Genomic DNA, 144,179 nt, shown 5'->3' with positions numbered 1-144,179 from the left:
CTCCTGCAGTAGTTAGCAGACATCAAAAATTGCATTTCAATATAAACCAGTCTGGGTTAAAAGGAAACTTCTGCCAGTTAAAAAAGCAATCATACTGATACACATATAAGTGGGAAGAGTTACTTAAATTTTTGTGATTATTAACTTATCACCAGGGAATAGAGTTTTACATAAAACAAATATTGGGTTGGCCAAAAAGTTCATTCAGCTTCTCCCAGAACAGCTTACCAAAACCCGAACGAACTTTTTGGCCAAACCAATACAAAAAGAACCTTGATCCAAGGCTGAATGAGGAACAAATAGAAAAGATGAACAGACCAATCACAAGTACTGACATTGAAACTGTGATTTTAAAAAGTCCAACAAACAAAAGTCCAGGATCAGCTGTCTTTACAGGCAAATTCTATCAAACATTTAGAGAGGAGTTAACACCTATCCTTCTGAAACCATTCCAAAAAATTGCAGACGAAGGAACACTCTCAATTCATTCTGTGAGGTCACCATCACCCTGCTACCAAAACCAGAGAAAGATACCACAAAAAAAATTTACAGGCCAATATCATTGATGAACATAGATGCAAAAATCATCAACAAAATACTAGCAAACCAAATCCAACAATACATTAAAAGGATCATACACCATGATCAAGTGGGATTTATCCCACAGATGCAAGGATTCTTCAGTATCTGCAAATCAATCAGTGTGAACCACTACATTACAAACTGAAAAATAAAAACTATATAATATCTCAATAGATACAGAGAAAACTTTTGATGAATTTCAACACCATTTATGATAAAAATTCTCCAGAAAGGGGGCATAGATGGGCACTACCTCAATATAATAAAGGCCAAATATGACAAACACACAGACAACATCATACTTGAGGGTGAAAAGCTGAAAGCATTTCATCTAAGATCAGGAACAAGACAAGGATGTCCACTCTTGCCACTTTTATTCAACATAGTTTTGGAAGTCCTGGTCACAGTAATCAGAGGAAAAAAAAAGGAATACAAACTGGAAAAGAAGAAGTAAAATTGTCACTGTTTGCACATGACACTATACATAGAAAATCCTAAAGATGCCATCAGAAAACTACTAGAGCTCATTAATGAATTTGATAAAGTTTCAGGATAAAAAATTAATGCACAGAAATCTCTGGCATTCCTATACACTAAAAATGAAATATCAGAAAGAAAAATTGAGGAAACAATCCCATTTGTCATAGCATCAAAAAGAATAAAATACCTAGGAATAAACCTGGCTAGGGGGACAAAAGACCTGTGCTCTAAAGACTGTAAGATGCTGATGAAAGAAATCAAAGATGACACAAACCGATGGAAAGATATACCATGTTCTTGTATTGAAAGAGTCAATATTGTCAAAATGACTATACTTCCCAAGGCAATCTACAAATTGAATGCAAACAAAATCAAATTACCAATGGCATCTTTCACAGAACTAGAACAAAAAACTTTAATATTTGTATGAAACACAAAAGATCCTCAATAACCAAATCAATCCTGAGAAAGAAAAATGGAGCTGGAGGAATCAGACTCCCTGATTTCAGACTATATTACAAAGCTACAGTAATCAAAAGAGTATGGTAGTGGCAAAGAAACAGAAATATAGATCAATGGAACAGGAGAGAAAGCCCAGAAATATACCCACACACCTATGGTTAATTAATCTATGACAAAGGTGGCAAGAATATAAAATGGAGAAAAGACAGTCTTCAATCAGTGGTGCTGGGAAAATTGGACAGCTACATGAAAAAGAATGAAATTATAATATTCTCTAACACCATGCACAAAAATAAATGCAAAATGGATTAAAGACCTAAATGTAAGGCCTGAAATTATGAAATGCCTAGAAGCAAACACAGGCAGAACACTCTTTCACATAAATTGCAGCAGTATCTTTTTGGATTCTTCTCCTAGAGTAATGGAAATAAAAACAAAAATAAACAAATGAGACCTAATTAAACTTAAAAGCTTTTGCACAGCAAAGGAAACCAGAAGCAAAATGAAAAGACAACCAAGAGAATGGGAGAAAATATTTGCAAAGAGACAAACAAGGGATTAGTCTCCAAAATATACAAACAGCTCATGCAGCTCTATATCAAAAAAAAAAACAATAAAAAAATACACAGAAGACCTAAATAGGCATTTCTGCAAAGAATTCATACAGATGGCCAAAAAGCACATGAAAATATGCTCAACATTGTTAATTATTAGAGAAATGCAAATCAAAACTACAATGAGGTAGGTATCACTGTACATGGGTCAGGATGGCTATCATCAAAATGTCTACAAACAATAAATGCTGGAGAGGGTGTGGAGAAAAGGAAACCCTCCTACATTGTTGGTGGGAATGTAAATTGGTAAAACTACTATGGAGAACAGTATCGAGGTTCCTTTAAAAACTAAAAACTGAACTACCATATGATCTAGCAATCCCACTCCTGGGCATATATTCAGAGAAAACCCTAATTCGAAAAGCTACATGCACCCCAGTGTTCACTGCAGTACTATTTAAAGTAGCCAAGACATCGAAGCAACCTAAGTGTTCACTGACAGATGAATGAAGCAACCTAATTGTTCACTGACAGATATGTGGTACATATATGCAATGGAATATTACTCTGCCATAAAAAAAGAGTAAAATAATGCCATTTGCAGCAACATGGATGGACCTAGAGATTATCATACTAAGTTAAGTAAGTCAGGCAAAGAAAAATATGTTATAACTTATATGTAGAACCTAAAACAAATGATACAAATGAACTTATCTGCAAAACAGAAACAGACTCACAGGCTTTGAAAACAAATTTATGGTTACCAAAGGGGAAACATAGTGGGAGGGATAAATTAGGAGTTTGGGATTAACATATACACACTACTATATATAAAATAGGTAATGAACAAGGGCCTACTCTATAGCACAGGAGCTCTACTCAATATTCTCTAATAACCTCTATGGAAAAAGAATCTGAAAAATAATGTACATGTGTGTATGTATAACTGAATCACTTTGCTGTACATCTGAAACTAACACAACTCTACTCCAATATAAAATAAAAAATTAAATTTAAAAAACTTGATTTTTGATCTGGAACAATAATAATAAACAAGCAAACAAAAGTGTGAGGTTTTCTTCCCAAAATAGCAGTGTTTTACAGAATAAAATTATTTTTTCTGAATTTTAAAATGTTCTATTGATTTTAATATATGGCATATGCAGTAGCTACATAACACTCAATTCATTAAAATTAGATGAGACTGCTACCAATCACAGTAACTGGCAGAAAAAGCAATTGGTTTTGGAAGTTAAAATTATTGCCTAAAAGAAGCTATGTGTAAGTTATTTTGAACAACTATTGAGGCAAAAGAATTTAAAATTACTTTTCATGTGCTACAAAAGTACTAGATAGAAGAGTTTGTATTTATTGGTTTTGGCTAATAATAATTTCTTTATCCTTATGGAAAAGGATTTAAAATTTCTCAGCCGATAAAAAAGTGTGGAGTTTATTTTTCAGTTTAAAATATTCGTATAACTATATAACTATATTTCTCCACCAACTTTAAAAATAATATATTGAAATTAGATTAGCAGTTTCTATATTAGATTTTTTTACACTTTTTAAAATATGATAGTAGTTTTCAAATATTTATCTTATTATTCTATAATTATATTAATATATGAGAGTGTCCATAAAGTAGATCAAGTGTGAGTTAAGAGTAGAAGCTATCTTCAGGTTTAACTGTCTCAGAGACTATTACAGTAAGTCCCTACATACGAACCTTAAAGTTGCAAACTTTCAAAGATGCGAACGTGTCCAGAGAAAGGATGAAGAGTGACAAGAGGAAGAAGAAGTAACTGAAGAACTGAAGAGATTCACGACGCAGGAAATAACAAGGGGACTTTCTTTATTTGAGGAGGCACTGTTAGTTTTTGAGGCACAGGACCCAAAGGTAGAATGGTACACAAAGGTTGCAGCAGCCTTTCAGAATGCAATCCAGTGCTACCGTGTCATCTATGATGAGAAAAAAAGAGCTACTACCCAGACATCGCTGGATCTTTTTTTCAAGAGGGTACTATGTTACTATGATAATTTTCAAGGTACTATACTGTAAGATTAAAAATGTTTTCTTTTTTTTTGTTTTTTTTAATTTATAATTTGTGTGAAAAGTATTATAAACCTATTACAGTACAGCACTATATATCCGATTGTGTTAGTTGGGTACCCAGGCTAACTTTGTGGGATTTACAAACAAACTGGATTTATGAACGTGCTCTTAGAATGGAACTCATTCATATATAGGAGACTTACTGTATAAGCAACTTTCTAGTGACAGTGAAAACTACATTAGTGGTTTTAACAATGTACTTTAAATATAAATATTAAAGGATGATGTCTAATATTAGGAATGAAGATTTCACAATTGAAATGGCATCTGTGGAAGAGAAGTAAGAGTCACCGTCTTTCAAGTCCACTTTGAGAGAACTTTACATATACAATGTATCCTTAAAGCCAACAACTGCCTACTTTTCCAGGTACTCTCAGGGTTTAGCATATTTTATGTTACATCAAATTTGCTGGAAAAAAGTATTTAAGAAAAGAATAAATGAGCATTAAGCTAGTCACTTTTCCCCAGCAAAGAATGTATTTCCCAGGGAGTTGCTGTCCCAATAAGAAAAGAGGCAGGATTAGACTCCGGATTGGTGTGCTCTGCCAAGCAGTATCGTATTTCATAATTATAGGCGAGCCAACTGATAATAACGTGAAATGGAAAAGTTCTGGTCACAACATCTCCTACATACGTTTTTTTCCCTAAGCATTGTCAGTAAATTAGGGGGAAATGAATGAGTGTTCAGGGTTTTAAAAAGGTTCATGTCGCTATAGGAATTAAGTATGATTTACATATCAATTATAACTTGGATATTACAATAACTTTTGGTTGACCTTTGCCTTTTGCTAAACACTTATGTTTTCTTTTACCTGTGGACTTTTAAAAATATTATTAGAGAGGTTGTTTCAGCACCTTATGTTCATCAAAGTAAGAATTTATGTACCAAAGATGGCTAGAAGATGAGGCTATGTACTTAACAGTTGTCACAGCAACTCCTTAACATAACACATATGATTTTTCCATATTTTGACTCAAAATAATTTTATGTTTTCTTTTTGGCATCACAACAGCCAATTGTTTGGATTATTTAGAGACATGATCATATTACTTTATAAATTGTATTGAAGGTGAATATTTACATTGTCTGAGCCACTGTTGGAGAAGAGGAAATTTCCCCCTTTACCCTCTTGAGGTCTTGTGGCTGGACTAATAATAAAATTGACACAAGACAGATTAACAGGAGAAAAGGAAACACATTTTAATCATGCCCACAGAGGTCTCATAGAAATGGGACCTAAGAAGTGACCAAAGCAGGTAGCTTTTATCTTTTTAGACAAAGAAACAATAAATTTGTAAGAATTGACAGGACAAAGAAATGCAGGTGTTGGGTGTTTAATTAGTGAAGAATCTAAATGTAGTTTGGGCTTGGAGTAGTAAATTAAAGAAGTCACAGGGTTTGTTTTTATGGGCTCCTTGGCCCTGAATTCCCTGTCTCTGGTGATAAGGATGTCCTCTTACCTCCAGATGCAGGAAGTGCACTTTTCACGTGAGAGTTTTATTTTTTGCTTTCAAGCAGACAGAAATAAGGGTCAGGGTGTCCCTCTTGCCTTGGCCATTTCTTAAGTAGATTTAATTTAAAGTAATCAATATGCCACTGAAGCACATTTTGGGGTGGCCAACCCTGGAACCCAACACCACCTATTTTTTTTTAAACAAGTATGCATTAATCAGCTATACTTTGACTCTCGGAATCTGATTCCTGGAGGTAGGACTTGGAAACTACATTTTAATTTACTACCTGAGATTCAGAACTGCTGCTATTGGAGCATCTCAGGCCCACTTCACACCTACCCATGATTTTGAGAAGGAAGAAAACCTTGATCATGATTCAAGGACACAATTATTACACTGTGGTAAGGAGGCTAATGGGATAAGTGAAGGAATTCTAAATAGATTTAAACTAAGACAAGCAATCTCTTGGCCTCTCCTCTGAGATGTCTTCCGCTTTCAAATTGATTCCTCTTTGCATTGGATCTTTTTTCTTCATCTTCTCATGCAACCCATACAATAAAACAAGTCTCATGATACCTATCACTTTGAAAGGATTTCCTTCCACTGAGTTGTGTAGTTTGTAGCAAAACCAAGTGGGGCCCATAAGAGGAGAAGGCTTAGACTGCAAAATAAATTCTTTTCTAGAATTTATTCTAGAGAAATGTTTTAATTTTGGTTGGGTTTATCTTACTATCATTACTCACCACTCTTTCATTTACACACTCAGTTAGTTAACAAGTATTTATTGAGTTGTTACCATATTCCAGGCAGTGTCTAGGCACTGTTGGACAGGCCCTAAAAGTGGTCAAAGAACCTATTCTCATAGGGATTATCCCATCGAGGTAGTGGACAAATTATAAGTAGATACACAATATTTCAGTACTTAACATACCTATGAGGAAAAAAATAAGCAGGTCTTTAGGGATTGGAATTTAAGAAATTTTAAAATGTAAAAGAGCAAATCATGAAACTATTCAGGAAAAGACCAGTCCAAGCAGAAGCCACAATATTTAAGATGCCTCTGCAGATAGAGTGTTTGGTCAGAAAAGATCAGTTAAGGGGCCAGTGTGGCTGAACTAGAGAGAAAAAGGGAAGGATGACATGAAATGATGCCAAAGATAGCTTGAGGAACAGACCATATGTGGCCTTTGAGGTCAGCATGCAACATAGAGTTTGGCTTTATTCTTAATGATGTGAGAACCCTCTGGAATTACCATGTCAGAATAGAGAGACACCACACCAAAATCAAGTTAAAAATGCTCGGTCAGACTCCAGCATATGTAGAAAGAATCATTGCTTTATCCAGCCCAGCTTACCACACTTAATGTGCATTTTCAAATAGTTTAATTAGTCAGCTGAATGTCAAAGTTATAGCTTGTAATAAATATCATTTCCTTGTCTAAAGGTCTTCTTTGATAAAGAAATATAAATCATCTTGTACTTGACAAAAGGAAAATAATTCCAGTCTTAACGCTTGGCCATTGTATTAGTGAGCTTTTCAGCTGGAAACAGAATCAAACCCAGATGTTACTAGAGTCTTCAATGAAGATAGCATTTACAGAAGTGTAAAAATATTATAATGAAACAAACAAAAAACCAAAATATTGATGAACCCAAAGAACAGCAATGAGAGTAAGCCATTATCTCTCCTGGGGCTGAAGGGGTCAAGGAGCCAGGGGAGTGGTGAGGCCATGAAAGAAGAGGTGCTGCCTGAGCAGTGTGCTGGAACATAGCCACTACCTGAGGATGGCTCAGAGGCACGAGAAAGCATAGAGAAACAGACCTAGCTCCTATCACCCACTACGCCTGTGATTTCTCTCATTGGTGGATTTATGGTGCTTTACCTAAATCACCTCTTAAAAACTTAGGTACCTATCCCCCTGCTCTTATTCTTTTAGAAGAAACATTTTTTTTGGAGCTTTGTTGAAACTTTGTACACTTTCTATTTAATTCTTTTTCTCAAAAATGTTTTCTTCTGTCCACTTTTTAGACCCAGGTTGCTTTTCATTTTGCAACTTTTTCAGGTGATACTTTATTTCTAAGGTATACATTTAACATTACAAATTCCTTAAAAATATTGTTTTACTTTTTCAGACAAGATTTGATATGCATTATTTTGTTATCAATTAGAATCTTTTCTTAATACACTTGTGTATTTCTTAATATCTAAAAATGTGAGGTGAGGGGTATTTTACTTGTAGTTTGCCATTGAGTTGTAATATAATTGCACTGTATTTTTAAAATATCTTAATTTCACTTCTGAAAGGTTTTGTGATTTGCTTTTGGGTTTAATATATTTGTAAATGCAATGCTTACAGTGCTTATAAATGCACTATATATGCTTAAAAAATAATGTAGGGTCTAGAGTTACTTACTGACCTAATTTTGTCCACTTTCTGCTTTTTAAAGTTAATCTATTTTTATATAAAATAATTATTTTATTTTTCTAACGATAAATACAATTTATAGTGCAAGAATATATTTTATAGTATCTACTTTAAAAAGACCTTATTTCTATCCAAAGAAAGTTGAATAAAGTAGATATTTATTAAAATAAGGCAAATTCTCCCACCGTCCCATAAGCACATCTCACCAAGTTATAAACTAGTTTTTAGAGCAGCTTCAAATTAAAGAAGAGTGAACATATTTGAATGTACTGAAGTAGATTCAACCAGCGTTTACTTCCTCCCTACCAAAATATTTATTTACCACACAGCAGTGAGAGAATTTCTTTAAAATACAGGATACCCTGTTCTTCTGAATTTTAGAAAATGAATAAAGTATGTCCCATGTAATATTTGGGACATGTTTTATTTCACATTCATTCATTGTTTATCTGAAGTTCAAATTTAACTGGGCATCATGTGTTTTTTGTTTGCTGAATATAGATGTTTCTCTTCTGCTCAAAATTCTCCAATGGCTTTCCAATCTCATACAGAGTAAAAGCCAAAGTAAAAACCAGTTTTAGACACGGCAACACAAGCTCTGACCTGGACTGATTCTCTGATCTCATTTCCTATAATAATATCCAGCATTGCTCCAAAATACCTGCAGTGGCCTTCTTGCTTTCCCTGGACAACACAGAACTTCTGCCCCAGGGCCTTGCTATTCCCATCCTCAGTGTCTTCAGGTGCTTGTTCAAATGGGTCACCTTTAGAGAGAGTCCCTCCCTGACCAGCTTATGTCAAACAGCAACAATTTCCACATGCCCTGTTCCTTGCACTCATCTTTCTTTGGGATACTTATCACCATCTGATGTTATCTAATTTTGTTTTCTGACTCTCTCCCAAATAAATACATTTAAGCTCTACAAAGCCAAAGACTTTGTTTTACTCACTATTGTATACAAGATGCCTAGAACTGTACCAACATGTGGTAGGGACTCAGTATATTTTTGCAAATGGAATAAATGGGATAAACCATTGCTTATCCAGAAGGTAACAGAGTTGTTTTCATTCATAATATTATTCTCCAGTGTACCCTCATACCAAACATTGTGTATACAAGTCAAAGGAATTTTATGTAGAGTATCAAGGTGATTTAAATGATCATTTCAACCCAAATTGTATTTAGCCTTCAATTAGAAAGATTAATATTTAGATGAGAGAGACATCATCTATTTTCATGCCCTCTTGTGCTTTACTTAAAAATTATTGAAGCAAATAAGTAGGAGACATTAAAATTAATGATGTTATCATATTACTAGATATAGTGTTGAAAGCAATTAAGATTTTTATGATTTGGCTTTAAATTTACCTATGCAGTTATTTTGACTCTTCTCAATATTTTTATAAAATGGTACCTAAACTTTTATGTTTTTATAAAAAATATGATTGCAAACATTGCATGTGTTTCTTTTAAAAATTTGATGTATTAAAGAATAATAAAATACTAAAAAGTCAGATATGCATATAACTCTACCCCTACAAATAATCAAAACTAGCCACGCAAGTCCAGTGATACTCGATGATTATGTTTCTAGAAGCTGCTCTGAGATCCGGATTGGAGCTCATTCAGATCACTCTCTCATGCTAAGGTATAGTTTGTAAAGAATGATATAGTGCCAGAGTGGTTGCACTCAGGGACTTAAAACCTCAGCTGTAACCTCAGTGCCAGCCCCCTACATAAACAGTCAGACCATTGTGTTTATCCATGGATGCCACAAAGGCCTCCACTTCCCTCCAGATGCTTTCCTCTTAAGAACCTGGAGAATTATCTTTCCAAAGGACATGAATTAGAAGCTTTCCATCCCATTATGGAGGTTCCAAAAATATTGAGGGAAAAGAGGTCCTGAGCCTAATTGTTTTCTTCCTAAAAAGCTCCTTGAGCATGTTGGCAAAGGTGCCTATAGTTTAGTGCTCAGCACTCCCGATCCAAGCGTATTTAGAGAGACTAGCGCCTTCACTGGCCTACAAATGTATTGTTAGTTTGTTCTACAGGGAAATGAGTGGTTACTTGCTTTACATTTGCACAGCTATAAAAAAGGCCATTCAGCAGTTAACTCTGTGTAAGGAAAGGGTGGGCCTTGCTCTGGTCTGCTCTTTACGGAGAAACGGTGTCTCTCTCCTGTTGTTCCCTTATATCATTATGACAAAATAACTGAGAAGACCTGGAAACAGAACTTTATTTTAATTTTAATTTTACTTAAATTTTTTTTTGGCTGCACCGTGCATCTTGCGGGATCTTACTTCCCCCACCAGGGATCGAACCCGTGCCCCCTGCAGTGGAAGTGCAGAGTCCTAACCACTGGACCACCAGGGAAGTCCCCAGAGCTTTATTTTTTTAAATAGCTACTACATTTTGATATCTTAATTCAAATATTCTTAACATTAACTCTAACACTTGGTTGAAAATATGTGTATGAGAGTAAAGATTAAGATTTAGATCAGGCTTATTAACAAAGCAGAGACTAAAATATGTTGAAAATATTTCTTTAAATTTCATGCAATTCAATGATCATAATTACTACAAAGCTGCATACACTATGAAAGAGAAAAACCAAAATTGTCTATTAACACTGAGACTCCTCCCAACTATAGCTAATATTTATTCTAAACAAAATTGTTATTGGAAACTTTAAGTTGCTTGGAATTTTATAAGATGCCTCCAACGAGCATCAGACTGGAATGGCTGTATTTTATTTCATCTGTGCCTCTTTGTTTTTGGTGGAAAAGGCCTTTGAATTATTCTGATTTGAAGATGAACCCAGTGGCTTAAATTCTTACAATATTTCTGAAGGTACAAACAAATTATGTTATTTCAAGTTAAAGCAGTAGAGTCATTTCCAAGTTCTCCCTCATAATGAGTTTATTTCAGAGAGAGAGCACAAAGAAATAAGAAAACAGAAGCATTTTTCAGGAATTACAGATGCAGGCTTTACCAACAACTTCAGTTCAGGTATCAAATTGGGGCTCCTGTCCTGGTGACACCCCCATCTTACCAACCCAGCTCTCTCCTCCGTCTGTCTCTCTCCCCTCCTCCTAGGCTCAGTACCGATTCTACTGCCTTGCTTCTGGGCTTTCTCTCTGGGTATTATATTTGAAACTCCCAATCAGAGAGGATGTGGTTAAACTGTTTTGTCACTATCAAATTGAGATCATCCCTATCGGGTAAGTGTGTGTTTGGGCTCGACATTATCACACTAATATATATATATATATATATATATATATATATATATATATATATATATATATATATATATATATATATATATATATATATATATATATAATAGATAACTAATAAGGAGCTACTGTATAGCACAGAACTCAGTTCTCATCATTTCTGTCTCCTCGATGCCTAGTATGTGCTTCACATATAGTTGACACAATAAATGTTTGTCAGAGAAGTTAGTTTCAATATAATTATTATGAGGTTCAAAGTAGACTAGAAACCTGTATAAACAAATACAGACATAACTGAATACAACAATTGTGTTAGACCAGAGAATGGGCAGAAAGAAGACTTTAATAAAACATTTTAAAATCGAGATATAATTGACATATAACATTATAGATTTGTGTCAAGTGTACAACATAATGGTTAGATCTTTGTATATATTGTAAAATGGTCACCACAGTGAGTCTAGTTGACGTCCATCTTCATACATAGTTACAATTTCTTTCCTTATGATGAGAACATTTAGAATCTACTCTCTTAGCAGCTTTCAAATATTCAGTAGCGTATTATTAACTATAGTCACCATGTTGTATGTTGCATCCCCTCGACTTATTCATTTTATAACTGGAAGTTTGTGCCTCTTGACCCCCTTCACCCATTTCACCCCCTGTCAACCTGCCTCTGGCGACCACCAATCTGTTCTCTGCATCTATGAGCTCAGTTTTTTTTTGTGTGTGGGGGGGTATTTTATTTTATTTTTATAGACTTCACATATAAGTGAGATTATGGAGTATTTGTCTTTTTCTGCCTGACTTACTTCACTTGACCTAATGCCCTCAAAGTCCATCCATGCTGTTGCAAATGGCAAGATATCCTTTTCTTATGGCTGAATTATAGTCCATTGTATGTATGTATATATATATATATATATATATATATATATGCCAACACAGTTTTCTAGTGAAGGAAAACATTTTCATTAACAGAAGAAGTTCATTGCAGTCAATAATTATTATAACATCAGTAAGAAAATGTTGATTTGACAAGTAACATCCATTTTTGTATTTGTAAAAATTTTAACAAATTAATTTTTACTTTTATGTAAGTGCAAATTGATAATGCCTATGGTACAGTGGGTCTCTTTCTAAACCAGACCCTTATACAGTAGATGCCATTTTGACAGGCTGGTGTACTGTGACTTAACCGTCCCTGGACTTACGTGCCTTTGAAATCTGAAGGAGTCCTTGAGCATTTTTTATAAGACCAAGATCTTCCCTGGTTCCCTTCTAAGATGGTGGGGTGGCAGTGCAGTTTTCCCAGTTCTTATGGGGCCTTTCCAATATTGCACAGAAACAGATCTCACTAAGAGAATGTTAAGGAAACCCATGCTTTAAAATGTCTCGGCACAATACAATAATTTTTAATCAAATAATATGTCAGAGCTTCCCTGGTGGCGCAGTGGTTGAGAGTCCACCTGCCGATGCAGGGGACACGGGTTCGTGCCGCGGTCCGGGAAGATCCCACGTGCCGCAGAGCGGCTGGGCCCGTGAGCCATGGCCGCTGAGCCTGTGCGTCCGGAGCCTGTGCTCCGCAACGGGAGAGGCCACAACAGTGAGAGGCCCGCGTACCACAAAAAAAAAAAAAAAAAGAAAATAAGAAAATAATAAAATAAAATGCCTTAAAATATGATAAAATAATGTATCCTAATATACTAATCAATATAAATTTCCTTATAGTATATATCCTATTACTAACAATGAATTTAAGTCTTAATGATTATGTATTTCTTCCAGCAATTTGTTCTAAATTGTATTCTGAATAAAAATCCAGCTTCAAAGAACAGTGGTTAGTTAACTAACTTCTGAAATTCTTAAAGATCTCAATTAGCACTTTCCCTTATTCCAAAGTAAATACATAGAGATAGGCATTTAAAACCTAATGTAGAAAAAAATAATTTTTTGACATATATAAAATCAGTGAATGAATCTAAAGCAGTCCATTTCATTCTGCTACAAATTGATGAAAAGCAAACTGGCATAAACGGTAATTACATTTCAGGCAATGTTCTGCAAGGCATGTTCAGCTTCTGAAGAATAGAGCAGCTGCTTGTAAAATGTGACAATCTCTTCCACTTAAGAGAGGAGCAGAAAAGTCTCATAAAAGCAGAAAGTCACATGAATGGAATAAGTGTTTATTCTTTTAAATCTATGGATGGATAATAAACTTTAACTTGAATAAGCAGGAAAAAATGTAATACTGGTTTCTACATGAATATTATAGAATGTTAGTATTTTCATTATTTCTTCTTATAGATTTTCAGATATAGCACAAATCATTCAGATATTTTAGAAACTGTAAACTCTATGTTTTATGCTATCTGTCACAAAATGTAATCTCAGAGTAGACGGTATTCAACATAAAATCTGAAACCATTCCTGATACAGCTCCATAGGTAATGCTCACAAGTCGTTAAACTGATTTTCAGATTAAATCTGCTACAACAGTTTCAAAATTAAGTACCATATCTGAAATCTTAGCACATCTTTTATTTGAACTCAAACTACTTCAAACTGAGTCAATTTTCTCTGATTAAAGCCTTGGCAACCACCAATGAGAGCTTGCTTTTAACATGTCAGTTCACAGACTTCAAGAATTCTACTTTTTCTAAAGTTCACTCAGGAGTTAGCAAATAATTTTCAGATTTCAATTCAGGGGAGAAATGGTACCCAGAGGACCTATTTAAGGATGACAACTTTTCCCCCTATTCACTACTCCCTGTTGAAAAACTTGTAAATATAAAAATTACAAACAAGTATGATTCAGAGGAGTTTATCAAACTGGATTTGACTAACCCATCTAGTCTTCTGATGCCAAGATAAGGTAAGGATGCCACCACCAAAATAAAGTAGCCTAGCATAAGTTTCTCATAATTTCTGGTATTTCCCCTTTTTGCAGAAAAAAACAGTAATTTCCTACACCATTTTAAAGTGCAACTAACAGAGTGAGGAAACTTGCTTAAAATTCAGCATCGGAATCTAAACACTTGACTCTAAGGAGGATTCCCCATGATGGTTATTCAGAATTTATTTACTTTTTTACTTATAAAACATGAATAACAGCTTTCTTGTAAGGCAGAAAACACAAAAAACAAATTTAAATAGGATGTTTTGTAAAAATCAGAGATAACTACAAGGATGGAAATGGGCAAGTACAGTTTTTCAGTATAACACCATCAGGTCAAAATGATAGCCTCAATTATCAAAAGGGTGCCACTTCTACATTTTATTTAAGAAAGCAAGGAGGCACACACTAAATGATTTAGAAATATTTCAAAAATTGCTAATTTTTAGACTGTTATCAGTGGGAAATGGGCAGAAGTATTTACAACAGCAACAAACAAGAATGTTACTTCATCCTTACGGTTGCTTTTTAAATGAGCAGTGATTCCCTGTGGGAGATACCTTATTGGAAAAGTTTGTGTTCTTAAGTAACCTATGGGATATTTAGGTCGTAAAGAGCATTGCTTTAGTGCATTTGAACCAGACTAATAATAAGAACTAATATCAATAACATATTACTCCCTTAGATCATTAATTTAGTCACTAGTCAACTGTAAATTGGGTTGATTTCTCCCACTTTGTAGAAGTACTTGAACCAAGAGATGAATAATTTCCTGGAATGGATTAAGTTAATTAAAATATCTCTTTTTGGTAATTTGGCACTTAAACTATAAAGCAGTGAAATTCAAACAAGTAGAGCTCAAATTGTGAGTAAGATACCCAATATATTTTCCAGTTTAAATCGATTTAGTCATAGTAGAAAGAGAAAAAAATGTCCTTTTTCCTACTTCCTTTCTCTACCTGCCATTACAACTGCTGGTCTCCAGTTTGGCTCCAAAAGAAGCTGCCAGTTCACAGTGGCAAGTTAATCAAGGCAATTTGATGAATATATAAACACAGAGCACAAGTGTACCTTTGTACCACTAGCCAGGGCTTTAACTTTTAAGCACATTGTGGGTAAATTTAAGAATGCCTGATTTTCAAAACTTAGAACCCAGGAAGGCAGAATCAGTGACTCAACACTTTAGCAACATTCATCACCCCATATAGTTACAAAAATTTTTTTCTTGTGATGAGAACTTATTTATTTATAAAATTATGATCTCCTGATATCTCAAAACAGAGGAGTCATAATATCAAGATTAATAACTGTCTCAGGGTATATTCTCTGTTCATCAAAAGAAGAATATTTGTAGCTACATGTTCTTCTTTTGGAAGCAAATGTTCCAAGTAAGATTCTTTTTTTAAATTAATTTTTACTGGCGTATAGTTGATTTACAATGTTGTGTTAGTTTCTACTGTGCAGCAAAGTGAATCAGTTATACATATACATATATCCACTCTTTTAGTCTATTCCCATATAGGTCATTACAGAGTATTGAATAGAGTGGGATTCATGCTTTGTACATATTGAAGAAAAGAAGATTCTGCATTGCTTTAAAAATTCAGTGAAACCTAAGTAACAATAACTTTAAGAATTACACATTCTAAAGTGAAAATAGTTTTTGACCTTCTACAACGTTGTCAGATTTTCTGTATCAGGAAGAGATCATTCTTCTCAGCAGGGTACCAAATAATTTTTTAGAAAACAATTTTGTCAAATTATGTGCTTAGCCCTCAAATTAGCCCTTTGAGATGGAAAAAACTTTGGCTTATGAGTTAACCCTTCGTTCACTTGGATTCTAAATCAAAAGTGAATGTGGAAAAGAGTGAGAATAATAGAACTTCATAAAATTCTGAGAAGCCAAATGAATTTCTTCAGTGTGGAAAGTATCTTGAAAAGAACAAAGCACGACAAAATAGCTTCACTTTGTGACGATGATCACTAATAATGATTAAAAAAAAGTGTTTTCTTCATGATTTTTACTATTGCAAGACATGGCCAATTTTCAGAACTTTAACAGTTACAAGACTATCTGAAAATATCAAGATGTTTAAAAGGAACAATTCACTTCACTACAGCCAACACGTAATGATCAGGCTCCCAAGAATCGGCATCGTGAGTTAAATCATATTTAACACAAAATAAAGGTAGCAAGAGATACATCAAGTAAGATAAAACAACTTTCAAGTTTTTTTTCATATTGCAGTAACATAAGCAATTAAAAATTTTAGGAACTATATATAAATTTACATATGCAATAACAAAATGATTCATTGCAATGTTGTATTTAAACTCTGATGGTATTAAGAACATAATATCCCAATTTACCTAGACTTCTAGAGGCCTTTAAGAAAACATGTTTGCCTTCATCCATGATGTCACAGAATTCATGCTCTCTTTGACCTAGTAGACATTCTTATATTTTATTAAGTGTATATTATTTGAGCAGTCATCAGTTTTCTTTGGAATGTGTTTAATTTAATGTACATATTTATGTGGCAGGCAGCCTCTAAGTTGATCCCTGATGATCCCAGGCACCTGGTATGGTATGGGTTCGTTGTACTGACCAGAACAGAAAAGAGTAGAATATGGTGCAAGTGATGGGGTGTCACTTCTGAGATTATGTTACAAAAAGACTGTAGCTTCTGCCTTGGGTGTTCTCTCTTACTCTCTTGCTTGCTCTGAAGGAAGTCAGCTGCCGTGCTGTGAGTTGCCCTGCTGAGTAGCGGCCCCGGCTGAGTACAAGGGTTGGAGTGCTGATCAAGGAAAAGACAGTCAAACACTTGACTAGTATGCTCCCAAAGGTACTTCATCAAGGTCATGGAGAGCAAGAAAAGACTTAAAAATCATCATCGAGGAGCCTGAGAAGACATGGTGACTAAATGCCATGTGATATCCTGGATTTGATACTAGAATAGAAAAAGGGCTTTAGCGGAAAAACTGCTGAAATCCAAAGAAAGTGTACAGTGTAGTTTAGAGTAATAGGCCAATGTTCCCACTTGAGTTTTGACAAAGGTACCATGGTTATGGAAAAAAATAGCATTTGGGGAAATTTGATAAAGTGTAAATAGGAACACTGTACATATTGTCTTTGCTACTTCCCTGTAAATCTGAGTATACATTATGTGTTATACCTATAATACATACTGCATATAACATAAAATTAGAAAGAGAGAACACTTGGACAATTAAGGTTTATTAAATGTCAGCTACTTATCAATTTTAAGAGAATGCTATAACTGTCCTTAATAAAATGTACTTTATGTCTCTTAAAGATCAATTCGTGAAATATTCTTCCATGGGGATTTCTCCATTTTAATTTGAACTATGATAACTGATTTTAGTCCTGGGATAAATCTGCTTCAACTCTATGTGCTTTTAAATAGTTTTTATATGTAGAAGCTCATTTTATCTTAAAAGTACCTTGTTATATCAGCAGCAGATGTTTTAGTAAGTCCATTTTAAATATAATAAAACTGAGGCCAAGAGATTTATAGGAAATAAAGACCTTTATGTGCATCCTCCTATTTCAGTATTCTCTCCTCTATGGCAGTGACTTAGGAGTTCTCTTCTTTAAAGCCTAGGGCTATACATGGGGTACAGAGACACTGATAAGCATGTTTTGTGTCTCTGATTACCCCTGATTATAATGTAGATGTATCATGAAACTTTGCTTTTAGATGATTGATGCATTTCAAGATGACTAGGATTAAAAGAGTTTGTTTAGTATTTTACTGAAATTTAAAATAAATACATGCTTAATTAGCTTCTGTCAGCTACAGGATTGGAACTGTAAGTATATTTTGTGTAAGTATTCATAAAGATTTTTGACAGAGAACCATCCCTTTGAGTCCTACCTAACTTTCAGCACAGACTTAAATGATGATATTGTTTATTCATGTTCCATTCATTCTTTATACTTCACTGCCTTTAAATATGCAGGGAATCACGGAGTTGAATTGTCTTGATAGACTTATACTAATTGCCCTATTGCAGATTTGTTGAGTATGGATACATATACAAATAGGATGCTGTTGGGGAGTTTAACTATAATTAACAGTGGGTTATTATACTATATGGCATATAAATAGAGAAAATATGCTAAATATTATATTATAATATATTAAATAATCCTTATATGCGTATATATATATATATATCTGAAATGCAAATATATCCATATAGATTATATATAGTATATATGAAATTGATAATTGATACTGATAAATATCAATTGTATAGCTTGCTATAGATTTGTATAGTAAAATACAAATTTCCATAAAATGTGTGCTCTTATACTCATTACTTTGGAATAAATTTCACATTTTCTTTTATGCTCAGAAGTAAAGGAAAAATATTGATACAAAAATCTAAAGATACTCATTTCATTTTGTTTGAAATCATATTATCTTATTCAAGAAAATGTCATAGATAAAGGATATGCAATTTTTCATGGTCCTTAGTATTCTAACAAAAAGAAAGGTAAGTAAGGCTCCTTGATACTCAATAGTGAATAGGTTCAGAAGAATGAAAATACTGAACAGGTCATGAGGCGTGACTTGGGATCTAACCTATACATAGTACTGACTCCTAACTACAGTATCCATGAAACACTTTGTACATGTCATGATCAAGTTCAGACAGAGACCCCTTTGTCACTCATAATTCAAGGATTATTTAGAATTGTGTTGGGAGATCCCTGGGACAGAAGATTTTTGATATGCATGGTGGTTAAAGTAGTTTTGAAAAAAGTGTGTGGGAAAGGAGGTAACAAAAAGTTAAAGAATATTTTTTATAAAATATTTTAAGCATACCATTTCATTTCAGATTTCAGAAGTAGAGAATATTATTAGAATAAAACTGAAATCCCAAACAACTAAAAGCAGTATAAAAAGGTCAAAAAAAGAATGTTTTGATCAATAAATCAAAAGTTTTTAGTGTATATTAGAGAATAACTTTGAAGCATAATTGGTCAAATTGCAATAGGCAAGTTTTTTGGTCTGTTTTCAAGCTCAGATACAAAGTTCTGAGTAATTCCAAATGAATTAACCAGTTAGTTAGGAACTATGAGGATCAGCATGAATGCTTCACATGTTTCCTGTACAAATACAGTTCAGAAGCTTGGATAAGAGAGATTCAGAGAGAAATAAAATAATTACCTTTCTTTATGATACTACTGACAAGGATATAAAGCTTTATATACTTATAAATAATTTGCCCAAAGCTCAAAACATAATAATTGCTAAAGTCACTTCAAGAAAAATAAGGAACTCTAAATCATTTAACTTTCAAAAAATATAGGTCATCTAAGTAAGCGTAAAAGACAGTGTGATGGAATAAAACAAATGTGAGAGAGTCGGGGGTGGGGGTGGGGAGGTGTGTGAATTTCAGACTGAAATTTGATTTTTAGAGTTTGATTTTTAGTTTCTCTACTTATTTATGTGGCACTAGGAAAAGTATTTACTTTCTTTGGGACACAGGTTTTTCCTCTCTAAAATAGTATTGAGAATACTACTTTGTAATATTGTTGTAGGCATTCATGTTAGATGTAAAGTCCCTTGCTCAGTGCTTTCTCACATAGAAAGACTTGATAAATGCTATCAATTATTTTGAACATAGAAAATTACTGGAAAAAAAACTAAACAGTAAACTTAGGAGATTTTCAATTCTTAAACACTCAATTATGTAATCATTTGCATTTAGGAAAATCTTGCTTATGATTGATTTATCTCCTCAATGACCAGGGAGATAATTTAGAAAGCCATAAATAATATTCTTTTGTCAAATATTTTCTGAATGTTTCATACCCATAGGAAATATAAATACTAAGGCAAGATAAAGTACAAGACGTGTCACATGGCAAAACTGCATATGGTTACTATCTACACTTAGGTACTCATAAGTTCCATAGTAATTTAGAATTTTTAAAGATGGTTTCACTATATGTGTAGAATGATCACATAGTACAGTTCTGATATGCTTCTATTCTTCCTTTTGCTTCCCTCACCCACATATACGCTATTCCAGTCTTATAAATAATATTTCACTCTGAACACCCCAAGTTATTTCACAACTTGTGCCTTTAATTATGCTCTTCCCTTGGCCAGGGATTCCTATCTTTACTATAGACTGTAAGCTACAAATGCGCCAGAATTGTCCTCTCCTTTGTAGGGCTCTACGTTCGCTATATGTCTAATAGTTGTATCATAAAATGAATGTCCCTCCAGAGAATCCCTCCTTATTTCTCAAGACTCGTCTCAAGACAAGGTTAAACGTCTTCACTGCCAAATCCTTCTCTCCTACATTTTTACAGCTCACTGTAGAATTATATACCTTATCCTTTGAGCTTTGAAAACATCCCATGTTTGCAACTAGTATAAAACTTAAGATCAACAGAATCCATTCAGAAGTGAGGATAGAAAGGGAGAAACATCATTAACCTCTTAGAACTCTCTCTAAAATAATTTTTAGTGATACACACAGCAGTTCTCAGATTCATAATTCTATAGCCCTGAAGATGTAGTACTGTGTTGTTGACCTGTCTTTAATAAATCATGATCCTCCTTGAATTAAAGTCCATGTAAGGTAAATTATAAAAATATACCAGAATGTTTCTGCATAGCTTTTGATGAAACCACACTTTTATAATAAATTGTAATAATTTAAATAGACCAGTTACTGTAGAATCCAAACAATAAAAACAGAATTATTACCCATGGAGTTTGAGCACTGCCATCTCCAAGTATCACAGATTTTCATGATTTTTTTAAAAAAGAAAATACCACCTAGTGTCCATCAACAGATGAATGGATAAAGATGTGGCACATATATACAATGGAATATTACTCAGCTGTAAGAAGAAATGAAATTGAGTTATTTGCAATGAGGTGGATGGACCTAGAGTCTGTCATACAGAGTGAAGTAAGTCAGAAAGAAAAACAAATATCGTATGCTAACACATATATATAGAATCTAAAAAACAAACAAACAAAAAAACTGGTCATGAAGAACCTAGGGGCAAGAGGGGAATAAAGACACAGACCTACTAGAGAATGGACTTGAGGACACGGGGAGGGTGAAGGGTAAGCTGGGACAACATGAGAGAGCGGCATGGACATATATACACTACCAAATGTAAAATAGATAGCTAGTAGGAAGCAGCTGCATAGCACAGGGAGATCAGCTTGGTGCTTTGTGACCACCTAGAGGGGTGGGATAGGGAGGCTGGGAGGGAGGGAGACGCCAGAGGGAAGGGATATGGGGATATGAGTATATGTATAACTGATTCACTTTGTTATAAAGCAGAAACTAACTCACCATTGTAAAGCAATTATACTCCAATAAAGATGGTAAAAAGAAAAAAGAAAAAGAAAAAAGAAAATACATAGCCAGTTAATGATTGCAAGTTGAGTTATTAGTAGGAAAAAGAAAATCCAGAGATTATAGAAATTCATCTAGTGAAAGGAAAATAGCAAAATAACGAAATTAACTAACTTACAATGTAATAGCAAACTGCTTAAAGTTTATTTTAAGCAGAATTTAAAACAGAACAACAAATCTCGATGTTTTCTGTTTTTCTAGATGTGTCATTAAAAAAAACATAACTTAATGCTTTTCTAGGTATTGAAAATGGGTCAAAAGTAGTTCTTTTGAAATTTATGGACATCACACATTTTGCAAATAGACCTGCTATTCCCCACTTGAGAGTAGAAAATGGAAGTAAAAATTCCTGGCTCTTGAAATCCTCTCATTCATTCTCTTTGGTTTTGTTCTTGACTGCATTAGCAACACGTCCCAGTTTATTATCGTCAGCTTCTATTTTTAAGATCATGTTGGTCAGAGTTTGTCACCGTTGGTCTCGGGGTTTTCTAAAGTGATTTACATCATATTTTCTTCCCTCCTCTGACTTTTATGGTTGTCTCACTCTCTCACTGTGACTTTTCCAGCCTGTGTAGGAAACAGCCTCAAAATAGTTTGAGAAGTTGTACTTCTAGAGGATTAGTGGGTCATCATAGCCATGTTTTCCTTCTTTGCCTGAAATTATATTTTTGACTGTAAACCTGTGGACATGGTGATAGGGATGACAGGAGAGAAGAGCCAATATTTATCAAAAACTGTCTGTGATACACACGACTTTTCCTTGGAGCCTCTCTTGATTTTCCATGTGAAGACAGCTTTTCTTTTATGGAAGTGAATATTATAGTTTGAAAACTGTAGCAAATCCCAGATCTGTTCAATTCAATAAGGTCCTAAGCTTGGCTGTTCCTGAATAATTTTTTATTTAGTCCACTAGTGCACAAACTTTACACCATTACAGCAATTTCCCTTACTGTTTAAAACACTAAACTTTAACTATCAGCTAGTGTCCTATACCTTATATATTTTCTATAATTGATGCTATATGCTGTAAGTATTAAAATATAGAGTCAGCTAATTGGATAACAGTGTTACATTAGTTTAGTATTTCTTTTTTTACTTCAGTTTTGATTTTTTTTGTTTTTGCTTTTTCTTTCCATCTCAAATTTTCTATTTGTTTTTGTTTTGTTTTGTTTTGTTTGTGATGGGTATTATGGCTTTGATGCTAATAGATAAAACTGGAATGGACTTGATATTGATAACTACAAATGATTTTATGCTTGCCATGAGCTAAATTTAGCCAAGCTGATTGATCATGGATATCAACTAGTTACGAGAAGACAATAATTGGTAAACGCAAATAACTTTTAAATCAAGTCCTAAATTATTATACCACTGTAATCGTTAGCAAAAGACTATGTTCCCCAAGTCAATCATTCATTCATTTATTCATTCATTTTTTCATTGAATAAACATGCTTTGAGCGATTTGACCAGTCACTGTGTCTTTGAGTAATGGCCTGAAAAGAATTTTATTTCACTCATTTATCTCTACCCTAAATTTAGTATTTTAATATGTGCAAAGTTTAGAATAGCAATTTCTTATTTTTATATGAAATGCCTAAATATTTAGGGTTGCATTAAGTAAGGGTTTACTACAATACACGGTAGGCACTCCTAGTTTACATCACTTTTTTTTTTTTTTTTTACAAAAGATGTTGGGCGTAGGAGTTTATTAATTAATTAATTTATTTTCGCTGTGTTGGGTCTCCGTTTCTGTGTGAGGGCTTTCTCTAGTTGTGGCAAACGGGGGCCACTCTTCATCGCGGTGCATGGGCCTCTCACTATCTCAGCCTCTCTTGTTGCGGAGCACAGGTTCCAGATGCGCAGGCTCAGTAGTTGTGGCTCACGGGCCTAGTTGCTCCGCGGCATGTGGGATCCTCCCAGACCAGGGCTCGAACCCGTGTCCCCTGCATTAGCAAGCAGATTCTCAACCACTGCGCCACCAGGGAAGCCCGTTTGCATCACTTTTGTGTTGCCATAGTATTAACCTAATAATCTAGACGTTTTTAAACTCATTAGACTTAAATTAAGTCCCCCAAACTAATCAGCTATTACTTATTTGTACTCATAGCTTATATTCAGGCAGTCTTACTCACGTTATATCCATTAATCTAATTTTTCTTTAATGATACTTTTATTCTTGATTTTTAACTCTGAAATTTTCTTATAAATATAGAAGTTTTGACAGGAAACCAGAAGAAAATTTAAATATCTGCAATCTCATGTACTAGACGTAAAACACATCTGTATAGATGCCCAGCATATGTTAGTATTTTGCTTACTCATAAAAATTTATTCTGCCAGGCAAAACAGTGAACATTTAGATGCATCCCTTTATGAGAATTTCACTACCCATAAATAAGCATATATATATAAAATTAAAAATTGGCATCCTCTTACATGTAGATAATCTGATGTCTACGTCTTAGTATTAACATTATAATAATATAATTAATATATAATGTTATTATAATATATAGTATATATGATATAATAATATAATGATTGTGAGCACTTTCCAATTCACTAAACATTCTTTGAAAAGATTTCATTATCACCATAATACTAGTGTCCTGTACTCTAAGTGCATCTGTCCAAATTTTATTACAATTTTTATATAAAAACCTTTGCACCTATCTTTGTCCACAGTTCTGATTATTTCCTAGTTTTGTCTACGATAATATATTGGGTTAAAAGTGTAACTTTAAAAGCTTTGGTAGGTATTGTAAGAATAATTTCAAGTTATTCCTATTGTTTGTGCCACACTGAACACTGTTTCCTTTCTCACATTTCATGATACAACAGTAAAATGCTTATAAGTTTCCCATATATCTTGCTATGTTTTTTCTTTGGATTTTTCCCTCCTTAAATTTTATTCAATAATCAAAATTTAATTCAAGAGTTACTCCAGAAAACTTTACTTAACATCCTCAGGCTGGGCGAGATGGTCTTTATTGACTCTCATAATAGTCTGTGCATATCCCAAAGTAAGACTTGTGTATCTGTGCGTATTTGTGTCTCACTTAAGAATGATGATCATATCTCTCTTTGTAGCGCCTGTGACCAGCACAATGCCTGGCCCATGGTTGACATCAAATAATTTTTTTAATTAAATAATCATCTGACTGATATACTATTCAATCAATAAATTTGATTCTCACAACAAACTTTTCATGTGGGCAAGTACTATTTTCCACTTCATATTGAGCAAAGAAATATAAAATGGATTACTTTCCTGGAGTCAGACAACTAGAAAATGTATGCAGTGTGTTTCTGGAGCCAGAAACAGACTTTATGAATCCTATTATACTATTATATTAATTTTCTCAAATGTGACACAGGAAATCTATGATGGAAATAGCCAAAAGAACTGGAAAATCAGCTTGACAGTTAGGAAGTGTTAGGTTACAATAAATATCATTATTTTTGCCCATATGATATTAATAGTGGATTTATATTACCTTTTCCATCGTTTTTTATTTCCACATTTTAAATGTCTTTGTAATAAAAAAATAACATGAACTGACTGTCATTAAATAATGTATGACATGACAAATCATTCTTAGTAATTTTTCCTATAGGAATCTATTTAAAGACAGAGGATATGAGACTTACAGTGTGATTTATAAACGTGCATCATTAAAATATTTGAAATATGTTTTTTCAAAAACATCTGGTAAGCATTTTATGTAAAATTGTCCTTTTTCTTTTAACTTGGCCTCAGCTAGAGGAGTATATCTAGGAAGTCCATTTTTTCCCACCACAATAACCTACATTGCTTTAAAACAGCATTCTTTATCGGTAAAGTGGCAGAGTAGAAATAGCATGAGCTTTGGAATCAAACATACCATATGTTTGAGCCCCAGGTCACCCCACTTCAGGATGTATGATGTTAGGAAACTTATTTCACTTTCTGATCCTCATTGTAAAATGGAAATAGAAATAAATGTCCTGATAATAAACATCAGAGCCATATATTGTGAATATTCAGTATATATAAGTTTCACTTTGTTTCCATCTCTCTAGGAGGAAAGATGGTGTTGCTGGACAAAAGGCTGGGGAAATAAATGTTGGGTCTTTTATACCCCATATAATGAGTTTTCCTTCAGATGGTTATCAGATTTACAATAGAAGATTCTAGGGCCTTAATTTTGCTATGAATATGTAAGGTTGGTTTGACCTTTGAATAAGTGTGATTGATTGGTTGTGGTATAAAGCAGTGAATTAGCTTGGCCTGTTTAGAGGCAGCTGATAAAATCCACAGCTTTACCGAGTTTGCCTCACAAAGTTGCTTGTCTTCCAAAGTGACTACTGGCCGAAAAGTTCTCTCTCTTCTGACTAGGGAAAGAGTAGTTCTTGGCAACTGAAGTGAGCTGCAGGCTGCTAAAATGAGTTCCAGTTATTCTATAGTTTGTTGAGATTTCATGGGGCCAAAAAATAATATCATATAGGCTTACCGAAGCCCAAACACACTGAGATAAACACAGTAGTAAACTAAATATCAGTGTTATTACTCAAAAACAGGATTGGAGGATGTGGTGAAGATAAGGAGTCCCAACGGGCTTCCGCATCATTCTCTCAGAATTAGACTTGCTCATGGAGTCACTGGCAGTCCTGGGAAATCACCGACCACTTCTCACAACGGCAAACAGCCGACTTCAAGGTCATGAGCAGACCAGAATGTTCCCAGTCTGCAGGCTGGCAGAGCCACAGGACTGAGAGCAGAGAACGGCTTTAGAAAGGTCAATTCCTTCTACCAGTTTCTGCAACCAGGTAAGTTATTTTTCTTTCCTTAGGAAGGAGTTTCCGAGAGGTGTGAACTGAGGCAAAGAGTATTATAGTAAAGCAATAGTTCTCGAAATGTGGTCCCCAGATAAGCAGCATCAACATCACTGGGAACTTAATGGAAAGGGAATTTCTCAGGTCCTGCCTCAAACCTATGGAATTAGAGACTCAGGATACAGAACCCAGCAATCTGTTTTTTGTTGGTTTGTTTGTTTGGTTTTTTGCGGTACGCAGGTCTCACACTGCTGTGGCCTCTCCTGTTGCGGAGCACAGGCTCCGGACGCGCAGGCTCAGCAGCCATGGCTCACAGGCCCAGCCGCTCAGCGGCATGTGGGATCCTCCCAGACCGGGGCACGAACCCGTGTCCCCTGCATCGGCAGACGTACTCTCAACCACTGCGCCACCAGGGAAGCCCCAGCAATCTGTATTTTAACAAGTTAGACAGGTGATTCTGAGATGTTAAAGTTTGAGAACCATTGAATAGAGGAAGTCTCCTGTGCTAATTTCCTATTTATTTCTCTATAACAAATTACCACCAATTTAACAGCTTATAACAACACCTATTCAATATCTGATGCTCCACAGGTCAGAAGTCTAGGTGGACTTAACTGTTTTCTTTTCTATGGGATTCAAAAGGCCACAATGAAGGTGTGAACCAGGCCAGCATCTTATGTGGAGGATCTGTGGGTTGGGGGCAGGTATCTGATTCCAAATTCAGTTGGGTTTTTAACAAAATCCAATTCCTTGCTGTTCGTTTCCTACAGCCTGAGGTCCTCATTCTGCTGCAGGCTGTTGGCTGAGGGTTCCTCTCTGCTCATAGGACCAGCGCTCAGGTCCTTCCCATCTTACCTCTTGCATCTGAAAAGCTGACAATGGAATATCCTCTCATGACAAAACTTTCTCACACTTCCAATCTCTTTGATTTCTCCTTCTGTTACCAGCCAAAGGAAACTCCTTGCTTTTAAAGAGCCCATGTGATTAGATTACATCAACCTGAATATCTGGTACCTTTTATTTCTGCATTTTAAAATAATTTTCTGCATTTCTCAAACTTTCTATAATCAACATATTTATCTTCTAATTAAAAAAAACACAAATTCTTGTTTTGGAACAGAGTTTGGTCTTACTTTGTATAATTTTTAATTGGGCATTTAAATGAACAAAACCTTATTATTCCTGTGTAGCAAGAGAAAACTGATAATTTTGTAGACGCCCATCACAGGAACTACTACTTAGATGCATGAAAATGTCCCACTATCCAGGGCTTGTTGAGAGACAAACATTTCAGATACTTAATTTCTTAGCACCCACCTGGAGGTAGACAGTTGCACCGAACTTAGGCTCACGTTATCAGATGCCCTGCCCTAGATATTATATCCAAATATCTAACATTTTTAAAGCTAATTATGGAGAGAGAGAATAGATATTTCACTCTGGCAACACAGTATTAACAGCAACATCTAGTCTCCAAATAATCAGATGTAACAGCAACTCCCCAATTTTCTCCCCAAAGTGTGACAGTTTTAGAAAAGTAATATCAAAGAATTTCTGTAGAACCAGTTCAATGAACAGGGATTTTACTACCATTATGACTATGTGAAAATCATTTCTCCAAATATAACACCTAAAAACTCTTCACAAGATTTTTATAAATTGCCTGAAAATACTTTTCAGTAACCATAGCCATTCTGGTGAAGAGTGGAAATTCTGGAAAACAGAAAGGACAAGATGGTGAAACGCAAAATATATCAAACTCTGATGATACTAACATCCATATTAGCAAATCAGTCCCTATAGAGTAATTTCAGATGCTTATCAAAGAATGGAGTTATTTAATATCACAAATTTTATTTAAAATAGGATATTAAATATTAGAATTGTTCAAATGAGCCTGTAATTATTGAATTAAAGTCTAACTTCGAAAGTCACAAGCAATCAGAGTATTTCTATAGCTAGTTCTCACATTTTTTTCTTTTTTCCCTGTTAATGGTAACTTTTACATTTTATTTTTCACTGAACTCTCTGTCTCCCCTGTTGGAAGCCACTGACTCTGTCCTATCTCTTCTCCTGCAAGTACAATTTGGTCTAAAAATGCCTCGAGTATTTGTTGATGTAAAGTCAACCTTACTGAAATTTCTTCTTAATATGAAGTAAATGAAATTTGGAAAAAAATACCCTGGATTTAGGTTTTCTTTGTCTTCACACTGAGCTGTGTAATATTAATTGGGATGCCTTACCTGTCAAATTTTACTCCGTCATAAAATGGGAATTAAAACAGCCATTCCACAAGCTCACTGTAATATTAAATATATATGTCAAATGTTTTTGTACGATAAAACAATTTTTGCCTACAACAGACTCCTATTTGCCATTGTGTTATTTGATTTTAAATGACTTTGACTAACCGAGTGGACAGTAATTGCTTATTTAAACCTGAGTAATAATCCTAAGCCTTAAATATTGTGCTTTCCTATTTAGGAGTGTATGATGAAGAACCACACTAGTTTATCAGGATTCAATTCACAGGGTTCATTTACCTTACAGTTTTAAAATTGCAGTCTTTTCGCCATACTGAACACCAAATAGGAAATGTTCTTAAATAAATTATTTAGATGTCTAAAGAAGTTTCATGTCAATTCTTAGAATATTTGTAAAAGAAAAGAACCGACTATCTGAACTGAATTGTTCACCTCCTGATATGTCTTTATGAATAGGTTAAATCTTCATTTTTAACCTTCTTAGAGATATCTTTACCTCCGTTTAATATTAAATAGATGTAAGATGTATTATTCCTACAATTTTAGCATGGTTACAGTTTTTAAAACAAAACTATAATTCTCTGGTCTGGAAACATGAATAAATTGTGAAAACACTTCTTTACCCTAACCATAGTTACATTCAAGAAGTTAGCTTTATATATATATTTTTTAAATTTTTGCTTCATTCATCATAATTGTTTTAATAAGTAATATTATTGACAAATATATATTTCCTATAAGGTGACTACAGGTTGCAGTATTAGCTGACCTAATAGCATTTTGAACTCAGAGAGTTATCCCATATTATTCTAGATCAAGTGAAATCATATTTCTAAGTATCCACACACCACTCCTAGATGAAAAGCACATTATCACAGTTCTATCTACGAGTGAACAGGATTCTGTTCCTACTGTTTGGAATAGGCCTCCTGCAGTTAATGATTCTACACAGGCATTAATCACATCCTCTATCAAGTAGCCTAATGATGCTGAGGAGGTGGAATCATTCTGATGCTAAATTATATTTTGCCTGACAGGGAATGAAAATTCTCTTTTAGTAATTATTAAAGAGATTGGTAATAAGAACAAGAAAATGACATGTCAGAAGTATTATTTTAATTTTTCTTTAGAGAAAAAGAAAGTATTTACAAAAAGCGAGCTGTCCTTTTCATCACTTTTCCCTTATTTCTTGTCAAGTTATTACATTGTCTATGTTACCAAAGTTACCTGTCCTGTTTGGAATATGTTGGAGTATTATACTTTTCTTACACTAAGCATCACTTGTAAAACTTAACTGGGTCATATCCTCGTAACAAAGGAATATTTTACTGTTTTATATATGTGAAAGGCTTTCAGAGCTACAAAGCCCTGTATAACTCGTCTGGAACTCACTGCCAATTTTAAATTTTACCTCACAAGTAACTGAAGCCTGGTTATAAAAAAAATAACAACCAAGAGAAATAAATTAACTAAAATAGTCTTCAGAAGAATGTTATTCAGAAGAGGATGAATACTGCAGATTAAGAGTTCTGGGAGATAATTATAAGTGGGAATTAGCAATAGGTTGTCTTTGCTTTAAAATGAAAGAATGGTAAAGCTTCTATTTTAAAATCCAATTAATTATGGGAGGATGGTAGAGTTTTATGTCTTCCTTTTTTCCCCTACATCCAATATACAATCATTTACCAACCCTTGTTAATCTTACTGCTTTTCATCCTTCAAACCATCCACATAGTCCTCTCCACCAAAACAAGAACAACCCAGTTTATCTCTATCATCTCTGATCTTTATTCATTCATCCTCCTCCTAGTGACATGTCCACCTTCATCCGTGCTCTCTTTCCGATGTCCTTCCATTCTCCAAAGATATCTTCTGAAACACAGGACTCATCTTGCCACTCTCCTGATTAGAAATTCAACATGACAGTTAATTGTATATGTCAGCCTTCTAGGATATAGTGCTCAACTGTTTAGTCAAACAATAATCTAGATCTTGCTGTGAGTGTCTACTTAAAGATGTGTTTAACATCTAAATCAGGAGACTTTGAGTAAAGCAGTTTATCCTCCATAGCCTGGGTGGGATTCATCCCATCAGTTGAAGGCAAAGACAGATTTCCTGAAGAAAAGCAATTCTCAAGACTTTAATATAGAAAACTTGCCTGCAATCATAGGATTAAAAAGAACAACTTCTCTTTGAAAAAGAACTTTTCCAATTTCTTAAATCTATGTTTTAAATGGCAAAAGAACCACATGTTCATTGTAATAAGTCTGAAAATATAGACTATATATATATATATATATATATATATGTAAAATACAAATAGCATCCCCATCTCCTACAACAAAGTTATACACGTTAGTAATGTGTTCTGCAGGGTTCCATACCTTTCCTCTAGTATATTTTCAATGTTGCACTCTGTAATTAGATTTGTGATTGTCCAGATTGTGACTGGTAGATCATTTCCAGATCATTTGCTACATTTTTACAGCAATCAATACTCGCAGAATTAGTACTTGTACAGTAGTATTCATGATAGTCGAAATATTTCTAAGGTGATAATTTTCTAAGAGGATGGTGTTGATAAGTAGTAGCAATAATCACAGGTCCATAGGTCCTAGTGAGCAGAAATTTCCTGATGCCAACAGCAATCATCCAAGACTGTGGCTAAGTATGTCATGTGGTGCCTTTTTGCAACTAGAAACTGAACCGGCAGGTGATCCAGAAGAATACTTGGAATCTTTTCTATATAATAAATGATAATTTCTTGAAAAGCCCTGTCATTCTCTTCTGAAGTGGAGTAATACAATTTTTGAAAATTATTAACTCAAGAAAATACTTTGGACACTCAATAAATTATCCATTTAGCCAAGTGATTTTTTTTTTTTTTTTTTTTGCGGTACGCGGGCCTCTCACTGTTGTGGCCTCTCCCGTTGCGGGGCACAGGCTCCGGATGCGCAGGCTCAGCGGCCATGGCTCACGGGCCCAGCCGCTCCGCGGCATATGGGATCCTCCCAGACCGGGGCACGAACCCGTATCCCCTGCATCGGCAGGCGGACTCTCAACCACTGCGCCACCAGGGAGGCCCTAGCCAAGTGATTTTTGAAACTCTATCACAAATGAGAAGGTTTGGACTACTAGAGAAATCAAAGATGAGATTTAGAATAAAATATATATTAGATGCTCAATAAATGAATTTTGATGTCATGAATAAATGTATATGGACCAGAATAATGAGTAAAGATTTTAGCTATCATGTCATCAAAATCATAACTTTTATTTTGAAGGTATAAGCAAGAAACAAATACTTGCTAGCTTAAAAAAAATCAGAGATGGAGGCAAAATGGGAAACGCATTAGTTAGGGTTTAGTTTCGTGATATATATCAAAATAAAAATGACTGTTGGGTTGAATTTTTACCAAGTATATTAATTTCTAAGGTGGCTGTAAAAAAATGCCACAAATGACAGAAATTGTATTCCCTCATGGTCTGGAGCCTAGAAGTCCGAAATCAAGGTGTCAGCAGAGCCATGCTTCTTCCGAAGGCTCTAGGGACAATCTGTTCTACGCCTCTCTCCCAGCTTCTGGTTGTTGCTGACAATTCTTGGCATTTCTATCTGTATCACTCCAGTCACTGCCTCTGACATCACACGGCCTATTTGCCTCTGTTTGTGTCTGTATCTCTGTGTTCAAATTTCCCTCTTCTTATAAAGACACCAGCCATTAGACTTAGGGCCCATGCTAATTCAGTATGACCTCATCTTAACTAATCACATCTGCAAAGACCCTTGCAAACAAGGTCACATTCACAGATCCTGCACAGACATGAAGTTTGGGGGCACACTGTTCAGTGCAGCACCCCAAGTCTACCTTGTAAATAGACAGTGGTTTTCAACTGGACTCTATTACCAAAGTTCCTTTTAGGAGCATTTTGTTGTCAATAGCGTTTCTTTACAACATAAACTAGGTATATTTTAAAACTGTTGAAACTCTTTTTCTGTTTCTTATGTTTAAATGCTTTCCTCTGTTAATTCAAGTGAGGTTTATTCATCACAAGTAAGTCGAAGACATATTATTTGTTAATTTTAAGTTACTAGTTATATAAGGATTATGTGTGTGTGTGTGTGTGTGTGTGTGTGTATTTCTTTTCTTTTTAGTGTCTTTATGGTAACTCTTAGACAATAACTCATGTCCTCCTTTCTTTGTAAGTAGATAATTTTGTTCAAATTGCAGCCTCATTTTCCCCCAAAGCTTTTTAATACTACATCATCTTCAGATGATTTGAGTATTTTTCTTCTTTTATATTGATCCATCTTTAAAATAATGTGCTTTTCAGAGTGCTGGAAACCATGACTTCTACCGCAGCCCTACATTTTCTATGACTGATAATGGATGTGCAGTTGGGAATAACTTTTTAAAAAGATTTGAAGCTACTGTCTCTTATTATTATTGCTTTTTTTCTCATTCTATTTCTAGAGAGAGGAAGCTGGAATGTGTTAACGCAAACTTATTTTTACTGATTTTAGTAAGATGATAGAAGTAATACTTAGAGAGTCTCATAGTCTTGTCTGTGGCATTTTTAACAAAATGTTCAATAGTAATACATTAATTTCTTTTGGAAAATGTAAAGGCTTTTAAATGTATAACTGATCTTAAACTAAAATTCTTACTTCATTATTACTGTATGAAAATAAAAGACCCTTTTTCATTTTAGGTATTTTTCTGTATACCCAGTAGTTATTTTAATTTTTTTAAATGTCTTAAAATGCATGTCTTTTTATGGCTTGATAGCTTATTTCCCTTTAGTGCTGAACAATATTCCATTGTTTAGATATACCACAGTTTATTTATCTAGTCACCTACTGAAGGACATCTTGGCTGCTTTCAAATTTTAGCTATTATGAATAAAGTTACTATAAACATCTGTGTGCAGGTTTTTGTGTGGACATACATTTTCATCTCTTTTGGATAAATACCAAGCAGTGCAATTGCAGGATTTAATGGTAAGAATATGTTTAGTGTTGTCAGAAACAACAATTTTGCAAAATTTTTAATTTTAATGAAGTCCATGGATTGTGCCTTTGGTGCTGTATCTAAAAAGCCATCGCCATAACCAAGGTCATCTTGGTTTTCTCCTATTCGTATTCTAGAAGTTTAATGGTTTTGCATTTCATATTTAGGTCTATGATCTACTTTGGGTTGTTTCGTTAAGGGTGTAAGTTTTGTGTCTATATTCATTTTCTTGCATGAGAATGTCCAGTTGCTGCAATATCATTAGTTGAATAGATACACTACTGTTTTAAGTGGAGAGAAATTATTTTAGTTATAAATATAATTGTAAGCATTCACTGTTTATTTGTGATTTGGTAAAAATATTTCTCTTAACTAGTTGGGAAACACGGAGTCTAACTATGCCACTCATGGTGAAACCTTTCTACTTACCCTATTTTCCAGCTTCCGTGTTTATAATGAATTACATAATCTCCAATCTCCTAAGAATTTTTGTCTCTAAAATTCTTTGAACATGAAGTATCAGATTTGAATTGATTCATACAAGTACTTGGGAAGACTCAATTATTGGAAACTTAAAATATCTTTTAGCATAGTGTAGACACAACCTTAGAATCAGTGGGACATATTTTAGGGAAAAGTGAAGAAGCCCTCAGTGAAAAGGTGGTTCATTTAGTTCTACTTCTGCCTTTTTCTTGCATTTTCCTATTGTATTTCGGTTTATTCCCCTCTGTCAATATTCTAATTTGAAAATTATCTTAGCAATGGTGAAATACAAATCACCACTGTTTTTATTACTTACAAGGACTATTTGAGACATCTATGTAAAATATTCAGGTAATTAACATAGAATTTTGAGGCTCATAAAAAATCACTACACTCAACAGAACTTCCTGACATCACATAATAGATTGATTTTTAATGTAGTGTAATGTTTAGTCTCAGTGAGTGAGATTTCTGACTATAATTAGCTTTGATGGCTCAGAAAAAAATATTATCTATGGTGATTGATGATACTCTAGCTATGTATGTGAGAGTCAATAATTAAATTACATTCAGAACATAGAGGTATTTATGTCATTTTATTTGTGCTTCATGAATTTACTGTCCTTATCTCAGAATTCTTCAGTAATGTTTTGGCCACTCCAATTTTATTTCCATGGATTTATATAAAATTTTTACTTGCTATTAATTATTTGGAAAATTTCAAGTCTGAGGTGCAGTGCTGCTTTACATATACGTTTTTGCTAGAATATTTCCAAATGACTATTCTGATTAAGGGCTATTTTACAAAACGTTTTCTATTGCAAACAATCTTGTTATATTTTTTCCTCTGAGACTGTGATAATGTCAGTGCTAATTTAATAAACTAGTAACTTGATCCTTCTAATTTCCTTGATTCATGCTGTAGAAGCCTCTGCCTAATAGAGAAATCATACAATTTGTTATCTTGGTTGACTCTACATTCCAGATGCTGAAATAATGAGCTCAGGATATTTCAAATTTATCTGAAAACAGTTTATATAATCTCCCTTAGTTAAAGAAGCTACGAGCAGGATAGAATGATTAAATTATGATATTCCAAAATATAGATATGCTCCTGTCTTCTCCTTCCCAGATTTCTTTTCCTATGTCTCCTTTTCAATTCTAAGAAAAGGACACCACACAAATTTTGCATGACACGTAGAGTCCTCACTGAGCTGACCTCACAGGTGTTTCCATCGAATCCTAGAATATGTGTCAAGCTCATCTCACACTAGATCAACAACCTCCAACAGTCTATGTACTTTCACATTCTAATGCCCTTACTTATGCTTTGCTTTGTAGTCATAACAGGGTAATATGTGTTCTAGTTCCCCTTCTTCTCCAAGAAAATGGTAACACTGTACTTTTCTGCTCCATTTGAAGAGTGATGTGGAAATATGATATAGCTTGACCAGTTAAACATGAGCAGAAGTCAATTGCAGGAAGGAGATGTAAGACCTAGTGAATTAATATTTATACCCTCTCCCTGTGCCATAAGGATCTTAGATGCATGTGTGTGAAGATGAGTCTCCACCAGCGTAAATCCTAAGTGTCTACAACGGGCAGAGCTTCTGCATCAGTCAGGCTTCTGGCAGGAAAGAAAATTCAACTCACTTGGTTCAAAGAAGATAATGTAATGAAGGTACGACTTGGAGAAGCGGGGCCAGGGTTAAGGGGAATCACCATAAATGTCAAGGCCCCCAGAGGTAAGGGGGGGGGAAAGAACATTCCAAGTAGAGGAGGTAGCAGGTACAAATGAAAGGGAGAGGGGGCACTGAGCATGGGTTTTCAGCACTAAAGCAAATTAAAAAACTACAGAGATTGAGTGTGAGATAATCATGAAATGAGAAAGAAAAGTAATACTAATACTATGGTAAATTCATGTCTAATTGAGTGAAAGCCACTGCTCAAAGTACTTGAACTGTGTTAGCTTATTCGAGTTTTTAAATGATTATATGAAGTAGGTACAAGTAATAACTTCTCTGAGAACTGAGGCTCAGAGAGGGAAACATCTTGTATAGTTCAGCCGGTTAAAGTGTGAAGGTGTTTAGGTTTGAACCCAGGCAGTGTAGCTCCACAACTCTTGTCTATAACAACTACACTACACCCGCTCACACAGCTGGGTGAAAGATCGTGCAAGACTTGTGTGGCAAATGAAGGATTTCTTTTTCCCTTCCTCCTAAGAGAAATAGGAATCCACTGTAGGGTTTTAAAGGATAACCTGAACATATGTGATTTCTAAAATGGCTATTCTTTTTGTAGTGTGGAGAACTGGGTGGAGAGCAAAAGGTACACGTTAGTGAAACTATTTAGATAGAATCAGTATTAGTCTAAGCAAGAAATGGTGGTTTTTGGCTTAGAGTGAAAGTGGTACTGATGTTGAAAAATATGAATGCCTTTGAGACAGATTTAGAGAGTAAACTTGAAAGATCCCAATGTGAATTATATACAGAAGAGAGGATTAAGGACAAGCATTAAGGACAATGCCTATGTTACTGTCTTATTCAACTGGATTTACTATGGGGTTGTTCATTAAAATGAAAATAGTGAAGAAAAAAAACAGCAAAAGAGAGAGATGAGTTTGGTTTAGGACTGGCTGACTTCGAGTTGGCTTTTATTTATCCATATGTAGATACTGATTAAGCAACTTTTGGTGATGTCTGGTTCTCACTAGAGCTACTAATTTGGAGCCTATTTTTCTAGAGATGACATTTACAGCAGTAAACGTGGATTAGATTACCAGGACAGAGAATGCAGAGTGAAAAAAAAATGGGGTCTCAGACCAGGTCTTAATTGCTCCGACATGTAACAGCTCAGGAGAAGAGGTAGGATTTTAGCGAAGAAGAGGTAGATCCCCAGCAAAGAAGAATATGAGAAAACACTATAAATAGTGCTGAGAAGAGTACAAAGATGAACATAACCAGATACTTAGGATAGAAAGCAGGATGAAGAGCTGTCAGTGAAACCAAGAAGAGATTGTTTGAAAAGAAAGGCCACAGTGTTGAAAGTTGCTAACAGTTCAAGCAGTTAGAAAAATAAACGAATGGCTCTTGGTGTCAGATATGACCTTAAAAACCAGTTATTCCAAATTTATTGTTGTTAGTGAGATCCAAAGAAATTGAGGAATATGAAATATCTATTTTATACCATGTTATACATAGTGGCCATCATTATTTTCTCATTTAATTATCTAAAACAGTTAAAGTGCTTACATAATCACATCAGGAGGCATATATTGTCCTTTATTAGGAAAAATTATCCACAATTTGCAAATAAGACAAAGGGAATGTGGTATGTCCTTTCAATGTCATGCAGGGGCATTGCTTAAAAGAATCACCCAAAGATTATGTAATTCTCCAGGAAAATGTACTTGAGTTAGATTTAGCTCTTTACTATTTGATTAGTGCCCAGACACCACTGTAAAGCCACGTCTTAGTTTACAGGTTTCTCACCAGCAAAAAAGAAAAGAAAAAAAAACAACATAAACCCAAATTTATGATTTTATTGCCCCAGAGAATTTTAATTAGTGTCATGTCTTTCATGGTATTATTTTTATTATTTCTTATTCCACTATTTATAAATGCCTTAAAATGTTCTTTGAACCAGCTCTACTATCTCTCTGCCCCCCCCAACAATGAAATAATTTTTAGTTACATTTATATTTGTATAAGTAAGATAATTTTTAAGTTATACTTTTGCATAATCAATTGGTTTACTAGATTAAATCACTGTTTTACTGTAGCAAATAGCCCAGTGGTAGCCTGAAAATTATTGGTTCACTACAGATTATGTGATGAAATATCAAAAAAAGCTTACCTGAGGGCTTCCCTGGTGGCGCAGTGGTTGGGAGTCCACCTGCCGATGCAGGGGACACGGGTTCGTGCCCCAGTCCGGGAAGATCCCACATGCCGCAGAGCGGCTGGTCCCGTGAGCCATGGCCGCTGAGCCTGCGCGTCTGGAGCCTGTGCTCCGCAACGGGAGAGGCCACAGCAGTGAGAGGCCCGCGTACCGCAAAAAAATAAAAAAATAAAAAATAAAAAAACTTACCTGAAAATATTTTTCTAGAAGTTACATTTTATTATGCATAGTAGGATAACAAAATCGAACTATTTCCTTCTCAGACTGAGACTGTAGCACAATAAATGCCAGTTGTTCCCACATCCCAAGTTGAATTGTGATTCGACTATTTGAAATGGAGTAAAGAGCAAACTTTTTTTTTTTTTAAATCTAAAGCTTCTCAACTACATAGAGACAACAAAAGTGTCAGGATTTAGAGATTAAGAGAAGATTTTAAGGGAGAGTTCTTGAAGTGCTGTGAGTCCCAATCGCAGTCCTCAAGGAAACAAAGTGGAAGGTACTTCCCTCTTCATATAATGTGAAAAAATAACAAGTTTAAGAAGACCACTCAGATAGCTTACCATGGCCCCCCCTTGAGCTTGAGGCGCACAGTGTATTCTTGTCTGACTCATATCCTCCTAAGGAACAAAAGACTGGATAGCTAGGTGGTATTAGGTCAGATCAAGGACAGAGGTGTCTGAGTTGAAATCAGCCTTCTGACAGTTTCTTCACACTGCCACTCTGGAGGCTAGAGGCTTCCAATGATTAGAGCAACATGAGCGCTGTACTTATCCTCTCTCAAAATCGCACAACCAGGTGAGATGTTACAGTGAAAGCAAGGCTTAGACCAAATTCTATCACTCATAGAAAAATGAATTGGCAAATAGACCCCAGACAGTCCTGAGCTGTACTGTTGCAGCCATATTCAGTCCTATATCCCATAAGTTCATCGGTATTCAGTTCTACATTTAGTACCTTTTCCTCTAGTACGATGACAGATTCCTTCATATCATGGTGGCACCGAAGGAATAAACACCTGGGCTAAAACCCCCACTTGGGAAAATGTTACACCTTGAGTTCTCTAGACTTGTCCAAAGGCCAAGTATCTGTACAAATTTGCTAGTCAATAAACATATCTCAACCACTACCCGTTTAGCAAATACGTACATATTTGTAAATTCCCTTAGGCTGTTTAACAAGTCCTCTGTTGCAGATTGAGGCAATGATAGTCCAATCGTTTTTAGTTGAAATCTACCTCTTTATGATTTTTCCAGGGGTTCCTTATTTCTCTCAGTAGAAATCGAAAGTTCCTAATTTTCAAATGCTGACTCACTACCCTTAGGGTGAATATTCCTGATTAAAGTATTTCAAGTGTCAACCAAATACCTAGAGGGTATAATACAAATATGTATTCCATAAATGTCACACATGTGATGATGAGTTATTTTTAAATAAATTACTGACATTATAAGACCTAAATTTCTATAGGGTTTCCTGGCAATGGATTGGGTAGGCTGTTTGCATAGGACAAGATATAGGCAATGGCTAAAACTAACCATCCAGAATAGAGTTGCTCTTGGTAACCCTAAAGGGAACCACGTGTGAGAAATTCCCAGTGATGGGGCAGTGGGCTCGGAAGAACCCACGCACCATAAGAGAAAGTGTCAGCTTTAAGCATCTACCAGGCACACACAACATTATTAATCTAGTAAGAGCTTTCATGCCACGCTCCAACAACTGGTGTGGATTGAAAACTTCTCCCTTGATGGGGGATGGGTGGAATTTCAACTTTAAATGAAATTCATAATGTTGAAATTAATACAGTGGATTGAACAAAATAATTATTGAACTGAGACTGTGTGTGGAACTGGAAGTTACTGGTGGATTCTTGTTATCTGAAAGTGACCATGGCAGGTATGGGATGTGCACTGCTTTTCACCCAAGGAAGCAAAGGCAAAACAAGTCTCACAGCACAGGGGGAATGGACAGTGGAGGATAAAAATAAGGCTCCTTTATATATGCTCTCAGTGAGTCCCATTCTTCAGTATAATGATTCCTGTCATTCAGATGATTCAGAGTGAGGCACCTTTGAAATAAACTTATTTTTTTATCACTCAGTCTTTTATAGCATAACCATAATGAGTTAAAGGGAGATTCTCTTCCTGTAAGAGTGAGAAAAGGAAAGAAAGATAAAGTAAGTGAGGGAAACTGAAGACACCATCCTGCCTCGTATGTTTTAGGACATTTTATCTGCAGTTGTTCAAAATTTCAGATTTAAGATGATGTATCAACTTGTTGGCTGAATAATGTCATTCAATAAGCCTGCCCCTAGCTACCTATTGCATGTAGGTTTTCTCTGGGCTATAATTCCTCTCTCATAATCTCTAAAATGACCATTCTAAGTGCTTTTGGCTTAAAAGACTATATTCCAGAAAAAATATAATTGGAGGAAGGATTGCAGATTGGGTAGGAATTTGAATAATGTTATAATTTCTATATATTTAATTACCTTTTCTTTTTGCATCAGCTCCAATCTTCCACTATTTAACATCATTATGTTCACTTATCATGTACATTTCTGTGCAAATTATCAAATGTGCCAATCAAATTATGGGGAAAAAATTGTCAACTAATTTTAGAGTAAAATAAATGATTTATAAAATATTATACTTAACGTATGATCCTTGATAAATTAAAATTAGTTTTTACTATCCTCAGTGATTCTTTTGTTCACATAACATAGAACTACCTAGAGTGACCTGATTCTGCCATGGAACTAAGAGAATCATTAGATTTTCGAGGAAGAATGATGGCTGTAGGGAGACACAGTTGACTGGCTAAGCTGCTCAGATGTTCACACTACCTCCCAATAGGTGAAAAATTGTGCCCTGGAGTTATCACGTCAGAGCTGCCTAATGCCATCCTGACGTTGTCATAAACCAGTGTCATCAATGATCAAGTTTCCCTCAGTTAAGTATAAAACCCCCAGCTCCCCTCCATAAGCTTACTGAGTCTCACTGTACTCTTTCGCTTTGATATCTGTGATGAATTTAAAACCTTATAATCAGTAGAAAAGTGTGGTTTTGGTTGGGTGAAACAAGTTATAACTAGAGCTGAGTATAAATGCTGTTATACTCAGGATAGCTATCAGTAATACATGAACTATAAATGCACACATGTTTCCTTTGAGATCAACTCAAGGAAGAAAGGAAAAATGTAAATAACCAGATGATGTAATCTCCAAACAGTGCATCCTCAATTAAAATGAATATAGTACATAGCTTACCTTCCGTATAAAAGGATAATCAAGTTCCCTTAAGGAAGACTGCATGTCAACAAAAGCAAAAATTAAAATTGCAAACAGAATGAGCTTTCTCATGAATTTGTAAGATATAAAGGGAATGTGTGTGTGAGTGTGTGGTTGAGAAATATTAAAGGAAAAAGAAGAATCTGTGACCTTCTTGTTTTCCTTTCTAAAAAGAATATATTCAGAACGTTCTGAAGGTTCTGCACTTTAAAAATAGATTGATAGAAAGAACTAGTAATACTCCCAGTTATAGGAAATGTAATTTTTAGGAACTTCCCAGCAGGAACATAATAAGTAGGCGAAAACTTGCAAAAAATACAGAGAGTCAGTCTTGAGGATTAGTAATCATGTGATTTTTCCATGAAGACTTTGAGCTGCTGAAATGAGAAGGTTTGTATTTGTTGTAAATAAAACAAGTAAGTACTTATATTAAAACTTGAGAGAAAAATCACTTTTTCTTACAGCCTAGTAAGTTGCAATCAATAGTCTGCTTGCCTAATTGAAATATTTTTACCAATTTATCTGCAATTACCAAAGAAATATCATGTAGAGGTAATTACGTGCTGTTCTCACTTTTTGAAAAATATGTTTTATCAAATAGTGCTTGTATGTATCAATCGACCCTGCACAAATTCAAAGGGAATCTGGAGAAACTACTGAGGGAAATGCATTGTACTTTGCAGCTCCATTTCAAAGTTATAGAGAGTTAAGGATCCAGCTGCTAGTTATAAAACAGTTATGTGCATCTATTTGTCTGACATTTATTATTTTAGCAATATTTCTGTGTAGAAGCAATATCTCTATATTTAAAAGATACATTATTTTACTTTTATTAACTAAGGTCTTTACTCCTTCTTTTTGGTTAATTATAAGCCTTGTCCTTTAGATCCATATAGTTTCATAGTTTATTGGCAAGCACAGAAGACAATATTATTATGGGTAATATCTATTGAGCATTTGCCAGGTGCTATGTGAAGGACTTTACATGAACTAGCTTATTTAATCTACAAAACAAATCTTGGAAGTAGATATTTTGTTATCATCTTAGTTTTTCCAATGAAAAGAAATAAGGCACAGAGAGGTTAAGGCATGCTGTTGGTTGCAGAGCAGGCTGGGAGCAGAGCTAGACTTTGAAGTTAGTAGTTTTCTCTGAAGCCTGATGCCTGACCACAGTGTCATGTTTCCTCTGTTACAAAATACTCAGCCAAATAAAAGGAGAAGAATGTTTCTTATCAACAGTCAGCCTTTCAGGCAAAATCACCAGCGGCTTACAAAAGATGATATTATTTAACATAAATAAGTAAAAATTACTACAAAGCAAAATGTTTCAAGTACCTTAGGAAAAAAAAAAAGGACAGGAGTATAAATAAAAAATTTCTGTAGATGTACCATATACTGAGATAATGCCGAAAGCTCACCAATGGTGTGCTCATAAAGCATTGTTTTAAAACACAATGCATGGAGAACTTAACACATTAGGAGGTTATTGTTCCTTTGACATGATGGCTGAGGGTAGGGCGGGAGGGTGACTTTATCCACAGGCAAACCATTGTTTTCCAAAGACTACAGAATTATTTGTTTCCATGTTATGGCATATAATTATTTTTAAACAAAAATACTCTATTTTTAATCCTGTGTTTGAAAAATGTTGGCACATTTTAGGACTTGAATGCTTTGCAAATATTGGAGAAGTAAGTGTGAGAGCACCTCTCTGTGGTGGGGAGTTATTACCGTTTTAAAAAGAGAAAAACGTTTTTAAAAAAGACTTTTTCAGGAGCTGACAATTATTTTGTGTCTTTTCCAAGCCGTTTGTCTTTCTCCTGACTGCAAAGTTATCCCTCTTTTTCTCTGTTAAGTATTGCTAGCAAATAAGTAACATTTAGGGTGTTATGCTACTTCTGACTTTCAAAGAAAAAGGCACAGCATAATTCTGGATCTTTAGGAAAGTTAAGGATAAGTTAATGACATCATATTTCTTTCTTCTATATTTCTAAGAAAGAATGTCTTAATATTCGTTTCCAGAATACAAAGGGAATATTTCAGTATAGGTCCCCCAGAAGAAGCAGAACTACTAAGAAATGAGGCCCATCTGTCTGTCTTCTCTCCCTGACTTCATGTCCTGTGGACTCCAAGCTCCAGTATCAGACACAGGCAACAGTCTGACCTAGACAATTGTGTAAGGCTGAATTCTTAGGACTGTGTCTGATCCTGGAGCTTGGGGGTCACAAAGTAGGCCGCGAGGGAGAGAATATGGATGTAAAGTAAAGTAGCAACAATCCGGAACCCATACACCAAAAAAAAAAAAAAAAGCTAGAGGCCACGAAAACAGAATGAAACCTATGTGAGCCCTTATTGGCTCTGACCTTGACTGTGTAGTTTTCCTGCAGAAGTCAAGCCCCTTCCTCATGGAACTAAATACCCACACTGGTCCCAGAGTAGAAGAAGCTGAAGGAAGGCCCAGTGGAAGGTGGGCAATGGCAGGCCTGGCCACTGTCTCTCACCAATGAGATGAGCCAGCAGACCAGTGAGGACATAAAATGACTGCTGCTTCACTTCCCCTCCAGTCCCCTGTAAGAAACTCTGCTATATCCCACCCTACCCAGAGACATACAGAAAAGGAATGCTGGAAAGTGTGGTAAGGCCTAGCCAAGTGGCCACATCAAAAGGCCACCATAGCTCACCCCTTGTCAACCCATGCAAATCTCCTTAAACTGTATTCATCTCCAAATACTGAAAACAGCCAAGTCGTGCTTCCACCTAACATGGTACAAATATCCCAGGTCCAACTGAAAACAGATGAATCCCTTCCTCAGAAGAGATACAAAGTCCCTTGTTTGTCTTTGCATGATAGTCATTTTCTATTAATTCGTTCATACTCTCTCATTGATATCCTGCAGCTTAAATACAGAGATATAGTTATGTGGCAATGGGTCCATTCTCATGGAATTAATTAGTCTAACCATGGTTTTCCTTACAGAGCCACAGATGTAATGGTGGAATGGTCTAAGGGAGACTCAGTTATGGTGCCAGCTAGATGGCAATACCTTTCAGGGCTGAGGTGATATCTCCAGAGTGTTCTGTATGATCACCATTCCTTCACATATAGTGCTATATCTCCCACAGTCAGAGTTCCTGGGTCAGGGAATCAAGGGAGGAAAATGGGAGAGGCTCCTCCACTATCACTGCAAGTGATCCACTAGCAAAATATTTGCTTCTCATCTCCATGATGTTAAGTCCAGTGAGATCTTAGTACCAAGGAAAATAATGCTTCTGCCAGGGAACCTGACAATACTTTCATTGAAATAGAAGTTGAGAGTTTGACCTAGCCAGATGGGACTTCTGAATTAACAGGCAAAGACTGGGGTTTCTGCACTAGTTGGAGAGATCCTTCTATCAAGATGAAATTGGGTTGCTACCAAATAATGTGGGTAAAGGAGGGTCTGTATGGAATGCAAAAGATCCTCCAGGGTGCCTTTTAATACTTTCATTTCCTATGATTAAAGTCAGTGGAAAACTATCATAATTCAGGTTGGGCTGCTATGGTCCAGTTCCTTCAGGAATAAAGGTTTGGGTAAGTTTAGCAGGCAAGAATCTATGACCAACAGGAGTGCTTGCTGAGGGTATAGGGTGTACAGGATGGTAGTGGAAGAAGCTTGTTATACATACCAGCTATGATCATGTGATCAGCTGGAGAAACGCAGGCTGTAATAGTTATGAGTACTTCTTCCTTATTTTGATATGAATATGTTTGTGTGTATGTGTGTGTGATAAATCTCCCCCCTCCCACATACACACATCACATCACACATTTTTTTTTCTTTTTGTTCTCCTCTTTCTCATACTCTAATCATGTAAAATAAGATATGTTAATAATATCTAACTCTGTATAACACAAAGAGCTATAAATGAGAATCCATAAAAAGTAGTATTTTATTGGCGAATATAAATGATGAAGAAAATTGAATGTTGACGATTTAGCCTATAAAAGAGAAAGCTAAAGGAACTATGTTTTAAGAAGATGTAAAATTTCTTCTAAAGTGAATCTAAAAGAAAAAAAAGGAAATAGAAAGGAAGTATGGAAAGGAGGAAGGAAACTCGGTCCAAGCTGGGGAGGGGAGGACAAGGGGCGAGGGGGACGCCACCCAAGTGGTCTGGGGTTCGAACCCAGATAGGCGAAACGCGCCGGGAATCGGCTGGGGAAACTCGGGCAAACCTTTTTGGGGAATCACCGCTCCGACACCCCACCGCCCAGGCGCTGCAACGGAGGGTGAGCGGAGGCTGAGCGGAGGCTGAGCGGAGGCTGGGGGAGCTCAAACTTGCGACAGCTGGAGGAGGCGGCGGCGGGCGGGCGGCTGGCTGTCGCCCGAGCGCTGCGCCTGCGGGGGGAGGGGAGGCAGCTGCTGGGAGGGAGGGAGGCCGGGCGGGCGGGCAAGAGGGCGGAGGGAGGGGGAGGAGGAAGAGGAGGGAACCAGGGAGGGGGGACGCGTTGGGATCGCGGCGTGCGGCGGCAGACGGAGCCTGGGCTCCCAGCGGCGAGGGGAGGCAGAGCTACGCTCCTTGCTGAACGCGGACCGAGCTCGGCGGCAGCGGGGAAGACGCGCCGGAGCCCAGACCGCGACCGAGAGCGGGAGCGAGGCGGCAGCGGCGGCGGAGGGGGAGCCCGCGAGCTGCCGGGCGGTGAGCCCAAGCCGCGCTGTCGCCGCGCAGGGAAGACTTGGCCAACACACTCACACACACATACACACCCAGCCCGAGCGGGCGCTCGCGGCTAATCGTCAGCATGGCGCTGGGGCTCCTGCCCGAGCGCGGGCGGCAGCAGCGGCGACGCGAGAGCTGCTGAGCCCGGCCCAGCCGCCGGAGCCCGGAGGATCGCGCGGGGATGTCGCCACCTGCCCGGAGGCTTTGAGCCCGCCCCCGCCCCCACCCGGCCCAGAGCCCACCCCTCGGCGTGGCCGACCCCGAGGGCAGCCGGCTGGCAGCAGACGGCGAGGGAGGCGAGCGAGCGCGGCGCCGCCAGCGGGTTGCGGGCAGCGGGGGACGGCAAACTTTGCTGTTCGCCGCGCTTCCCCGGCCCGGCCCCTTCTCCCATCGCCAACGTCGCCACCCCACTTTCCTCCAACCCCGCACACCTCTCCCCACCCACCCCACCTCCCGTCGCTCCTCCTCGCCGCCTCGACTCTGCTCCGGGGAAAACTTCAAAGCGCCGGATCGCAGGCTCCCTGCTTACTCCCCGGCTGGGGATTTCAGGTCAGTGCCCGGAACACCTTTCCCCGCGGAGGCCGCGCGGGCTGGCGGGCGTGCGTGCGGCGGGCTGCAGTCGGCCCCCTCCCTCGGGGCCCAGACTAGCGGCGGGTGGCTCCTCTGACTCTCTGGCGTACCCCTCGAAGCTTGTGCCTCGCGCTTCACTTTGGCTGCTTTGCTCGCTTTCGTTTTTATTTCCTAGCTGTAAGTTATTAAAAATGCAGCCAACCTAAGCGGCCCGGCGTGGGCTTCGGGGAGGGAGGGGCGCGGCGGGGGTGGGGGGGCTGCCGCCCCGCTGGGGGCTGAGAGGAGAGCAGGGAGTTCGCGGATTGGAAGTTTGCAGGCAGTGTGTGTCTGTGTGCGCGGGAGCGCGGTCGTCGCTGAGTGCCGCGAGTCGGGCGGGGGGGGTGAGCTGGGCTGGAAGCTGGGAAGCTCGGCTCGGCGTTAGCTCGCTAGCAGGAAGGGGAGGGCGGCGGGTTCCCGTCTGCTTTCTTTTTCGACTCGGGAAAGAACTGTAAAAACCTCCAGCCGCTGCTGCCTCGTCTCACCTCTCTGGGGGCAGCTCGTTCTTGCTCGTGGAACGACGGCGTGTGCGTGCGCGAGGGTGTGTGTGGCGGGCGGCCCGGGCCGAGCCGAGCTCGACCTGCCGCCAGTGCCGCGCGACTCGGGAGGGGAATCCCGGTTTTTTGTTTTTTGTTTTTGGATTGCTCCAAAGCGTGAATCACATGGATTTAAAAAAATACTAGGAAATCGAGCAGAGCGAGGGGTTCCGACTCGGCCCGCCCGCCCGCCAGCCAGTCAGGTCAGAGGCTTTGTTTTGTAAATGTTCTTTAAAAATTTTAATCTGCCACCCTGGTCCACCCGCACCTTCCCCGCGACGTCGTGGGGTTGGTTTTAAGTTTAAGATCTACCCCCAGGGGTTGGGGTAGATCGTGCGGGGGCGGCGGCGGGCGCGGGGGCGGGGGCGGCGGCGGGCGCGGGGGCGAGACCTGGATCCTCCTCTGGGTAGCGTGGAGTCTGGTGGAAAGCCCTGTAGGGCGTGTGCGAGTCTGCGGCCGGAGGAAGTTGGTCCCACTCGGAGGGCGTGCGGCGCAGAGGCTGAGGGCGAAGAGGAACTTGCGCACCCGGGCGCGATCCTCGGCCGAGGCGGAGAGAGCGAGGCGCCGCTGCGCCGCGGGGCCCGCGCTCGGAACAGGTGGGCGGCTGCGCTGCAGAGCCTCCGCCAACTAGGGGGCTCGGGGCGGCGGCGACGTGCTCCTGCTGTTGACCAAGCAAGCCCCGGGGCGCCGTGTGCGGAGTAGGGCGGCTCGAGGCACGCGTGGTCCCGACGGGCTTCCCGCCGCCTGCACTCTCGAGTGGGCACGTCCCCGGGTCCCTGAGACGGCTGAGCCTGGCCGCGTGTAGGCCGAAGCCGGGGCGAGGCTTAATGTGCAGTTAATGAATCTTTTCCAGAAAGTCCGCGATCTCCAGCCAGAGGCTGTGAGTGCCCGCGCGCACGAGGGCGCGCGCCGCCGGCGTCTAAAGGGTTGGGGGGTTGCGGGGATGGAAGAGCGAAGGAGGGGGGAGGGTTATGTGTATTTAAAAACAAACCTTAAAAAAAGAAACCAGCGCGCTTCAAATAGGTATTCGTACAGCCTCTTGTGTCTAGAGTAGACAGCTCAGGGTTTTAGCTGGGTTTTTTGGTTTGTTTGTTTCTTTTTTGAGAGAAGGCCAGAGGAGGGGTAGTGGTATTTGATTCTAGGGGTAGTCTCTGGAGAAAAATCCTTAAAATGACTTGGGAATAAAAACGAGGAGGAAATGGCCCACCCCAGAAGGTGGTGGGTGGTGAACGCAGACAGACTTGGGTATTTGTAGCCATCTGACACTTCCTGTGGCACTGGAAACGGACACCGCGGGCCGAAATCAATCCTTACGAGGTGTTGGATTCGGTTTGGCCAACAGAATTGCTTGTGTGGAGGTCATTTTAATTGTCGGCCTCCGAGACTCCTGTACGTGGACACTTGGAAAATACATTTGCTTCTCGACCCTTCCCACTCCACCCCCGACCTGTTATCTGGTCTGGGCTTTGCAGTGTTGGTTCCCGTGTTTATTTTGGGCATGATTTCACCGCGAGGAGGAAGGGGGGAGATGGCGGTGATTAATATGCCGTCCAGGTTTAACCCGAGGCTGGCCTTTAGTGTGCGGGTTTACGCCGCCACTCACCGGGATTGCCTGGGGTAGTGGAGGGGGTGGCGCGCGCGCGGGGTTCGGGCGCCAGGCGCTCCGCGGGCAGGTCGGGGTTGGGGCTCGGACGGCCCCAGCGCTGTCCTTTGAGGCGCTGTCACCAGTAGGTGACTGAGAGTTAATTAGGAAGTGTTCTCCGGATCAATGGGCCGCACAGCTCATTAGCGATTCTCTCCAGCCCTTTGCAGGGCCGGCCGGGCCTGTGCCTCCCACAGAGGCCGGGGCCCCGCGGCCCGGGCTGCGGAGAGCGCCTCTGGGAAGTGGGGAGGGATGGGCGGCGAGGGGCGACCGGGAGGCGAGTGTAACTTGGCCGGGCGGCGCGTTGCGTGCGGCGCCTCGGGGCCCGCACAGCCCGCTCTTTCTTCCTGCTCTCGGTCGCCTCGACTGTGTCTTTAACTCGCTCCCGCTCGCGTCGCTGCCTGGCTGCTCCTCCCCGCCTCCCTCGCCTATCTCTTGTTCTCTAAGCACGACGCCTGTGCTCCCCGCCCAGTTTGGGATTAGACAAGATAAAAATAGGACTGCCCAGCGCACAGAGCTGTGACTGTGCCCCGGCAGCCGGGCTGGCGGGAGCGCTGTGGGCCGGGGCCGGGGCGGACCCGCTGTGCGCTCGGGGCAGCCCGAGCCCGTAGAGTCCCACCCCGACCCTGCAGGCGCGGTCACGCTCCAGCGTTCTGTCCGCCGGGAACCGTGCGGGCAGGGGGTCCTGGGTAGGGTCTCCGCGCTCTCGCGGGTGTTGTTGGTGTGCCTGTGATAGATGGGTCTAGACAGGCATGCAGGCTCCCTCCCGGCTGAAGGACGGGAAGCGGGGGGCGGGCCGCGGAGGCGGCGGCAGACTCCCGTGAGCGAGCGAGCCTTCGGGCCCAGCGACCAGGGTGGAGGGAAGGCTGCGAGGGTTTCTCTTAACCCTTTAAAGACGATAGGGAGAGTGGGGGTGGGGAGTGTAGTAGAAATTCCTGGAGGCAAAGTAGCCCCCTGGGGAGAGGAGGCGGGAGTCTGGGCTTAGGGTTTTCCTTTCTCTTCTGTGTATGCAGTCTCACATCCTGGTACATTGGGCTCGATTCTTCGACGAACCAAACGCAGCTGCTAGGTGATCTAATTTGACCCGATACTTCTCAATGGGGAAGGTGTGAACACACACAGTGGGCACCCTCACTTAAGGAACTGAGTTGGGGAGATGCAGAGGTTAGACCTTACCGTTCCCAGCGGCCCAGTATGTGAAGGTCTGCGCAGAGCTTTAGTCAGTGGGGCCTCTGACCGAGAGTGTTGCCTACCAAAGACCCAAGCCTGAAATGCCTGGCCAGTGCATACAGGTATGCGTCGGAGAGAGCAAAGGGGTCCTTGAGTTGTCTATGTAAATAAAAACACTTTTAACCATGAACTTGTGGAGAGTTCAAATAAGATATGTGCCGGGAGGCAGCCTCCAAACAGGAGTTGGACAGTGATGTGTACAAGATCGATCATTTGTATACACATCCATGGGGTCAACATTGAATGGGTCTAAAAATTTAATACAACTCCGCAGGCATTGGTCTCGTTCTTTCCCTGAGGTAGAAATTGGTGGGTGGGTTACCCTATAGAGAAATGAATCATTAGTCACACTCCTCTCTCCTTCCCCCTCCTCTTCCTTTTAGGGTTTGGAGTCTTAGGGGATCCTCTAGTTACATTAAACTGCAAACCCATATTGGTCTGGGAACGAGCCCCATTATAGGCAAAGCAAGAATGTAAGTCGTGGGGAGGTGTACGTATTAGACAGGAATGCACAGATTAAGATGTGCGCCTGAATGACATGTGCTGAGACAAATCAAGACACTTGGGCTCTGGTGCCCACATGGAACAAGAGATACAGAAGAGAGAAAGAACTGGCCGCGAGGAATGTAAACATGGGTATGCAAATACTGAGACCTAGAGCGAGATTCTAGGAGAAAATCCCAGAGTTTGTTGAGCTGGAAACTGGAGCAGAATTTCTGTAAGTTCCTTCGAGAGACAAAAGCCCATTTAAAGGTGTGAAGAGGGTCACTTGGAAACACAAAAAGCATTCACATGCATACATCCATGCTTAGATACACAGGCTGAATGACAAAAACTCCTCGATGCCTGATGAAGATTTTCCTGCCCGGTGAGACAGAGCAGGGCACGGAAGTGTGGGCCACACGACCACATTCGCACACTCATTCACTGGGAAATACTGTGTCTTCGGCTAGAGGGAAACTGAGGGCGACGGTGCCTAGCTAAGGGTGGATGGCCCTTGGTTACTAAGATTGCTTCTGGTTATAGTTTCTTCGCATCTAGAGTGGGGAAGAGAGTATGTCTTGAGCAGGTAGGAGGATTTCTGAAAGATTTTTGAGTTCTGGACCCTGAGAGGATGGATGGTGGAGGAAAAAGAGGAGTAGCTTTGCATTCTGGGTCGGAAGCAAGGGATGTTGCGCTCCTCTAAGCCCTGTTTGCTAAGGTGGCGCAGGGCCTAGTGAACTGAGAGAGACTGAACCGAAAGAAGTGCGAAGCTCGGCCTCTGGGCGGAATCAAGGGGGGAGGTATGCTTTCTTTCCCCCCTTGAGGAGACCGTGCGGGGACGGCCAGCGTAGGGAGGATTAGCAGGCGCCTCTGTGACCCCAGACGCGCGCGTAAACTCGGCTTGGGTTTGATTTGCCCGCGGCGTCGATTTGCCGCGGTCCCTCTTTGTCTGAGCCCAGCCGGGAATTCCAGCTTTTATTGGGAAGACCGCACTCGGGTGGAGCCCGCGGGGCTGGGCAGGAGGCTCGCCGGCCTCCGAGCCGCCCGAACCCCAGGACGGTCCTCGGGAGTGCCCAGCAGCCCCGGCAATGCCACCTCGGTGGTTTCCTCGAGGGCGGCGGGCCCGGCAGACCCAGCCCGGCGGGGCGGGGGGCCTCACTTGGGCCGCCGTACCGCCCCTCTCCCCGCTGGCCCCACCGCTCCCCCGCCCGCCCGAGGAGCTCTGAAGGCCCTTTGTTAAGCTCCAGGGTCACACCCGTGCCCCGGGGGCCGCGCGGGGGCGGGAGGACCTTCTCCTGGCTGGAGGAGCCCGGCCCGACCGGGCTGCCTCGCCCGAGTGTAAGGCCGGCAGGATTCCGTCTGTTTGCAAGGCTGGCTGCGCTGCCGGGGCCTAGATGGTGGCGCTGGCTTGAGAAGCAGCCGGGGCAGGAGTGGAAGGTCTTCTCAGGCCACCCCCGTGGCAGCCAAGCCGCCTGTGCCCCGAGCACTTGGCCGTGGACGTCTCCCAACCTCCAGCCCGGCCCGACGGCTTTCGCTGGTTGCCCCCCATGTGTTCCTCCGGAAGGGATAGCTGACTTTCTGTTGGATGGGAATTGACCAACGAACTTTTCCCCCCCGCAACGTTTCTGTAGAAGGCCCCCTTTCCCAGCGCAGGCTCATTTCCGCCGGCCCCTAGTCGAGGGTGTTGGAAATGGGGGGGGGCGCGTCCCCGCACTTCGTTATTTCTTAGAACCATGTCTCCCCGGCCAGCCATCGCCCCTCAGCACCCATGGGCTCTGGCGCCCCGTGATTAGACTAGCGGGGAAGTCCGCTAGGAGAAGATCCTGACAGCATAAAATAGAATTTGATCTAAAAGACAGTTTCCAGTATAATCTCATTATGCATCACAGACTCCCGGTGTTATTTTGTGGAAGGCGGACAATGATCAATTTACATTGACCCGGGGCTGGGCGAGCTTTTAGATGGTAATTGCCATATTGATTTGCATGCAAAAAGGAGACCTGCTAAAATTAAAGACCGGAAGCTAAATGAAACTAAATTTCTTGTCTAGGTGCAAACCAGAGGAACTACTGGGGGGAAGAGGGTGAGTCAGGTCAGGGTGCCAGGGGCAAGAGCAGGTGAGAGGCCCAAGAGCTCCGGGAGGTCACAGATTTGGGAGCGATCTTTGCCCTGGTGATTTCAAAACGTGAGGAGGGGGCTTGTATAGGGTATGGGGACCCAGCAGGGAAAAGTTATAAACAGGCACTATTGCATTGAAGGCACTGGGATCTTTTAATGCTAATAGTAACTGCGAGGGGGGGAGGAGAGGTTTATAGGGTTATAGGGGTCTTCCTGCACCATTTCCGGCACCCCCCATTTCTATTGTTCTACCCGAGCGCTCATAACCGTGCCAAGAGCACCCAAATTCTTGCATCTGAAGAGTTAAATTTTTTTTTAAAGACAGGCCTTAAACTTCCCCCGCCCCCCCTCCCCCCGCGTCTGGTCTTTCGAAGAGAGCGAGAGTAGGGGGCGGTTCTGCATGCCGCTGCGGGCAGGCCTGGACCTTTGGAGGCTGCGGGAGTTCCTCCCCGGACGCAGCAGCAGCCCCAGACTCGGCCGCACGCCGATCGCTTTGGGAAGCGGCTCGCTCCAGGTGGCCCAAGTGGCGGGGGCGGGGGAGGGTCTGCCGGGGCCAGGGACTCACGGTGCCCGGGGGCGGGAGTCACCTCCCTGGAGGTTGGAAGGGCCTGCACGGAGGGTGTGGAGGCGGGAAGGCGGGGGCTGGAAATCCTGTCCCAATCGGCGGTGATGGCCAAGGCCGGAAAGTTTAAAAAAGAGAGAAAGCCACTGGCTGCGAGCCAGGGGCTGCCGGGCCGCCGGGGCGTGTTTGGCTGACTAGAGGGGTGAGGACCCGGCTCCGCCATCGCCTCGGTCCCTCCCGCTGCGGAGGCCCTGGCCTGCCCCAGGCGCTCCTGGAGCCATTTCACACATCCGGAGCCTCGGCCACTGGAGGAGCCACCCGCCCGGGGCCGGGAAGCCGCAGGGGCGGCTGAGTGTCCGGCGCTCCTGCCCGTTCCCCTTCCCACCGAGCTGAGCTGGAGACGGCCCTCGGTCGTGGAGCCTGTGGCGTCTATGGCATCGGGTGTGGATGGTTCCCGGAGCTTCTGAAAGCCCGGGGCAGACCAGGAAATTGAAGATGGGGTGGGGAGGGGATGTTGAGCGCTGACCCTGCGCTGCTGGGATGAGAAGTTGGGGAGAGGAGAGATAACCCCAACCTCCGGCTTGTCTCGGGACTTGGCTTTTTGGGGGGACCCCCAGGAGTCCAGGAGGGTCCAGCATCTTGCAAGCCGCTTCCCCCTCAGTTGCCTCCCCAGCCCACTTTGGTCCCTGAGTTTTTCATTCAAGTCCTAGGAAAGGTAGATGTAGGCAGTCTTTCCAAAGGGCTTTTGCTCTGTCTAGATAATTTGATTTATTGCTTTATGTGGCAAGCCTTCTTCTAGTTCCAGGTGTCAGCACTTTTTATAGAGACCTAAGAGTAGCACCCACCTCCCACTGCCTGTTCTGGGCTCCTGGAGGAGGGGAAAGTGGAGCCTTGTTGGGAACCCCTGGCCTCACACCAGGGTGTTCCAGTGTAGGGAGATGGGTAGGATGTTGGCAGAAATTTCGAAAGACTTCACATGGACCAAGAGATTTCTGGGTGTAGGAGAAACTAGGGTGCGGGCTCCTTGTGGACCGAATTTCATAGGTGTTAAGTGCTATCCTTTTACTCTGTATTGGAGTACAAGGGCCAAGGAAGGCTTCCGAACTTCTTGTGGATTCTGGATGGCACAATTTGACCAATAATTGGCTCCTCTCCTCAACTCCAGGACTGAGTTTGACCGTGGCCCATTTTTACTAGCTGTGTGACCTTGGGGGCAGGTTATTTATGGCCTCTGAGCCTCAGTAAGTTTCTTCATTTGTAAGACTGGGAATAATTTTCCACCTTTAGGATCAAAGAATACTTGGCACATAGTAGGCCCGGAGGATTAGTAATTGCTTTGAATGACTGGTCAGATTCCTATAGGTTGCTTCTCCATCCCCTGCTGCCCCTGAGATGCCCGAGCCCCCCCCCCCCCGCCGCAAGACCTGCGTAGGCCAGTGTCTGGGGGCCAACCTGCAGGTTAAGCTCCCCTCCAAGGGTATTCCTGAGGCTATTCCTCCAGGTCTGCCTCCGTGGGTTCCTCTTTCCCTTTGTTACAGTTCTTTGCATTCTGGGCTTTAAAGGAATCCATATGAAAAGGCTGGGATTTTTTTTTTCTCCCCCTAAGTGGGATCATTTATATGGTTAGGAATTGATTCCAGAACCGGTATCTAGGTGCTCTTTGGCAAGTCCTCCCGTCATTCTTTCGGGGAGAGGGAACAGCAGCGGCTGGAGGGGAGAGACCTGGTGGGAAGAGGTGAAAGGGTCTGGCCCACTGCAGGGGCCAGAGGTGCTGTGGTTTGTCTGATAGGGATTAAGTCTGGATGTTATGAGGTCTCAGTGTGGTTTTCAATAAAAGTCTGTCAGGGATTGCTTCTTTTCTATCGATATGTATTTAAAAAAATTACTAGCATGAGAAGAAAACCAGACCTGTATGGATCCAGGCCGGTAGTGAGCTACTGTGATCAGGTTTCCTACTAGACTCCCAGAGGGGAAGTCAGCGTTTGATTGAAGCTACACTTGGTTCTTGACTCTCTGGGGATGCCTGCTCTGAAACAGGAGCGCTCCCTTTCTCTCCTCCCCCACCCCATCCCCCTTTTCCCTTCTTCCCCTAAAAGCCTTTGTGCTGAAAGAGCTTCAGTAGGCATGAGTCCCTGGTACCTCTCTAAAGAATGCCTTTCAGCCTTTGCTGACATTGTTTTGTGAACAGTGGGTTTTACCAGGCCAGCAGTTTTCCCCCCATCTTAGCTCACTATTTTAGAGGTTCGAGTATGCGCAGGATGCGCCCAACTGCAGTGCTTTCCAGTGTGTGTAGCCAGGGCCTTGCCTGTAATCTGAAGACACCTTAACCTTTGCCCTAGGTGCCCCCCCCGGGGGTGGGGGTGGTGAAGGTGGGGAGAGCAAGGACAGGGGATCGTTGCTGAGTGTCTGTTTGTTTTCTCCAGCCACAGAGGCAGAGGGGTGGAGTGGGGCGAGCCCGAGAGTACGTTCCAGCCTTGGGTCTGATTTAAAACTTGGTTTAATTGGAGAAACTCTTAGGCATTTAACAGTTCTGTACAAATGCAAACTTGAAATAGCTCTAGGCCTACGTCAACTAGGAAAGAATAAATGAAGTACAGAGATGTCCAAACTATGTAAATCCTAGAGTTGTCTGCCCTCCCATAAACACATGACAAGTGCCAAGGCATTTCCAGTCAAAACACCCATGGAACCAGCAGCCTCCATCCTTTGTATTTATTATTTTATTAACAGCATTTTACACAGCATTTAACAAGCACAGCCTGCCTGCTTTCCACCACGGCTCTCAGCAGACTGAGGGGTGGAAAACAGATGGGGGTGGCGAGGAGTGGTCTCTAGAAGAGACTTCTAAGCTGGAGAGATCTCTTCAGATGGGCAAGGAAAAGGAACATTTGGGGTTCCTTTCTCCTGGCCCCAAAGAGAAGACAAAAGTAATGCTTTGGAGGAAGAAATCCCCTCTCCCTTTTCCGGAGGAAAGTTGTGCAGATGTGGTCTGTCTAGTCTCCACTTGGATTCCAGAAGGTGTGAAGCAGGGTCTTCTTTCCCAACACTCTGCCCATCAGTTATTGGTGCTTTTCAAAGAATAAGTATTTGTCTGCTATCATTATTCTATATCCTGGTGGAAAGTTTATAACGAAAACTAATGCCTTTCTTAAGTCATAAAATGAGCCTTGTATGATTATTTAATTAAAATCTATTTAAGGACCGATCAGGCATGTAATTTGCGCTAATAATGACGATTATGGAAATGTTCGACTTAACCAAAAATCATAAAAGGAGACATTTTGGTCAGTGGGGCGACCAGGAAGGATTCAGGGAGTTGGACGGTTTTCCGAAACGCACGAGGCTTTGGGCTGCAGAAAGTGCCGGGCTGCCTAGCCTCTGGGACCACGGTAGAGAGGGCTGCAGGACCCCAGGCCTGGCCGGGGCAGGCCGACCCACACTTTGCTGAGCAGAGAAACCGACCCTGGGAGTCTGAACAACCTTTATTCCCAGCTGAGGAAATGGGGGAGGGGGCCTGGGAGGAGGAAACTCTGGGAGAGCTGATGAACCGCACAGAACTCTGCGCGAAATGGCTGTGTTCTCTTGCTTTAACAATCAGCAGCGACACACGCATTGCTGCCTCGGCTAGCCTTGGCTGGAGCCTGGAGGGGTGGGGGGAGGGGGGTCTCTTGTTCCGGAGAAACCTGCCAGCTGCTGGGCTTGGTGCGAAGGCAGACACAATGCTGCTGTTGTTGGTTTGATCTCTAACTGGATTGTTAGTCTGGCTTTAACTGTGTGGTAAGGGGGGAATGTGAAGGCTGTTTACAGCGAGTGCAAATAATGTGACAGCTGTTGGTGCACGAGCAGCGCTGTGCCTCCTCGGCGCTCACACAAAGCGCGCACTATGCAGGCCCGCGGAGAGCTGCAGAGGTGGCCGCCCCTTGCTGGCCCGGGAGCCCTCGGATGCGCTGCGAGAGAGCCCTGGGCGGCGGCACCCGCCCCCCCGCACCCCGCGACATGCATCTTTCTGGCTCCTGGGATCGTGGTGGACGTGCGCGCTGGTTGGTGTGTTGTGGTTTAGGGAACTTGTTAGGCAGAGGTGGCAGGAGAGGGCCTGCGGGGTCATGAGTGTCAACTGTCTGGAGGGGTTTGGCCGGGATCTGTTGACCTGGGGCCTCAGTGGCTTGTGACCGGGTTGTTAAGATTTGGGAAAATAACTTTCCGCCCTAAAGCAAGCCTGTTGGAAAGAATGTATTATTAACTGAAGGCTTTCTGGAAATTGCAGAGGCTCTGAAGGCCGTTGTTCTTCCTCTGAAATGGCCCTGTTATTCAGACAAGTTCAAGAGACGGGCGGCCGCTGTGTTCTATGCCCTCGGCCCTGTTTCCTGGATTGGAAACACAAGTGTGTAGGTTCAGGACCCGAAGGGGGGTGAATGGGGGTGGGGAGGGGTGCAAGTCGGCTTTTGATCACCCGCCTCCCTTTGCCTTCCCGGTTTTTAAGAGCGCTCTTGCCTTTCAGCTGCAGGACCAACGGTGCTGTCTTGAGGTCTGCCCACAGCGCCACCCACTCTGTGACTTAATCAACTAAATGCCCAGAGCCCGGCCTTCTCTGAGTTCCTGGTCCTCTGCCAGGCACTGCGGGGAGGCGCCAGGGTGGGAGGGAGAACAGTTGGTGGGTGGCAGCAATACCCCGCTGGGCCGGTCCAAGCTGGCGGGGCTCAGGATGGTCCAGAAGATGGGCCTGCCCCTGGGCTGTCCTGGGGCAAGCTGGGTGTAAACACCACTCCCCCCAACCTCAAGGTTGAAGGCTTCCGCAGCCCTGGCCCCCGGGCTTTGGAGGATCATTTAGAGCTGACTTAACTCTATATCCTGCCCTTCTGTGTGACTTCGGCCCCTGAGTGTACAGCTTGCAGGATATCTGCAAATTATGGGTCCACCTCCGCCCCACCCTGCCCCCAGATCTACTCTCTGGGTTATAATGTGGACTTCTACATCTAGTTGGGTTCCCTAGTGGGGAGCTGGGAGATGCTTCTGGAATGATACATGAACTTCGGTGCCAGTTCTGTAAACTGGTCTCTTTTTATGACGTGTGCCATTTTCTGTAGGAATGTTGCTTGCAAAACGAGTTTCGCCTTGGAGGAAAAGGGGAAAGATAAACAAGCCTGCAACGCCAAAGCGCTGGCAGTCTTTCCCTCCTTCCAGCTCTCTTAATGCAGCCGGGCTGCATTTCCAGGATAAGACTCGTGCTTGTGAAGAGGGACTCTGGTTGGCTTTTTTTTCCCCCGAAGCAAACGCAAATCAGAGAAAAATAATTTTCTTTCAACGATATGCAACGTATTAGTCTCTTGTTATCGTGCTCCGAGGCAGGCCTCATTTGCGCGTCTGCCAGCTCGCTCACATCTGCTCGGCGCTGTTTGGGGCATTTTAACCTTGGTGGTGTCGTGTCTGGTCCCACGGATCAAGGAGGAGTAATTAAGCTCTGAACAGCTAGAAAAATTCACGGGCCCCCACGTCTACCGCAGTTTTCCCACAGCTTTGTTTGGGGGTGTTCCGGGTTCCAAGATGAACAGACGTGGGGTTCCTATTGTTCCTCGTAAAGAAAGTGGGCGCCCCCGTCCTCCTCTGACCCTCACCCCCAGCCTTCCCAGGACTCCCAGGCTGCACACAATCAGCAGGGAAGCCGGGTGCAGATCACAGGACCCTGTGTTTTATGCATCTTTCATTCGTAAAAAGTTCCTTTGTGCTTCCTGTGTGTACTAATGATAGCTGTCGTTAATAGCTTTCTGGTATAGCGTTCCTTGTGGGGGGAGGAGTTTGCAGTGAGTTCACTTTATTTCTACAAAGCCCTGATGGAGGCTGCAGTGCAGTGACACCCCCTCTAGAGTCGTGGTCTATGGATCGTTTATTCTGGATTTGTTTCCAGGTTGTGTAGACTCCAAGTGGGATCCCAGCCTGTAGGGACCAGACCCGGGGGGGTGTGGAGGGTGGGTGGGCGGGGAGGAGTGGAGTAAGGTCGATTAATTGCATTCAACCGAGGTTTCCTGTCCTGGGCTGCTGCCTCCTGTTGAGGGACACCAGCTTCCAAATGGGGCCCCCTCTTGCATACACGCGTGGTTGTGTGTGGCACAACCGTGAAAGAAAGTGAAAGGAACAAAAAGCCGAGGCCTGGCGTGGGGGGGGGGCGGGTTGGAAGGGGGAAGGGGAAGTGTCTGAGGTTGGTCCAAGAACTGACGGGGGGCCACGGCTCTGTTTTGGGGGAAGGGGGTGTGTGGCGGGCAGCCCCGGTTTGGCAGCGGCTCTCCCGGTCGATCCTTGCTGGTGCCCCCCTCCCCAAGCCCCCGAGCCCCCTTTTACAGTTGGCTACACCTGGCTTGCATCTTTGAATCGGGGAAGGTGGGGGAGGCGTCCACGGAGAGAACACTCCAGACTGGCCGAAGGGAGCGCAGGACGATGGGCTGGAGCGGTCTCCAGTCAGTGCCCACTCCCCTGGGGCGCGCCGCCGCACATCCTGGGTTCTCCGTGCGCCCACCCAAAGTTGCTTTTTGTCAGAGATTCAGCGGCAGGCGCCTGGGAAGGGGGAGCCCAGAGGAGCGCGCGGGCGGGGTGAGCTGGGGTCGGGCTAGCCGAGAGATCCGGGGGTCCTGGAAGGTCGGGCGGGGGGTGCGTGTGGGGGGTCGGCCCCGCGCGGGGACCTGGCGGAGGAGGGGCGAGGAGCCTGCGGCAGCGCGGGTGTGTGTGGTGGGAGAGAAAATCCCTTTGTTGCCGACCAATCCGTGCTCAGGGCTGAGGCGGGGGAGGGGGCGCCCTTCCCCCACTCGCCGCCGCCGCTGCCGGCCAAGTTCACTCCCGACTGACCCGAGTGGCTCGCGGCGCTATCCTGGCGCCCTGGGAGGAGGCAGGGAAGGTTCTGGTTGCTCAAAAGGTCAGGGCCAGCCACGTGAGTTTCCCGTCCCCCACCCCGTCACACCCGCACTCCTGCTCCGCAGCTCTGTTACTAATGCAAAACTTGGGTCGTGAGTGGGGACGCCTCTGGAGGCGGCGACAGCCATGACTTGGAGTGTGCCAAGAGACAGCGCCTGGACAGGCTGGATCACTCCTCCCACCCCCCACTCCCCCCCAGCACCCATGCCCGGCTGCAGGACCCAGTCGGGCGACCTCCTTCAGCCACACCCCAGGAAGCCTGCGACCCTCCCCCCGACCTGGGGGCATCCTTGGGGTTCCCCTCTCCCCACTGCTACACATACTGGGGAAAACATCCCAGGAGGACTTGCCCCAACGCTGCACACCCTGGACCGCTTTTTCTCATCTCCCACCTCCTCGCGGCCCCCAATGCTAAAATAGGAACTTCTTCATCCCTCCCTTCCTTGACGCCAGTAGAGAAGTGCCTGTCTGTGACTCAGTCTGCGCTTGGAGCAGTCCCAGGAAGGGCTCCCGTGCCATCAGTTTTGGGCTTCCATGAAAGCCACACACTCTGCAGAAGGTCACCCCTCCCTGGCCCCCTCTGTGTCCCTGCCTCAGCCTTCCCTCTGCCGCAAGGAAACTATATAGCCATTCGGGGGTTTGTTTGTTACGTAGAATGTTTAGTGGAGTCAGATGCTGTTTAATGGGTTAGATGTGGCCTGCACCAGCTATTGCCAGGCAGAACTCAAGTCCATAGTGCAGTTTAATCCTCTGGAAAACACGGTGCCAAAGATTTACAGATGAGGGGGCCAAAGTTGAAGAGGTCCGGCCACCTGCCCAGAGACACGCCGTTGATGAGAGTGGGAGCTGGGAGGCTGTGGTGACTGCGCACGCGCGCGCGCGTGTCCTCCACAGAGAACCAGCCATGCCCGTGCAGTGAGAGACACCCCTTCCCCGAAGAGGTCCCCAGCCTACGGAGGGCCGTGGCACATGGCATGCTGGCTGGGAGCCCTGCCGTCTGCCCGGCCTTCTGAGCCAGAAGCTCCCCAAAACCCGTCCAGGTGTTCTTGGTCACTAACTGGATAAGTGCCTGATGCGGCATGGGGTGCCTAGAGAGTGAGGCCCTAGGAAGGGGCACCGTTAGTATTGGAGTGGAGTTGGGATGGTTTGGTGGCGCTGCTTCCCATTCCGTCGCTGTCACTTGACAAGCGTGCTGTGCAGACTTGAACCAATCCATCAGCGCCTCAAGGGCGGAGGCAGTGGAAAGTGGCCCGGTGCCAGGAGGAGCTGGGGTGGAGAGAAAGGAGAGGTGGCAGGAGTGGCCTGGTGCTGCCTTCCTCCCTGCGCTCACGCCAGCCTCTCACGGCCACTGCTCCTTCCTTTGCAATCTGTTTGTTGCCTGCCAAGGGAAGTCTCCTTTAAAGAAAAAAAACAAAACAAACGTTCTCTCCTTCTCCTCATTCCATAATGGTGTCTTCATAGCAGGAATCGGCAGAACGGTGGTGGGTACAGCTGGGGACCCGTGTGCCCCCTCGTGTCTTTTCACAGAGGGCCAAGGTGCCCTCACTCAGGGATGCCAAGGTTGGGGGGACAGCTCCTAATCTTGGTCCCTCTGACCTCTTTCTGCCAATCAGGCTCTTCTCCCCAGCGTCCAGGCCAAGCTCGGATGCTAATCATAACTCTTGGCTCCCGGACCAGATGACTGCCCAAGTCTGTCGAGGGAGACTCAAGCTCTCCTGTGCTTGCCCCTAGGGCCAGACCGAAAGCCGGAGACCACGCGGTGAGTCTGCGTTTTGCAAGCCGGGTCTCTCCCAGAACTGGGTGTTCAGCGGGCAGCCACCACAATTCCTGGTCTGTTCTTCAGAAACCAGACCCTCCTCCGTCTCCCCGGCTGACCCCTTCTCTTGGCCACCTTCCCTCTTCATCCCTATCCCACATCCTTGCCCCCTTCTCTCCACTGCTGGAAAAAAGGGTTAAAACCCAGAGCCAAGGTGTAGCTTAGCAGCTCCCACTGGAAACAGGTTGGTGCTTGTAAAGTGCTTTTCATGGACTTCACACATCTTGGCACTTCCAGAAGCATCACCCACCTGTGGAAGAAAAGGGGGGGGGGTCGTTGAGAAATAAGGGCAGATGAGCCTCTTATATACAGCAGCAAAGCGCCTGCTCTGTCTGTCATCTAAATCACGTCATTTGCCCCCTGCAGCATGACCCACAGCCAAGGGTGAGGGAAGTCACTTTTGAAGAACTTTTCCTTGGAGGTTAAAAAAAGAAGAAGAAGAAAGTAAGAAAGACCCCCAACTATTTCAATAGCCGCTTCTAGAAGAGGAATGGGGTGAGCGTGGCGGTGTCTCTGACCCTATCTGTGTGTCCCTTGTGCCCAAGATCCCCTTAGTTAGTTCTACATCCCAGAGAGATGGGGGGTGGGCCCGTTTCTCAGTGATGGTGGGGTGTACGCAGTACGGCCTTTGCCCAGGATGAGGGTGTTCCTGCCCAGGATTTGGGCTGTCATTCTGGAGAAGGGCCTCACGCCAGGCAGGGCCCCCGGCTCCTTGGCCCTTTCCGCTCAGGTCCATCTTTGGCCTGGAACCTGAAGAGTTAAGAGTCTTTAGCTCGTTGCAATGAAATTATGGCTGGCAGTGGCGCCGCTGTTTGTTCAACAGACCTCCAGTTTTAAACAGTTCACAAAAAGTTCATGGGGCAGCTAAAGATTATAAGTGTGTGTGTGGGTGTGTGTGTAGTCAGCAGGATCCAGTACTGAGCCTTGCCCCTCCTCCTCTTGTTTCTTCACGGCCAGCCCCCCGCCCCGCCCCCACTCCCGTGACACTGGACCACGCTCGGGGCCTCAACCCTCCATCTGACCCTGTGCACGTAAGAACACTTCATCCTGACACTGGGTGTTATTTATCTGTGCGGCGTTAATATTGAAAACCCCACCAGACAAGACCTGGAAGGGCGGGGAGAGGCTTTGAAAGCACCCCGTGGTCCCAGGTGTCTCTAAACTGCATTCCCCTCTCATGCTAAGTCCAGGCCGCCCTTTCTAAAGAAAAGCCCTTTCAAGGGAAGGGGGCTGCTGGCCCTTTTTGAGGGGAGGGGAGAGGGCTCAGTAGGATGATTGTGGCAGCGGCCTTTCTGTTTCCTCAGTCAGGTGCTCAGAGGTCCTTGTCCCAAGGTGACAACTAAAGGAGACATGTAAGAGGCAGCTTGTGTAAGTTTTGAAGACTGGAGCACCAGAAGATTGGGGCTTCGAGGGCACACATGCTTCGTCCCTCATCCTTTTCTTAAGGGTTTGGTGGAGTGACCCTTTGGCTTCTGGTATAATGTCCAAATTTCATCATGACACCCAGCCAGGGGGTGGCATGGTGTGGTCCTCCCACTGCAGCCACGGCCAGGACACTTGCACCGAGGAATGTTGCTCCTCCACCTTTTAGATGAGGCTTCCCTGGACATCTTCCTTTTGGTCTTCCTTTTGTTAGAAGGGGCTGCAGGGGTTAGGGAGGGGAAACTTTGTTGAACGTGCCTTCTGGTCGGCCCTGCACTAGTGGTGGCCTGCCCCCAACTTGATTTGTATGTTCGAAACATGGAAGAACAGCCCGTGAGCCCCGCACAGAACCTTCCTTGATGCCCAAGTCCATCTGAGTCCACCTTTTCGGGGCACTGTGGCCAGCCACTGGAAATGCCCCAGTCTGTCTGAAGAAAGGGACGCTTCCTAAAGAAATAGCTTCTCTAAAATCCCACCAGGCCGGACACAACTGGGAGATCCCTGCCTCTCCTCCAGCTTCATCGTTGAGCTCTAACTACGCGCCGTGTGTCTGTGGCGTGGGGCTCTTGATGAACAGACGGTGTTCTCTTCTGTATAGGGGCCGACGGGGATGCTGGTGGACAAAAGCCTGTGTTAGGACAAAGAAATGCAGAGGGATAGCCTGGCTGGCTTTGGGATTCATAACATATCTTTGGGATCATAACATATCTAACAAGATATAGCAATCTTTTTTGATTTTTTTGAAGTTTAAACAAATAGTGTACTCTGCATGAATTTTGTCTTTCAACTGAATCATTCTAATGTGGAATTTATGATGCTATAGTACTAGTTTACAAAGAAAGTGGAGTAGGCTTCACATATCTCCATATCTTATATTGATGGCACTTAAATTCTAATACCAAACTGTTATTGTTTCATAAACTAGGAGAAAATTGAGCTGATAACGAGCAGGAGAAGCTGGCAGAAACAATAGATTTTCTACTCTTTCTTTCTATTGTGTGTAAGCCTAGTTACCCTAGTTGACCAGTTAATGACAACACATAATGAAATTTTCCTGGCTGCTAATTAATTAGCTCTAATTTCACTAGTTTTGTTACTGGTAAGGCTTCCACTAATTCTATGTGTGAATGTCTTCTTACCCTACTCATCCTATTTTCCTCTTTGAGCTTCCTCAAATGTAGAGAACCCATTTGATTGACTTAAGAGTCAGAAGAGACTTACAATCAGAGAAAAAGCAAAAAAGAATGACTATAATGCCAACTAGTATAACTATTAATTAGAACTTATGTTTTGAGGATTTTCAGACAGAAGAGGGGTAGAAATGATAATAGTTTAGTTTTAGGAAAGCTGTAGTACACAAATAGAACCCCAAATCACACCACAGATAATTTTCCAGGAATTTAATATATCTGATATACACTCAATTTGTGCCCATGAATGGTGAGCAACTGGAAGTAAAGGAGAATCACATAGTTACATTTCTGGACAAATCAGGTTATCAGAATGATGCAATAATGACAGTTTACCTCAGTCACTTCTTAGGCTTTCTTATTTACTATGCTAAATGTTAAATGAGATTCCTGAGTAAAAGCATTACAATGACTTCAGCATTGTGGGACATGAAACACAGTGAGAACTCAGAGCAGGGAAGGAAATAAGTCAGGTAAGCAGGAAAAAGAATTGAAAGAGCTGAAAGATGTATTACTTGGCTGTCAGGTGTTAGGAGAGTTTATTTGTGCTGCTTCTTAATCTTCATAACGCTCTTGTCAGAATGGTAGTAACATACCCATTTTTTTAGATGAGCGACCTTTAACTGTAGGTTGCACTTGATTGTCTGCCAGGTTTTCAAGTCTGTGATGGGGACAGTAATGTCAGAAATTTCAATCCCAGTCAAATCAAGAGCTGGTAGAAACACCATTAAGGAAGTGCATAGTTTTGACCCAAATTTAACCACATTAAAATGTTGTCCTTTCTTCTCCAGGATGATAGTCTGTATTTCAAGAAGAATTCTAATTCTTGCCCCATAACAATTTCTCTGAGTTCTTTGTGCCAACTAAAGCCTTTGATTGATTTTCGTATTAGCAAAGCCCTGGAATTCTATGCAAAATGCTATGAATAGTTATCTACCTATCTAATTATTTTTAGCAAAAGGATGCAGAGCCGTTATCAGATTCTCAAAACTCAATCAGATTATCTAACAGTGTACATTAAATGAGGTAATGAATGCCCTTTCTGGATCCAAACATTATAATATTTTTAATCCTTACCGTGGTGCCTGAAATGTCTATTACCTCTAATTATCAGTAAGGGAACTGAGGCGTCGTAAAGTCTAAGTAAGTGAGAGGTCTGGAATTCAAATCCAGGTCAGTTTCAGTCTTGAACACCCCTAATTCTGTAGCCTACACTGCATTCTATACTCTTACTGTAGATAATCAATAAATGTTCATTTATTTCCTTTACCCCAGTTGGGGACAAAGAACATGGGTGTGTGAAAGAAAGTACAGATCAGTTTTAATGTAAATGATATAATAATAATGCTAGTCAGCAGTTATGGAATATTCATATTGTGCTAGGAGTTGACCATTAAGTACTTTACAGGCATTCTTTTATTTAAAATCTCATATATATAATACCTACCTTAGGAAGTAGGTAATATAAATGTTGCCAAGGTGATTGAAATAACGTGGTCACGTACAGGCAATGAAACTGGGAAAGAGTTTTCTGGGCTGATGGTTGAATTTTGGCCAAGACATTAAGGGGAGAAGGGATGAGCACTGGTGGGGAGACTGAAAACTTATTCATCGTAGGGAGAAAGCACTGGTGGAAGCATTGTACTGCTTGCTTAAGAACTGTTACCCTCATAACCCCAAAACTGAGGTTTTGCTGAAAGCTGAAGGCAGATTTCTTGCAGTGTGAAAAAGAATTTACTGATATCTCTTCATCTCTTCACGTTTGAACACGACTGTTTTGCAGATTGGTTGAAATGACTCAAGTTCTCTTTCAGATCTGGACTAAATGTCTGTATCACAGCATCAGGGCCTATGAAGCAGTATTTGCAAGCCCATACTCACCTCCCCCCATTTTAGTGTTTTGCACTCTGGAAAAGCAAACAACAGCAACAACAATATCTTACTTCCTTTTATCTATAGTTATTAATCTTGTCAAGAAACCCAATTTGATATATTTATGCTAAAATATAAATGAGATTTTTCCAGTTTTATTGAGATTGAATTGATATATAATATTCTATCTGTCCAAGGTGTACAATGTGATGATTGATATATATATATATATATATATATATAGTGTGAAATGACAACCACAGTAAGTTTAGTTAACCTTAATTCACATAATTACAAATTTTATTTTTGTGATGAGAACTTTCAAGATCTACTCTCTTAGAAACATTCAAACGTAAAATACGGTATTGTTAACTGTAGTGACCAAGCTGTACATGACATCACCATTACTCACTTATCTTATAACTAGAAGTTTTTATCTTTTGATCATCTTCACTCATTTTCCTCACCTCCAACCCCCAGCTCTGGCAACCATCATTCCATCCTTTCTATCATGAGTTCAGTACTTTAGATTTCACATATGAGATCCTAAAGTATTTATCTTTCTCTGTCTGACATTTCATTTAGCATAATGCCTCCTAAATCCACCCATGTGGTGACAAATAGCCAGATTTCCTTCTTTATCATGGCTGAATAATAGTAGGTTGTATGCACCCCATTGTCTTCATCCATTCATCCACAAAAAAACACTGAGGATGTTTCCATGTCTTGGCTACTGTATTGGGTTGGCCAGAAAGTTCATACAGTTAATGAATACACTGTTCAATAAAACTAGGTAAAAATGAAAATTGTGTCTTTTATTTTTACTTCAAATAAATCTTTGACAAAGCCAGCTAGGCATCCCTTTGAGTAATGACTTATATCATGTTGAAATATTTTAAACATATGAACAGTAATAGCTTAAATGACAAATGTTACTAATATTGACACAATTGATCAAGGAGAATATGTTAGAATATGTTAAAATGCAGATGGACAGTGAAAGAACAAATATAACTTATAACTAAATATTGTCTTGATATTTAGACCATTGGTTAAGAACATGATAACAGGTTTCATCCATTTCAAGAAAGCAGAATATTTGCAGATCACTTAACATTTACTAGGTATGTTAGTCTGGAAGGATATATTTCATTTACATGTGTCATTTAATTTAACCCCATCCCTCTGTAATAGATAGTGTTATCCCTATTTGCAGATAGGAAACAGGCTCAGAAAGATTAAGAATGTTACCTAATTCTAGTAAGTAGCCAAACCTAAACTGATCTAATTCCGGGGCAAAGCTCCTTCTGACACATCAGTGTGGGTCTTTATCTCTTTGAGAATTGTTGAACATTAAAAACCTTCTTCCAGGTAAATGCATAAAGAAACAACATGAGCAATGATATAACAATACAAGTCTCACTAAATAATTAGTGTGTTTGGCCTTGCTTTTGCTGATAGATCTTTTGCAAAATTGCTTTTCTCTGAGATAGTGGACTTCAAATATTTTCTTTGAAGACTTTCCTAAATTATACCTATCAGAAAGCTACTTTGCTTTAAGGCTAAAGAAAAATGAAAGCTTACTTAACTACACTTAGGTGCCAGAGTCATACTATGAACTCTACACCTGCCAGGATTCACGCTAAGATAGGGTGGCTCCACAAACTGTCCATAGTACTGTGATTTCTTTCTGATATTTTGAAGTAGAAATAATTTAATAACTATTCACAAAAGAGAGAAACACTGTTTCTTGGTCCTCAATATCATACTGCTGTAGGCTAATTCTCTCTTGTTACCCCTTAGTATAGAGAGTGTGTTTTGGGGACCCTCCTTCACGATCTTCTCCATTGCAAGAGCATCTTACATAAATCCAGGACTTCTCAAGCAGCCAGTTTTGCCAGATGGTCTTAGGGTTGGTTGTACCCATATATGGATAATCCTGAACTTCTCAAGTAAGGTCCTTATAGAGCATAATGGCTAAGAGAATTGGTGCTGATACCAGACCTGAGTCCAAATACTGCCTATGCCCCTAACTAGCTGTGTAACCTTGGAGAAGTAACTTAAGCCCCTTAAACGGATTAGATTTCTCACCCGGAAAATGGTATAATAAATGCATCTACCCTATATGGTCAGTGTGTAAATTAATCTAACTTGAGATGGTGCATGTTAAGCATTAGCACAGTGCCTGTCTCTTATTAGGAATACCTGCTTTTATTATTAATTATTCTCTGTATTCCCAGGTTCAGCAAGGTGCCTAACATATAATAGTTGTTCAGCAAATATTTACTGGATTGAACGAGCTCTGAAATTTAAGCATTGGGTCAACAGCAAAGTAGTCACCCCACCATCATTTCTCCCACAGAAAGGGAGAATAGATGGAAGCCAGCCATCATACTTTCTTTTCTTATTCTAAACTTCCCATCCAGGCCCAGCAATAAAATAATCTTCCTGAACCCCAACAATTTCGAGAATTTTCCAAATCACTATTTGAAAATAGTTGGGTTTCCCTAATCTAATATGCCCCAGGACCCCAAGGTCACCAAGCTTATATTAATGAAGTCTAGTTAAGAGAAATGATTACAGTTAGTAAACCAACTACTTATGAGCTCATTGGGCTTTTTAAAATTTACTATCTGCACTTCATAGAGACACAAGTAGTTTGCTTTTGTAGGACACTCAACAGTCAAAGTAGTCTTTTAAAAAGCACAAATCAGATGCTATTATTGCACTGCTTCTAACCTCTAAAGGCTGTCTATTGTAAAGAGATTAAAATTTCAACTACTTAGCCAGGCTCACAGGGACCATGTGGTCTGGTCACTTACTACATCTTTCCCTGACCTTCATGGGGTTCGAGGCACAGTTATCTTTTTCAGTCCCTCAGATGCAACAAGCTCTACTTCTTGCTCTCCCAGCTTTAGATTGGCTAATCCTTCTACCCAGACCAATTTCCCTCTGATCACTAAGGCCTCGGTTCAAACGCCACCACTACTATCTTGACCAAAGAGACCTGCCTCCTCACTGCCTCTCCGTCCCATTGTCCAGTCGTATTTCTGTCGCTGTACAAAATTTATTTACATGTTGACTCTGTCTTCCTCCACCACTGGACATTTGCTTAAGAGCAAGGACTTTGTAATTTTTTGCTCACCACTGAATCTTCCAAGGCTTGCAGCAGACACTGGCACATAGAAGGTGTGTAGGAAATGTGTGTCTAATAAATGAATAAATATGTGAATGGAAGAAAACTGTAAAACACTAACACAAGAATATTCTTCTTTCAAAAGAATAATGAAAAATAATTTCATTCAATAAGAATTATTCTTAGTTACTGATACATGACTTAGTAGTTCCCATTCAATTTAAAATGTTCCATTTTTTCCTGATACTTCACAAGTCATTAATTAAATGTTGCTCACATTTAAGGCCAATCTGTGAGACATTATTTAACTTGTCCAGCATTAACCCAGCATTAACTTAGGTGGGGCTCCACCAAGTACTGATCATGTGACCTTGGCCTTTCATTGCCTCAGTTTTCTCATTTGTAACATGGGTATAATAATAGGCTTATTTCATAGGCCTATGAGGAGGAAAACCTCATATATATATATATATATATATGTGTGTGTATATATATATGTATTTAAACAGTGTCTTAGAATAGTGTCTGGCACATGATAAGCTTTATAGAGTATTGACTGCTGCTACTAGTACTGTTATTATGAGAACTAACTGTTGAGAATAATCCTTCATATAGTGGTTTATTCCACTGAAGATAAAGGAAACTAATAGAATATTAGAAATCTGATTAAATACAGAAAGCCAGTAAAATATACCAAGACAGAAGATGATGAGAGTGTAAAAGCATAGAAGAAAAAAAACGGTTTTTGTTTTTCTTTTTCTTTTGTAAAGAAGGAAAAAGCCTAGAAATAGGACAAAAACTATTCATTGGCTATACTGACATGGAGATCGCTGGTGACCTTCATAAGTAAAATTTCAGGACAGTGGGCAAAGAGCTTACGGTGAGAGAAGTCAGATGGATGTAAATTCTAGAGTAAATGGGACGTGAGGACATGGAAACAGTATATGAAGATAACAATTTTGAAAAGTTCAGACAGGAATTGGCTAAAGAAGATATGCAGGGATTAGGGGAGGAGGGAGGCTTTCATGTTACACGTATAGTTTTTAACATTTTAAGTTGGAGTTACTAGTCTAGAATGAGGTTGAATTTTGGCAAGAATCATTCATAAGGAGTTAGATGGGTTGTAGAAAATGCAGTGCTGTGAAGTACTTGAGAAGATGAGAGAAAATGAAATGCTATCTGTAATGCACATGGCCTTTTAACTTTCACTCGTGTAGTAAAAGGGAATACAAAGATCAACGCAAATGCTAATGAATTAATGGATTTGGCAGTGGACTATTTACTGACTTCTGAGTTCTTAATGAGCTATGAAGCACCTCACCAGCTCAGAATGAAGGAAGTAGAGAGGATGGAGGGACATTTGAGGAGGGCAGGTAAAGCTTCTCAAAAAATAGTCCTTAAGGAGAATTAGAAAGAACGTACTGTAAGTCAGAGCAGTATTTCCAGTCTTGAAAATCCATTTGAAGTTGGTGATTATTAATTTATTGGAATACCAATTTGCCCTGCCACATGATTTTTCTCCAGCTACCTGGATATAAGTTACACAGAGGCAGAAAAGAGTGAGAGATAACAATCGAGGGAAAATACAATTAGTATTTTTTTCCACTTCCCCGCTCCAATTCTGGGGAGCCTTCCCGGACATGGCCGCCCTCCCAGCCTCCAGCAGCACTCTGTTATCAAAGAATTCAAAGAAATGGAACATAGGTTTCCAACTTATTAATTTAGCAAAATCAAAAATTATATATAATGTCTTCTGTTGGCAAAGTTTCTTGCAATATAATTTGGTTCCATCTTTTGACAAGTAATTTGGCAATGTCTAGCAAGATAAAAATGTTAATAGCTTTTTACACATTAATTCTAATTCTGGAAGCTTATGCCAATAAATAATTTATAATCCAGAAAATTATTATATAAAGATGCTCATTGTTATGTCATTTGTAATAACAAAAAATTGGAAACACCTTTAATTGTTAACAGTAGGAAAACAGTTTAGGAAATTATATCCACTTAGTAGAAAATTACACAGTTACTATATTATAATTACAAGATGATGGAGCAAAATAGAATAATGCTTAATAAAGAAAGAATGAAGAAAGCTGACCTAAATTTGTGTCTTCCTTATGACAGTAATTATGTAAACATATTTATTAAAACTTAAAACCAAAGTAAAGTTTTAAAAGCTCTGTACCAGTAATGGGGATTTTATGTTTGTTTCAAAATATTTTTTAACATAACTCTTATAATTATATTTTTTCTACTCCTTTTCTTAAGAATTTCTGATTATTACCTCATTTTTCATTTCATAGTTTCAAATAAAGTCAGCAATTTTATCATCAGAGAAGATTAGACTTATTTGACAGTTCATAATTCCAAGTTTTTTGGTATAAAAAGACCATATACACTTGTAGGTACTTTCAAAAAATAAGATTTTGAGAATTTTTTTTTTTTTTTGCTTAGTCTTTCCTAGTATGGAGATTAAGCAAACTACCTAAAATTGCCAGCCATTCTTTTTTCGTTTTTCTCATTTTATTTACAGAAATGATAACAAATGAGTCTGCAGTTGCCTCTGCCAATTTCTTAAATCCTCTATTATCCACATTATGAAATCATACTAATATGAATGCTTCCAGTATTTTCAGAGCTCTTTAGTTATTATACTTTAGCATTCTGTATGAAGTATCTTATGTAAGTGTAAAATTTAGACTCAACTTCTGGAAGCTTTTGATTTCTTGGTTCAAAAGTGAGAGATCCTTAGTTCAGCCATATGATTAACAATTACTTGTATAGTAGGAATCTCCTAAATTATTGTTTTATGGATACCTGGCAGTTTTCTTGCCATTTCTCAGAAGTTCTCTATTAAACACATTCTCTCTCTCTCTCTCTCTCTCTCTCTCTCTCTCTCTCTCTCTCTCATACACACACACACACACATTGTGATTAAAAGCACAGACTTTGGCATTATGAAGTCTAAGGTTCAATTTCTAGTTCTGTAGTTTCTGGGCCACCTCACTTTAGGCAAGTAACCTAATATCTCTTAACCTTGTTATTTTCATCTGTAAAATGGAGATTACAATTATATCCGACAATGCTCAAAACATCCGTAATGATTTTAGAGTTTCAGAGTCAGGTACAAGCAGGCACTCAGTAAATGGCTAGTGCTTTTATTACTTTATTATTATTTAGGTCTTGATTTTCCTTGAGTCTGTGAGTCCCCATAATGAAATGTAATTTCCAGTAGATTGAGTAACACCTGTGTTCACCAAAAATTGTAACTGAGTTCATTACTTTCTGTGCAACCCAGATTAGTTTTCTGCCTTTTTTTCTGTGCTGTATGTAGGTGTTCAATCGATTTATTTAATAAATGTGTGAATGCATGCGTGCGTAGATGAATTTTTAAATGTTTCTTTTTGAGAAGGTAGAACAGATGTGACACAGTTGAACAGATAAGAAAATAGTCCATGGAAAAAATGGCAAAGTCACGTATGTGCCCAGGGCCAGCCTAAGGAGAATTACTTTTTTTTTTTTAAGGGGAAATGTGTTGAATAGCTTATTTTAATTATTTTTAAAAGTTAAGTACAGGGACTTCCCTGGCGGTCCAGTGGTTAAGACTTCGCCTTCCAATGCAGTGAGTGTGGGTTCAATCTCTAGTCGGGGAGCTATGGTCCCACATGCCTCACAGCCAAAAATCCAAAACATAAAACAGAAGCAGTATTGTAACAAATTCAATAAAGACTTTAAAAAGTGGTCCACATCAAAAAAAAAAGTTAAGTACAAAAATTTGCTGATGATTAACATATTTAGCACCAATAAAATAATGTGAGATTAGCTGTACTAAAACAGAATGTTGAGCTACATTCACATTAAGTGACATTATATAGTCTAAATTTGTGGAAAACTTCTGAAATGGCTGATAAAAAGGAAGATGGTGAGTGATCTTTGAGCAGAAAAAGACAGAAAGAGAAATGGCCTTTTCTACATCCTATTGTGCCTCTAAGTAAAATGCTTGGTAATCTAGCTACAAAGCTATATGTCATTTGGCTTTAGGCACCTACTGTGATTTACCTTGTGAAGATCAGATTTTGCCATGGATAGGATCTGTAAAAGTATCACACATTCCAGTACCATTGGCAACCACAGCTACCAAAAACTCCAATTTAAATTGATGAACCTAATATCAGATGATAGTATCATTTCCTTGTGGGTGTTTTGGGAAAAGGTGGGTAGGAAATGTATAAAAGTGAATACTTTATCAACTGAAAAAACAATTCATCATTTTGAAAACATAAAATACATTAAAGTTGTTATAGCATCAGGCATTAATATTTCACTGTACTTTAGACATTGCCTACAATCAACATTTTCTGCTCTTTGAAACAGAATCATGCTTGTGGTATGCATTAATCATATAAAAGATTAAACACTGAAAAGAAATTCAGCCTTTAAAGACAATTTGCTTTGATTTATTCAGTGGGTTCTTCCAAAAAGTTTATACCAAGAATTATTGCTTGTTGCATTGGAGTTACAAATTCTTTCAGAGTTACTTAGTATTTTCTGTAATATCAGTATCAAGGAAGGTTAATCAAATTTATGTATTTATTAGGAAATACAGGCACATAATCATAAAACAAGAAAACACAGCCATTTTTATAGACTTTATTTTTTAGAAGTGTTTTAATTTTACAGAAAAATTGAGAAGATAGTATAAAGTGTTTCCATATACACTATACCCATTTCCCTCTATGATGATCCACTTACATTAGTATGTTACATTGTTACAATCAATTAACAAATATTGATACATTATCATTTACTATAGCCCATCCATTAGTCCAGTTCCTTAGTTTTTACCTAATGTCCTTTTTCTATTCCAGGATTTCATCCAAAACATCACATTACATTTAGTTGCCGTGTTTCCTTAGGCTCCTCTTGGGTTTGATAGCTTCTCAGATTTTCCTTGGATGACCTTGACAATTTTGAGTCGTTAGGTTTTTGTAGGATGCCCACTACTAGAATTTGTTTGATGCATTTTTCATGATAATATTGGGATTATGTGTTTTGAGGAGGAAGACCACAGAGTAGAAGGGTTATTTTGTCAGATCACATCAAGTGTACAAAGTATCAATATGCATTATGAATGCTGAGGTGGACCTTGATCACCAGGCTGAGGTAGTGTTTTTCAGGTTTCTCCATCGTAAGATTACTGTTTTCCCTTTTTCATACTGTACTTGTTTGGAAGGAAGTCAATATGCTCAGCCCACAACTAAGGAATAGGGAGTTATGCTTAAGATGGAGTACTACATAAACTATTTGGAATTCCTTTGCACTGGAGATTTATCTATTCTCCTGCGTTTATGTATCCAATTATTTATTTATATCAGAAGAACTCATGGATTTTTATTTTATACTTTGGGTTATAATCGAATTCTACTTTAGTTACTTTGTTCCTCAAATTGCTCTAGTCCTGACCCTTGTGAACTCTTTTCAGTTGGCTCTTGTGCCACTCTGAGGTATCCCCATCCTATATTTTTTTTGGAACTTCCTTACTTTCTGACACTATAAGATGGTCTTGCATATAAATCTTGTATATTTACTGCCCCAGTCCTAGAATCAGCTATTTCTTCAAGGATAACTAGGTCTTTTTAGTGGAGAACGGTATTAGACAGCAGGATCTGGGTGTGGGGTGTGCTAATTGCTGCTAGGATGTCATTGCTTCTAGATCTTCTCAGCTGACAGAGCAAAGAGATAATATGTGTGTACATTACCCATGTATATGCACATATCTGTAAGTATCTCTCTACATGACCATGTGTATTAAGGTAATATGAAGCAATATTAAGCTAAACATGAATGTATATTGATGTTTCCAACTTTAATCTGTTACCACATAGATCATCTTAGCCTCATCTCTTGCTTATCTTTAAATTTCAACTCCAGCAAAACACTTGGCTTTTAGAAGTATGAAAATCAAATTGTAGCAACTTTGGGAAGCCACATCATCTAGCAAAATAATTCTTAAAGGGCAAGGTGTATATCATCAAATTTTAATTTACAGTCAGCAGTACTTTTTAACATCAAAAGGCCTCCAGACCTCTGCTTCCAAGAAGATGAAGTAGCCCATTTCTCCCAGGTTCTCCCACTTAAAACTAAAACCCTGAACATAACAACAAACAAACAGGAAGACGCTGAAAGGTGGAAATGAGAAGGCAGACTTAACTAAGGACTTTGGGACTTGAGGAATGACATGGTGATGAGTCCCCTGTGTTTCCTGTTGCTTCCCATACATCCTGGAGAGGGTATTACAGGACCCCCAATCAATAACCACCAACAGAACAACAGACAAAAAAGCTTCAAAAAAACCCCTACAAAACCCTGTTCCCCCTAGCCAAAGTATGAGGAAAGGGGTTGCTAAAGACAGAAGACCATTTGGGCAATAATATACACACCACTCGAGCCAAGTGCCAGTGGAATATACACACTACTCGAGCCAAGTGCCAGTGGAATATTGCACCCATCCCCTACGTCCTGTTGTTTCAGTTGGGCCAAGGTAGGATTTGATCTTCCACACCACCCCACTCCTGCCTTCCAGAAGAGCCAGCGCTCTGATTCCCCACCAGGGTTGTTTCAGTGTGGTCCAGTGGTGAGCTGAGCTTCCAACCCTTTCCATGAGCAAACAGACTTTAAAAGGTGGTGCCTGACAGGCTAGTTAACACTGGGCTGCCCTCACACAGTCGTGGGGTCCACTGGTGGGACTTAGCATTCATCTCTGCTGACATCAATAAGAATAGGGTGTTACAGATTGGAGGGAGTAGGCACCCCACTAACCCCCAACACATGATGTCAGTGAGACCCACTGGGGTGCTGAATCCCCATAACCATCCTGAGGCAGTAAGACAGAATGAGATGGCACAAGCAGGGCTAGTTGGCACTTCTCTTCCTCTTACCCTGGTGTCAGTGGGGCCAGCAGGTAGCTGACCATCTACCCACACCCGGCATCAACAAGAAGGAATGAAGCGGGAGGAAGGACAGCAAACAGTTCACTTCTCCCCTCCCCTGGTGTCAAGAAAACTACTGGGGAGATGAACTTCCACTCCTACTAAAAGGCAACACAATGATATTAATGTTCCCACTTTTGGGGGGAAGGTGTCAGAAGGGCCATAGGCTAGCTGAACTTCTACTTGATCTCTCTGCAGTGAGACAATGTAAGTGCCCACTTTTGCTGGGGTATTGTCAGTAGGGCCCAATGGAAATCTGTACGTCACCCCCCAGTCCTCATACTACGCCTCAAATAGGATGACTTCCATCTAAAAAGTAATAATAAAATTAAATGGGATACAGAGTCATATAATAACTCCCAATGTTTAGAATACAATGGAAAAATACTCATGACACCAAGAACCAGGAAATCACAGAATAAATGAGAAAAGACAATAAACATACACCAACACTGAGATAAAATGTCTATTGATATGATCAGACAAGGATTTTAAATAAGCTGTCACTTAAATGCTTCAATTAGCAATTATGCGTTCCTTGACAGAAATGGGAAAAATAGAAAATGTAAACAAAAGACGAAGTTATAACAATAAAATCAAATGAGAACAGTAGAACTGAAAAATACAACAATGAAAAAACTTTGCTCAAGAGTAGAGTGGAGATTACAAAGCATAGAATCATGAACTTAGAAGAGATCAGTACAGTGTACCATATGTACAGAGAAAAATAGACTGAGGGGTAGAGATGGGAGAAAGAACAGGATCTCAAGAACGTGTAAATAGTAACAAAAGCACTAACGTTAATATCATCAAAGTTCCAGAATGAAAAAAGAGAGCAAGTAGGACTGACAAAGTATTCAAAGAAATCATGACTAAAAAGTTCCCAGTTTTTTAGAAGACGTAAACACAAATTCAAGAATCTGAACAAACTCAAAGAGGAAAAACGCAAAGATATCCTTGCCAAGACGCATCATAATTAAACTTCTGAAAAGTGGAGACAAAAAAAATCTCGCAAGTGGACAGGCAGAAACAATGCATCACTTATTGAGAAACACCAATTCCAACGACAGCATATTTCTTGTCTAAAACTCTGGAGTCAGAAGCATTGACATAACATTTTTCAAGTGCTCACAGAAAAGAACGCTCAGCCACAAATTCACACTTTTATCTCCACTTTCCTGTTTGACTTACATTAATGGACTACTAACTCATCTTTCTATATCCGGGACTGCCGTCACCCTTCTCCAAAAATCTAGTCACAGTATTTCCAGAGTGATCGTTCTGAAAATGAAACAAATGTGTCTTATAAAAATACCTGATTGTGTTATGAAAGTTGTCTCTCTTCTAAGTTACCAGTTAAAATCCTTCAGTGGATTCCCATCTTTCTGGGAGTAAAATCTCACATCCAAACTCTCTTTGTCCTTTTGGGCTGCTGTAAGATTATACTGCAGGTTGGGTGGCTCATAAACAACAGGCATTTTTTTCTCACAGTTCTGGAGGCTGCAAGTGCAAGAATAGGGTGCCAGTACGGTCAGATGAGGGCCCTCTTTTGAGTTCCAGACTTCTCACTGCAACCTCACACGGCAGAAGAGCTTCAGGAGCTCTGTGGGGTCTCCTGTGTAAGCGCACTAATACCGTAATCATTTCCCAAAGGCCCCACCTGCTAATACTATCACCTCCGGAAATTAAGATTGCAACGTATACATTTGGAGGGGAACACAAAGACTAGACCGTAGCACTTAGTGTACATGCATGGACCATTCATGGTCTGGCTTCTACCACCCTCTCCATTGTCTTCTTTTCTTACACTCCAGTGAGCATTTCTTTTTTTTTTTTTTTTTGCGGTACGCGGGCCTCTCACTGTTGTGGCCTCTCCCGTTCTGGAGCACAGGCTCCGAACGCGCAGGCTTAGTGGCCATGGCTCACAGGCCCAGCCGCTCTGTGGCATGTGGGATCTTCCCAGACCGGGGCACGAACCCGTGTCCCCTGCATCGGCAGGCGGACTCTCAACCACTGCGCCACCAGGGAAGCCCCAGTGAGCATTTCTTATACTGATTATGAATGGAACTCCTTTCTGGACTGATCCTTAACCATTCATTTTCTGGCAAACATGAATTTATCTTCTCTTTTCCTCAAAAATTCACCCTTCCTTCATGTTACATATCCATTTCAATTGCCTTCTACAGGAAGCCCTACTGATATCCCCCATATACTACTCTCCACAGAATGCATTAAGGTCTTACCGTGTCTTCCTATAGCATTCTTTAATAATTTTTATGGTAACTATGGATTTTCTTATTTGAGTGTCACAATACATTGACTTCTAGGTGGCACGATAATGATTTTACTAACAATAACACTGGTGCCTACTTTAACCCATGGCATACTTTAGGTGTTCAATAAATGTTTGTTGAATGAGTGAATGAATGAATGAATGGTCAATTTGAAATCTTAATCATGTTACTTTTCAAAAATCTGTTAAAAGATACCCACAGTTTTCCAGAAGATTAGGGACTTAGGATCTTCAACTTGATTTAATAGAAGAATTTTTACTCATACATCATGTTTAAATACCTCAAAGTAAAACCATTATCCCAGGAATTTAAGGTTATCCATTTGGACTTGCAAGCCAATAATTAATATATTCTGCCCCAACTGTATTAGATGGTTTCATTGCTCCACTCATATCTCCCCAGCACTCATCATTCCACTATATGCTGATAGACTCATGCTACCACCTGCAATTATCCACCTTAGGGCAGGCCAGAAGTGTACAAGAGTTAATGTATCTGGGTGTAGCTTTCAACCAAGGACAGAGGGGACTGGAAGATAAGTACTTCAAGGTTCTCACCGATTCTTGGGATAACTCTGAGGCATGTTCTGTAGAGTTTCACAGAACTCCCCTGAAGTACTGGCAGCAGTTCCCTGCAGGAGTAATTTATTCAGCAATGCACCTCTGTTGTCTTCCTTCCATGCCTCCATTCTTAATTCCCGCTCCACTTCTGAGTTTTCTGGAAGCACCTCCCAGATGAACAGTTTGCATTCAAATTATTGCCTCAGGCTCTGCTTCTAGGGGAATTCAATTTATAGCCTCCTACCAATCCGGTGCTCCTTACAGAGCCATCACTGGTACAAGTACCAAGGCATGGCACATTTGTATCACTCCTCCTAAATCCTAATATTTTTAAACAGATAGGAAAGAGCATGACCTTGAAGAGAAAAATCGTTTATGAGAATGGCCAATGGATAAAGGGAAGGAGAGACAGTGCCATTTGTTTTCCATTAATGATAGTGTGAAATTTATGGGCAGATGGTCTAACAGGTTTGACTATAATTTGAGGAGCCTGCTCCCTTGGTTACAGAAGACTGCTATTGTTATTATTATGGAGGCACAACCTCATGACTTTATTGCTTCGCTTGATGTAGCCTTTTCCTTTACCCTTAAATCTTTCTACATCACTGAATTGCAGCCAATAGCTTTATTTTGTCCCTATGGCTCCATCACAAAAAAGACACACATGTGCACACACACACACACACACACACACACAGAGTTTTGTGTATGCCAGTGCTTGAAAAGACAAGCTCATGGTGCATGTATGCAATGGATATTGTACATTACAGGTCTCTGTGAAATAGTCTTCTGCAGGTTCCTATGTTTATTTTATGAATAATTAACTTTAGTAAAGTTAATTTCCTGAAGATCTTGATGAAGACTGAAGAAAGGAAGTAAATTTTAAAGAAAAAGACTTAGAAACTTGCCCTTTTTGCCCTCTCTTTGTATCTTAATGAACAAAGGATAACTGGGCCTTTTTTGAAGTCTTTGCTTGAGTTGAAGACACAAAGTGCAACCTGTACTCTTATCATAATATGTACAGTTTATGAGTACACAAACTTAGAAACCGTGAATTTCCCTAAAGTTATTATACCATTTAGAAGATGTTTGCTTGGACGTTTACTTAAAACCAAACAATTGAGGTCTATATGTCCAAATAATTTCCTTCTCTCTTGCTGTTTCCATTTCAGTTTCCTGAGTTTCTGGGAAGGCCTTGTTTCCCCAAAGGAACGATTTCTGGTAGAAGTCTGAAGGTCTGACCCAAGAAAAATAATCCAGTATAGCCAATGAATTGAGGACAAGAAGGTTTCCAATCAGGTAGGAACATTTAATCTCATACATTACAATCACCTTAAGTAAGGTGTGCTGATAGCTGGATATGATTTAACTGCTTGGAAAAAGATGCATATATAACCTACCTCACAAGGAAGCTGGTCTCAATTCCCTTAGAGGTTGTGGTGTTTATCAGAGAGTGCCTTGGGGGAAGACGAATACAATAACAGTATGATGCTTTTTTTTTTCATTTTTAGCTCATTGTTGCCACATTCACTTGGTGATCTTGGTGCCTGTGGTTTAATCCCAGGAGGTTGGTTAGACATGTGGAACAGCACATTAACCCTTTTTAGTATTTTCTCCCAAGACAAATCATTTTTATAGGTTGTCTCCATGGTCTTCTAGTTCCTTATCAAAATTAAGCATCAAGTCTTCTAAGTGAGCAAAGCCCCAGTCAGTGTGAGGAAATCAGCTTAGTTCTTATTGGGGCACATCTTCTTGGTCTTGGCACAAAGTGAGTTCACATAGGGAGTTAGAAGGAGGAGAATGGGGCATGCGAAAGGGGAGTTCTCTGTTCTCATTTACCTATGCATGTTGAAACTCCACTAACAGTTTTATTTTCATTAGCAATTTGTGATAAAAACTTAGGGTAAAGGGAATAATGAAGCTGTCCCATTATATGGCAGGACAAAAGATAGTAGTGACATCAAAATCAGGGCCTATCCATCTCATTTGCAGCTATATACTCAGTGTTTAGCATGGCATTTGACCCCTCATCAGTATTCAATAAGAAGATGCGTGTTGAATGACTTAAGGATGAATTAATGAATGAAGAAAGTTAATATGGTAGAAAATGTGTTTTATCCTTGTATTTTCGTGTGTTGACTTCTATATTCCAAGACCCAGAACTGTACGTGACACATAGCATATAATCAATAAAATTTTGTTGAAAGAATGAATGAGTCCCCACGATTCTAAGAATAATTTTAAGACCAACACAGACCCCATATCTGCCAAGGTCTATGACAGAAGTATCCAGAGATGAAAGCCTGGATCTCAGCTAGTGGTAGAGCTGACAGAATTTATCTAGTTTTAATAATTTACAGCTCATCCCATTACATCTAGGCATAGTACCTACGTGAGCCATACAATTAAATGTTGACTGAAAAAAAATGCACAACCTGAAAGTTGAGAATTATGTTTTATTTGGAGGACATACTGAGGACTTAAATCAGGAGACAGCCTCTCAGATAGCTCTGAGGGACCCTTCTGAAAAGGTAAGGGAGGGCACAGGATATTTAGGGGTTGTTGCAAAAAAAACCCCAGGTAGTTGGAACATCAAAAGATTACTGTTAATTAAAGAAACTAAGTTAAGTTAATAAATTTAGCACTTTCCTATATATGGTGAGATGCAGGAATCTGGTCTCATGGAAATCTTTCCCTTGATATGCACTTTAATTATCTAGGGCCAGTATCCTGTTTTCTCCATCCTGAATCCCCTCAGGGTGCTGATGGCTTGATGGCTGTAACATCCTTTGTTACTGATACCGCAGGCTACATTCTTTGTCCACGTAAATGACTTGAATATGGATAGTAAATCTGTGGATTTGCAAAACGTAATTCTTGGAGCATTTGTAGAAGGGCAAAGTTAAGGGCAATTTCAGAATCACTAGCAGCTAAAATTGCTGTTTATACTTTTCCACCGGTAGGTAGTAATCTGCTGTTGCTATCTTCAGTATTCCCAAGGGATAACAAAAGCCATTTAATTCAAGAAAGAAATGTAAAATTTAGCACAATGCAACTTCCACAAAACCAAACACACAAACACACACCCAACTCTCGCAGATATGAAGTAATAATCTAAAATAGAATCCTGGAACTAATTGCAAAAAAAGAGCAAATGTACTCATATTGGATAATTTTATTCTTTTATTAATGTTTGATATATATACATATATGTATTTATTAATAAAATTCAGAGTTGCTATATGGAGAAATAGCTCTGTACCAATATTGTCTTTGTATGTGTTTATCAATAATGTATGAGATTGCCTCCTATGCTCCTTTTCCTTTATTCTCTTCCAGGCAGTAGATGTAGTTATCGGTTGTTTTTAAAATTTCTAGGCAGCCAAAGGACTACTATCACTTAAATAAAGAAGGCAAATTGTCCCAAAGTAGGAACAATTTTCCTTCATTATGGAACATAAGGTCCTCATATGAAGGGGGAAGAATTTCATAGCTAAAAGCTTTCAACTACAGAAGATTTATGAGTAACTATGTATGTTGTTTCAAAGTGGACTCGCTATAATTAATGTCTAAGGGTTATCTTTGGTATACAATGGATTTTGATTTTTTAAATATTATTAGATAATATACAAAAGAATATATTTAATTGTATGTAAGTTATGATAAATAATAAAAAACACCTGCAAACACACCACCGAAACTAAGAACTACAATCAAAACTGCTGAGTCTTCTCTCTGTTCTCTATCCTGATCCCACCTTCCTGCTTTCACCCAAGAAATCACTCTGATCTTGGCTTTATGTTCAACATCCACATAATTTTTGTCTGATTTTGCTTATTATTGAGATTAATAAAATTGATATCATACTTTAGTCTTCTGTGCTTGCTTTTTTTACTCAACATTATATTTCTAAGGTTCACCCACTTTACTTTAACTAGTGTTCATTCATTTGTACTACTGTATAATATTTTATTGTATAAATACAAGAAAATGTCTTTATTATTCTATTAATGATATTTGGGTTGTTTTGGGCCTATTACGGACAGTACTTCCATGAACATTTATTTTAATGTTTCCTGGTAGACATGTGCAAGATTTAACATAAGTAAAAGAGTAGACATACTAAGAGTAGAATTGCTGAGTTGTAGGGAATTCAAATATTCAACTTTAAAAAATAACGTCAAAATGTCTTCCAAAGATATGGAATCAATTTTCAGCCCTTTTGCTCTATAGCTTCACCAGTTAGAATGGCCATTCTAGTCTTTTGTTCCTTGTATTAGTCTGCTCAGGTTGTCCTAGCAAAATACCTCAGATTCAGTGGGTTAAAAAACGAGATTTATCTTCTCACAGTTCTGGAGGCTGGAAGTCCAGGATCAAGATGTTGGCAGTTTTGGGTCCTCCTGAGGCCTCTTTCCTTGACTTGCAGGTGACCACTGCTTTCTTGCTATGTCCTCACATGGCCTTTTCTCTGTGTGTATACATCCCTCGTATCTCTTCCTCTTCTTACAAGGACACCAGTCATATCAGTTAGGGCCCCACCATTATGACCTCATTTAACCATAATTATGTTTTTCAAGTCCCTGTCTCCAAACAGCCACATTGGGAGATGGGGCATCAACATACGAATTTTAGGGAACACAATTCAGTCCATAACAATTTGTATTTGTATTTCCCTAATTACCGATAGGTTGAGAATCCTTTCATTTGTTTAATAGTTGCCTATGTTTCCTATTCTATGAAAGTCCAGAGAATATCTTTTGTCCATTTTTCTACTGTTTATCTTTTTCTTTCTTATTTCTATTGTTTTGTAAATACAAGCAAATAATCCTTGGTCAGCTATATATGACACAAATAAGTTACTTCATGCCTTCTCACTTTTTCAATGTTGTCTTGTGATAAATAGCGGCTCTCAATTTTAATGAAATCAAATTTATCTTTTAGCTTAGTGTCTTTTTGTTCTACTTAAAATGTCCTTCCCTAGTTTAATGCTACCCAGATATAGTATATTTTCTTCTGAAAGTTCTAGTGTATCTTTGTTTTATATTCAAGCCATTAATTCACTTACAATCGACTTGTCTGTATTATCCAATTTCTTTGTTTTCTTATGAATAATTAAGTTTTCCAGGACCATTTTGGAATGAATGGATTTTTTTAGGTGTGTCTGAGCTGTTCTTGACCATTCACATAAATTTCAGAATTGGCAATGCTGTAAAACCTCTATTAAGTATTTTTATTGTAATTGTATTGACTATATAAATTAAGTTGGGGAAAATTTACATCATTATGATGAGTCTTTTCTCTCCATAAACAAGATGTACCTCTCCATTTATTTAAGACTTCTTTAATATCTTTCAATAAGGTTTTATTTTCTCCATAAATGTCTTGCACATTTTTATTTAGATTTATTCCTAGGTAGTTTTTTTTTTCCATTTTAAATAATTTTTAAGCTCTCTCTTTGTTCCTGGATTATAGAAATCCAATAGACTTTTGCATCTTGAGCTTATATCTAGCCATCTTGCTAATATTGTTTTTTAGTAAGAGAGAGGATTTTCTTAGCAAAGAGGAATAAATGTAAAATTAAATAAAAATGTTATGGGTCAGCTCTGGTCAATAGAACTTTCCATGATAATGGAAATGTTCTTAGTGCTGTCAAAAACTATAGCCATTAGTCACATATGTTTTTAAATTTTTAAATGTAAGTTCAATAAAATTAAAATTTAAGTTCCTAAGTCAAACTTGCCCACATTTCAAGTATTTAATAGCCACTTGTGACTAATGGACACTATACTGGACATTGTATCTCTAGACTATTAGACTGTGAAGCCATGGCGTCCCGGGATTTTATCTTTGTCAATGGCATAGTGAGATCTTTCATGTGACAGTTATTCTGTTATTAAAAAGAGAAGTTACTTAACCTAGTCATCCCTAACTTTTTGAAATAATCCAACATAGCTTTCACCATCCATGAATTTCTTGAATCATATTTATGTTTCTAAGCTATTTCTTGTGTCAAGTGTTCACTTTGTAGCAAGTTCATTGTCCTAAAATGGCACAAGAGGTTCCCTTATTCCTGATAAGCTGTGATTGGATGAAGAAGACCTTGTTACCCTGCCTATCTGGTTTTTATTATAATCAGATGTTAATCTGTATCAGTCTCCATATTCAAAATTCACCATCAAAATCATATGTTATTCACATGATGGTTGTCTTTATTTCATTTAGCTAGTATCATGACCTTATAAATGCAGTTTGGGTCATTTTCTCCTAAAATATCATATTTATCCATGTGGAAATACATCTCCTACTTCTTTGCCCCCTTTAAACTCTTCCTGTAATTTAATCCTCATGAGCTTTATTTCCCCTAATTTTAATTACTTAATATTTTGTAAACCATTTAAGAGATCACTGGTATGCTCTTTTTTTCAATCATCTATACATTTAAACAGTGTGTTGCAATAAGAAATAGTACTGGTAATCAGAAGACTAGAGTCCTAGTTTTACCCATAAAAATGAACTATATGTGCATTTAAATAAGGCTTGTATAAGTTTTATTCTGATTCTAAAATTGTTATGATTATTTAGAAAATTATGTTTGAAATATGACATTATTCAAAACCAATAGAGGTTTGAAATCTATTAAAAATCTACAAAGAATTCAACTATTTCACCTTTTTCCCTGATTTGCTATTCAACTGTAATCCTTCATCTTTCACTTACAGCATGCTGTAGCTGCTGTTGACACAAAGACAAAATATAATGTCTAAATACTGTGTACTTGTTTTTTAAATGAAGACTTTTGTTTAAAATTGTCTTTTACATAAATTCTTGATTCCCTTTTCACAACTTTTCCATTCCCCATGCTACTGCAATCAATCACTCATGATAGAAAATTATTCTCTTTTCTGTTTGCTAAAGCTCTTTTTAAAATACCAAGTTTCAAATGATCATCAATTCAAGAAACTTTGGAAAATGAACTTCATAATTTCCAGAATGAATATTTTGTTTCACTGGCTACCAGGACACCATCCTCTCCTAGATTTCTCCCCTCCTCACTCACCATTCCTTGGAAGTCTCCCTTGGTGATGCCTCCCATCCCTCAAAGTCTGTTAGAATGCCCTAAGGCTCATTCCTGGCCCCCTTCACTCTCCATCTACCTTAACTACTCATGAGTTTTAATCTAGTCCCATTACTTTAATGGGAAGATGGCTTATGACTCCCCAATTCATACTTCTAGCCCTAACCACTCACCTAACCTCCAGACTCCTAATTCCAATTTCCCACTAAACATCTCCAATCTATGCATAATAGACATTTCAAACTTAGCAAATAAAACTAAATATTTTGCTTTGATCCATCCATTGCACTCCAGTTTTTCCTGGCTCCATAACTCATCCAGTTGCTCAGGCCAAAAATGTTAGATTCATCCTTAAACTCTCACTTTCCCACAATTCCTATGTCCAGTCCATCAGAAATTCTTGCCAGTCTAACTTGAAAATATATCCTGAATCCACCTACCTCTCACCTTACTCTTGCCATCTTTACTTACTCCAAGCCATCATTGCTTGCCTCATCTAATGCAATAGGCAGCCTCTTCCACAACCTCCTTGCTTCTTCCCCTCTTGCCCCAATCCTTATAGTCTATAAGCAATACAATAGCCAGAATAATAAAAAAAACATAAATCATATCACATTATTTTGCAAAACCCGTTCCCATCACTTTAGAATAAAAATTAAACTTCTTACGTGTCCTACATGCTTTATTCAGTATTTCTTCTGCCCTACTCTCCAAGCTCGTTTACTACTACTATTCTCTCACACACACATCCAGATTTTCTTTCTGCAGTGGCTTTCCCAACATCAGCGCCTTTGCACTTGCTATTCCCTACAACCTGGAAGATTTTAAAAATCTGTAAGATTCCTCCAAGCAAGATCGTAGAAGGTATTTACATTTCATTTTGTAGAGATATTTGGTAGAAGACATTTTTGCAGAAGATAGATAAATTTTACTTTGGCGGCTATCACACATCTAGCGATTTCCAAGTTGGTTAAATAACAAATGTGAATTGATGAAGCTAAAATAAAAGAACTGTAGTTGGTGAGACCTATGTGTTTTAAACCGTGAACTTTGAGGAATTGTAGACATGCAAACTACACCATGGTTTCAGTGTTAATGTGTGAGAATTAGCTAAGGTATTTTCCAAATACTCATTACTCTCTAAAGAGCTTCTGAGCAGGAAATCAGAACAGGGCCTGTGGACCTGAATTTTATCTAGTACCACAGTTGATTCTGTTGCAGATGGTTTTCAGTCAGCCCTCTGAGAGACACCAAGCTGGGGTATTTGCCCAGATATGATTAGCAAAGGTCATGCAAGTCACCAATGAGATACAATGGAGAATCAACAAATGACCGAAAAGAGTGACAAAAGAAGAAGAGGATCCAGTAGGACCAGTAGAGACGCTATCCCAAGCACTCTTGGCCAGGAGTTTTACAAATCCATTCATGTAAATGGACTGATAGTTAACAGCCAAATGGCACTGCATATTTTTTTAAGTTGCTGAGTATTAAAGTGTATGGCTAAGCATCATAAGTTTCGTTAAATTATATTTTGGTTGCTATAAAATTAGGTGTACATTGTGTGTCATAGATTTAGGCATATAGATGTGTAAATATATGTCGTTGTTTCAGTTCTTCAGCTGATACTTCATAATGTCTTTGTAACTTCTAAATGAAGGACCTCTTCAAATATTGTTTAGAAAAAAAAGATACCTGTTCATCCCTGTCCACCTCCCTTCATCCCCTTCCTTGTCCCTTCCCTTCTTTTTTTTATATCTTTATTGGAGTATAATTGCTTTATAGTGTTGTGATCCCTTCCCTTCTTGAACAAATTAGTCCATTAAGTGAGGTAAAATAACCTTTGTCAACATGGGGTAGGTGGGCATTCAAGGAACCACATGACTTGGCATTGGGTCTCAGAGTCTGAGAAAGGGGAGAGGATGTCTGCATAAGGGAGCCTGGAGTTGACTGCTGAAGTCTGATTCGTGTGAAAGGGCATCCACGTGAGGAAGTGGCCTTGGCAACCACTCTGTACAGATAGTCATAACCCGTGCCAGGTGGAGAAAATGTGTGGATGGGAAAGTGGCAGCTACAAGAATTTACTTAAATACAGGAAGATTGATCAAATAAGTAAGGATATTAAGGATATGGTAATCAGTGTTATTTTAATATCTGTGGAGGGAGTTAAAATATGAAAAGGGCAAAAACTAGAATGAAAGGGTGTTGAAAGGGAATGGAGGATGTTAATGTGAACACATGATTTTCAATACAGAGACATTATAGAAATAAACATAGACAATATGTTTGCATATGTTTATGAATGTGTTTGTGAATATGTGTAAGTGGTTATGAATATGTGTTTTCATATGTGTGTATGTATATATGTACCTAAATCCCCTAGCTCTGCCTATTGAGAGTACCTGGGACCACTACTTCCCAAGAGCAATGAATACACCTAGTGTCCAGATCTTGGTTTCTAAATACAGCTCTCCAACTGAAGGAACAAAAGCTCTTTGGAGAAATGGCTGATTCTAGAACCACTACAGGGAAAATATAAGATGACCCTAGAACATATTATTGTTTCGAGAAGTAAGGGATCAGCCATAAAAAGAAACGAAATTGAGTTATTTGTAGTGAGGTGGATGGACCTAGAGTCTGTCATACAGAGTGAAGTAAGTCAGAAAGAGAAAGACAAATACCGTATGCTAACACATATATATGGAATCTAAAAACAAAAAATTGTCATGAAGAACCTAAGGGTAAGACAAGAATAAAGACACAGACCTACTAGAGAATGGACTTGAGGATATGGGCAGGGGGAAGGGTAAGCTGTGACAAAGTGAGAAAGTGGCATGGACATATATACAGTACCAAATGTAAAATAGATAGCTAGTGGGAAGAAGCCACATAGCACAGGGAGATCAGTTCGGTGCTTTGTGACCTAGAGGGGTGGGATTGGGAGGGTGGGAAGGAGAGCGATGCAAGAGGGAAGAGGTATGAGGATACATGTATAACTGATTCACTTTGTTATAAAGCAGAAACTAACACACCATTGTAAAGCAATTATACTCCAATAAAGATGTTAAAAAAAAAGAAGGGAGATATCAGAATAATTGGGAAACATCAAAGGATATAGAAGCCAAACTGAAGGGGTTTCCACTGGACAAATCTTGAACAATCTAAGCCTCAAAATAAATAATGGTAGAAACGTATTATAGTCAATTGAATAAAATAGGAGTCTATGAGTTCATACTGATTTAAATAATTAAATTGAATAAATTATGTTTGATGAGGAACAGGATATTTACATAATTACAAAGTGCCTTACCACAAAAATTATTAATAATGAAGGAGAAAAAAATAACTTTACAATGGAGAAGACTGGGTGATACACCTTAATCAAATGAGTAACATAATATTCCAGTAAGGTTACAAGTTAAAAGTTTGCCGAAATTGTTTGATAGGAAGCAGTGAGAAGAGCAGAGCTTCACCACTGTGTTATTCCTGCCAACGACACATATCCTGAATAATCATGAGACAAATGCAAACAGCTAAATCCTACAAAATAACTGATCCGTATTCTTTAAAATTTTCTAGTTCATGAAATTCAAGGGAAGCCTGAGAAAATTTTCCAGATTAAAAAACTAAAGAGACAGGACAGCTAAATGCAACATGTGACACTGGGCTGATCCTTTTATTATGAAGGACATGATGGGGATAATTGACAAAACTTGAAAGGGGTCTGAGGATTAGTAGCTCTGTGGTCATGTGTCAGTGTTAATTTCCTGATTTTCATGATTATATTTGGATATATGTTTGTAGGAAATACTAGAGGATTTGGAGGAGACATTGCATTGCGTTGGCAACTACTCTCAAATGGTTTGGGAAATAAATTATTTTTATTGTCATTTCAATCTTTCTTTAATTTTCGAGATCGTTAAAAGAAGGCAAAGAAAGAGGAGAAGACCCCTGAGTCAGGTAACCCTCCTTTTCCTGGCGACTCCCATAGTTAAAAGCTCAGTTTACAATGGTGGTCAGTTTTTCAGTCTATTTGTGCTAATTTCTGTTACTAACAACATAGCATCTTATTTTCTCTTTGAGGTTTTTGGATTTTTCCTAATTATGCTTTTGCTTTTTATTCTATCAAATGTCTATGAATTTGATAAAGTCCTCGGTATTAACACAAAATCAGAAAGATTCATAAAAATAAAAATAAGTTCTTGGAGAAATTTATAAATTTCTACCTGCATTCAAATTGGAGTAAGTTGGCAAGAAATTTATAAGGGGAAAATACTATAAGGAGCACTCCCATTCAGAAACTCAAAATGGTTGCACATGTTTATCTTGTAAGAGGTCTGTGATGAAACAGCAGGATGAAGGCTATATGTCCAAACTTAAATGCAATCTTTTAAATCACCTTTCATGTCAGGCCATGTAAGAACTGGGCAATTCAAGAAGTAAATTAGAACAATTCTTACTTTCAATAATTTCTTAGGTCAACACTTAGAATAATGAAAAACTTATCTTTAACTCCAAGAAATCTGGACAGTTATTAAAGCAAATGTGTTGTCCTACTGGCCTACACCTGGTTATAAACAGCAGTACGACTTCAGAAAACCTTGGACACTGAGTGAACCTTCTAAATATAGCTTTTTCTTTCTATAAAGGTGTTTTACAAGAATGCTATTTTTTGTGAAAATGTGGCCTTTATAAAGGGTACACTAAGGTCTGTGACTTTTAGACCTGGAAAAGATTTGAAATATTTTCTTAGCCTGGGAATCCACATTTTAGAGGCATAGAAAGAGAAACCCAATGAAATTAAATATTTTGCCCACCATCAAATGGCAAACAAGTAATAACGACAGCACTCAAGCCTCTGTCTTCTAAATCCATCAAATGCAGCATAAATAGATTGCAATAACTGCTTATTTTCATTGTCCTCAACACTACATTTCTTCTGTGCCTTATCCCTCTTCTTTTAAGAGGGATGACAACATTATCTGCAAACTTTATAACTATTTTTTTTTTAATTTTGCTGTTTTGTAACTCATTTTTGAAAAATTCTGTTTCTATGTTGAAAATGTGTAAGGACATTTACCTTCTTTCTTGAAACACCTTTGCCTGCATTTATCACATTTTATTGTTGAACTATTGTGTAGCAATAAGTACAAAAGGGCATCTAGTAGAGGAGATAATGTCAGAGGCAACAAGGTGTATGTATGGGGGGGTCGGGGTTAGAGTTGACATACCTTAAGGGCGATGAGGAGAGAGGGAAGAGAATAGAAATTTTATTTATTTGAAAAAATATGATGGCAAGTTAGACAATGTTTGGCTAAACCTAATACAATATAGCTTTCCTTAACTTAAATTCCGGGTTAACTTCCACTGTTTACATTGCCACAGACTAGGGAATAAACAAAGCCAAAAGATTTTTGGTACCACCATTTTGTGTTAATTTCATAAAGGTTTCTACAAGACTTTTTAAAAATAAATTGAAAAACGAAAGTCTTGTCTTTAGCTTATTTTCCCTGCATGCTTGCACTTTAATAAGTTGATAAATGACATTTAAACTCAATAGTTATGATTAATTCTGTCCCACAATTTTTAAAAGCACTGGGGATTGTGTGCGCGTGCATGCACGCACCTTTACAACCAGTAAAATAAAGTTCTTGATCAAAAAATTATTATCACTTAGACTATTGAATAAAATCAGATATGATAGAGGGGCCAGCTGTTGGTAGGTTTAAAAGTCACCCTGGGTGATTAATTCATGCAGCAGTGTTGCACGTCTCTCTTTAGATGAAGCACTTAGAAGTATAACCAAGCTTGGCTCTAATTTCATATCTGAGACCTGTTTTATTTAGAGTTCTTTGGCAAGTGCTTGCTCTATGTGTTTTTATAGTCTTTGGTTGTGCTATAAAAATGTCAAAATTATGAATTAACAGATATGCAAAAGTGAAATCCTAGAAGATAGGATAAACATGAAGTCCTCTAATTATCACTCAAATAAGTTTGGTTGACACAGAACTGGGAATCAGATAAAGACATTAATAATTCATAATGCTGAAGTTAAAATCTTCTTGTTACAGTACAAAAGAAATCCTAATTTGTACCACAAGGTAATGAATTCAGTACTTTTCATTTGTTAAATATTTGCTTATTACCCTGCACCGTGCATATAACACTATTTCCAAATTTGGAGGGCAAACAGGAAAAACAGACACTCTCTACCCTCAAGTTGTTTATACTGCAGTCAGTGAAATTTCTCTACTTTGAGATCTTTTAATTCCTCAGTTCATTGTAACATCTTCTTCAGATGAATTGTTTTTTGTTAAAACCAATGTTTAGCACTTTAGTTTCTTCAATGTTCCTGATAGTGAAATAGTCATTATGCTAATTTCCAATATTAATTATAGAGTTGATAGGAGAAATGCTCAAGATTGATAGTAAAGTGATTTCGATAATCTACAAAATGTCTTGAGGTTTCCCAGATAACAACTTGTCTCCCAGACAAAAATGCACTTATTATTTATATTCCAAGCTTATAAAAATTTTTGTACTTTAATCATATAGAGATTTTACAACATCTTTTCATTCTCATTTTAAGATATTTTGTTCAATAGATTATCTCATTTTGAAACTATTGATTTATATATACATACTATGTAAATATTATATATTTCTCAATGACTAGATTAGTGCTTTCTTAACTACTTAATTTTGTTTAATTCATATTGTTCTTCAGCATTTCTTTTACTCAGTGGAGCCTATCCTACTGACTTCAAAAAGCCTGAAAAATCTGAAAATCCCATTTGAAGTAACTGTATGGAAAATCGTTAAAATAACATATAATAATGGTAGAGAAGAAGAGTATTTAACATTGTGCTGAGATCATTCCATTCATAAAGAGATTAATCAATAATTCTAACATTCAGACATATAATAAAAATGAAAAATAATCATAATACTGAGCAATGACATTTTCAATAAAGGGAGATATTAAATATTGTATAGGAAATGAGTATGTGCAAAGCAGATAAGTTGGCAATGATTATACATATATTTAAAATATGTTGAAGCAGTCATAGACAGTTTTTCTTTTTGGCTGAAAAGAGGCATATTGCAGTGTTTAAGCACTACTTCAACTGGAATAGATATTTAGACACTATACAGAAAACACATGATTGCAGAAGAGCAGATATTAGCAGGTGTGTGAACGTGTATGTCTTTAATTAACGCATTTTCATTCATTCAAAAAGAAGAATGCCAAATTTACTTTAAAGGTGGCATTGTGATATGTTAAAGTTCCATTCTTAGACTTTTGCTGCTGTTGCTGTTCCTTTAGTATTCACCAAAGAGTACCGTCCTGTCATTTATCCAAGTTAGAAATCTAGGAGCAATCCTAGGATTCTCATTATAGGGTCCACTACCTTCATGCTCCCCACTCAATAAGTAACAAATTCTTGGCTCTCCTATATAGGAAAGCTCTCTCCAATGTACGTCTGCTCTGTAACTCTCTGGGTCCAGCATCTCTGCCTCAGCCTCCCATTCAAGTCACTTCTAGTTCATTCTGTGCAGGGCCATTTTTAAACCTTCCTCAGTCCTAGGCAATTGCCCTTTTAGAAGCTTTACCCTAAATGTTATCAAATGCATTAATATGTGCCCAAGTCACATATCCAATATAATTTATAGATAACTATATGAAAGCTGAGTAACATTGCTGTTGTAGTAATATTAGTTGAAAATATTAATTACACAAGTTTTGATCTCAATTTTGCAGATTTTTTTTCATATTCTGGAGCCATTTTTTTCAGGTGTCAAACAATTTTCTAAGTCCTTCTCAAACTCCTAGTCCCTAGTGAGTGTGCTTTTACTGTCACAGGGTTGAACAGCTTAGACAGCAAGATGTCTGAAGATGAAGACCATCACATGGTTGAGTAAATAAGATACGTGGAAGATGGAATGCAAAGTGTTTGTAGAAAAAATATACAAATCAAGGAAGAAATTGCAGTGTCAATTAATATGATGTATATCAGATGATAGTATTAAAAAGCCAGGTTAAAATAAAATAACTTAATAATGTACATATTTGTCAGATTGTTCACTAGTGATATACTGCTCAGTGTAAGGTGAGAACCACAGATATTATCTTCTGGAAAAAAACCCTTTAAGCCCTAACAGATTCAGTTTATAAATTTCCTCTCTAATAAATGAGGAATAAAATAATTTACAATAAATTAATTATTTCCTCTTCTTAAGGTACTAATAACACAAATTCAGTCAGAAGATGGATCAAGTTTTTCATACATTTCTCTCATTTCACATTTTTTAAATAAATGAGACTATATTTTGTCTAATGACTACCAGAACAACTATCTGGAAACTGTGCCTTCATTATATGTGAGACAGTATTTTAGGAGATTAGATGTATATTTAGATGGAGATATAAATACATAGCACATATACACAATATTTAATAAGACACAGGAAATGTGGGATAGCTCCAGACTGCTACACCCTATGTTCTGAGCTGCTCCGAAATGCAGTTCCTTTTTTTTTTTCCTTAACATCTTTATTGGAGTATAATTGCTTTACAATGGTGTGTTAGTTTCTGCTTTATAACAAAGTGAATCAGTTATACATATACACATGTTCCCATATCACTTCCCTCTTGCGTCTCCCTCCCTCCCACCCTCCCTATCCCACCCCTCTAGGTGGTCACAAAGCACCCAGCTGATCTCACTGTGCTATGTGGCTGCTTCCCACTAGCTATCTGTTCTAATGGGAGTTCTCTGGGCACAAAGAGCAGTATTTTCTGTAATGAGATTAGAAGAAAGGATTTGCTAATAATTGCTTCTATAGCAACTAAAAATCTTGGAATCCCACCTTTCAGCATTTTGAAAATCTTAAAGGGGATGTTGTCAGTAACAGAAAAATTGAAGACTGATAATGTATTTAAATTAATCATTCTTTAAATTCATCTGCCCATTCGCCTTTTAAATTGATTCATGCTTCTCAGAAAATAAAATATGCTAATCCGTATATCATTTTTCCACTGCGTAGAGCAACTATATCTAAAAACAAAAATACTATTTTACTTTCCTTTACTATATTCCTCACAACTTGTGGTGTACTTTCATATCTTCTTTTCATTCTGCTAGTGAGATATATATACATATATGTATATATACACATAATATTTAGATTTTAGATATTTGCATTATGCAGGGCAATCCATAAGATGGATAGATGCTTAATAGTAATACCATTGAATACAATTTTCATAATTTTATACTTTAATTATTTTTGAAAGGGTAAAGCAAGGGTAAAGCAAATTCGAAATGAAAAAAGGTGACCAAGCTGGCATTTTTCATTTCAGACTTTATATTTGGACTACTCAGTGGGACAGATTATAATAACAAAATTTTGCTTTTGCAGGGAGGTCAGTCTTTGCTTCTGCATTGCCTCATCTCTTTTAATCCCATCCAGTTTATTTTTCATCTCAGAAACTATATTTTTCATCTCTAGGAACTCAATTTGGGTTATTTTTATATCCTCTATATGTCTATTTAAGATGTTGATGCTTTCCTTTAACCTTTTTGAACCTATGAAAATTAGTTATAATAACTGTTTGAATGTCTTTGTTTACTGATTGTACCATTTTTCAGTGTCTTTTCATTAATTAATTTTTCTCCTTGTTATGGGTTATATTTTCCTTTGTCTTTGCATCCCTGGTAATTCTAGATTGCATGTCAGATATTGTGAATTTTACTTTACTGGTTGCAGGGCGTTTTTGTATTTTTTAAAATATTTGTAACTTTGCTCAAAGAGGTAGTTAAGAAATAGTTTGATCATTTTGAGCCTTCCTTGTAAGCCTTATTAGGTTGCAACTGAAACAATTTAGTCTAGGGCTAATTTGGTCCCACTACTAAGGCTATACCTATTGAATACTCTGTGTATTGAATACTCTAGTTGATGCTGCATGTATTAAATTATATCAAAACATATTTGTATAATCTTAAAGCAATAAATGCAACACATACAAATATAAAAAAAAATTTAATTAACTTTTATTAAATAAAACAAAAATGTTTTCTTCTAGTAACTGTAGTATTTTAACATATTTAAATACTGTATCCCTATGAAATTCATTTTGTTAATAAATATGAAAAGAGAATCCACCTTTATTTTTTACAGGTGACCAGGGACTTGTTCAAACACCAACATTTAACTGTATTACACAAAACATTATGCCACTGGTTTTTATGGGTTATCATTATCATTAACAGCTTTATACAACCGTTGTCTTGTGCTGTTTGTTGTTCAATGTCTAAAATTATTGTTTAATATATATATTTTTTTACTTTTAGCAGTTTAAGCCAGGAGAGTAAATCCAGTTCCTATTACTCCATCCTGTCCAGAAGCACAGGTCTTAAGTGAAATTGAATACCAAAGAAACAGTTCCAAATTTTACAACGGATCTATCACTGGTTGTTAGCATATCTTCCCACACCAAGATAACTTCTACTCACTGTTAAAGCTTTATGATGAGCAAAACTTCCACCACTGTGCTTCCTTAGCATGTGAGTATATTTTTAATTTACTGGTTATATATATTCTCTAATTATCCATTATTTTGTCCTTCTTTTTGATTAGATATTGATATCCACATGTTCTTTTCTAATAGCTCACAGAAATTTCTCTCATTAACAACACCAATAGAAATCACAATAAAAATCGCCTTGGGGGACCAAATTTATATCACATTACCAAGTTTTTAATTTGCTCCCATAAAACTTCTGCAAAATACAACCACTATCTATCATCAGTATCATTAGAACAAAAACAAGGCATTCTAATCTCAAAAGCAAAATATTTTATTTAACTTAATAAATTTTCACATTATAAAAATTTTCTCATAGCAGCATCCTTAATTCCTCAGTATTCACTAATATTGGGGGATTTTTCTTTCAGTTATTTGAGGCTAAGGATGATTTTATTCATCTCTACAGCCTGGTACATATATGTACAATGTTTGTCAAAAGGTGGATATTCAAAAAAATTCTTGACTAAATTATGGTAATTCATGTGATCAGTTCTGCAGTTCTTAAAACTTTAAATTACTTGTTAATTCTAAGAGAAAGTCAGATAATTTTTAGAAGGATTTCCAAACCATGCTAAAGTGTCAGCCTTCATTTCCTTGTCTGAGGGAAACAGGATAGAAATAGATGGTTTTAAAGTTCTCCAAGCTTCTGTGTCCTTTATACATCCACAATTTTAATCCTTATCATTTTCAAGATTTGCTAAATTATTTGAGGTGATCCATTCTCTTATTCAAGTTACATATTTTATGGCACATACTGAGCATATTAACAAATAACTTACTGATAAATGACAATGCCCATAACACCAGGTTAATCTGATTTCCATGAAATGAGCTGTAACTTCAAGAATATTAATTCATCTAATAAGGGTGATGATTTACATAATGTTGCCTAAAATATTTCTCTTGATTATTTAAGAGAGTTTTCCTAGGGGTAAATAGCTGGGAAGTCAATAGAAAAAAAATACAACCATGATTAATTTAATTCCAGTCTAAAGGACTCCATATATAATGTATTTGAGAAAACCAAGTCACTATTATAGATTCAGATAAATGGCTGTATATATGAGATATTTTTAATGTAACCCAAATTATAAGAAATAGTTTTTTGGTATAGAAGCAACCACTCTTTTACCTAAAGGAAAATATAAAATCTGAGTTCATTGTAAATTTGCCTCATTGCCCTCTGTTAGTTTGTGCCTGCCCCATCCTTAGGGGCCCAGTTAAGGACTATTGTATCAGCCATACATCAGAAGAGAATGTCTGTGTTCTATGTTGATAGTCAGTCTATACAAATATTTATACAGTTGAGATCAGAGATATACAATGTCAGTTCCAAATCCACCCATGATGGCACATATACCAGACAGATGACAAAGGTTATAAAGGCCTGTGAAATACTTGAATCATATTTTGCAACCCTTGAAAGAATTCAAGTCAGAGATTAGCAGAAACCAGGCTCAGTTCTGTCCATAATCCCCTTTATCTGTCTTCTAGCCAACAAAATGAAAACCTGAAGCCAAGCTGACAAATAGAGTGTGAAGGGCCTTCTACTGCATTTAAGAAAAAACTGAGACTTGCTATAGGTAAAAATTATCTTTTCTATTACTATTATTGTTGATGTTGTTGTTATTCATAGAAATAATGAAAAAAAACCTAAATAACATTATTCTGCTGGATTCTTTACTATATGTAACACAATAAATTAACTCGCTTCATATTACACGGGGCATATAACATGAAAACATGTGCAGAGAACAGAAATCAGTATCTGTAAAGACAAATTCCCCTGTGATAGAGAAATCTATTATTTTAAGTCCAGACAATTAGCTCTATTAAGGTGTAAGAGTGTTTCAGTACAGTCCTGCTAAAAGTAAAGCTTAGAAGTAAATCGAAAAAAAACCCGGAAAACTGATGCCAGTTAGATACAAAATATAAGATTATGCTATGTATATGGGACAGGATAGAACTCTGAATGAGGTCACATGTAGGGAAAGCAATATTAGTGACAAATCAACTAATGTCCTTATTGAGCATAGACATTCCAAGAAGGGTGAAGAGTACTGTATATTAGATGTAACACTCATAATATTCAAGTTAGTTGTAAAAGAAACAAGGTAAATGCTTTCAGTCAATACGATAGGCTGAACTGATATTGAGAATCCTTTCTTCCAATCTGAACACACAGTTTGTTATACTTGTGTTTTCTTTTATATGTTGCTTTTACATGTAGGAACACATAAAAAGCAAATGAACAAGCTTACAAAAAAGGGGGAGGATCCCCAGTCTCAGGATTTAAGGGGAAAAAACAAATTCAACATTAGAATAGTGAGGAGGAGTTGAAACCAAGAAATTCAAGGGGGCCCTGGAAATAATAAGCCTTGTTTTTGAGGGCTGGCTTTAAATATTCGTTGTCTTATCAGAAAACAGGTAGATGCCGTTGTCTTATCAGAAAACAGGTAGATGCTGGAAAACAATAGAATAATATCTTCAAAGTACTGAAGACATATAGCTGTCCAAATTAAAATTCTACACCTCTACACCTCATTTTAAAAAACTACTCAAGAACAAGAAGTAAAGAAATTTTCATTCATAGACAAAGAGGAATTACCACCCACAAACTGTAACAACAACAACAAAAAATGATTAAAGCAGTAGCAGCAGCTATTGGAATTGTCTGAAGGCATTAAAAAATATTCTGATGCCTAAAGCCAATACTTTGAGATTTTTTTTTTTAACCAAAGTGATCTAGGCGGTGTTTCAATATGGGAGCTTTAAAAAGTTCTCACATAATTCTCATGTGTTTTAGGCAAGATTGGAGACCATTGTACAAAGAATGTCCTTCAGTAAGAAAGAAAATAAGCATAAAAAGAAGTAGGAAGGTGCACTGAACAGTGACCAGCAAAGAAATTTGTAATGTTGGAATGAATCTGAATAACGGTTGAGTGTAAAAAATAATAGCCAATGGGGGTATATACAAAGTCAAACTAAAACACTAGATAATATACTGAAATACTGGAGATCAGATTTAAAATTTGAGGGGTCCATGAACCGCTTAGGAGGAAGATGAGATAATTAGTTTTAGACTTTTTAAAGTTAGAAATATATGTCAAATTTTTCAGAAAACACTAAAAATGAATACTTCATATATGATTCATAAAAAGGTAGACCATAAAAAGAGAATGAAAAATGTGTTTAAACGAAGTTAGTACCGGGAGGGATAAAACATGGAAAAATAAAGGAGAAATAGATCAATAATCACAATACATTTGATCACAGAGACAATAAAAATAAATTTAAAAATTCCAGTTTTTGCTGCTTACAAAAGACATATATAAACTATTTTTAAGATGCAATGCAATACTTCACTCGAAATAATTAATTATATACATGATAAATGATTTTCAGGATTACATATTTGGCATGATGACATGTATACAAATTTTTAAAACTCAAAGCAATCATGTATTTTTCATGGATTCATTTGCATATAGTAAAAACTTCAAGCATGGATTCAAAGTATTTATATTAAATTCATGATACCAGTTACCTAAGAAAAGGAAAAATGGGACTGAAATGAGAATAGAGAGGAGAGAAAAGAAATGTGTGTGTATCTGTGTGTTTGTGTGTGTGCGTGTGTGTGAACACATGTACAACAGTCAAATATGTGCTTCTTTCACAGCATGATTCACTGTATTCCATCACAATATTAATAAGATTTCATACGATATGGGCATCTCTGCAGAAATTAAAATTGTCACATGCTTATGTGTATTGGGCAATGAGCTCACCTTACTATTTCCATCCATTCTTCAATTAAAATCTAGAAATGTGAATGGGCTGTTAGAATTTAGTTAGTGAGCCAATTATCTTTACGGAACATGCTAGTTATGCATAGCTTTTCCTTGGCTTAATTATGTTTTAAAATAGCAGGCATTCATTTTACATCTTTAATTGATGGCTATCACACACAATTAGTTTGAAATTTCTTATCAATATGCTTGAAATATATTTGGTTGAATCATTGGAGTAATCTTTCTTGAACTTACCCAAAAGTATGTGTTTAGCCTTCCTAAACACAGTGGCACATTTCCAAATACAAAGTAGTTGCATTAGAATTATTCCTAATATGAAGACATTCAATATTTGTGGAAACAAATTTTCTCTTGAAAACTTGGCTTCCAGATGGAAGAAAAATAGGGGTAGAAATGTATTTAAAGGCAAATTTGAAGGTGAGAAATCAACATTCACATTCCATAGTGAAAGAAAAAGGGTTAGTAATTACAGAGAGAAAGGCAAATACAATGCAAAAATTATTGGAACATATTTTGCTCAATTACAAACAAACTTACATGGTAAGTTGTAGCTTCCATTATTGCACCAATTTGTAGCATATTTTAATATTTTCATTTTAAAAAGTCATCTATTGTTTTTTTAGAAAGTATCTAGAGTGGTTGAAGTGAAATAACTTTCAGAAAATGTGTTAAAATGGGGCTACAAAAGACTTAGGAGGACATAAGCTTGGTTCTTATTATTGACAGTTTGCAAATCAGCCATGGGGATACACATTATTTGCAATTTAAAATGAATGACGATTCTATATACATATAGATGCATCTTATCATATTGATTATAAACCAAGTAAAATCTCATGAAATCTAAGTATGTTTGAAAAACTTAAACCTATTTTTATGTTTTTCCAAACACTAGAAAATGAAAGCAATTTCTGTTGTTTGTCATTTTCTTTTGGACTCTCTTGGCTTCCTGAAAATGATTATGTCAAGATATTGGAGAAATATTCATAGGAAGCAACAGAGGCCATGAGAATAGAGACCTACACTGCTTCCTCATTAGAAAAAATAAAATAAAAATTCCTGTCTATCCATTTCAAATTACACTCAGGGATGCTTATAATATAGAATTTGAAAGTTGAATACATGCTAGTTGTCAAGTAGTCAGCCCCGTTGATTACTCATGCATTCCCTCCTAAGTATGTTGTTCTTAGAATTCAGAGGGGTCCTTTAATCACACCCCCCATCTTGACCACTCACATCTCCAGATTTTCCTACTTCACGGCATATTGGTGTTTAACTTATTAAACAAATATTTGTTGAACAATTACTATGCATGCTAAGCAATGGGGATCAAAGATGAATGAATATTCATTTGTCTTTAAGGAGACACAGTCTACTGGAGAGAGGCAGAACTGTGAACAGATGACTGCATAAAGAGGCAAAGTCAAGTCTTATTTATTCAGAGGAAGAAGTCCCCGTGATCAAGCAACAAGTAAAATCATTTCATTGTGCAAGACATGGATTTGTGATTGAAAATGCACAAGCATATTTATCTTATTATCCATCATAGATGATCACCTATTATAATCAGTGAGATTTCTTAATGGCACAGCATCTAGAGGAGGACGTCATGCATGAACCTGTCATATTCAGAAAGTAAGGAAGTGGCACAGTGGGAACAATTGAGGAAAGTAAATAAACATGACAGTAGATTTAAAATCTACTTTAACTGTTCTTACTATTATTAATCTATTTGGGCAAGTAGTAGTTTTCATTGATGTTAGCATTTTTTCATCCACGACTTGAAATCAGACATTAAATATTAATATTATAAAAAATGTTACTAATTGAATTCATTCACAAATTTATAAAAAGAGATCAGCACCAGAGACCTATTTATTGGAAACAAAGTAGGTAGAACAATTAAACTCACTTATAGTTCCTTCTCAACCAAAGTGGACAGAAGTTTTATATGTAGAGGTCAATCCTGGGCCAGAGGCTATTTAGTATTTTCATCAAGTCTAGGATGATAGAAACGCATGTGGATTTAGTAATTTACAGTTCTCTTTAGTTGATAAGACTGATGAATACTTTGTCAAGATCAAAATTCAACATGACCATAATATGACCTTGACAAATTGGAGAAGTGGTTTAAAACAATGCAATTTAATAAGTCTAAGGGTCAGATATGGGCTTTAAAGGGATTGGGAAGGAAATGGAATTTATAATAATGTAGGTGATACCATGCCAGTGAGAATGCATTTGTGTGTGTAATATAATATGTAACAAATAATATTGAGTATGACTTGAGTCAAGAATATAGCAATAGCTTTTTTTTTTCTCTCTCTCACCATGGCATAGTGCTTACTCACTCACAAATATTTCTAACACATTTCATCAAAATTTCATCATTTAATCCTGTATCCCTGCTGATAAAATTAAAAGTAATTCTAAGATATATAAATGAAGAGAAGGGTATAAAGGTACAAATAAGTGGGTGAATATTATGAAATTACTTTGTATTGTGCTTTACAAATACGATTTATGCATTTATCTTGTTACACATTCGTTCATTCATTCATTCATCAATCATTACATATTTATAGAACTTCTACTATGTCCCAGGCACTGCATTAGGTGCTGGTAATACAAGGTGTGGAAAAGCAAGCATTGTCCATATTTCTTAGAGCCTGCAGTCTAAAGAATAGTTACTAATTGTAGTAAATATAGACAGGGTACTATGAGCCATGGAACAGGGAGCCTTTCTCACCTGGAAGGATGAGGAAAGGCATCCCTTGTGAAATGTCTTCTTAACTGATGTATGACGTAGGTAGCCTAAGGGGACAAGGGAGTAAAGGAGTAAGTATTTCTTGCAAAGGGGAAAGCAAGTATTAAGAATTTGAGCTTCAAAAAAGGAATGCTTCACGTTGATATTACAGTCTCAACAAATACAATTAAATTTCTGGTTGTTAATACATTGCATAAAAGTGGAGGAGTGGATTTCTGCCAAAATTAGGGCATATAGTTAGGATTAGAAATGTGCTCTGTGATATCAGTGACTTTAACATTGCAGTGAGACTGGGAGAAAAAAACGTACAAAGAGGCTATCCTCTGGACCCAATGGCACTGATGTACATCAAGGCTTTTGCTGAAGTAGAAAACCTGCTATTGATATTGAGATGCTCTTGAATGAAACAATGACTTCAAATAAGAGCTCCAAACTGAAACTCAGAAAGACCACCAATCTGACATGACTTAAATTTGAACTGCTTCTCAGATAGGCGATTTATACTTTGGGGTAAATGGAAACTGGGCTTGGTTTCACTAATGATATCAATGACATTTTGCTATTAAATTTGGTTTAATATTTTCATTTTACAAATCCCTAACTTCAAAAACTCTCTAAGGGAAAGTAAGGGGAAAAGGATAGGACTAACTTGTTTAGTTACATTACCTTGAATTTTAAATTTAAATTGAGCTGCGCTATCTCCACCAATGCTTGACTAGAAGCCTGCACAGTGAGTAGTTGTAATGGAGGAGATTGGCTCATTTTAATCTGATGGATCTCAAAGAAATTCAGGTAAAACAACTCTCTGCATAGTTCATAGTCAATTATTTATACTTACAGAAAAATGCCAAAGCCTAGAAAACTTTAAATGGTGGATAATCAGCAACATTCACATTTTTCCTTGAGGTTTTCAGGCTTGTACAAACACATTTAGGCTTTGAAAGACACGTTTTGGAACTTTACTGGAGGTATTCTAAGAAATATCTTCATGTTAAAACAATCTCCAAATATTTTAGGAATAACTAGTATCTCTCCGTAAATAATTCATGCCTTAATTAATTATTATCATTGTTAGAAATTAATACTGAAGTATTTCAGAAAAAGATGACATATTAAGAATGTGACACTGCTTCCATGTCGTATAAGAGCATGAGGATATCTCTTATGAAACTTACTGCATTTTGCTACAACATTTTTGTCTATCTTCTCTTCCAGATTACAAGCTTCTTAAAAACTAGACTGTGCACAGATCTAACTTTCTGGCCTACATGTGCAGCACTGGAGACTACTATGGAAATATTAATTCAAAGGATATTTTAGAAAACATTATAGACAGAACTCTACCATAAAAGAGCATATATAAATATAGCATATTTTCTGATGTTATTGAATCATCTTAAGTATTGGTTAATGCAAATTTCAATCTCTAAGGCACTTCTACAACATACCTGAAAAATGATCGTCATCTTGTACTTGAGTGTCCTCACTGAGAAAGAAATTGCAACTCAAAATAAGTTTATTTCATTTTTAGGAAGCTCTAATTGTTAGAAAACTCACTCTTAAAATAAGTTAAAATCTCTATTCCTCAACTTCTATGCATTTTCTTGGTTTTTAAATTAGGGGCAACTTGATCTATTTTTGATTTTACAGCTCTAACATAGCTAAAGCTGGCGTTCAGGTCCTTTGCCCACTTACCTACTCTTCATAATTATTTTTATTAAAAGAAATATATTGTGGTATAATATAAAAATATACTAACTTGAATGTACACTTTAATGAATTTTGACAAATGTAAATATTTTGTAACTCTGTTTCCATCAAGGTAGACAATTTTCCTATTACCCCCCTTTGCAGTTTTCCCTTTCCTCTTTGCAGTCACTCTCTACTCCATCTTTGATACAGGCAACTGCTGATATGTTTTCTGTCACCATAGATTCATTTTTCCTTTTCTAGAAAGTCATATAAACAGAAACATAAAGTACATACTCTTGTGTGTCTAGCTTTTTTCTCAGCATAGCGTTTCTGAGATTCATCCTTGTTGCATTCCTCATAATTCTATCCTTCTACTGCTGTATGATATGACATTGTATGGATATACCACAACTGGTTCACCCATATAAATCTTGTTGGAGATTTTCTGATGATGGCCATTCTGACCGGTGTGAGGTGATACCTCAATGTAGTTTTGATTTGCATTTCTCTAATGATTAGTGATGTTGAGCATCCTTTCATGTGTTTGTTGGCAGTCTGTATATCTTCTTTGGAGAAATGTCTATTTAGGTCTTTTGTCCATTTTTAGATTGGGTTGTTTGTTTCTTTGATATTGAGCTGCATGAGCTGCTTCTAAATTTGGGAGATAAACCCTTTGTCAGTTGCTTCATTTGCAAATATTTTCTCCCATTCTGAGGGTTGTCTTTTCGTCTTGTTTATGGTTTCCTTTGCTGTGCAAAAGCTTTTAAGTTTCATTAGATCCCATTTGTTTATTTTTGTTTTCATTTCCATTTCTCTAGGAGGTGGGTCCAAAAGGATCTTTCTGTGATTTATGTCATAGAGTGTTCTGCCTATGTTTTCCTCTAGGAGTTTGATAGTGTCTGGCTTTACATTTAGGACTTTAATCCATTTAGAGTTTATTTTTGTGTATGGTGTCAGGGAGTGTTCTAATTTCATACTTTTACATGTACCTGTCCAGTTTTCCCAGCACCACTTATTGAAGAGGCTGTCTTTTCTCCACTGTATATTCTTGCCTCCTTTATCAAAGATAAGGTGACCATATGTGTGTGGGGTTATCTCTGGGCTTTCTATCCTGTTCCATTGATCTATATTTCTGTTTTTGTGCCAGTACCATATAAATGCTGGAGAGGGTGTGGAGAAAAGGGAACCCTATTGCACTGTTGGTGGGAATGTAAATTGATACAGCCACCATGGAGAACTGTATGGAGGTTCCTTGAAAAACTAAAAATAGAACTACCATACGACCCCACAATCCCAGTACTGGGCCTATACCCTGAGAAAACCATAATTCAAAAAGAGTCATGTACCAAAATGTTCACTGCAGCTCTATTTACAATAGCCAGGACATGGAAGCAACATAAGTGTCCATCATCGGATGAATGGATAAAGAAGATTTGGCACATATATACAATGGAATATTACTCAGCCATAAAGAGAAACGAAATTGATGTATTTGTAGTGAGGTGGATGGACCTAGAGTCTGTCATACAGAGTGAAGTAAGTCAGAAAGAGAAAAACAAATACCATATGCTAACACATATATATGGAATCTAAGAAGAAAAAAAAAAGGTCATGAAGAACCTAGGGGTAAGACGGGAATAAAGACACAGACCTACTAGAGAATGGACTTGAGGATATGGGGAGGGGGAAGGGTAAGCTGCGACAAACTGAGAGAGTGGCATGGACATATATACACTACCAAACGTAAAATAGATAGCTAGTGGGAAGCAGCCGCATAGCACAGGGAAATCAGCTCGGTGCTTTGTGACCACCTAGAGGGGTGGGATAGGGAGGGTGGGAGGGAGGGAGATGCAAGAGGGAAGAGATATGGGAAGATATGTATATGTATAACTGATTCACTTTGTTATAAAGCAGAAACTAACACACCACTGTAAAGCAATTATACTCCAATAAAGATGTTTAAAAAAAAATCTTGGATATTTTGGTCATATCCAGTTTTACCTATTATGAATAATGGTGTTACACATTTTTGTGAACAAATTTGTGTGACATAAGACTTCATATCTCTTGGATAAGTATGAACTATTAGGTAATTGCTTGGTCATATGTAAATGTATATTTAACTTTAAAGCTTTCATGCTACAAGCCCATTAACAATGTATTCATGTTTCTCTAGGTCCACACCAAAACTTGACATTAACAGTTTTTTTAATTTTAGACATTATAGTGGTATGTAGTGGTATCTCATTATAATTATAATTTATACGTCTTTGATGGAGCAATCTCTAAATATATATAAATTATATATACTTAATATATATGTTGTATACAATATATGTAAATATTTTAATTAATTTTTATTGGAGTATAGTTGATTTACAATGTTGTGTTAGTTTCTGCTGTACAGCAAAGTGAGTCTGTTATACATATACATATATCCACTCTTTTTTAGTTTCTGTTCCCATATAGGTCATTACAGAGTACTGAATAGAGTTCCCTGTGCTATACAGTAGGTTCTTATTAGTTATCTATTTTATATGTAATAGTGTGTATACATATAAAAAATATAATTAGGCACTTAAAAATAAAAGGAAGACATGCAAATAGCCAATAGGCATATATTCATAGATACATATACTTTACATTTATATATATAACATATCCATAAATATATTTTTGCCATTTTCTCCCATTGGATTGTCTTTTTATTTTTGAAGTGTAAAAATTCTTTAATCTGTATATAAGTTCTTTGCCAGATATTGATATTGCAAACATTTTCCAAGTTTGATCTTTCCTGTTGATTTTCTTAATTTTGATTTTTATTCAGCAGAAATTTCCCTTTCCTCTGTGGTTGTCACTGCCTTGTCAGGGTTGGGTTCTGACCCCTAGTCGTTGGAGTAGAGGCCGTCAGATCTGTTTCTTAGCTGTGTTTCTGATCTGCGGTGTGAGGTCGGGAGGACTGGAGCACTCCCACTGGGATAGAAGCCATTGAGTATTCCTCCTCTGGAGGTGTTCACCTGTGGGTGTGCTCTGTTTTGTCTCCTTTCGCCCATTGTGTGGGCTTACAAAGTACACGGCTGTTGGTACTGCTCTCAGTCCCACCTTAACCATGGTTATGCCGGCAACTGGCCCTGGTGACTCAGGCATCATTTTCACCAGGCCACTGGCCCAGATCCACTGAGGTCAGGTCCCAGGACTGCAGTAATTATGTACCTGGACCCACTATGTGAGATATGGAGGCAGCTCAGACTCTGGCCTGGCCAAACCCCAGCATGTATGTGCCCACAAAACCCACAGCTGCTAAAGCCAGACCTGTCTCAGCTGCAGGAGCACTTGTCCATTGGGATGTTCCCAAGTGCTGAATTTAGGAAGCCATCAGAGGAAGTGTAATGCCATGATTTGCACAGCCATGAGGAGAGATTTCAGCTCTTCTTCCTTAGTTGCATGTTCCCTGGAACTCAGCTGTGGTTTCAGCCCCATCTCTGCATGTGGGCCACCCACTGGCGTCTGCTCCCAAGGCTGCTGGAGCACACGAGCTTGTCAGGCAGGAGGATGTAGAAGCAGCAATCAGGGCAGGCAGGCTGCCCAGGTGAGAGTGTGCTGGGTGGCTATGGGATGTACGAGCCTGTCAGGCAGGAGGGAGTCAAGGTGGCAAGCTGGGCAAATGGGCCACCCAAGCAGGAGAGTGCTGAGGTGATGATGGCTGGGGGCATGTGAGCCACTCTGGCAGGAGCCCTTCCTAGTGCCTGTGGAGGCAGGGGCCGGTGTGTGAGGAGAGAGGCTGCAATGGGGGCCCCGCCCTTTGTGCATCACTCAGCAGTGGCACTTTGCTTCTATGCTGGTCTGGGCTTCCTCCAGGAGCATTCCTTGTTGTGGAGCTCCTCACTCCTATCCCCTTGAGCTGTCTCCTCACAGCCAACATCATTCCCCTTCCTGGGTCTGCTCTTCAAACCCCACATTCCAACACTCAGCCCCCGTGTGCACCAGTGGTCACCAGTGGCTGGGGCATGCAGAGCTGTGGCCAGACCATCTGTGTAGGCCTCACTCTCTCCTGCCTGCCACAGACTGGCTGCTGCACTGTTCTCTGAGCCACCAAATTTCTCCTTCTGCCCCAGCTTCTCTCCCCGCTGCTTCCCCAGATGCGGGAACCTCTTCTCACCTTCAGCTCCGCTCCCCCGCCCAGGGTCACAGGTCACGTCCCACTTCATCTGCTCTTCCTTTTCCCTTCTTCTTTCTTTCGTCCTACCTGGTTACGTGGGGATCTTTCTTGTCCTTTCAGGTGCCTGAGGTCCTCTGCTAGTGTTTATCAGGCGCTCTGGGAGAACTGTTCCATTGTAGATGTTTTCTTGATGCATTTGTGGGGAGATATGAACTCCACATCTTCCTACTCCTCCGTCTTCTTGACTGACTAATCAGCAGTTTGAGTTTTAAAAGGCCACTTTTCCCCCTTCTTTAACCTTGGTTTCAGGTTCTACCTAATTTAGCTAATTAGGCTCAGTCTCAGGTCATTGTGGTCTGTATTTACATTTCTGATTTGTACCGATTTGCAAGACAAAGACAGTTGCTTTTAATTCCCCAAAGAACTGGCCTGTCACCTAAATAATATTGAAAGACTGATTTGCCCAACTACGTTTTCTTTAATTTGCTTTTCTGTATCAGTGAGAAGATTTCCAACTAGACTGAAATTTCAGAATTCTATAGTCTAGAACTTTATGGTTTAATTTATCATACCTTCAAAACTTGCATAAGGCATTCAACAAAGACCCTCTTTCTGAGTGCACAGATTAGACCCAGAGTAAAGTCTCCATTCTTTATTTTTATTATCCCTTAAATATCAGCTGTCAGTTTTTACTTTATATTGTATAGGCTCAGGTAATCCCACTGGTTTCCTTTAGTATGTTTAATTAATATTTCCTTCATATGCCGTCTTATAATATCAAGCAGGGGAAGAATTCGCCAGTGAAACATGTCTATCCCACACAATATAATTAGGCAAAAGAGAGGTAATTATCTTATACAATGCCCATTTAAACATACCAATTTTTATAAAGACTCTGGGGTCCCCAGAGAGTGGTTGAGCCAAGGGACTCAGGCACTTTTGTCAATCTTTTAACTTGATTAATTGGTCTAACTTTTGCCCCAAGTAATTGTTGGTCAGGTATCTCAGTGTAATTTTACGTGTATAAAATTTATATGTAATAAAATATACGTATTTTAAACTGGGGTAAATAGGGCAGACTTGTTTGGGTCTGGCCCTTTAATGTTGATGACAAGTAGGAGATCCCTTTGGCCCATCCAATCTTAGGTAGTATTGTATCCAATCTTTGATTTATCTCATTAATGTCTGTTTTATTTATCCCACTTTAAAATAACCATCTAAAGATTTCTTATTCATTTAGAAGTCCCTTTAAAATTTTCACCTTGTTGGGAAAAAGTTTTTAGACTTTTCCTTCAGTTTTTTTCCCTGTTACTTAACCTAATTAACAATAATTATTCTAATGTTTTTATTAGCATCTGTAAGACCCATTTAGGGGAAGCAGAGACCACAAATAAGGTTTCCCAAACCAATTTTTTGGGTTTGTTTGAAACTAAAGGAGTTTTTAGGTTAACCATTATATGTCTAATTTCCCACATTTCCCCCCCATAGGAGCCAATGAAACAGCTGTTTATAATGAGAGCTCTCTAAAAATTTACCAATTTAGAAGTTTCTCCAATTTGAAGGATCCATGATCTGCCCATAAATGAGGTATACCTTAATAGTGACTCAAACCAATAAGACGCAAGAGGCTTCCCCACAAAAGAGTGTAAAGGATGCTGTCTAAATAAGATCCAGAAAGTTTACTCCCAAAAGTAGTTTAAGAAAGTAATGGTCTTTGTTGTACAGGCTGACACAATGAAGGTTAAGATGGCAAAAAGCCCCTGAGAGTCGTACAGTCAGACAAAAGACTGCTCAGAATCCCAGTCTATTTGACTGGCTGCCAAATGTACACCATATAAGTACTTTTGGATGGTAGTGACCAAGTTCTCAAAACACACACACACACACACACACTCTGAAGAATATCAGAACACTTACATTTCAAAGACACAGGAAGAGAAATGCAAGTTTCCCCTAGAAAGCCTTTTGTTTTTTTGAAGTCAGAATTCTGAAAAGATGTTTTTATCAAGCCAGCTTTTTCTAACTTAACTGCATATGCAATAAAAGAGTCCTATCTTAGTCATTTTTAGGGCAAGATTTTCTTTAAGTCCCAAGTAAGTAAGCACTTGTAAATGTAAATTTTGTATGTACATAAACCTGGCCAGGATATCCGTTGGAGGCTGGAAATCTGTTGTTCCTTTTTCTTTTGTATTGAAAGCTAAGTTCCCCATTCTGAGTTCAATTTGTGAAGATCACTTTTATTTTGACAAACTCTATTAAAGTAGCCAATTCAAGGAAGACAGGTTAGTCTTCCACCTAATTACCCAGTCCAACTTTTACTCAGTGTCTTTCACCTGAGCAAAGTCTCCCCAGTCTTTCAACTGAGGATAAACCACACAGTGTCTAAACTGAGCAAGATCTTCCCAGTGTCTTTTAAGTGAGGCTAACCCACTTGAGCAAAAGTCTTCCCAGTGTTTTTCTACTGAGGATAAGCTCTCAGTGTTTAAACTGAGTAAAAATCTTCCCAGTGTCTTTCACTGAGGGTGACCCAGGTACTTCTTCTTGAAACCAAGTTTCAAGGATAACCTACTACTCAAGAGAAGAGTTTAACACCACTGAATAAAACTTAGGATCATCAACCAAAACTGGAGATCCAAGAACCAGGAGATACTCACCCAAATTTGTCTGGACACTCTGAGAAAGCGGACAGGCCCAAGAAGCCTCTGCTGGCGCCAGGACTCTGGATCCTCATAGAGTTCAGGCAAAGAAGAAAAGTCTGCTCTGGGCCCCTTCATTGGTTGCCAAGACTGCTGACTGAAAAATATGCACAACCCAAAAGGAGAATTATGTTTTATTTGGCAGATTTTCTGAGGACTTAAGCCCAGAACACAGCCTGTCAGATCACTCTGAGGAACTGCTCAGAAGACCTAAGGGAGGAGTCAACCAAAACCAGGTAGTCAGAACATCAAAAGATTACTATTAATTAAAGAAAACTAGACATCTCAAGTTAAGGACTGTAGCACTTTTCTATGTATGAGAAGATGAAAGAATCTGGGCTCCGTGAAATCATTCCTTTGAGATGCACCTTAACTCTAGAATCAGTACCCTGTTTTTCTCCATCCCGAATCCCCTCAAGGTGCTCAGTTGAGGGTTCCTGCTTTGACGTCTGACTTGATGACTGCAACATCCTTTGTCTACGGATATGGCAGGGAATATTTTTCATCCACGGGTAAGAAATTGAGGAGAAAATTAACATAATTCAAGATATAAAACCATTACAATATTAAAAATTCCCAAATGTCAAACAAACATAAGTACCCTTGACCTGTAAAATGGAAGATGCCAAAGAAGGGGAAAAAAGAAACACTAAAGAAAATGTAGAAAATAAAGCATAAAATAAGATGGCAGAAATCAATAACAGTAGAACAATAATTAAATAAATCAAGGTAAATGTTATCGTAAGATTTTTAAATTTCAAAAAAAACCCCCATCAAACAAAACATATTGAAAATACAGTCATAGAGAAAATTTAGAGAGCAAATATGAATGCAAAGAAGACCTGTTAGGTAGTTAGTGAGACGTTAGCAGCAAGGAGGTGACAGTGGTGAGAAAGACAAGAAGAAATTGAGTCACACGCAGCCACCTGGGGACCCTCCCTTGACTCCACCCAGAACGGGAGAAACTATGGTCGGGTGGTGGGCAGCTTATCCTGATAAAGAGAGGCACAGTAACACCAGGGGACTTCTCCAGGCTGTGCATGCCCAGACCAGACAGGCGCATAACCTATAGTAAATCCAAACTCATTATACCATAATTACAATAAATTACATGTGGTTTTGCCCCTCACCCCACCCAGTAGGAATCTCTTGGAGATTCAAGGATGAGAGCATGTGCAGCAGAAAGCTTGTTACATAGCTCAGGACTGTCAATCAAATAATGATCCTTGTCACTCACCCCCACCTCTCTGCAAAATGCTCCTTAAAAGCACTCGTAAGCCTTTCTAGGAATGTGCTTTCAATTTGCAGAAACAGTACACCCATCCCCCCCCCCACACCCTGAGAGTGTACCTTTGCTTCGATATACTTTGCTTTGGGCCTGCTTCACTTCGCTGAAATAGCCTGTTCTCAGAAACAGCCTGCTCTTTCTCTCTCCTCTCTCTCCCTCTCTGAGAGTGTACCTATGCTTAAATAAACTTTGCTTTGTGCTTAAGCTTAACATGGTAGTTTGCGATCCTTTGCTTACTATCATGGAACCAAGATAGCTGGTCCAGGCCTTCCACTGACCTCCTCGGTTGAAGCTATTTTGTTACAAAGCATGTCCACATGGTGACAGACCTAAGTCTAAATTTTGATAAAAGGTTGAATTAAGGTGAGAATATCATATGGGAGGAAAAGACTGTAGGAAAAATAGTAGATGTAGGAGATATGTTTGTGAAAGTGCACATTCATGGCAATATAGCCAAATAAACTCACATGCTCACGTTCCCACTAAAACTGTATAAAATTATGACCAAGAAGCAGAGAATACACATTATTGTAAAGCCCTCATGGGGCATTAAGACATATTTACCATGTGAATCCTTCAGTGAATCTTGTGTTACTGCTAAGGGATAGAAAGTGGTGTCATAAGGGAATTTTGTGTAAGACTCAAAGCTCCCTTTCTATATGGTTCAGGCTGGACTTGAAGCTTCAGGGGCCTGGGAGGATGGGGCAGGAAAGGCAAGGCACACTCAGAAAAGAGAATACATACATAACACACTAGGAATATCTGAAGAGGCTGCTCAAGACCTGGCTCAGCCCCAAGGGTTTGACTCCTAGTCCTACTCTTCACCCTACAGCCCGTTAGGGTCAGGACCTTGGCTCCCCTAACCCATTCCTAGCTTCCGGGTATAGAATGAGTGCACGTCTGAATGTTAATGTTCTCTCAAAATTTACATGTTGAAATCCTACCTCTTAAAGATAGGAGGCGGGGCCATGCAAAAGTGCTTATGAGCTTTCATGAATGGGATTAGTGCCTTATAAAAGAGACTCCAGAGATATCTCTAGCCTCCTCCCATCATATGAGGATACAGAGAGAAGGCTCCAGCTGTGAACCAGGAAGAGAGCTCTCACTACGAGGTGGCCATACTGGTGACTTGATCTTGGGCTTCCCAGCCTCCAGAACTGTAATAATAAATGTCTGTTGTTTTTAATCTACCCAGTCTATGGTATATTGTTATAGCAGCCCTAATGGATTAAGACCACATATTTCAAAATTTATCTGGAGAGTGGGGACTGTCTTATCGTTGCAAACTAAGAAGTTGGGTTGAGACAACATATGAAAGATTTTTTTTTAAGTAGAAAATTATGGATTATTGGATTTGAAAGTACTAGATTGGTTAAGGAAAATGAGTACGTGTGTGTGTGCGTGTTTGCAGTGTGTCCCAAAAGTTTTTGTGCAGTTTAAAGATTTACTAACTCCAGAATTATAAACACTATAAACTTACAAAAACATCGTTTGAAGGTTTAACTGTTACCAGATGCAAGTCTGTGTGCCTGATGCACAGTGAGGCTAAATACTGAAACATCAGAATTTGGAGCAGAGAAAGGTTTACACAGTGCCATGCAAGAAGACACGTGGCTCATGCCCAGGAAAAACCCCAAACTTCCTGAAGGCTTTCAGCAAAGCCTTTTTAAAGGCAAGGTGAGGGAGGGGCATGGCTAATTGTTGCAAATATCTTGGTGTTGGATCCTTTGTTCTAGCAGCTGGCCAGATGGGTCAGATCCTGGTCAGGTCACGTGTTCCTGTAAACCTCCAACAAAACAATTATTATTCTCTGTTCTGCAACTTTTTATCTCCATGAATGGGCTCTTAAAAGTCAGAGCCTTAGCAATAGGCTATCCTGTATATTTCAGGCTATAGGCAACATTGTTTTCCAAAAAGTGCAGAGCCAGCCTGGGTCACAGGGATGGACAGAGTTAGCTCCGGCAACAAAGCATAAAGATTAAAGTAAAAAAGATCTAATGTGGAGTCAGATTTGTTCTTCCCTATTACATAACTATTTATCATTCTTTCATACTTACGAATTTTCAAAAATAAATTATTTTAATTTTTGTGTGTAGTTCCCTCTGATAGAAAATGAGGCAAAACATACACTATTCAAAATTCACAAAACTAAATAAGTGTAAAAGAAATTCAAGTTCTATCCCTGGGTTTACACAAGACACAAACATGATGTGGGAAAGTTGGAGCTGAGGACAAAGGAAATCCTGAGTAAAAATGTCTGTGAAACAGCCAGTCTTCCAGGGTCAGCTTAAGATGTTCAAGAGTTATCAAATTGGTGGGCCTCAAGTAAAGGTCTCTAATGGATGAAGGAACCAGGTTCCAGATGCAATGAACAGAAAATTGGCTAAGGTCTCTCTGACAGGATGAGAGTAGTTGGAAGGAGGGATCTGGAAGCCCCAGGAGGGTGCAGGTGTCTGTGGGTCTGGATGGGAAGGCGGGGCAGTGATTCAGCCTGTTTCTCTTATTGCCCCTCCCCCACACTCAGGAGCCCTTTGTGACAAGGCCACAGCTCTGTGATGCAGGCCTGGGGTTCTGCCATCAAGTGAACTCCCAGTGCTCTGTTGCCTGAGGGCAGCAATGCAATTCAGAAGATGGAGAATCTCTTTTCTTCGAAAAACATTGTTGCTATCTGGCTGAGATGCAGCCCAACTTCCTGGGTGATTAATATCATCCTTGGGTTCCTGTGTGGACTGGTGCTCTTCCTAATGTTACTCCCCTGCTTCCAGAGTAATCCATTCTTAGCACCACCTAGGAAACATAGAAACATCAGGAAGGTAAGAAACCTTTGGCTTAATCCCAGCAGAGATTATCTCTTTTTTTCTTATTCTTGTTTCCACTTTTCTAAACCACCTAGAGAGACTCCTGAGATGGGAACTCTCAGAAAAGTATAGAACATCATCCTTCTAGGGAAAAGCCAGGCCAGAGAGGGGTTAGAGTGGGCATGAGGATTTCTAGCCTAAGATCGTAGACCAGGAGTTCAGGTATGGTAGAGGGCTCCAGGGCAAGTCCCAAATGCAGTGACTAATAATGGTCAAGGACTGGATTACTAAGAGTTCAATCTCTGCAGGAAGGCTGACCCCTGAGCCCTGGTTCACCAGCCACCTACCCACAGCGGGTGTCACAAGTGAGACCTTCCTCTGTGTTGGGGCTGAGCCCCTGAGAGCCTGAGAGAAGAGGCTGGAGTGGAGGTCTGGCCTTGGGAAGCAGAATCCTATCTGACAAAGCTCACGTGGACATTTAGGTCTGAGAATGTGTGTGTTTCTTGATCAGAGGAACAGTGACAGAAGAAATCTATGGTGATTAAAACTTAAAAAATCCTTCTTGGGCTTCCCTGGTGGTGCAGTGGTTGAGAGTCCCCCTGCCAATGCAGGGGACGCGGGTTCGTGCCCCTGTCCGGGAAGATCCCACGTGCCACGGAGCGGCTGGGTCTGTGAGCCATGGCCGTTGGGCCTATGCGTCCGGAGCCTGTGCTCCGCAACGGGAGAGGCCACAGCAGTGAGAGGCCCGCGTACCGCAAAAAAAAAAACAAACCTTTGCACGCTTCAAAGAAGAAAAACTGAAAATATTGTTATCCACTTTAAAAATAAGTAAAAGGGGAAGAAAACCCACAGAGTTTTAGTTAAATGTAGAAAGTCATGTTGTTCATGAACACAGCTTGCCTAGATAGAGGACAGTGAGAGTTGGGTGTTCGCCCCTCATTTTTTCTTCTCTCTCAGCATCAAGTAGAGCTGAAGGGGAGGAGCAGGAGTAGGAAGAAAAGTGGATCTTTGAAAGGTAAGCCTTTGCCATTCAGCCCTGCGCGCCCCCGAGAGTTAGCTTCCATCTCTCCTAACCCTGAGGGCCCAGCTTCACGGTCTCTGAGGATGCCAGTGGCAGAGCTTATTCCTCAGGAAACAGAGCCTGAGCCTAATTAACGTGGAAGCACTTTGCAAAGGACAAACCCTTTTCAAATGAGACTTACCATCACTGTCAGGGACATGTGGCCTTGGACACTGATACTTGGGCTCCAGAGTCTAATCCTCCAAAGATTTCCCTTAAAGGGCCATTGCACTCAGCCTCCTGAAAGACTCTTAGGCCTCTGCCTTCACCACCATGACCCAGTCTCCTGATTTCCAGCTTGCAGAGATTGCCTGGAAGAACTGGAGGGGACTCACAACCTGGTTTCACTTCTGCAAAGGTAAAGAATCTTTCCCCTTCTCTCCTGGGTCGTCCTTCCTCCCAGAGCCTATAATGTGACCCCAGCCCTGGGAGGGGGAGCCATGGGAGGGCGTGGCTAAGGCCCTAGAGTGAGGGAGAGCAGGAGCTTTATGAAGTCAGTGTGGGGGCAGAGGAGGGTTCTTGGGCTGCAGGTGCCCACCCCTGCCTGTCCTGTCCAGCCATCCTGGCCCCATCTGCTCTCCTACAGCTGCCTGGGGAGGCTTCCTGGCAAGGACAACTTTCATCAGCTCTCATGTCAAGACCCTCCTGGTGAGGCGTGCAAAGCAGTGCCTGCTGGAGCCTGTGGAAGACACTGCTTGAAGGGTCGGGAACCCTGCATGAACACCTCCTGTAGGGTTTCCTTCCTTGATCCAGACACTCGAGAGGTGCTGGAAGCACATATTATACGGTTTGGGGTAAAGCACAGGTGGACCCTACCCCTCAAGGTCCTCAAGGCCATAAATGTCTTTAAGTTGAAAAAGTTCCAACCCTCCACCGTTCTGCAGTTTGCCTCTTCCCCTGCAGCTACCTGTGTGTCTGGGTCCCACTCAACAGTCCAGTTTGCTGAGTTCCTGGAGAAACCTCCTCAGGCTCATTCAGGAGAGAAGGTGATAACAGAAGAGTCAGTTCCTACCCTGAAGAGGCCTCTCCTTGTCCCCTCAACTGTGTGTAAGGAAATCCAGAGTGCCCTGGGAGCGATTCCATCTGGTGACTGCCATGGGCCCTCAAAGGCTTCTCTGACTGGACAGGAGGGCAGGCCACCTTCTCAGTCCCTCACACTCAGCCTTGTGGGCAGAACCTGGAAGAGTGAGACTGTGGAATGGGTCAAGAGGGACAGCCTAGAGCCAGGTCCAAGTTCAGCAATGGTCAGGAATGAGCCAAGAGAGGAGAGTGGTGGTCAGGCCTCAGGAGACCCCTGCCATAGGGTAACAGTGATGGAGGTGAACTTAGGATCCCAGTCTTTGAGAGGTGAAGAGGCCAGGGAGGCTGTGGAGGCCAAGGAGTCTCCTGCTCTTCAACCACAGTCTCGTGTTATCTTGGAAACCAAAGTGTTGACAAAATCCCAAACCACAAATGTACATATGAGGAGTTTAGAGGTGCCAGGGGCCAGTAAAAGTTTCCTACTACCTAGAATGTCTGTTTTCCAACATCCAGGTGAGCCATGCCTTAACATGGAGGTTGCTAGTGAGTTTAACTCCAAAGTAAAGGTACAGTCAGACAACCAGCTTCAGGACTTTCCCAAACACAGGTTCCCTGCTGCAGACAACTTGGCTTCTCAAGTGCCTCAGTGCCATCCCCAGAGAGTCCCCACCAGAGACAGGTTAGCTTCCCAGGAGCCAAGTGGCCTTATGGAAGCCCAAAGGAGCAACCTAGGGCAGCAGGAGCCCAAAACTTCAAAACTCCAAGACTCATGGAAGAGCCAGAGCAAGATGATTGCCCCTACTTACAAAAGAGAGGACTGTAGGGGGCATAAACCAGGAGAGCATGAAGAAAGGTTTAAAGAATTAGGGACCTCTCAAGCTGGAAGTATGCGCCACCCTGCCCAGGTCAGGGGAATAACGGACTCTATTGGGAGCAGATGTCTCCAGCGCATGCCAGAGAAGAAACATAGCCCTCCAGAAAGCCTCTTCAGAAAAAGGATGAGGCTATTTTTAAAGTGGATTTTCCCCAAGAAAAAAGTCAATGGTCGAGATGCTCTGCAAAAAAAAAAGCCCATATCAGCCACTGCCCGGAGTCACGGATCAGTCAAAAGCAGATCAATCTTGAAGAGTGAGACTGCTGAGGGTCAGGCACGCATGGCAGCTGTTGGACAGATCCTAGAAGAAAAAAGAGCAATTCACCATGGACTTCATGCCACAAAGTTAAATGAACACAAACTGGAATTCCAAGTCCCAGTATGTGGGTGTTTCTGCTACCATAGGCTTACCTCCTACCCAGAGCAAGGGAGAATGATGGGTTATACAGCCTGTAGTCATAAAGCCACCTCCAAGGGCCAGAGTTGTTCTATGAGGGAAAGGAAAGTCAGACACCAACATAGTTTGAAAAGTGTAAGGTTCGAAGATGAGCAGCTGGGCCTAAGGTGCCTCCCATCCTTGCCCCCCAAGAAGGGTTTGTTTCCAGTTAGTACCTGCCAGTATGGGCCAAGGATTCCAGGTGCCCCAGCCCGCCATCAACACTGTCCAAGGCATTGTCATCTTTGGGGAGGTGTCTTGCCTGGTCGACAGTAAAATCCTTCTTTAGTCTTCCCTTTAGTAGGAAAACATGTCTCCAAGTAAAAATTCAGTCCATGTAGAGAAAATGATTTTCTCATTAGCACATCCAAGATATTTAGTGTTCCCCAATACATGTATATATATATATATATTTTTTTTCCTAATAAAAGCATAGTGTAATGGCTGCTGTCTGTGCTGTGCACTTTGTCTTCTAGAAGGGATGGGCATGGAGGGAGGTGGACAGTAGCATCACAAGCTTGCTCCTTGTCTCGTGTCCCTTCATTGCACCTTATAATACTGTCATTACACAAACCAAAATTACTCTAACAATGAGACGGGAAAAACCTATGAAACCCACACCCAAGGATCTGGTTCAACCAATCTTTCTCCTTCTTCTATGCTACTTTGAACTTTATGCAACTGTAGTGGATAGGTTTACACGATAGGGCTGGAGATTCCAATTCAGTCTCCAGGAAGTGTCAGAGCCAAGTGGATGGAAGTTTGGGGGGAATAGAGTATGGGCTCTGAGTTCAGAAACAGGAGAAAGCTTGCCCCTGGATCTCTTGGTAGGGAATATACAACATCTGCTCTTAAGAGTTCCTTCTCTCTCTGATGAAGGCTGGGATTGAGATATGCCCTATGAACCCCTTTTAGCTTAGCCATAATAAAATGTACAGCATCACCCTCCCCCACCTCTGTTTTTCCTACTTTAGAGCAGCAGCAAGGATGGCATTTCCAGCTCTGTGTGTGTAGGTGAGGGGAGTATCAGGGAGGCTGCTGAGGGCTGTGTTGAGTCCAGTCCCATATAAATGAATGGCTATGTTCATGGGTCACCTACCTTCCACTCTATGTTAACCCCAGAGAAGGAGTTTTGGATGAATGGAATAGGGGTGTGACTGTGGGTAGTAACTACCTGATGGTCAAACACTGTGAATTTAGGGTGGGATGTAGGTGTAGAAAAATCACTGGATCCAAGGAAGGAGGCAAAGTGGTACCAGATTCCCATAAATGTGCAGTTCTGAAAGAGCAGCCCCCTGACATACAACCACCATCTAAAGGCCTAAAGGGGAGGAAAAGTTAAGGGTCCAGTAGCTCATCATGGCCCCACCCCAGGGTCTCTACCCTATTCCAACTCTAAGATCACAGACCTAGAGAAACCACCTTTAGGTCAAAACAGAAAGTCAAACTTATAGAAGTAAAGCAAATCAGGGAAGGTTAATCTCTTAATACTATATTTAATAAGCTTACACATCATCTCCTCTTGACTTTTAGAAAGGATAACTTAACAATAGGTGTAAAAGCCAGGACTAGGGAACTTGGGATGTGACTCCTAGTCTGGTGACCTTCACATAAACACATGGCCCAAGGACTGCTCCAGGGGAGAGGTGGGGACTGGCTTGTGATTGTGTAGTAAGCCTTGCCTGTCTCCCAGTCCTTGATCACCCCAGAGCCTGGCAGGTGAAGAAGCAATCAGACAGGATTTGTGGTGGTGTGGAGGTGACCTGTGCAAAGTGGATGGGGCCGGGTGCAATCCAGGAGTGTTCCACTGATCTGCTTCTGGCACAGCTTTTCTTGTCTCCTGACCCCCATCCATATGGAAAAGCAGGGAGATGAGGAAGAATTTCTCTAGAGTGATTTGGTGCTTTCTGCCATGTGCAGGGCGCATGGTGGACACAGCTCCAGGTGGTGTCTTTCTCAGTGTGGAGATTTCTGTTCCAGCTGATGCCCCTGATCCAGATGACAACAGAAATGGACCCCATCCCCCATCCCTGTCAGGCCCCTCAACACGTGGAAATGCTGTGACCTGGGGTGGAGGGGGCAGAGTGAGCACAGGACTGCTCACACCCCTGGTTTCTCCCTGGAGCCAGGCCCTACCTCTGGGCCCCAATTCCCAAGGCAGCCTCCAGAATGGGCACAGCAGTGAGAGTGGAGCCAGGACTTGTGGGAGAGGTCGGTACCCAGAGGAAAGAGTTGACAGGGCTGGGACCTGAGCCTGGCTGCTGCTGGGTCCTCTCAGGGGCACCCAGAAGTGAGTTCTGGGAATATGGGGAAGCTGGACTTGGACCTCTCGGCTCCTGCTGGGAGAGTGCCACAGACAGGTGATGCTGATGGAACAGCAAGAAAACAGAAAGAAGCAAGTCCCTTTGCCCTTCTCTTGCTGCTCCATCTTCCATAAGGTACAGTAAGACAAGAAATTGAGAGACCAAAAGAAAAAAAGAAATGGAGAGACCCAGAGACAATACACAAAGACTTCACAGACACACCTCTCAAGAGAGACTTCTCACGCAAACACCTTTCTCAGAGATCACATACTGAGACCTCACACAGGGACCTCATGTTGCTTCACAGACCCTCAGACAGAAACCTAGCACAGATTTAACAGATTTCCCAGAGATACCTTCCAAAGGGACCTCATACAGAGACTTCACACAGAGATCTCACCCAGAGACAACACACAGAGACTTGGCACAAAGACCTCACAGAGACCTCACATCTATTCTTCAGTATCCATTGACAAGTCTTTCTTAGTGAATAGGAAACCACTTAGCAAACTGGCAGCATGATAAATATATCATCAGTTGTGCCCCTCTGAGATCCACCAGACACTCACTGTCAGCATTACTCTAAATGGGGAAATGTTTGAGAAGTTTTGTTCTTTTGTAATGTCACTGCCTCTGAACAAAAGAATTATACATTCCAAATGTAGATTTGCAAATTTCATTGTTAGGTGTTCATTAGCTTGAAAATCACAAATTACATTTTTTTATTTTTATTTATTTTAGAAGAATGAAGAAAATAATGTTTATTTCTTAGAAATGCATGTAGTACTCTATTTTTTATTTTTAAAAATTTTTATTGGAGTATAGTTGATTTACAAATTTGTGTTAGTTTCAGGTGTACAGCAAAGTGAGCCAGTTATACATATACATATGTCCACTTTTTTTAAAGATTCTTTTCCCATATAGGCCATTACAGAGTATTGAGTAGAGTTCCCTGTGCTATACAGTAAGTTATTATTATCTATTTTATATATAGTAGTGTGTATATGTCAATCCCAATCTCCCAATTTATCCTTCCCCCCTTATCTCCTGGTAACCATAAGTTTTCATTTGTACCCTTTTTTTTTAGGAGAATCACAAATTTTAAGCACAACTAGAACACTGTCAGTCTCCAGTGAGGGAAAATATTTGTCCAGTTTTAGTTATCATCCAGTCAAATGGTATCTGGCACATTTTTTACTTTATTGAGGACAAAACTTAAACTTGAGATGGCTTACTTGTTTCCTTTGGAAACATAAGAAAAACCTGCAACAAAGGTACTCTAGGAATGAAATAAACCAAGAAAGAAGCATCCGGACTCACATTCACTTCCCAGAGGGCTGTGTAACTAGCACATTATTTTGCACATAATAGCTTGCATCAGGTTTGTGGGGTTTGCTTTATTTTTTAACAGGCCAATAATCATGTGAGGATTTTTCACAAGTCAAATTTCTGGTTTTAAATTTTACATTCTGGCAAAATTATGCTTCTGAATATTATTTTATTTCTTAAAATGTGGTAATGCCCTAAAATGATATTACACAATCATAACGTTCAGCTAACACTTAAAAAGATGGGCTATTAAGGCTTCATTCTTAAATAATTCTATGAAATGCACATTTTCTAAGACATGCAGTTAGGATCCATTTTATATTCATTATAGGGTTAACACATTGCTTTAAAAATTTTTGAAGGATTATAAAATATATGACTTAGCCTATGCTTGACATTATACATGTTACCTCATAAAATTACTGAGGGAAGGATACCTGAATATCTGAATTGAAGGTAGTCTACATTTAATCTACATTTGGCTTATAACAATGAATAATGAAAGGCTTTCATTTATTATATATCTCACACTTTCCAAAGGGTACACTTCTAAAACACTACTGATTTCTCACTGCTAATAAGCAACCTATTGTCCTTGCCTTGGTAAAATCTATTTTAATGACAGCTGGTTGTCTCCCAGATTATCCATTGGTATTACAGCATCACGGTCTTTTAAGAGGAGCAGGGCTGACACGAGGACTCTGGGCTTATTTCTACAAGAAATTTAGTTTTTCTATTCTCCTAATTAACAAATGTATAAGTATTAATTTTTCACTTTACTCCCTTTCGTCGTTGAATCAGAAAACAATGGACTGTGGTCACATATGTCATCTAATACTCTATCAGATCACTTTGTTTTAATAGTGCAGCTTACTCAGGTAACTTTACTGATCCGAACCAAATGGAATCAATTAGGAAAAAGTTCATACAGGAAAATATCCTTTTCAAAGTTGACTATTTTAACACAGTTAAATAAGCGATTATTTTTTAATCCTTTGAGTTAAAATTGTTCAGGGTGGCCAAGAAAGTCTGGAAACATGAAAAATGTCCATAAAAGCACTTTATTACTATAATACGTTGAATGTGTTGCTCCTCATTATTAATTCACAGTTCATTAAGCTGGGCAAAATCACAATGAGCAATGTGCATTAAAGCAAAATTCCCATCAATCATTTTCCATCTGCCATACATTGTGTCAGATGATTTGTGTGTCTAATTTTCATGGAAAAACTTGTACTTTTACTCCAGAATAAGAAATCAAGGGGGATCAATCTATTAAAAAGATATTAATATTCCCAGACTCTGTGGCCTTCAGTATTTTCTTTTTAAGAAGATTCACCTACTGCAAATCTTATAAATATTTTTACCATTTAATATGCCCAGACAAAATGGATACAAAAATTAGATAAAAGAGAAAGCAACAAAAACAGATCCCCTTTGTTTTCAAAACATTTGATGTTTACATCAAAATATTTTGTTGAAAATGAAGTGATTTTTAATCTATAGTTAAAAGACACTCTAATGATATTTAGAACATATTACAGATCTGGATTTTTACAAATAGATTTTTATTTAAAACAGGTCTCACACTGATATCAATAAACCAGGCACTCTAGAACAAAATGTGGAGATGGCAATTATGCGATGACTTTTTAATACTCCAAGGGAAAAAGAGTTTTTCCAAAGTAGTCCATCTACAATATTAACCCTTAAGATCTACTCCCCTTGATAGGTTTCAATATTATTTTCTGTTTTATACACATTTACTTTATAATTAACTCCTACAGGAGGACATTTCTGGAAATGTTCCCAGATATCTACAGCCACACTTTCTGTCATGATCACACCATGGAAAAAGTAGGGAACATCCAGATCCTGATGATCCAGGGGTTTCATAATTACCCCTTTGAGGTCAGTCAGAATCACAATCATTCCCAGAACAGGGTCGGTCTTTACATTTGTGCCCCTAGACATGCAGATTGTAACACTACCCACCCAAAGGCAAGTTGTCTTCCTTACTCAGGTTTGCAGGGGCACCACTCACTGTGGTAGCTAGAAGAGTCCGTTGCCCCCACCCCGGACCTGCATTCTGTACTCTCCACAGACACATCGTACTACAAATATACAAGTGGTGCTGATGAAACTTCCAGAAAGCTATAAAATAATGCATGCCAGGCATGGTAGATGAGGATTTAGAAAATGCTAACATCTTCTCTAGGAAATAAAGGTGACATACCTATGTGGCTTTAAGCATTTTTGTGCATTAGCTGGCCCCCTGGATCTGGGAAACAGCATCTGATTTTGAAGTTTCTCAGCCTCATTCTCTGCAGTGAAATCTGAAGCTCTTCCTTCCTTCTCTGAGTCCAGAAGCTGGAATTGATACAGTCTGCTCTCTGTGATTTCTCTCTACCATTTGTTTCCAATGACCACTTCAACTCAGATATCTCTCAAATCAGGGATCACTCCTAAACTTCAGGAGGAAGGTCACTGCCCTTTTTATTCCCACCACAATTTTATGCTAGTAACCCTTTACAGTGTCAATAAACTTATTTTGTAGAATGTGCCCCCTGGACTCCACCTGCTAAATCTGTTTTTTGGGCAAATCATTTGTTACTTACCTAAACAAATTTTATAAAATCATATTTCATAAAATTGTATTTTATAAAATGTTATTTTCTTATTTTATAAAATTGGTAAATCTAGGGATTTAGGCTTAATTATTATTTTTAAAAATGTTGGTACTCATTTTGCCAATTTTTCTCTTTTTACATATATCAGAAAATGTGTTAAGAACTCAACTGTGAAGATACCACTATTTTTATTTTTTTTCACTTTTCGTACTTAACTTTTATAACAAACCTTTATTATTGCACAGGAAACATGAAAGTTTGTTCCTTGGAAAACATCAGTCTTAAGAACGTAAAGCTTAGCATGTTAGATCTGCGAGTAGCCTTGCCTTTTTTTTTTTTTTTTTTTGCGGTACGTGGGCCTCTCACTGTTGTGGCCTCTCCCGTTGCGGAGCACAGGCTCCGGACGCACAGGCTCAGCGGCCATGGCTCATGGGCCCAGCCACTCTGCGGCACGTGGGATCTTCCCGGACCGCGGCACGAACCCGTGTCCCCTGCATCGGCAGGCGGACTCTCAACCACTGTCCCACCAGGGAAGCCCAACCTTGTCTTTTTTTTAATGTTTTTTTCTGAATTGTTAAAAAAAAAAAAAGCCTTAAGAGCTTAGGAACAGAAGCAAATTGAGAATTAAAATCCAACTCATTCAAATGAAGTTTGTCAGAATAGTTTGTGTGTGGAGAGGACAGCTTCTAGGCACTTCAGAGAAACCAGCAGGACAGAATTGAGAATATCCAGCACCTTACAGGGCTTCTCACAGAAATGCTTTAATGCAAAGAGGTGACTAGATTTCACAGGGAGACCAGGGAGAGGATGCAGAGATAATTAAATCACATTCAAGCACCTGTTTACCTGGGAGGTAAGTTCCTTCATATTGTGGTCAGATGCTGTTTAGGGGGACACTGGTGCAGGGGAGGTGTTGGGAGGATGAACTCTTTTCTGAGTGATTTTGCAAGTGTGAAAATTCATCCAACAGAGATGCTAGAAAATTTTGCTCCTAGTAGCGAGCGTCCAACATGATATTTTGGGACAAAAATATGTATTTGGAAGAATTTTTCACAAAAGAGCAGTGATGGGAGGAAAAGATACATATGGGCCTGGCTAGTAATATTCTTCCTTCACAATTTTCTTGTGGGTTCCTGAGGCCTGTTGTGACTGCTTGGAGACCTGGTCCCCAAGCAATGGCCCTCTTTGTCATACTCAGGGTAACCCAGGAAGTTGCTTGTCTGAAGCAGAAAAGGTTCTCCCTTCCACTCATGTCCTCTTGCTGATCAGATGAACACATGGCATCATCTACAGCTGAGAGGTGTTTGTTAACTAGCTTTGTTTCATAGGACACAACTCATATATACTCTACAGTAATGTTTATCACTGTCTTTTATAATCTCAAGGTAAGAAGTAATCAGTGTTAAAATCATTCTACTGGAATAACAAAGCACATGATTTTTTTCCCCTAATAGTGATTGTATTTGTTTGCTAGGGCTGCCATAACAAAATACCACACTGGCTACTAGGTGGCTTAAACAACAAAAGTATATTTTCTCATAGTTCTAGAGGCTAGAAGTCCAAGATCAAAGTATCAAGTTTAGTTTCCTTGAGGTCTCTCTCCTTTGATGGCTACCTTCTCGCTGTGTCCTCACATGGTTGCCCCTCAGTCTGTGCATGTCTGTGTTCTAAAATTCCCCCCTTATAAAGATACAAGTCATATTGGATTAGAGTCCATCCATATGATCATTTTACCTTAATTTTCTCTTCCAAAGCAGTATTTCCAAGTAGAAGTTAAGCTTACTGTACAAGCAATCAGGTATTTAATAAGAGGCATTGCTATGGAGACAAAAAAACAATGGTTAATAATTGAGGCAAATTTCGGATCAGTTTTTGAGTTCTGAGGGTAGACAGTTGAGAAGATCTCTAAATGTCAGGGTTAAAGCATCTTTTGTAGTTTGAATGTCCATCAGATGTTCAGGTAAACTTTCTGAGTGGTCCATATAGCAACAGGAACGAAGAAGATTGTCTAAACATGAGCTGCTGTGGAGATTTCTCTGAAGTTTATATTAAGGTATCTACCTTCAGTATGCAGGACTTCAGAAAAAAAGGCAGTTTTAGTTGCAATGATTCCAAGTCAAAAGGGTGGGAGAAAATTTGGAAACACTAGTTTGGAGAGTTGTAGTCAGGTAGTGGAGGAAACTAGAAAAATTCAGGATACAGTTCAGTTTTCAGGTAATTAACAAAACTTCAAGGAAAATTAATAGCACTAGAATCTAATATCCACAATACGTATTTTGGTTTCTATTGAAAGATAATTTTTCCCTCTAAAATCACCCTCATTTCTATCAAAGATAGCCAAATTAAGACAAATTTGTTTGCAAAATAAGTCTAGATTCAATAAACTTGGTCTTATTTATATAAGTATAGCAAGGATTGTGACTGACCATATAGGCTTGTTTTTTATTTTTATTTTTTGCTTTTATTAAGAGAATTTATTGCCTCTCTCTCCTCCCAATAGCTCAAACGTGAAGAAGCAACATCAGAGGAAGACAGACAGACAAATGGCTCTTTGAGTTTGTCCTTCTTGGCACTGGTGAAGGAAGAGGCAGCTTTCTCGAAGTTTTTATCTGCTTAATTGGATGTAGTGGAGAAAGGCAAGGAAAGTCAGAGGATAAGTGAACAGGCTCTGCACCTACCAAGGATGTGTTATCCTCCTAATTGTCCCAGTAGGAATATTCCATTCATGTTCTTTGATCTGATCCTTGCATTGGAAGACACTTCTTTTTTTAATCTCTTTTTTAAATTTAATTTTTATTTTATATTGAAGTATAGTTGATTTACAATGTTGAATTAGTTTCAGGTGTACAGCAAAATGATTCAGTTATACATATACATATATCCATTCTTTTTCAGATTCTTTTGCCATATAGGTTATTACAGAATACTGAGTAGAGTTCCCTTTGCTATACAGTAGGGTCTTGTGGATTATCTATTTTATATATAGTAGTGTGTATATGTGAATCCAAACTCCTAATTTATCCCTCCCCATACCTTTTCCCTTTAGTAACCATAAGTTTGTTTTTTAAGTCTGTGAGTCTGTTTCTCTTTTGTAATTAAGTTCATTTGTATCATTTGTTTAGATTCCACAGATAAGTGATATCATATGATATTTGTCTTTCTCTGAATTACTTCACTTAGTATGATAATCTCTACATCAATTCATGTTACTGCAAATGGCATGATTTCATTCATTTTTATGGCTGAGTAATATTCCATTGTATATATGTTCCACATCTTCTTTATCCATTCATCTGTCAATGGACATTTAAATTGCTTTCATATCCTGGTTATTGTGAATAGTGCTGCACTGAACACTGGGGTGCATGTATCTTTTGGAAGTATAATTTTCTCCAGATACATGCCTAAGAGTAGGATTGCTAGATCATATGGTAGTTCTATTTTTAGTTTTTTAAGGAATCCCATAATATTCTCCATAGTGGTTGAATCAATTTACATTCCCACCAACAGTGTAGGAGGACTCCTTTTCTCCACACCCTCTCCAACATTTTTGTAGTCTACAGTTTGTAGACTTTTTGATGATGGTTACTCTGACTGGTGTGAGGTGATACCTCATTGTAGTTTTGATTTGCATTTCTCTAATAATTAGCGATGTTGAGCAGATTTTCATGTGCTTTTTGCCCATCAGTATGTCTTCTTTGGAGAAATGTCTGTTTAGATCTTCTGTCCATTTTTTGATTGGGTTGTTTGCTTTTTTGATATTGAGCTGCATAAGCTATTTGCATACTTTGGAGATTATTCCATTGTCAGTCCCATCATTTGCAAATATTTTCTCCCATTCTGTAGGTTGTCTTTTTGTTTTGTTTATGGTTTCCTTTGCTGGGCAAAAGCTTTTAAGTTTTATTAGGTCCCATTTGTTTATTTTAGTTTTTGTTTTCTTTCCTCTAGGAGGTGGATCCAAAAAGATATTGCTGCTGTGAAAGAGTGTTCTGCTTGGATTTTCCTCTAAGAGTTTTATAATATCCCATCTTACATTTAGGTCTTTAATGCATTTTGAGTTTATTTTTGTCTGTGGTGTTAGAAAATTGTTCTAATTTCATTTTTTTTACATGTAGCTGTCCAGTTTTCCCAGCACCACTTATTGAAGAGACTGTCTTTTCTACATTGTATATTCTTGCCTCCTTTGTCATAGATTAATTGACCATAGTTGTGTGGGTTTATTTCTGGGCTCTCTATTCTGTTCCATTGATCTATATTTCTGTTTTTGTGCAAGTACCATACTGATTACTGTAGCTTTGTAATATAGTCTGAAGACAGTGAGCCTGATTCCTCCAGCTCCATTTTGCTTTCATAGTATGCTTTGGCTATTTGGGGGTTTGTGTTTCTATACAAATTTTAAATTTTTCTGTTCTAGTTCTGTGAAAAATGCCATTGGTGGGGGCTTCCCTGGCGGTCCGGTGTTTGGGACTTCACCTTCCAATGAGGAGGATGCGGCTTCGATCCCTGGTCAGGGAGTTGGGATCCCACATGCCATGCAACCAAAAAAACCCCAAAAAAACCCAAAAAACAAAAACCAAAAATCAAAGCATAAAACAGAAGCAATATTGTAACAAATTCAATAAAGACTTTAAAAATGGTCCACATGAAAAAAGTCTAAAAAAAAAATTCCACTGGTAATTTAACAGGGATTGCATTGAATCTGTAGATTGCCTTAAGTAGTATAGTCATTTTGACAGTATTGATTCTTCCAATCCAAGCACATGGTATATCTCTCCATCTGTTTGTGTCACTTTCGATTTCTTTCATCAGCATCTTAGAGTTTTCAGAGTACAGGTCTTTTGTCTCCTTAGGTAGATTTATTCATAGGTATTTTTTTCTTTTTGATGTGATGGTAAATGGGATTCCTTCCATAATTTCTCTTTCTGATCTTTTGTTTTTAGTGTATAGGAATGAAAGAGATTTCTGTGTATTAATTTTGTATTCTGTGACTTTACTGAATTCATTGATGTGGTGTATCACACTGATTGATATGTGGATATTGAAAAATCCTTGCATCCTTGGGATGAATCCCACTTGATCATGGTGTCTGATCCTTTTAATGTGTTGTTGGATTCACTTTGCTAGTATTTTGTAAATGATTTTTGAGTCTATGTTCATCAGTGATATTGACTTCTTTTTCTTTTTTTGCAGTACCTTTGTTTGGTTTTGGTATCAGGGTGATTATGGCCTCATAGGATGAGTTTGGGAATGTTTCTTCTTCTGAAATTTTATGGAATAGTTTCAGAAGAACAGGTGTTTAGTGTTCTCTAAATGCTTGAGAGAATTCACCTGGGAAGCCATCTGATCTTGGACTTCTGTTTGTTGGGAGTTTCTTTTTTTTAAATAATTTTTTAAAAATAAATTTATTTATTTATTTTATTTTTGGCTGCATTGGGTGTTTGTTGCTGTATGTAGGCTTTCTTTTTTTAGTTGTGGCAAGCGGGGGCTACTCTTCATTGCGGTGCATGGGCTTCTCATTGCGGTGGCTTCTCTTGTTGCAGAGCATGGGATCTAGGCACGTGAGCTTCAGTAGTTGTGGCATGCAGGCTCAGCAGCTGTGGTTCGTGGGCTCTAGAGAGCAGGCTTAGTAGTTGTGACCCATGGGCTTAGTTGCTCTGTGACATGTGGGATCTTCCTGGACCAGGGTTCAAACCCATGTCCCCTGCCTTGGCAGGTGGTTTCTTAACAACTGCGCCACCAGGGATGCCCTGTTGGAGTTTCTTAATCACAGTTTCAATTTCAGTACTTGTGATTTGTCTGTTCATATTTTCTATTTCTTCCTGCTTCAGTCTTCGAAGCTTGTACCTTTCTAAGAATTTGTCCATTTCTTCTAGGTTGTGCATTTTACAGGCATATAGTTTCTTGTAGTAGTCTCTTATGAGCTTTTGTATTTCTGTGGTGTCCATTGTAACTTCTTTTTTATTTCTAATTTTATTGATTTGAGCTCTCCCCATTTTTTTCTTGATGATGCTGGCTAATGGTTTATCAATTTTATCTTTTCAAAGAACCAGCTACTAGTTTCATTGATCTTTCCTAGTTTTCTTTGTCTCTCATTTATTTCTGCTCTGATCTATATGATTTCTTTCCTTCTACTAAATTTGGGTTTTGTTTGTTCTCCTTTCTCTAGTTGCTTTACTTATAAGGTTAGGTTGTTTATTTGAGATTTTTCTTGTTTCCTGAGGTAAGATTTTATCACTATAAACTTCCCTTTTAGAAATGCTTCTGCTGCATCCCATAGGTTTTGGATCTTCGTGTTTTTGTTTTCATTTGTAGGTATATTTTTAATTTTTGCTTTGATTTCTTCAGTGATACATTGGTTGCTTATAGCATATTGTTTAGCCTCCATGTATTTGTGTTTTTTACAGTTTTTTTCTTGTAGTTGATTTCTAATCTCATAGCATTGTGTTTGGAATAGGTGCTTCATATGATTTCAATTTTCTTAAATTTACCAAGGCTCACTTTGTGGCCCAGTGTGTGATCTATCCTGGAGAATGTTTCGTGTGCACTTGAGAAGAATGTGTATTCTGCTGCTTTCAGATGGAATGCTCTATAAATATCAATTAAGTCCTTCTGGTCTAATGTGTCATTCAAGGCCTGTGTTTTCATATTGATTTTCTGTCTGGATGATCCGTCCATTGATGAAAGTGGGGTGTTAACATCCCCCAATACTATTGTGTTACTGTCAATTTCTCCTTTTATGGCTATTAGCATTAGCCTTATATATTGAGGCGTTCCTGTGTTGGGTGAATATATATTTACAATTGTTGTATCTTCTTCTTGGATTGATTCCTTGATCATTATGCAGTGTCCTTCTTGGTCCTTGTTACAGTCTTTATTTTAGAGTCTATTTTGTCTGATATGACTATTGCTACTCTGGCTTTCCTTTGATTTCCATTTGTATGGAATACCTTTCTTTTACCCTCCCACTTTCAGTCTGTGTGGGTGTCTAGATCTAAAGTGAGTTTCTAGTAGGCAGCATATATATGGTTCTTGCTTTTGTATCTATTCAGCCAGTCTATGTCTTTTGGTTGGAGCATTTAGTCTATTTACTTTTAATGTAATTATCACTATGTATGTTCTTATTGTCATTTTGTTCATTGTTTTGGGTTTGTTTTTGTAGCTCTTTTTTCTTCCCTTCCTCTTTTGTTCTCTTCCCTTGTGGTTTGATGACCATCTTTAGTGTTGCATTTGGGTTGCTTTTTCTTTGTGTATCTATTGTAGATATCTGGTTTGCATTTCCCATGAGGTTTTGATATAGCAGAGTATATATATATATATATATATATATATATATATATATATATATATATATATACACACACACGAAAAGTTGTTTTAAGCTGCTGGTCTCTTAATTTCAAATGCATTTCCAATATCCTGCATTTGTACTCTCCTCTTCTCATGATTGCTTGTTTTGATATCATATTTGTGAGTAGATGATTTCCTACCTTTACTGTATGTTTGCCTTTAATGGTGAGCTTTCCCATTCATAATTTTCTTTTTTTCTAGTTGTGGCATTTTCTTTTTCATCTAGAGAAGTTCCTTTAGCATTTGTTGTAAAGCTGGTTTGATGGTGCTGAATTCTCTTAGCTTTTGTTTGTCTATAAAGCTTTTGATTTCTCTGTCAGGTCTGAATAAGAGCCTTGCTGGGTAGAGTATTTTTGGTCGTAGGTTTTTGCCTTTCATCACTGTAAATATAGTGGGCCACTCCCTTCTGGCCTGCAGAGTTTCTGCTGAAAAAATCAGCTGATAACCTTACTGGGGTTTCCTTGTATGTTATTTGTTGTTTCTCTCTTGTTGCTTTTAATGTTTTCTTTGTCTTTAATTTTTGTCAATTTGATTCATGTGTGTTGGCATGTTCCTCTTTGGGTTTGTCCTGTATTTGACTCTCGGTGCTTCCTGGACTTGAGTGACTGTTCCTTTTCCATGTTAGGGAAGTTTATGGCTATTATCTCTTCAAATATTTTTTCAGCCCCTCTGTCTCTCTCTTCTCCTTCTGGGACCCCTATAATGTGAATGTTGGCACATTTAATGTTGTCCCAGAGGTCTCTTAGACTGTCCTCATTTGTTTTCATTTTTTTTCTTTATTCAGTTCCAAAGCAGTGATTTTCACCAATCTGTCTACCAGCTCACTTATTTATTCTTCTGCCTCATTTATTCTGCTGTTGATTACTTGTAGGCTATTTTTCATTTCAGTTATTGTTTATCTCTGTTTTTTAAAACTTCTAGCTCTTTGTTAAAAATTTCATCTATGTTCTTGGTCTGTGCCTCCATTCTTTTTCCAGTTACTTGTATCATCTTTACTATCATTACTCTGAATTCTTTTTCTGGAAGATTGCCTATCTCCACTCCACTTAGTTGTTCTTCTGGAGTTTGATGATGTTCCTTCATCTGGAACACATTTCTCTGCCTTCCGTGTTTGTAGCCTCCTTTCCTCAGGCTGCAGGATCATGGCTCCTCTCACTTCTGGTGCCTGCCCCCTGATGGGTGAGGTTGGTTCAGGAGCTTGTGAAGTCTTCCTGGTGGTAGGGACTGGTGCCTGCCCACTGGTGGGTGGAGCTGGGTCTTCTCCCTCTTGTGGGCAGGGCTGTGTCAAGTGGTGTTTAGAGGCGGCTGTGGGATCAGAATAACTTTAGGCAGCCTGTCTGCTCATGGGAGGGTCTGTGTTCCCACCCTGTTGGTTGTTTGCCCTGAGGCATCCCAGAACTGGAGACTGCAGGCTATTGGGTGGGGCCGGGTCTCAGTGCCCAAATGGTGACCTCCAGGAGAGCTCACAACAAAAAATATTCCCTGGGTCCTCTGCCACCAGTGTCCTTGCCCCCACAGTGAGCCACAGCCAACTTCTTCCTCCCCAGGAGACCCTCCAAGACCCTCAGGTAGGTCTGACCCAGGCTTTTACAGAGTTACTGCTTTGCCCTGGGTCCCAGTACACATGAAACCTTGTGTGCACCCTCCGAAAGTGGAGTCTCTGTTTCCCCCAATCCTGTGGAGCTCCTGCCCTCAAGTCCCACTGGCCTTCAAGATCAAATGCTCTGGGATCTCCTCCTCTCATTGCCATGTCCCCAGGCTGAGGAGCCTCACGTGGGTCTCAGAACTCTCACTCCTGTGGGAGAACCTCTGTGATATGATGATTATTTTCCACTTTCTGGGTCGCCCACCCAGTAGGTATGAGATTTGATTATATCACGAAAGCACCCCTCCTACCATCTAGTTGTAGCTTCTTCTTTGTCTTTGGATGTAGAATGTCTTTTTTGTATGTTCAAGTCTTTTTTGTTGATGGTTGTTCAGCAGTTAGTTGTGATTTGGGTGGTTTCATGAGAGGAGGTGAGCTCACGTCCTTCTACTCTGCCATCTTTGTCTCTACCCTCTCTCCTGAATGTCACTGTGAGGAGTTCTGGCTTCTTAAAGTCCAATTTTGATTGAAATTCATGAAGGACTTCAGGCTTGACCTCTGGTCAACCACTGTCTATGCAGAATATCTCCAGGGTTAGAGGGAAATCTCCCATATAGGCTCTTTTAAATCTGCTTTGCTGGAACTTTTTATAAGGAATCTCCAGATTAAACTTTTAATAGTCCCTTGAGGCTAAGAAGCCAAGCCAATCATTTGACATCCATAGATTTGGGGGAATTTTTCTCCTCAATGTCCCCCAAATATTCTGAGGTTCTTGCATTTGCCAGGAAGTGACCTTCCTTACTCAGCTAGTAAGGTTGCTGGGAACTCTGTAAGCAAGGTACCACACTATTTTCCCAAGGGGCTTTATTGGCTCCATGAAGTCAACCTTAGTTTCTTAAAGCTGTTTGGTCAAATCTAAGTTTATGTATATCTCTCTCAAATATGACATTCTAGGCAAAACTTTAGTAATATAATCAATGTTTGCAATTATGTGCTATTATAAGGAGAACAGATTCTTATTGAAATTATGCAAATAACTATATTGCCAAGAAAATAAGAATGTTCACCGAAAGCCTCTGAATTCTGGAGGAATCGGGTAGGGAGAAAAAGACAAATGATTCAATTTTGCTTACAAGGGTATAATTTACCAAATTGCTCTAAGCTTCCGAGAGAAAAACAGGGCTTCCCTTGTGGCGCACTGGTGGAGAGTCCACCTGCTGATGAAGGGGACACGGGTTCGTGCCCCGGTCCGGGAAGATCCCACATGCCGCGGAGTGGCTAGGCCTGTGAGCCATGGCTGCTGAGCCTGCGTGTCCGGAGCCTATGCTCCGCAACAGGAGAGGCCACAACAGTGAGAGGCCCACATACCGCAAAAAAAAAAAAAAAAAAAAAAAAGAGAAAAACAAATTTTCCTAAATTTGGAGAAACAAAACTTAAAAAAAAGAACCAGCAATGTTTCAAATTTAAAAATCATAGGGCTTCCCTGGTGGTGCAGTGGTTGAGAGTCTGCCTGCTGGTGCAGGGGACACGGGTTCGTGCCCTGGTCCGGGAAGATCCCACATGCCGCTGAGTGGCTGGGCCCGTGAGCCATGGCCGCTGAGCCTGCTCGTGCAGAGCCTATGCTCCGCAACAGGAGAGGCCACAACAGTGAGAGGCCCGTGTACTACGAAAAAGAAATCATAAAATGGGGCTTTCCTGGTGGCACAGTGGTTAAGAATCTGCCTGCCAGTGCAGGGGACATGGGTTCGAGCCATGGTCCAGGAAGATCCCACAAGCCCCAGAGCAACTAAGCCCACACGCCACAACTACTGAGCCTGTGTTCTAGAGCCCATGAGCCACAACTACTGAAGTCCACGAGCCACAACTACTGAAGCCCATGCACGTAGAGCCCACGCTCCACAACATGAGAAGGCCACGCACCACAACGAAGAGTAGCTGCCGTTCGCCGCAACTAGAGAAAGCCCACACACAGCAACAAAGACCCAACGCAACCAAAGATAAATAAAATAAATAAATTTATTTTTAAAATCATAAAACATTATAACCATCTTCTTCAGTTTACTTAGTCCCATGTAATTAATTCTTGTTTTGTTTGATCTTTTGTTAGAAGTTTTATGAAACCATCAATTTCTCCGTTAGGGTTTTGTAAATTCTTACTCAGTTCAGTGTAATGATTTGAAATTCATCAGAAACTTGTGCTCTAGAATACTTGTTAGATCCTTTTCCAAGAATTTCTCTGAACATGAAACACATTTTCAGGAAGCTTTTGTAAAAGCATCTGAGTGAAACCATTGTCTAAGTAATAAAAGACAAATATCCATTACTAAAAATTTGATTCATTCTAATGGAATTGACAAGAAAATTTATCTGTGACACAAAACATTTAAGATAATAACTAGAATTATGACTGATAACATTATACTAGGACATATCCAATTTTAGGAATTTCATATACTTTCTAGAACATTTATATTAATAACATTCACCCTTATGATATAACCTAGAGTTTATGATCATTTATTTAGCAATGCTTCCCATGTAAGTAACATACCAAATAAGCCTAATGAGTTTCATAGCTCTCTTTTCTAATAAGATAAAACAAATCTTTTTTTTTTTTTTTTTTTTGCTGTACGCGGGTCTCTCACTGCTGTGGCCTCTCCCGTTGCGGAGCACAGGCTCCGGACACACAGGCTCCGCGGCCATGGCTCGCGGGCCCAGCCGCTGCGCGGCATGTGGGATCCTCCGGGACAGGGGCACGAACCCGTGTCCCCTGCATCGGCAGGCGGACTCTCAACCACTGCGCCACCAGGGAAGCCCAAAACAAATCTTTTAAGGTGTTCCAGGGGGCCTCTGGAAAACCTGAACGTTATTTCCAGGTCAATAAGATTTCATTTAGAATTTGGTTTGGGGGAAAATCTACTTTTTCAAAAATAAAAATGTTTTAAAACACTTTGTCAAATACGATCATATGTCACTGTGAATTAATATTTAGTTATCAATTTAATCAAAGTGACAAAGATTCACATGTAAATACAGATAGTTAAATAGTTGTACAAAGACTTAGCTCTTTTAATATTGAAAGCACTCAGTTTTTCTTCAAAATTATCAAAGACTCATAAAGACAAAATGAACAATATTTGTTTTGCTAGACAGATTACATTAAATGTAAAAAAAAGTCTTTGTTTACAATTTCTCATTAAGAGCAGACTAATAATTAAGAAAATTTTGCAAAAAGAGAGAAAAAACAAATTTTAATTTTCTACCAGCTTACATTGGATATTAAAACTCAATCATCCGCCTGCCGATGCAGGGGACACGGGTTCGCGCCCCGATCCCGGAGGATCCCGCGTGCCGCGGAGCGGCTGGGCCCGCGAGCCATGGCCGCGGAGCCTGTGTGTCCGGAGCCTGTGCTCCGCAACGGGAGAGGCCACAGCAGTGAGAGGCCCGCGTACAGCAAAAAAAAAAAAAAACAAAAAAAACTCAATCAATCACTTTATTAAATTCATTCCAATCTTAGACCTGACTACACATAAAATTCCTTTCTAAAGATTCCTTTTTAACAAACCTCTTACAACTTTCTATGTCCATTTTGGTTTGTCCCTTGTTCTCTTTCCCATTTAGAAGTAACCGGCTTTAGGACAAAAATCACTTAACAAAGTTTTTACATTAACAAAAACATCTCCATACCTTACACTTTTTCTTACCCCAGAACACATTCTAATTTCCTTATAATTCCTAGCAGCTTGAACCACATATATTATTTACAATTCTTAATCCTTTGAAGCTTTAATTTTTTTGTAAAGATAAAGTTAAAATTATTAACTGTGTAAGTATTTTGTGGCTTGGCAAACTTATAAATACATTTCATAATTTCTAGAAACATATTCTACTTCATAGTACAAGCTTTTAATGAAGCACAAGACATGTTTACTAATAGAACCAAACATATTTAGTGTGTAATAAGAGGTCAAAAGTAGGTAAACTTAGACTCGTTCAGCAATTAATATTTCAGTATTTTGTCTTAGTTGGAAATGATCTAGACATTCAATTCATTTAATTTAACTTAGCAAAACTCTAAGGGTACAATTTATCAAAGACATTTAGAAAACTATTTAAGTTGACATAGCAAAAACAATTATTGCTAAAAAAAGTTTACCTAAAAGAATTCTTATCTTATGTCTATTTAATTAATTTGTTCTTAACAATCACTCAGATTACTCATGACAATTTCATAAGATGTTAAAGTAGTGTTAGCCATCATCTTAAATTATTATTATTATTACTTTTTTCTGAGAAATTTTGTAAAAGAGATAACATGAGCTTATTTGACTTTTAGTAAAACTACATAGAATAAAGCTATTATACTTAATGCTGATAACTCTTAAGATATGTCTGTATTAATTAAACCTAAACCTGAACTAGATTTTACTTACCAAAAATTATCCTAGATCATGTGAATTTGAAAAATATTTGTATTTGTTTTTGTTATATTTTTGAGAATTTTTATATTGCTTGTTGGAATAAATTAAGTTTACTCACTCAGATAGCTACAGTCTTTTATTATTTATGGAGAAGACTTTTAAGTCTTCTTGCCCTTTAAGTGTACTTGCCCTTGATAAACAATTTTAAGGAGACTGTCATTTAGAGTTTGAGCAAGAGAGGGTTTTTGTTTAAAAAAAAAACCTCTTTCTTTTTTTCTTTAAATTTTAGTTTCAGGTTCTAACAATTGAGCTAATCTGGGCTCAGTCTCAGGCAATGTGGCTGTGTTTACATTTCAAAGACATGGTAAGATTTATAACTTTAAGGGACAGAGGAAAAAAAATGTAAATTTTCTTCTATGAGTTTTGGAGTGTATTTTTCTATTATCATAAGTCTCAGGGTAATTATTATTTAAAAAACTTTTTCTTCTTAAGTACAGGACAATTTTGTTCCAATTATCCTCAACTTTTATAATATCTACAAGAATTTGAGAGGAATAGGTTTCAGGGTTGGTGAAGATAAATGGGCCTTGACTCGTTCCTAAGTTGCATTTCTGGTTTTGTAGAGATTTGGAAGACAAAGATAATTGTTTCTATTAGCTCTTGAATATTGGCTTCCAACTGATCTTTTCCTAATTATTTGTAGGAGGGCCTAAGGAATTGCTGAGGAGATGGGGCAATTTTTAAAATTTTTCTTAAAAAGAGGAATTCATGTTGGATCTTTAAGTCTAATTTCTGTTATTTCATCTTAATAACGATTCCCTAAGGCTAGCTGTTATACATTATTTTTCCTTTCAATTTGATCCTTCCATAAATATCAATATGACAGCTGTTTATGATGAGAGCTCTCAAAAAGGCAATCTTTTAAATACAGCAAATTTAAAGGATCCATCATCTGGCCATTGAGGAGTAAGACCTTACATTAATTTCAAATAGTGACTCAAATCAGTAAGCCTTTTTATGGAACGACCCAGAGGTAACTTTTCAGGCTTAGAATAAATCCTTACCATGGATAAAATAAGCAGACTTTCAGATGGAGAGGGCACAGATGATATAGCCCCTATAATGTGAAAATTCATTTCCAAGGATAATCTAAGAAAGCAAAGGCCTTCATTGCACAGGCAGTAAGGGTGGTATAATGCAAACTGTGTCCCTGGTCTCTCCTGGGAATTTGAGGCACCTCTGATCCCAAACCTACTAATCTGTGACATCAGGCATATGCTACTGGAATGGGACTTTTCCAACACTAACAAGGCAATGAAGGTTGAAACAACAAAGGCCCCTTATGGACTGGGTCCCCTTAGGACAAACTCCTCTGACAGCTGGCACAACAAGACTAGAGTGTGCTGTTTATGACTTTGTGTCTCAGAACCCCAGTCAATTCAACGGGTTACCAGATGCACCCCAGTAAATACACCATCCAGATGGTGGAGACCAGAGATAATATTCTCACTGGACAAAAAGCCAAACTCTCAGGACATAGAAAAATACAGAAGGAAAAATCTCATCCAGTTTTTATACAGAGGACTGACAGCAAAGTTTGTCTTAATAGGCACTGGACTGGAGAGAACTGTTAACTCACCAGTCTGTGAGGCTGTCTCAAACAGCAGGCTTATAGGGCCTATGCCTGTCTTCTGCCCTATGGTTCTTTCTTCTTATGAAACATGACTCAGGAGACAGAGACAAAGAAAAACAGTGACTGTCTCTGGGAGGAAAGGATTAAGAAAAACTGAGATGAGATTACTCATTTCCAAATACCAGATTTTCTATGTCACAAGGATCTTGCTCCATAAGTATTTTCTTCTGCTAATCTAAATTTAGAGATAGAGAAAAGGAGACTCTTAAGCACTTTCCCTCCCACCAGACCTTAAAGGCCTGGGAAGTTGAGGAGATAAGAAATTTTACCTTCTGCTGGCCTTTGTCATGTGTCCTAGGATCTCTCAGCTGCAGCAGTCTTGTGGTGGGAAGCAGGGTTTAGCCAGCCTTCTGGTTGTCTTGTCAGCTGTTGAGGAGGAAGAAATGTCCCTGCCAACCTTCTTGAGTTAAAGAAGTAACAAGGTTTATACAGTCTTCTTGACCCTGCATTCCCTATCTCTGGTGCTAATGATGTCTTTCTACCTCCTGGTACAGGGAGGGCACCATTCACATGAGATATTAATTTCCTGCTTTCATGGAGACAGATAGGAAGGTCAGTGTGTCTCTCTTGCATCAGTCATTTCTTCAGTAACTTTAACTCAAAGTAATATTCCACTGAGGCATACTTTGGAGCATCCTGCCCTGGGCACCAACAAAGTCAAATGGTTTAGAGAGAAAGCAAGTCCCTATGTCAGCAGTGACCTGTGCTCATGGTGATTGTTATTCCATCTCCACAATACCATTGGGCTGGGTGCTCAAGAAACAGAGCTGTGAAAACATAGCTCCTGTCTCTTACAATTTATAGTACCAATGTTTCAAAGAAAAAGTTTTATTTAGTGCTTCCTTTGTGTTAGACAATAATGCTGGTATATTTTCAGGATATACAAATAATAGAAAGAGACATCTATGGTACTTGAATTGTAGTGAGACATTAAAAATTTCCCCCCAAAAAATCTTTTTCTTTATACTTATAAGAAAAAAAAATGTAGATTCATTTTGGATAAGATAAAGAAAATTTATGAAGTGATAAATCTAACCTGAGAAAGTAGAAAAGAACACAGTACACAGGCTCTGAGCATTCTACTCACAGAAAATATTGTCCTGTTCTTTTGCAATATGGACTTGTTCCCCTGTCCCTATGTCTGTCTCTTCCCCTCTCTGTTTCTGCCCCTCTTCTCTCTCTCCCTCACACATACACACATTCACTCCCCTACAAAAAAACCCATTGACTAAATGCTAATTGGCAGGCACTGTGCTCAAACTGAGGCTACAGTGGTGAGTTAAAAAAAGAGATAATTTTTCCATCCTCATCAAACTTATATTCCAAGATGGAGAAAGTGAATACTAACCAAAGAGTCACACAACCATAATATTGCAACCACAACTAACAACCATAACCACTGAGTTAAGCTAAGCAAGCCACTATTGTCAGCTTTCTCTCAACCCTCAGTAGAGTGTGTTCCACTTAAAGGCCTTGAGTAAGTCAATATTCTGTTGAGAAAATCCAGGAAATTTCTCAGTCTTCCACATCTGAAATTATACAGTTTGGAATGTCAGGAACAAGAGTGAGGGGAAAGGTCATTCAGAACTGCAACTAACCAGTTTCTCTCTTTCTGACTGCTGCAATAACCTCCTAGTCTATCCTGTGTTTACTCCCATTCCTCTGGCCTGTTCACAGAGCTGCCAAAGTGGTCCCTTAAAATTTAAGCCTGATTGTGCCACTCTATACTCAAAATCATCCAGTGAATTCAATTTAATTACAATAAATCCAAAGTTCGCACCAAGGCCTCAAAGTCCTTTTTGATCTGTTCTCCCCTTCTCCCATGTCTCTCTTGGCCTCATTCCTACCACTCTCCCCCTTGTTTTCTGTAATCCAGCCAAACTTGCTTCTTCTCCAGCTTTTACTAAAACACTACTTAGTAGACAAACAATTCAATTTAAATTGGGCAAAAAATTTAATAAGACACTTAACCAAAGAAGATACATGAATGGTAAATAAGCAACTTTTTAAAATGTTCAGCATTATTAGTCATCAAAGAAAAATTAAAACCACAATGCAAATAACTTCACATCTACTAGAATGACTAAAATTAAAAAGATTGATAGCATCAAATGTTAGTAAGGATGGAGAACAACCAGAAGTCCCATACGTTCCTGAAGAAAACGTGAAATAATGTACTATTTTCGAAAACAGTTTAGCATTAATACAAACCCCTAATTTCACCCCCTAGGAATTTAAATGAGAAAAATACGTCCACACAAAATTTGTACATGAACGTTCATAGAAACAACTTTATTCATGATTGTGAAACTGAGTAGAATCCTGTGGGGCCTTCCCAGTGACAGACTCCCAGTGTTCCCTGCTTCTTGTTTGTAGAAAAAAGCTTTAGTCTCCTAGGCCTCCCTTGATTTCCAAAGAGCAGTTAATGATTATAGAACTGACAAAACTCAGAAACAAAGGAAAAGCAGTCAAGCAAGAAAAGTAACAATAGATTGAAAAACAGTGTTATCTATATCCCTTTCTCCTCAAGGGATATAGATAACAGTCTGACACATATCCTTGATGTGGTGCTCCAAGGACAATGGTGCTTCAAGGACAAAGGACAACCCTCTCTGAAAAAGTGTCAGCGTTACACCCCTTATCAGACCCTTAATTGCCCTCCCCACCATGTTGTGATGGTTATGAAATTCCTGAGCCCAGCTGGGCCATGAGACCTGTCCCAAATAAGAAAAGGCATCTTCCCTGTCCCACTGCCACCCTACAGAAGGAAAGTATATGTGCCTCCACCAATTAGTAAACGAAATTTTCCCCTTGGACCATTCCTTTGTTTTCTGGCTATAAAAACTGATCAATAGCACATGTTTGGGGTCGACTCCCCCAGACTACTAGGAAGTCAGCCTGCTGTTCTGGCAGAGACACTTTCCTCTAATAAATTCTATCTTCTTTACATTCTGCCTTGTGTCTGGAAATTCTTTTCCAACCCACGTTTGGACCACGACACTTGAGCGTTTTTTGTAGACACTAAGGCTCTCCACCTGATGGAGGATTTGACTACATGCTGATCACAAGCATGTAGGTCCCAGACTGGTTGGAACAAGAAGGCTGATGGTTAAGGTTCCCAAAACATCACCCTGTCACCTCTCCACCAACTAATCAAAAGAATGTC

At 39.4% G+C, this 144,179-nt stretch overlaps 2 protein-coding genes and 1 long non-coding RNA gene across 6 annotated transcripts; 2 read left to right on the top strand and 1 right to left on the bottom strand.

The window, feature by feature from the left end:
* Nucleotides 1-38,854: 38,854 nt before the first annotated feature.
* LOC308610325 (uncharacterized protein) lies at nt 38,855-80,734 on the top strand (the record flags this gene model as incomplete). Its single annotated transcript, XM_081259502.1, has 5 exons — nt 38,855-38,895; nt 45,712-46,633; nt 47,374-47,429; nt 78,081-78,208; nt 80,616-80,734. 5 exons carry the CDS (start codon nt 38,855-38,857, stop codon nt 80,621-80,623), a joined length of 1,155 nt encoding a protein of 384 aa, XP_081115628.1. The 3' UTR covers nt 80,624-80,734.
* Nucleotides 62,454-120,150, top strand: LOC308610327 (spermatogenesis-associated protein 31A6-like). Of its 4 annotated transcripts, none has more exons than XM_081259503.1 (11): nt 62,454-62,472; nt 62,879-63,008; nt 63,282-63,345; nt 96,868-97,080; nt 98,598-98,686; nt 102,278-102,550; nt 108,202-108,397; nt 116,042-116,330; nt 117,273-117,330; nt 117,673-117,733; nt 117,962-120,150. In XM_081259503.1, the coding sequence occupies exons 8-11, from the start codon at nt 116,148-116,150 to the stop codon at nt 119,979-119,981; spliced, it is 2,322 nt and encodes a 773-aa protein (XP_081115629.1). In that variant the 5' UTR covers nt 62,454-62,472; nt 62,879-63,008; nt 63,282-63,345; nt 96,868-97,080; nt 98,598-98,686; nt 102,278-102,550; nt 108,202-108,397; nt 116,042-116,147; the 3' UTR covers nt 119,982-120,150. The 4 variants fall into 4 exon arrangements, with proteins under 4 accessions (XP_081115629.1, XP_081115631.1, XP_081115630.1 ...); XM_081259505.1 differs by having other exon boundaries at nt 62,455-62,472; nt 62,935-63,008; XM_081259504.1 differs by lacking the exon at nt 108,202-108,397 and having other exon boundaries at nt 62,455-62,472.
* Nucleotides 109,983-142,996, bottom strand: LOC308610328. The gene is made up of 3 exons (XR_014014514.1): nt 141,283-142,996; nt 127,702-127,785; nt 109,983-112,326 (listed from the first exon to the last, which is right to left on the bottom strand). It is a non-coding gene; the product is annotated as an uncharacterized lncRNA (long non-coding RNA).
* Nucleotides 142,997-144,179: the final 1,183 nt, after the last annotated feature.

The sequence above is a fragment of the Mesoplodon bidens genome (assembly GCF_964165515.1).
Source record: "Mesoplodon bidens genome assembly, contig: HAP1_SCAFFOLD_197, whole genome shotgun sequence".
NCBI lineage: Eukaryota > Metazoa > Chordata > Mammalia > Artiodactyla > Ziphiidae > Mesoplodon > Mesoplodon bidens.
This window is presented reverse-complemented; position numbering and strand designations above follow the sequence as displayed.

Excerpts from the sequence above, each read along its gene's own strand:
- LOC308610327 (XM_081259503.1), top strand. The coding sequence starts at position 116,148 with ATGGAGAATCTCTTTTCTTCGAAAAACATTGTTGCTATCTGGCTGAGA. Across the intron at positions 116,331-117,272 it reads AACATAGAAACATCAGGAAG|CATCAAGTAGAGCTGAAGGG; the intron begins GTAAGAAACCTT and ends CTTCTCTCTCAG. Across the intron at positions 117,331-117,672 it reads GAAAAGTGGATCTTTGAAAG|CTTGCAGAGATTGCCTGGAA; the intron begins GTAAGCCTTTGC and ends CCTGATTTCCAG.